General features: G+C 41.6%; 3 protein-coding genes and 2 long non-coding RNA genes across 10 annotated transcripts; 3 read left to right on the top strand and 2 right to left on the bottom strand.

Annotated features, from left to right (window-relative positions):
• Positions 1-27,306: 27,306 nt before the first annotated feature.
• On the top strand, positions 27,307-29,142 carry LOC115573197 (uncharacterized). The gene is made up of 2 exons (XR_003982240.1): positions 27,307-27,709; positions 28,008-29,142. It is a non-coding gene; the product is annotated as an uncharacterized LOC115573197 (long non-coding RNA).
• Positions 29,143-30,412: 1,270 nt separating this feature from the next.
• LOC115572427 (uncharacterized) lies at positions 30,413-33,518 on the bottom strand. Its single transcript, XR_003982084.1, has 2 exons — positions 33,365-33,518; positions 30,413-32,212 (listed from the first exon to the last, which is right to left on the bottom strand). It is a non-coding gene; the product is annotated as an uncharacterized LOC115572427 (long non-coding RNA).
• Positions 33,519-55,581: 22,063 nt separating this feature from the next.
• LOC115572425 (casein kinase I-like) lies at positions 55,582-98,831 on the top strand. 4 transcript variants are annotated; one of them, XM_030402473.1, is made up of 13 exons: positions 55,582-55,898; positions 76,032-77,130; positions 77,505-77,574; positions 81,991-82,139; positions 82,229-82,463; positions 84,406-84,491; positions 84,628-84,712; positions 84,845-84,990; positions 85,882-85,962; positions 95,810-95,911; positions 97,161-97,267; positions 97,630-97,717; positions 97,826-98,831. In XM_030402473.1, the coding sequence occupies exons 2-12, from the start codon at positions 76,885-76,887 to the stop codon at positions 97,682-97,684; spliced, it is 1,362 nt and encodes a 453-aa protein (XP_030258333.1). In that variant the 5' UTR covers positions 55,582-55,898; positions 76,032-76,884; the 3' UTR covers positions 97,685-97,717; positions 97,826-98,831. The 4 variants fall into 4 exon arrangements, with proteins under 4 accessions (XP_030258333.1, XP_030258332.1, XP_030258335.1 ...); XM_030402472.1 differs by having other exon boundaries at positions 55,583-55,898; positions 84,842-84,990; XM_030402475.1 differs by lacking the exon at positions 95,810-95,911 and having other exon boundaries at positions 55,586-55,898.
• LOC115572426 (zinc finger BED domain-containing protein 1-like) lies at positions 71,864-73,652 on the bottom strand. Its single transcript, XM_030402476.1, has 3 exons — positions 73,567-73,652; positions 72,458-73,086; positions 71,864-72,370 (listed from the first exon to the last, which is right to left on the bottom strand). Exons 1-3 carry the CDS (start codon positions 73,637-73,639, stop codon positions 71,978-71,980), a joined length of 1,095 nt encoding a protein of 364 aa, XP_030258336.1. The 5' UTR covers positions 73,640-73,652; the 3' UTR covers positions 71,864-71,977.
• A 6,118-nt stretch (positions 98,832-104,949) lies between the features above and the next one.
• Positions 104,950-125,506, top strand: LOC115572614 (major facilitator superfamily domain-containing protein 12-like). 3 transcript variants are annotated; one of them, XM_030402916.1, is made up of 11 exons: positions 104,952-105,799; positions 106,575-106,694; positions 107,840-108,050; positions 108,160-108,289; positions 112,413-112,607; positions 112,704-112,796; positions 114,077-114,169; positions 115,349-115,519; positions 120,534-120,628; positions 122,328-122,458; positions 122,579-125,506. In XM_030402916.1, the coding sequence occupies exons 1-11, from the start codon at positions 105,652-105,654 to the stop codon at positions 122,620-122,622; spliced, it is 1,431 nt and encodes a 476-aa protein (XP_030258776.1). In that variant the 5' UTR covers positions 104,952-105,651; the 3' UTR covers positions 122,623-125,506. The 3 variants fall into 3 exon arrangements, with proteins under 3 accessions (XP_030258778.1, XP_030258777.1, XP_030258776.1); XM_030402918.1 differs by lacking the exon at positions 115,349-115,519 and having other exon boundaries at positions 104,950-105,799; XM_030402917.1 differs by lacking the exon at positions 112,704-112,796 and having other exon boundaries at positions 104,951-105,799.
• The last annotated feature ends 1,226 nt before the right edge of the window (positions 125,507-126,732 follow it).

Below are 126,732 nucleotides of genomic sequence, written 5' to 3'. Positions count from 1 at the left end.
AAATCTCAGCATCAATACTAAGTCTGCCATTTTGCTTTTGGCCGCCATGTTGAAATATTGCCAATCTTCGTACTTAAATTATCTCCTCCTACAGATGTAACACCACCGACTTCAAAGTCACTCAGTAGCATCCTCTGACCTTGAAGATGAAAAGTTATTAAAATCTTTATCCTACGTCATACCTGCTGGCCACAGTGGAGCGGGCAATTGGAATCCTTCGCCGTAAAGCATCGTGTCCTCATAACTTCTTCATACAATGTCTTATCTTGGCCAAATCTCTCAGGAATGCAGAGGGAGTCGCCCTAATGAGATCTGTGTAGTCATGGGGTGTGGCTGTGACGCGTGGGCTCTGTAGCGCCCCCTATTGTGATGCCCCGCCTCCTACTTGTAACATAGAAGGACGAAAATTGGTACGCAGATTCCTCATGTCTGGACGCACAAAAAACCCATTTGGACTCCTAGTGTCAGTCCAACAGGAAGGCAGTCATTTAGATGTGTGGCGGCATTTTTGTCCAAATCATGCCTACTTTGAAAATTATCTTGTCCTAGAGCTTAAACACCACAGTCTTCAAATTAACTCAGGAATTTTCTTCATGCCTCGAAGAACAAAAGTTATTAAAATCTTTCAGCTGTGACAAGGTGAAGTTGGCCGTTCGGTGGAAACCATTTTTTCCTCACGCCGTCAAGCATCGAGGCTTTATAACTTCAACATACAATTTCCTATCCACACCAAACTGCTTGTAACTGTAGAGGCTGTCTCCCCAAACAAATCTCAGCATCAATACTTAGTCTGCCATTTTGCGTTTGGCCGCCATGTTGAATTATGCCAATCTTCATACTTAAATTATCTCCTCCTACAGATGTAACACCACCGACTTCAAAGTCACTCAGTAGCATCCTCTGACCTTTGAAGATGAAAAGTTATGGAAATCTTTATCCTACGTCATACCTGCTGGCAGTTGCGCAGCCCGCCATAACAATCCTTCGTCATGAAGCATCAAGTCCTGATAACTCCTTCATACTATTTCCTATCTAGGCCAAATCTAGAGGGAATCGAGAGGGAGTCCCCATGAATAGATCTGTGCATCAATACTCTGTCATATCCATAGCCCTACCCACTGGAAACATAAATTAGTTTTAATCTCATTCCATCAGGGCTCCTACAAACTGTGAGTGACACAAGTCGCCACTAGATGGCAGTGTTGTCTTTCAAATCACAGGTGTCACAGGTGTACTTTGTACCTCTGGATAACCCCTAGATAATTTCATTCCATGGCAGGAAGTCAGCCTCAAATTTATCAGATTTTATTGAAACTTCAAAATGTGGCTGCATGCACTTTATGGAATAAAAACTAGCAAACAAAGGAGAACTTAGATCAAAAGCATGACATTCATAGACAGCCATAAATACATTTTTGAAAGAAGGCAAGTGAAGCATCATTTGACACTCATCTATCTGCATTGATCACAAACATAGTCAGATGTACATGGCATTTGCAGGTAGTTTTGTCTAAATTGCACATTACAACATGGAATAATTGAAGGGTAATGTTTAGAGCCACATAATGGATAAGTCAGTGGTAGTAAGCCACAGCACACAATTTTCAATCAAGCCAATTTGCTAAGAATGCCATTTGTGTGTTGTGTCTGCCCTGTCAGTGTGGCACAAAACAAGATGTGTGTAGTAGTGATTCTGACCAACTTTTCCACGATGAACACAGTGGCTGCCCCTGCCATTTTAAACAACTGAGTCATTTCTTTGGTTAAAAGTCCCATATTATACTGTTTTTCATCAATGTCACACAGCTGTCAGAGGTCCAACAACTCTGTATTCGATATGTATTACCCCAAACACATCCGTGGTCCTGCATTCCAGCTGTCAAAAAGTCGGTCTGCTGAGCTGTAATTCAGAGCACTCTGTTTCTGTGCCTGCACCTTTAAATGCTAATGAGCTCCGTCTGTCAACGCGTACTTGGGGAGCTTTGGATGCTGTCACTCTGAGGAAGCCCGTTATGCTAATGGCATGCGCTAATGTTTACGGTGGATGTAACACTATGGCTCGCGGAGATTTTTTCGCTCAACCGAACCAGTTTGACCCAGAATCGGACCCAGAAGGAGAGGCTTCTGAAGAAGTACAGACTCTGCGGCTGCAGCAGGACGTTTCAGAATGGTTAGTTTGTGTGTATGTGTTGTTACAGTTACTATAGTGTCGCTAATGGCTAACAGCTAGCGAAAGCTGTGTTTGTCTCAAACACAGTCTCAAACTATTGGCCACTGTTCGCATAGTTTCTGTCTCCAGTCTGCACATGTGTCCAGACTTTCTACTGTGACAACCTAGGTCCATCGTAATATCATTAACATCACACTCGCTTCAAACGCCATTGCACAGCGGACCGAAGTGGAGCTAACTCGTTAGCCAATTTCCAGCTGACTTCACCATACTCGTCGGCAACTGTAATCAAATCGCGGCGACAATTAAAGGTGGCTCGGGTGCAGTTGCTGCGTCCGGTATGGTTGAGACTGATCGTTTTACGAGGATCAGTGCCGAGGCAAAGACAGCGTTGTACTGACACTCGTTACCGAAGCAGTCCGATGTAAAGAGGTTAGCACACACATACAAGCTAACACGAACCGCAGCCGGCACGTTGTCATTAAAAAGGAAACACAACCACGGTCTCTGCCGGTCTGTTGTTCTGTAGCTGGGACAGAATATAGGCACTTATGTTGATTATTACGACCAACAACAGAGCAATTGCGTGTCTAGCTCTGAGCGACAACATTGTGAAACACTGCTGTCTCTCTGCTGGACACACCGAACTTCACCGCGGGGATGAACGCGCCCCCCTCTGACATCTCCTATCACCGCGCAGAGGAGGTCGGCCTATGATAATGACTCCTTTCGTTACATAACGTAAGGAGCAGAATCTGAACATCCTGTAGGTGCGCCTTATTACCAGTTAGTGGGCTGCAGGAATCAGTGGTTTTCCTTATTCTGGGAGTTGGCAGGCTCAGGGAGGACCAGCTTATATATGTTGAGAGCAGAGAAAACGTGTTTTTTATGATATGGGATCTTTAAATAACACAAAACACAGCTGTGGTTAACAGTCAGTATGTCAAGCCATCATGCTGTTTAGCATGCTTTGCCTATGCTAATGTTATGTTGGACATTGTACTGCGTATTCCAACGCTAATAATATATGGGTGATTCTCTGTAACGGGTGCCTTTTGGGTTCTCTGAGTTTTGAAAAAAGACCATAAATTATTGTACTTCTGAACATTGCATCTGATAAAGGAGTATTTGAACCTCTGGTAAAATACAGTTTCCCACCTTAGACGTGGAATGCCAAACATTACTAGGAATTTCTTTGTCATGTTAGCCATTTTTAATTCAACCCCGTAACAGACAATGTGATCTCTGTGTGAATACAATTTCAAAACATATTCAAACTAATTCTTGGAGATCCTTGGTAATCATCTGTCCCTTGTTTTAAGAATATATTGTAAGTACATTTCATTTTATTCTTAGTAATACTAATTTGAATGTCAAGTAGGATATGATACCTTCATGTAAATACGGCCTCCATATATTATGAAAATATGCAATGACATTAAGATTAGATTAGACCTTTATATATTTTCTTGTTGTCCTCTACAGTTTACACACAGTTCAACAAAGATTTCTCAAATATTTCTTTTTAATATCCAAAAATGTATGAAAATCTGTCACATAACAGGGTTGAACTCATTGTAACAGGGTTGAACTCACTGTAACAGGGTTGAATAGAATAACAGGGTTGACGTTTCAATCAACTTTTCAATACTATTTGGATTAATTTACCAGCAAAATAAATGTCGACATTTTATCAAAATTATATTGACTCTAATTAATTCATTGCAACAAACAAGATGAGACAAACCTGTAATTTAGTATTTCATATCTAACATTGAAATCATTGAATCATAAAACATTTAATTTACCATGAAAATCAATGACGTTAAAACTATTTTATCACATTTAAACTGACTTCATTGTAACAAAAAAGAAGAAACAAACATGTCATTGGGTATTTCATATGAAATCACTGAATCATAAAACATTCAATTGAACATTAAAATCATTGACAAGAACTATTTCATAATGTTTTATGATAATTTCATTCCATACACACTTAACAGACAGCAGTCCTGTAGTTTTTTTCTATTTTAGTAGTATCAGTTAAGATTGTCTTTGCTGTTGATCCTTAATCTTTGCGTCCTTTTTAGTCTGACAGACGATCCCAAATCTCTTTCTGAATTTGCATGTGGCATGCATCGTAATGGGTTGAGCCACATAATGGATAAGTGAGTGGTAGTGAGCCACAGCACACAATTTTCAAATAAGCCAATTTGCTAAGAATGCCATTTGTGTGTTGTGTCTGCCCTGTCAATGTGGCACACAACAAGATGTGTGTAGTTGTGATTCTGCCCAACTCTTACGCGATGAACGAAGTGAATTCCACTGCGATATGAAACAACTGAGTGAGTTCTTTGGTTAAACACCGCTACTGCAGGACGCTCGTCAAACCTGGTCACTTGACCGCTGTCCCTTTCCAAAAGGAAGAATCACATCTGGCTGCACTCCACTACCTATCTAAATCTGTGGCATTCCACTTCCATCCTCCCCTATGATGCGCTGCCTTCCTGCCTTCACGGTGACAACAGAAGGCTGTGTCTTATCTGCGCCGGTGGTCGAGTGGTTGGAGTGCATGCCACATATGCAGTGGACCCGGGTTCAAATTTAGGGCGGAGGAAGTTTACTGCAAGCCACAACCCCCCCCCCTCTGTCCCACTTCCAATCTGTTCCCTGCAAAAACACAGGTGTCCGTGCCTGAATTCCAGACAAAGGCAAAGAGAAGGCCGTAACACTTCACACAACGTAACGGTGCAGAATTGATTGTCAAAACGTACCTGATTATTAAGTGTTTTAGAAATCATTCACCTGTAGTCCATTTGGATTTCTGACTTCCCCTGAAAGCGCTTAATACTGGCAGGGGCAGCCCACCGCGTGACAAACACACGTTGGGAGAAGAGGCTGATATTCACCCCCGGCGTGCACCGTCCCAAACGCAGGCGGTTGCCGCCTCCGTGAACAACGAGCAACGGGGCTTAAGCCGCGGCACGTTTGGACGGCGGCACGCCCCGACGCGCGCGCGGACTGCGAGGGCCCGTTCATCACTGCTTGCAGTTTTAATTCTTCATTATTATTATTATTCCTCTGCGCTTTGACTGCAGTTTTGGAAGCCTGAGCATACCCAAAAAGTCACCAAATTTGGAATATACGTCACATCTGGCGAAAAATTTGATAATTTAATGTCGTTGGGCGAGGTCGTGACCTGCGGGCTCAGTAGCGCCCCCTAAAGTTCAGCCCCGCCTCCCACAAGTGCGTAGAAGAACGAAAATCAATACGCTGGTTCCTCATGACCAGACGCACAAAAAATAGTCTTGGAGCGATACCGTCACTCCAACAGGAAGTCAGTTATTTAGATGTGTGGCGGCATTTTTGTCCAATTCATGCCTACTTTGAAAACTACTTGTCCTAGAGCTTAAACACCACAGTCTTCACATTAACTCAGTAATTTTCTTCATGCCTTGGAGAACAAAAGTTATTAAATCTTTCAGCTGCGCCATACTTTAGTGGGCGGTGCGGTGGAAACCATTTTTTCCTCACGCAGGTCAAGCATCGAAGGCTTTATAACTTCAACATACAATTTCCTATCCACACCAAACTTCTGATAAGTGTAGAGGCCTGTCTCCCCTGAACAAATCTCAGCATCAATACTAAGTCTGGCCATTTTGATTTTGGCCGCCATGTTGAAATATTGCCAATCTTCGTACTTAAATTAATCTCCTCCTACAGATGTAACAGCCACCGACTTCAAAGTCACTCAGTAGCATCCTCTGACCTTGAAGATGAAAAGTTATTAAAATCTTTATCCTACGTCATACCTGCTGGCCACAGTGGAGCGGGCAATTGGAATCCTTCGCCGTAAAACATCGTATCATCATAACTTCTTCATACAATGTCTTATCCCGGCCAAATCTCTAAGGAATGCAGAGGGAGTCGCCCTGATGAGATCTGTGTAGTCATGGGGCGTGGCCGTGACGCGTGGGCTCTGTAGCGCCACCTATTGTGATGCCCCGCCTCCTACATGTAACATAGAAGGACGAAAATTGGTACGCATATTCCTCATGACCGGACGCACAAAAAACCCATTTGGACCCCTAGTGTCAGTCCAACAGGAAGGCAGCCATGTAGATGTGTGGCGGCGTTTTTGTCCAAATCATGCCTACTTTGACAACGAACTTGTCCTAGAGCTTAAACACCACAGTCTTCAAATTAACTCAGTAATTTTCTTCATGGCTTGAAGAACAAAAGTTATTAAAATCATTCAAATGCGCGATGGTTATGTTGGCCGTTCGGTGGAAACCATTTTGTCCTCACGCCGTCAAGCATCGAGGCTTCATAACTTCAACATACAATTTCCTATCCACACCAAACTGCTTGTAACTGTAGAAGCTGTCTCCCCTAACAAATCTCAGCATCAATACTTAGTCTGCCATTTTGCGTTTGGCCGCCATGTCGAATTACGCCAATCTTCATACTTAAATTATCTCCTCCTACAGATGTAACACCACCGACTTCAAAGTCACTCAGTAGCATCCTCTGACCTTGAAGATGAAAAGCTATTAAAATCTTTATCCTAAGTCATACCTGCTGGCAGTTGCGGAGCCCGCCATAACAATCCTTCGTCATGAAGCATCAAGTGCTGATATCTCCTTCATACAATTTCCTAGCTCGGCCAAATCTAGAGGGAATCTAGAGGGAGTCTCCCTGAATAGATCTGTGCATCAATACTGTGTCATATCCATAGCGCTACCCACTGGAAACATAAATGAGTTTTTATCTCATTCCATTAGGGCTCCTACAAGCTGTGAGTGACACAAGTCGCCACTAGATGGCAGTGTTGTCTTTCAAGTCACAGGTGTCCTTTGTTCTTTGCAACCTCTGGATAACCTCTAGATTATTCCATTCCATGGCAGGAATTCAGCCTCAAATGTATCAGATTTTATTGAAACTTCAAAATGTGGCTGCATGCACTTTATGGAATAAAAACTAGCAAACAAAGGAGACATTAGATCAAAAGCTTGACATTCATAGACAGCCATACATACATTTTGGTAAGGAGGCAAGTGAAGCATCATTTGACACTCATTTATCTGCAGTGATGACAAACATAGTCAGATGTACATGGCATTTGCAGGCAGTTTTGTCTGACTTGCACATTACAACATGGCGTAATTGGACGGTAATGTTTAGAGCCACATAATGGATAAGTTAGTGGTAGTAAACTACAGCACACAATTTTCAATCAAGCCAATTTGCTAAGAATGCCATTTGTGTGTTGTGTCTGCCCTCTCAGTGTGGCACACAACAAGATGTGTGTAGTTGTGTTTCCGACCAACGTTTCCAAGATGCACAAAGTGGCTTCCCCTGCCATTTTAAACAACTGAGTGATTTCTTTGGATAAAAGCCCCATTTTATATTGTTTTTCATCAATGTCACACAGCTGTCAGAGGTCCAACAACTCTGTATTTGTTATCACCCCAAACACATCCTGCATTCCTATGAAGGTAGATTTGTGTCTTTATTATTCAATCAAAAAAAAGTTTGCTTCAATCAAAATATATATTTTCAATGAAAAAAACCTTCACTTCAATCAAAAAAAACCTTTTCAATCAAAGAAAAAAAGTGTTTGAATGCAAAAATATAGGTGAGACTCAAAAAAATGCATTTGAACACTGTTTTTCTTTGACTGAAAATGTTTTTCATGTTTGAAGCAACTTTTTTGATTGAAGTAATACTGTTTTGTGTCATTATGGGTAGGACATTTGTGTCTTTATAATTCAATCAAAAAAGAAGTGGCTTCAAACAACAACAAAAAAATTCCCATTAAAAAAAATCACTTCAATCAAAAAAAAACAACTTTTTCAATCATAGATAAAAAGTTTTTAAATGCAAAAATATTTGAGACTCAAAAAATTGCATTTGAACACTTTTTTTGATTGAAAATGTTTTCTTTGATTGAAGTAATCTCTTTTGTGTTTGGGCCATATTATGGGTAGGACATTTGTGTCTTAATTATTCAATCCCAAAAAAGTTGCTTCAATCAAAAAAAATATTTTCAATCAGAGAAAAAACTGTTCAAATGCAAAAATAACATTGAATCCCCCCCTAAAAAAATAAATACAATGATTTGAAGTGTTGTTGTTTTTTATTGAAAATATTTTTTTCGATTTGAAGTGATTTTTTCTTTGAATGAAGTGAAAAAAGTTTTGAAGTCGTTTTTTTTAAATTGAATTATTTTGACACAAACATCCCGCAGTGGGTGGGTGCTTCACCATTGGTCAGACATGTTTGAGTGACAAGTGGCTACACCAACGACGTCTTTCTGACAAGGAAGTCATGGCCACCAGCAAGCCAGGGAGCAGTGGTGCTGGAGTTGTTAACTACAGCATTGAAATGATTGGTGTCATGTTATTAGCCTACTCTGTTTGATATTTCAATTAAACATGAAGCTTGCTAACTTAGTTCACGTTGACTAATTTGTGTGATGGTGTTAGATATCTAACGCCGTCATATTGTTAGGCAGGCTAGCTAATAACGTTAGCCGATGGCCCTGCACACTCAATGACCTAAGTACAGAGGCTTGCTATGTGCTAGTGCAATGCTATGTTATAATAAGTAACGTCATTAGTGGTCAAACAACAGTCCACAGGCCAACTGTTGCCTGCAGTGCTGCCTGTTTAGCAGCAACAGATCATGCAGAGCCTGAGTCTATCTTCTCACACAGCCCAGTGCAGTGACTGCGGTCAAGCCAGCCGTGAACAACGACCGAGCAACGGGGCTTAAGCCGCGGCATGTTTGGACGGCGGCACACCCCGACGTGCGCGCGGACTGCGAGGGCCCGTTCATCACTGCTCGCAGTTTTAATTAGGGCCCGAGCAGGTCATCGACCTGTGAGGTCCCTATTGAAATTGGAAAAATTATTAGGGCCCGAGCAGGTCATCGACCTGTGAGGTCCCTATTGAAATTGGAAAAATTATTCTTCTTATTATTCTTCTGCGCTTTGACTGCAGTTTTGGATGCCTGAACATATCCAAAAACTCACCAAATTTGGAACATACATCACATCTGGCGAAAAATTTGATAATTTAATGTCGTTGGGCGAGGTCGTGACCTGCGGGCTCTGTAGCGCCCCCTAATGTTCAGCCCCGCCTCCCACAAGTGCGTAGAAGAACGAAAATCAATACGCAGATTCCTCATGACCAGACGCACAAAAAATCGTCTTGGAGCGATACTGTCACTCCAACAGGAAGTCAGTCATTTAGATGTGTGGCGGCATTTTTGTCCAATTCATGCCTACTTTGAAAATTATCTTGTCCTAGAGCTTAAACACCACGGTCTTCAAATTAACTCAGTAATTTTCTTCATGCCTTGAAGAATAAAAGTTATTGAAATCATTCAGCTGCGCCATACTTTAGTGGGCGGTGCGGTGGAAACCATTTTTTCCTCACGCCATCAAGCATCGAGGCTTTATAACTTCAACATACAATTTCCTATCCACACCAAACTTCCATTAAGTGTAGAGGCTGTCTCCCCGAACAAATCTCAGCATCAATACTAAGTCTGCCATTTTGCTTTTGGCCGCCATGTTGAAATATTGCCAATCTTCGTACTTAAATTATCTCCTCCTACAGATGTAACACCACCGACTTCAAAGTCACTCAGTAGCATCCTCTGACCTTGAAGATGAAAAGTTATTAAAATCTTTATCCTACGTCATACCTGCTGGCCACAGTGGAGCGGGCAATTGGAATCCTTCGCCGTAAAGCATCGTGTCCTCATAACTTCTTCATACAATGTCTTATCTTGGCCAAATCTCTCAGGAATGCAGAGGGAGTCGCCCTAATGAGATCTGTGTAGTCATGGGGTGTGGCTGTGACGCGTGGGCTCTGTAGCGCCCCCTATTGTGATGCCCCGCCTCCTACTTGTAACATAGAAGGACGAAAATTGGTACGCAGATTCCTCATGTCTGGACGCACAAAAAACCCATTTGGACTCCTAGTGTCAGTCCAACAGGAAGGCAGTCATTTAGATGTGTGGCGGCATTTTTGTCCAAATCATGCCTACTTTGAAAATTATCTTGTCCTAGAGCTTAAACACCACGGTCTTCAAATTAACTCAGGAATTTTCTTCATGCCTCGAAGAACAAAAGTTATTAAAATCTTTCAGCTGTGACAAGGTGAAGTTGGCGGTGCGGTGGAAACCATTTTGTCCTCACGCCGTCAAGCATCGAGGCTTTATAACTTCAACATACAATGTCCTATCCACACCAAACTGCTCGTAACTGTAGAGGCTGTCTCCCCGAACAAATCTCAGCGTCAATAATTAGTCTGCCATTTTGCTTTTGGCCGCCATGTTGAATTATGCCAATCTTTGTACTTAAATTATCTCCTCCTACAGATGTAACGCCACCGACTTCAAAGTCACTCAGTAGCATCCTCTGACCTTGAAGATGAAAAGTTATTGAAATCTTTATCCTACGTCATTCCTGCTGACAGTTGCGGAGCCCGCCATAACAATCCTTCGTCATGAAGCATCAAGTCCTGATAACTCCTTCATACTATTTCCTATCTAGGCCAAATCTAGAGGGAATCGAGAGGGGGTCCCCATGAATAGATCTGTGCATCAATACTCTGTCATATCCATAGCCCTACCCACTGGAAACATAAATTAGTTTTAATCTCATTCCATTAGGGCTCCTACAAGCTGTGAGTGACACAAGTCGCCACTAGATGGCAGTGTTGTCTTTCAAGTCACAGGTGTCACAGGTGTACTTTGTACCTCTGGATAACCCCTAGATAATTTCATTCCATGGCAGGAAGTCAGCCTCAAATTTATCAGATTTGATTGAAACTTCAAAATGTGGCTGCATGCACTTTATGGAATAAAAACTAGCAAACAAAGGAGAACTTAGATCAAAAGCATGACATTCATAGACAGCCATAAATACATTTTTGAAAGAAGGCAAGTGAAGCATCATTTGACACTCATTTATCTGCATTGATCACAAACATAGTCAGATGTACATGGCATTTGCAGGTAGTTTTGTCTAAATTGCACATTACAACATGGAATAATTGAAGGGTAATGTTTAGAGCCACATAATGGATAAGTCAGTGGTAGTAAGCCACAGCACACAATTTTCAATCAAGCCAATTTGCTAAGAATGCCATTTGTGTGTTGTGTCTGCCCTGTCAGTGTGGCACAAAACAAGATGTGTGTAGTAGTGATTCTGACCAACTTTTCCACGATGAACACAGTGGCTGCCCCTGCCATTTTAAACAACTGAGTGATTTCTTTGGTTAAAAGTCCCATATTATACTGTTTTTCATCAATGTCACACAGCTGTCAGAGGTCCAACAACTCTGTATTCGATATGTATTACCCCAAACACATCCGTGGTCCTGCATTCCAGCTGTCAAAAAGTCGGTCTGCTGAGCTGTAATCAGAGCACTCTGTTTCTGTGCCTGCACCTTTAAATGCTAATGAGCTCCGTCTGTCAACGCGTACTTGGGGAGCTTTGGATGCTGTCACTCTGAGGAAGCCCGTTATGCTAATGGCATGCGCTAATGTTTACGGTGGATGTAACACTATGGCTCGCGGAGATTTTTTCGCTCAACCGAACCAGTTTGACCCAGAATCGGACCCAGAAGGAGAGGCTTCTGAAGAAGTACAGACTCTGCGGCTGCAGCAGGACGTTTCAGAATGGTTAGTTTGTGTGTATGTGTTGTTACAGTTACTATAGTGTCGCTAATGGCTAACAGCTAGCGAAAGCTGTGTTTGTCTCAAACACAGTCTCAAACTATTGGCCACTGTTCGCATAGTTTCTGTCTCCAGTCTGCACATGTGTCCAGACTTTCTACTGTGACAACCTAGGTCCATCGTAATATCATTAACATCACACTCGCTTCAAACGCCATTGCACAGCGGACCGAAGTGGAGCTAACTCGTTAGCCAATTTCCAGCTGACTTCACCATACTCGTCGGCAACTGTAATCAAATCGCGGCGACAATTAAAGGTGGCTCGGGTGCAGTTGCTGCGTCCGGTATGGTTGAGACTGATCGTTTTACGAGGATCAGTGCCGAGGCAAAGACAGCGTTGTACTGACACTCGTTACCGAAGCAGTCCGATGTAAAGAGGTTAGCACACACATACAAGCTAACACGAACCGCAGCCGGCACGTTGTCATTAAAAAGGAAACACAACCACGGTCTCTGCCGGTCTGTTGTTCTGTAGCTGGGACAGAATATAGGCACTTATGTTGATTATTACGACCAACAACAGAGCAATTGCGTGTCTAGCTCTGAGCGACAACATTGTGAAACACTGCTGTCTCTCTGCTGGACACACCGAACTTCACCGCGGGGATGAACGCGCCCCCCTCTGACATCTCCTATCACCGCGCAGAGGAGGTCGGCCTATGATAATGACTCCTTTCGTTACATAACGTAAGGAGCAGAATCTGAACATCCTGTAGGTGCGCCTTATTACCAGTTAGTGGGCTGCAGGAATCAGTGGTTTTCCTTATTCTGGGAGTTGGCAGGCTCAGGGAGGACCAGCTTATATATGTTGAGAGCAGAGAAAACGTGTTTTTTATGATATGGGATCTTTAAATAACACAAAACACAGCTGTGGTTAACAGTCAGTATGTCAAGCCATCATGCTGTTTAGCATGCTTTGCCTATGCTAATGTTATGTTGGACATTGTACTGCGTATTCCAACGCTAATAATATATGGGTGATTCTCTGTAACGGGTGCCTTTTGGGTTCTCTGAGTTTTGAAAAAAGACCATAAATTATTGTACTTCTGAACATTGCATCTGATAAAGGAGTATTTGAACCTCTGGTAAAATACAGTTTCCCACCTTAGACGTGGAATGCCAAACATTACTAGGAATTTCTTTGTCATGTTAGCCATTTTTAATTCAACCCCGTAACAGACAATGTGATCTCTGTGTGAATACAATTTCAAAACATATTCAAACTAATTCTTGGAGATCCTTGGTAATCATCTGTCCCTTGTTTTAAGAATATATTGTAAGTACATTTCATTTTATTCTTAGTAATACTAATTTGAATGTCAAGTAGGATATGATACCTTCATGTAAATACGGCCTCCATATATTATGAAAATATGCAATGACATTAAGATTAGATTAGACCTTTATATATTTTCTTGTTGTCCTCTACAGTTTACACACAGTTCAACAAAGATTTCTCAAATATTTCTTTTTAATATCCAAAAATGTATGAAAATCTGTCACATAACAGGGTTGAACTCATTGTAACAGGGTTGAACTCACTGTAACAGGGTTGAATAGAATAACAGGGTTGACGTTTCAATCAACTTTTCAATACTATTTGGATTAATTTACCAGCAAAATAAATGTCGACATTTTATCAAAATTATATTGACTCTAATTAATTCATTGCAACAAACAAGATGAGACAAACCTGTAATTTAGTATTTCATATCTAACATTGAAATCATTGAATCATAAAACATTTAATTTACCATGAAAATCAATGACGTTAAAACTATTTTATCACATTTAAACTGACTTCATTGTAACAAAAAAGAAGAAACAAACATGTCATTGGGTATTTCATATGAAATCACTGAATCATAAAACATTCAATTGAACATTAAAATCATTGACAAGAACTATTTCATAATGTTTTATGATAATTTCATTCCATACACACTTAACAGACAGCAGTCCTGTAGTTTTTTTCTATTTTAGTAGTATCAGTTAAGATTGTCTTTGCTGTTGATCCTTAATCTTTGCGTCCTTTTTAGTCTGACAGACGATCCCAAATCTCTTTCTGAATTTGCATGTGGCATGCATCGTAATGGGTTGAGCCACATAATGGATAAGTGAGTGGTAGTGAGCCACAGCACACAATTTTCAAATAAGCCAATTTGCTAAGAATGCCATTTGTGTGTTGTGTCTGCCCTGTCAATGTGGCACACAACAAGATGTGTGTAGTTGTGATTCTGCCCAACTCTTACGCGATGAACGAAGTGGATTCCACTGCGATATGAAACAACTGAGTGAGTTCTTTGGTTAAACACCGCTACTGCAGGACGCTCGTCAAACCTGGTCACTTGACCGCTGTCCCTTTCCAAAAGGAAGAATCACATCTGGCTGCACTCCACTACCTATCTAAATCTGTGGCATTCCACTTCCATCCTCCCCTATGATGCGCTGCCTTCCTGCCTTCACGGTGACAACAGAAGGCTGTGTCTTATCTGCGCCGGTGGTCGAGTGGTTGGAGTGCATGCCACATATGCAGTGGACCCGGGTTCGAATTTAGGGCGGAGGAAGTTTACTGCAAGCCACAACCCCCCCCCCTCTGTCCCACTTCCAATCTGTTCCCTGCAAAAACACAGGTGTCCGTGCCTGAATTCCAGACAAAGGCAAAGAGAAGGCCGTAACACTTCACACAACGTAACGGTGCAGAATTGATTGTCAAAACGTACCTGATTATTAAGTGTTTTAGAAATCATTCACCTGTAGTCCATTTGGATTTCTGACTTCCCCTGAAAGCGCTTAATACTGGCAGGGGCAGCCCACCGCGTGACAAACACACGTTGGGAGAAGAGGCTGATATTCACCCCCGGCGTGCACCGTCCCAAACGCTGGCGGTTGCCGCCTCCGTGAACAACGAGCAACGGGGCTTAAGCCGCGGCGCGTTTGGACGGCGGCACGCCCCGACGCGCGCGCGGACTGCGAGGGCCCGTTCATCACTGCTTGCAGTTTTAATTCTTCATTATTATTATTATTCCTACCGCTTTGACTGCAGTTTTGGAAGCCTGAACATACCCAAAAACTCACCAAATTTGGAACATACGTCACATCTGGCGAAAAATTTGATAATTTAATGTCCTTGGGCGAGGTCGTGACCTGCGGGCTCTGTAGCGCCCCCTAATGTTCAGCCCCGCCTCCCACAAGTGCCTAGAAGAACGAAAATCAATACGCTGGTTCCTCATGACCAGACGCACAAAAAATGCTCTTGGAGCGATACTGTCACTCCAACAGGAAGTCAGCAATTTAGATGTGTGGCGGCGTTTTTGTTCAATTCATGCCTACTTTGACAACGAACTTGTCCTAGAGCTTAAACACGACAGTCTTCACATTAACTCAGTAATTTTCTTCATGCCTTGGAGAACAAAAGTTATTAAAATCTTTCAGCTGCGAGATACTTTAGTGGGCGGGGCGACGGAAACCATTTTTTTCCCTCGCGGTCAACCATCAAGGCTTTATAACTTCAACATACAATTTCCTATCCACACCAAACTTCTCATAAGTGTAGAGGCTGTCTCCCTGAACACATCTCAGCATCAATACTAAGTCGGCCATTTTGATTTTGGCCGCCATGTTGAAATAGTGCCAATCTTCGTACTTAAATTAACTCCTCCTACAGATGTAACGCCACCGACTTCAAAGTCACTCAGTAGCATCCTCTGACCTTGAAGATGAAAGGTTATCAAAATCTTTATCCTACGTCATACCTGCTGGCCACAGTGGAGCGGTCAATTCGAATCCTTCGCCGTAAAGCATCGTTTCCTCATAACTTCTTCATATAATGTCTTATCTCGGCCAAATCTCTCAGGAATGCAGAGGGAGTCGCCCTGATGAGATATGTGTGGTCATGAGGCGTGGCCGTGACGCGTGGGCTCTGTAGCGCCACCTATTGTGATGCCCCGCCTCCTACATGTAACATAGAAGGACGAAAATTTGTACGCAGATTCCTCATGACTGGACGCACAAAAAACCCATTTGGACCCCTGGTGTCAGTCCAACAGGAAGTCAGCCATGTAGATGTGTGGCGCCGTTTTTGTCCAAATCATGCCTACTTTGACAACGAACTTGTCCTAGAGCTTAAACACCACTGTCTTTAAATTAACTCAGTCATTTTCTTCATGCCTTGAAGAACAAAAGTTATTAAAATCTTTCAGCTGCGACATACTTTAGTGGGCGGGGCGGTGGAAACCATTTTTTGCCCTCGCGGTCAAACATCAAGGCTTTATAACTTCAACATACAATTTCCTATCCACACCAAACTGCTTGTAACTGTAGAGGCTGTCTCCCCGAACAAATCTCAGTATCAAAACTTAGTCTGCCATTTTGCTGTGGCCGCCATTTTGAATTATGCCAGTCTTTGTACTTAAATTATCTCCTCCTACAGATGTAACACCACCGACTTCAAAGTCACTCAGTAGCATCCTCTGACCTTGAAGATGAAAAGTTATGGAAATCTTTACTCCAGGTCATACCTGCTGGCAGTTGCGGAGCTCGCCATAACAATCCTTCGTCATGAAGCATCAAGTCCCGATATCTCCTTCCTAGCTCGGCCAAATCTAGAGGGAATCTAGAGGGAGTCGCCCTGAATAGACCTGTGCATCAATGCTGTGTCATATCCATAGCGCCACCCACTGGAAACATGAAGTAAGTTTTATCTCAGGCAAATCTGGTGTCCTACATGCATGTACATGAATGAAATTTGGCACGCATGTGTGTCATGACAAGACGCACAAATGACTCATTTACACCCACACTCTCAGTCCAACAGGAAGTGGTCTATATTGCTTAGAAGCACATGAATTGATGCTGTACGTTTATGGTGTACGTGATACAAGTCGCCACCAGATGGCACTGTTGTCTTTCAAGGCACATGTATCCTATCTAGATAACCTCTGAATGATTCCATTCAATTCCAGCAAGTCAGCCGCATATTCATCAGATTTTATTGAAACTTCAAAAGGTGGCAGCACGCACTTCTTGGAATAATAACTGGAAAACAAAGCAGAGCTTATTTGAAAAGCTTGACACTGATAGACAGCCATAAATACATTTTTGAAAGAAGGCAAGTGAAGCATTATTCTACACTCATTTATGTGCAGTGATGACAAACAGGCTGTGTCTGAATTCAGGGGTAGCATCCTTCAAGGACCCATCCTTCGCCGCCAGCAAAGGCAGGGTCCTTAAGAGAGACCTGCAGGCCGCGTCAGCCTGTTGTGAAATTGGACAGTCTACCCTTCGCAGCATTTACTGGTTGCGTCACCAGATGTTTCCGCCCCTACCCGCACCTCACTATTTCTAGTGAGGTAAGATCCGCGAAAGTGACAAGAAGAGTAAAGTTTGACTGTCAGATCTGTTTGAGCTTCTGGAATTCCTGATTTCCTTTTTAATCCTTCTGCTTGTGCAGGAAGAGGAGAAGCAGCTCTGGTTTATCTCCGGCTGAGAGGACCGTGGAGAGGTAAACCTGTTATTGAACCCACAGTAATGTTATCAATATTATCATTATTAGCTAGCTAACAGTTTGGGGTCATTAACACACCGATACATTACGTTAATGCTGACATATAAACTGCTGATCACCACATATGATTTTATGATAATTTTAAAGGCATTGTATTCTAACTGTTTGGTAGATAGTTCAGTTTGCTGTAATTTATTATGATTATTATTATCATAATTAGAGTATGAAATCATAATTCCTGCCTCTTTCTTAAAACATTCTTAATGACATGGCAGCCGTCGATCAAGTCAGAACTGCAGACCCTGTTGACGGACGATGTGGTGGACAGAGGAGACTGGATCCCCAAACACCCTGAGTACCGACCCAGATGATGTCCCACTGACACCATCCAGCCCAGCAGCACTGCAGGGACTCCTGCTCAGCCTGTTACTGTCCATCATCTATAACTGTTTTAATATTGTTTTTAATCATAATTGTTTTTGCTAATGGTGAATAACAATCTGTAAATAGTTATTTATGCTGTAATTTTGTAAATAGTTGTACATGTTAAGACCTTAATAATAATAAAATAAAACATTCAATCCCTTGTTGTCCCTGAAAAGTAGCACTTGATGCCATTTGCTGTTATAAGTTATACTTAAGTTGTAAATACTGAATGGAATAGACAACGTGTAACGATAGAACTATGTTTTATTTCATGAATTATATAAAATGAACAAATATGAACAGATAATTTAAAAATAACTCATACATTAACAAAATAACAGAAATAATGTCAGAATTGTTGTCTGGAACAGAGAAGTGCCTCTCCATCCTCTCTGCAGCCTCATGTCTTCTTCCTCCTCAAAGCAAGAGAAAAGGTAAACACAAGATCACATTAACACAGGGATGCAAAGATTTACAAAAAGTGACATCAGAGGCCTGTACTGCGAAGCCAGTTTAGTGGGTTAGCGAGGTATGTTGAGTCTAAAGCCAGGCTTCCCTGTACTACAAAGGTGGCTCTCTTTTAACCCGGCTAGATCACCATGGTAACTTATGCTTAGCTCATAACCTGGTCCCGACCAGGTTATGTTCAGAGTTTCAGCTTAAAATCGGCTATAAAAGCGCCGCTGTTTCACTGTGTAAATCATTCGGAGATGGCGTCACCATTCATTGAGAACCCGGTGGACCTGGGAGCAAGAATAATTCTGGCAGCACTACGATGTGAGCGGCTTCTTCGAGATCGCGCTGATCCGCTGGCATTTCCTGATGAAATTCTCTATGAGCGATATAGATTTTCAGCCGAGGGAATACGGAACATTTGCTCACTTATTGAGCCGAGTGTCAGGAATGCCACTCGAAGAAGCTGTGCGCTCACTGTAAGGCAAACTGTTTGTGTAGCCCTTCATTTTTTTTTGCCACGGGAACCTTTTTACATTCAGTTGGTGATGCAGCAAATCTGAGCAAGAACACTGCGTGTTGCGTGTTTGTAGTGTTCCCAAGTCATTTGAGCACAATGCTTGTTAAGGAAGGATTCTATAAAATATCTGGTAATGTAAGCTACTTTCATACCCCTCTACATCATCAGTATTACTTGCTTGCATAATGAAATCTTCCCCTTTTCATTCTTCTTCCTGTTGGCTTAAGATAGTGATATATTAAAATAAAATGGGAAACAGTATGTTATCCACACTGACAAAATGATGGGGCAGCTTGGCTACATACCACTTTGAATGATGTGTTTGTATTTGGCTCTAACTTGCTGCCATGTCCGACTGCTGCTTCCACATCTTAATAAAATGCAATATGAAATATTAATTAGGCCAACCTAGTATTTATTTGTCACAGATAATGAGCAAAGTTAATTATTTCTTTGATGTGGCTTGAATAAACTGATGAACTGATCAATGTTTCACCCGTTGTAGGGCAGTGTACACCCAAACACAAATCTTACAGGCTTGAGCGATTTTCACTGTCAGGAAGCTCTTTATTGTCATTGTACAGGGACAGTCGCTACATTTGCTTGTTCATCCCGACACAGTAATAAAAAAAAAAAAAAAACACCGAGCCTACGCACACTCAGCCTCGCTTTCAATAAAACACACACGCGCATTCTATAACTGAGATCAGTAAAATGTGAAAACAATATAGACATCATTCAAAAATGAAAAAAGATAGTTGTCACCTCAGTGTATTTATTTTTTAAATGGATGAGGGTTAATATGTAAAAGTTGCACAATGTTGAGCTTTCAGAAATTAAAACACTAAGGGCTTAATATAATATTTATCTTAATATTAATCATTGTTAACTTACGCATTTACACGGTCAGCTATTTTCTGCCAGCAGCCCTCCCTCGCTCTACTGGCGGCGACAGTGTTACTTTTTGCCGTGATTGTGTCCTTGAATTCTTCATAGTCCTGCATAATAAGAATCTGCTCATCTTGAGTAAAATATGTGGCCCGGGATCGATCCATTTTCGCACGGAAGTAGAATAATATGACGTCAAACGCCCCCTTTTACATGTACGCGCGCAGAGCACAAAGCAGAGAACCGGACTTGACAAAGTAAGTTGATAACCACCGTCGCAGTACCGTTTAACTCTGTTTGGGGACTTGGGGCTTTGTTGAGCTGCATCATGAGCACAAAGCCTGGCTATGTTGAGCCCCCTTCGCAGTACAGGCCTCAGGAATGACAAATCGGCTATTTATTATTTATTATTATATATTATAGCCTTACTCCCATCCAGTTGGCGGAATTTTTCGCCCTGTGAACAAATGTTGTTCTGACCTCAGAGACTGACGAAGCTTCTTTGTTTGCCCCCTAAAACACAATGAAATGTGAAACAGACAAAAGACTTCTAATACAGCAAAATAATATAACCATCATAAGGATAATAACCATAAACATAGCTCTTTATTCCAACGTTTAACTAGACTTTTCACAGATCACAGCCAGATCTAAATCTGTTAATCTTGGTCCATTAATGTATAAGAAGTAACACGAGTCTATAACATCTCCACAGTCACAATACGATATAAGATATGAGTCAACCTCTGAACATCTAAGGCATTAAGCTGAGCATTACCAACGTATTTTAACTGATATTTTGAGGTTTTAAGGTCCCTTGAAGTTTAACATATCTGGCGTTTGACGCTGAAATGATTAAAAACTGAGTATAGACCCAATACTTACATTTGAATGAGAGATCTGCGCCACTTGAGGTTGCCATTATTTATTTATTCATTCTCTTTAGGCGCGCAATGAATCTTGGGCAATTTGTAGCCGTGAAGGATAGTAGCGGTGTGTCCTCCAGGAACAGGCAACAGAAGGAAGCATTTGTGGGGAGCATTTGGAGCACACTTTGAATTTGGACAGGCTTCGCGTGGCTTAGTGACGTAATTGCACTTCAAATACACACTATGAAGGATGGTGCCCCTGAATTTGGACAAAGCCACAGTCAGATGTACATGGCATTTGCAGGTAGTTTAGTCTGAATTGCACGTTACAACAGGGCATATTTGAAGGGTAATGGGTTGAGCCACATAATGGATAAGTCAGTGGTAGTGAGCCACAGCACACAATTTTCAAATAAGCCAATTTGCTAAGAATGCCATTTGCATGTTGTGTCTGCCCTGTCAATGTGGCACACAACAAGATGTGTGTAGTTGTGATTCTGCCCAACTCTTCCGCGATGAACGAAGTGGATTCCACTGCGATATGAAACAACTGAGTGAGTTCTTTGGTTAAACACCGCTACTGCAGGACGCTGGTCAAACCTGGTCACTTGACCGCTGTCCCTTTCCCAAAGGAAGAATCACATCTGGCTGCACTCCACTACCTATCTAAATCTGTGGCATTCCACTTCCATCCTCCCCTATGATGCACTGCCTTCCTGCCTTCACGGTGACAACAGAAGGCAGTGTCTTATCTGCGCCGATGGTCGAGTGGTTGGAGTGCATGCCACATACACAGTGGACCCGGGTTTGAATTTAGGGCGGAGGAAGTTTACTGCAAGCCACAACCCCCCCTTCTCTGTCCCACTTCCAATCTAGAGAAGGCCGTAACACTTCACACAACGTAACGGTGCAGAATCGATTGTCAAAACGTACCCGATTAGTAAATGTTTTAGAAATCATTCACCTGCAGCCCATTAGGATTTCTGTGGATTGCACGAAGTTGTTCTGACTTCACCTGAAAGCGCTTGATACTGGCAGGGGCAACCCACCGCGTTACAAACACACGTTGGGAGAAGAGGCTGATATTCACCCCCGGCGTGCACCGTCCCAAACGCAGGCGGTTGCCGCCTCCGTGAACAACGATCGAGGAACGGGGCTTAAGCCGCGGCGCGTTTGGACGGCGGCACGCCCCGACGCGCGCGCGGACTGCGAGGGCCCGTTCATCACTGCTTGCAGTTTTAATTAGGGCCCGAGCAGGGAACCTGCGAGGTCCCTATTGAAATTGTAATGATTATTAGGGCCCGAGCAGGGAACCTGCGAGGTCCCTATTGTAATCGTAATGATTATTCTGATTCTTCTTTTTTTTTTCCTTTGTCCAAAATGATCGCATTTTTCACTGCCTGAACATACCCCAAAACTCACCAAACTTGGAATATAAGTCACACCTGGCGAAAAATTTTATAATCTATTGTCGTCCTGAATTTCCACCACTAAGTGGCGCTGTTATTAAGGAAAGCGCGTTTTGGCTAATAATTCCCATATACTTTGTCGCACATTCAAAAACCTTACATCCACGCGTTCAGTGGATTGTGCTGAATCTCGTGGTATAGGCCACGCCCATTTACGCATACCGCTTTTTTTCGCTACGTCGCAAAATGTCGAAAACCTACTTTTTCGAACTCCTCCCAGGCGATTTCACCGATTTGCACGACACTTGGCACAAAGCATCTATGGACCCTTCTGACAAAAAGTTATTAAAAGAATTTTGATAGGCCACACAATACTCAAGTTATTAAATAACAACTTCCTGCAGATTTGGTTACAAACAGGAAGTGTTGCATATCTCAACATTGGTGTGGTCTAATGACATGAAACTCAGGATACTACTTCCCCATGAGCCCCTGAGGCCCTGTGCAAAATTTTAGGCGATGACCACAAGGTGGCGCTCTTTAAATTGATGTATTTTATATCTCCACAACGGTTCATCGGAATAAGACGAAACTTGGTACATTTATTGTCAGTGCCCTCCTGAGGACATCTGACGATGGGTTTACCGATCCGCCACTAGGTGGCGCTCTGGCGTCACTTTAATTGTATATTTGGCCCTGTGCCCACACCATAACACTTATGGAAATGAAATTCAGAGAGGTGCTATAGAATGGCCCCTGTGACTCACTCACCGAAAATGACCACCAGGTGGCGCTATTTTCAATGCAAAAGCGTTTTTGGCTCATAACTCCCACTTAATATGTTGCATATTATTAAACGTCATCCCTATCATTTCCCTCCATTCAGCTGAATTGTTTGGTGTAGGCCACGCCCACTTTCGTGCTAACTTTCTGTTCGCAAAATCGCGACAAATGAAAAACCTACTTTTTCGAACTCCTCCTAGGCAATTTGAGTGATTTGCACCAAACTTTGCGTGAAGCATCTGTGGACCCTCCTGACAAAAACTTATCAAAAGAATTTTGATAGTCCTTAAAACGCCTGAAATATAAATTAACAAATTTATGCATATTGTGTTGAAAACAGTCAATCTTGCATATCTTCATGAAATACTGTCCGAATATCACATAAATGTTCATGATTGTGTGGTATCACCTAATGATGCACTGTGTAAAATTTGGTGCAAATCGGCCCATAGATGGCGCTCTGGTCGCAGTCTAATCATTTTGAATGGAAAGTAAATGGGGAAATCTTCAAATCCTCCTCAAAACTCATCGACTTTCAACCTCTCATTGTCCCTCATGCTTTAAGCTAGAGACACCATTCCAACTTTTAACGAGTCATAACACTTTGAACTGTTGGGCATGTATTCAATTTTTAAAAATCTTTTACGGTTTTCAAATCATCACAGTTTTAGTTTAAGGATTTTTAGGCCATTTTCTCATTTTATAATGGGTGTGTATTGCGTGAGCTACAGTGTGTGACATCATCGCAAGAATGGAGAGCAGCTGGAAGAACTGGAGAAAAAATTCTCTTCAGCTTGATTTAGATCCAAAACCTTATACTCAACATAGACAATGTATACAAAGAAATGGAGGAAATCTTGTTGGTTTTCAGCTTATGGTCTCATTTAAGATGTACGGCTTACAGTTTTGGATGTGGAAGCCCTGGAGCGACAACAACCGAAGCAGCTGCCCTATAAGCCGCAATGTTAATTTTGAGCCTAAATTTCTGAAGGAGAGCAGACGGTATCTGATTTGTCTCTCGCATTTCTGCCCTCATTTCTCGCTTTCCAGGAATAAAAACGACATGACCGAGATAAAATCAAATTGTATCAGATTTTCTGTTGATGTCACTTGGAAACTGTGAATTGTTGCTCTTTTCTGTACAGGCAACATCTATTGCATGTCTGTCCGTCCTGGAAGAGGGATCCCTCCTCTGTGGCTCTTCCTGAGGTTTCTTCCATTGTTTCTTTTTACCCTGTTAAAAGGTTTTTTTTCCATCAACATGTGAAGTTTTTCCTCACTCGAATCAGGGGTCTAAGGACAGAGGATGTTGTTCAATGTACAGATTGTAAAGCCCACTGAGGCAATGAGATTGTGATTTTGGGCTATATAAATAAAATTGATTTGACCTGACTGAGTTCTGCTATGTCTCCTCTCACTCAACATATAAATATTTTGGTCATTACATCACAGTTTTTTCAAAATTCGCAGGGGTTTGGGAGGCATTTTCCCATTCATTCCTGTGGGGACCTCTTCATCTTTGTCTCTGTTACTTCTCCAGCGTGTGTATCTGAAGAATGCGTGTGTAGTGCGTGAGCTACAGTGTGTGACATCATCTTTAGAGTGGGGAGCAGCTGGAAAATCTGGAGAAAGAATTGTCTTCAGCTGGATTTGGACCCCGCATCTTTCATTTTACATAGACGATGCAGCCATTTTAAGCTCTTTCTGCTTTAAACTTTCCACCTTTTCAGTCTTTTTTCACCTTTTTAAGCTCTTTCATCCCTCTTACTCTACAGCTTTTGAGCCTTTTCAGATATTCATCTTTCTGCCTTTTCAACTCCTTCAAACATTCTGCTTCATGTTCAGCTATGAAAAATTTAAACTTTTTAAACTCTTTCAGCCCTATCCAACTTTTCTGTATATCTGTGCAGTGAACACTGTTTTAGCACAAACGTGACATCATCCAGTGTTTTGAAACCATCAGGGGAGTCTGTGCCTACCACTGTGCGAGAAGCTGGAAGGTTTGTTCAGCTTCTTCCTGAACCTATTTCATTGCATCATGCCTCGTGTGCACATTCTCTTCAGCCAGCTGCAGAGGCGGACCATCGACTCAGTCTTTGTCTTCGGAATCATGCAGCAGGTCACACAGTTTTTCTGACTTCATCGTACATTATTTCATACCGGCAATAGCAGTCCAAAGAATGATAAAGCACGACTTCCTCAGCGGAAGGTGTTGCTTGAGCATGCCCCGACGCGCGTGGACTGCGAGGGCCCGTTCAACGCTGCTTGCAGCTTTAATTTTTCAGATGGAACTGTCTGCAGCCAATGAGCTGTCGCCCTCATTTTCAGCCAATCACATTAGCTTAGCCCCACGCGGGGACGGTTACGCCCATTACATTTCAACTGCGCATTTTGCGGAGGGGTCAGAGGTCAGCTTCAAGATGGCGTCAGGAAGCAGTTCTACGGATTCAAGTGTAAGTAAAACAAAACTAATTTAGCTTCTAACCTCCTTGTCATAAGTAACAAATTAATTGGTTTGCTAAGTTATAACATGAGCTTAGTGATTTCGAGAATGATTTGAAACCTTAGTCGGTTTAATTGTGTTTTAAGCTTGTGACTCCATAAGCTACACTGTAAAATGTGATTTTGACTGTTTGTTATCTTAACATATTATCCTATGTCAGTAGGACAAATGATTACTGAGGTTGTTATAATAACATGAAATTACTTGTTAAAAACGTCTCAACTACAAAATAAATGCTAAATTGAAAATCCAGGTCCAACTGAATTAGTAATGTATGTCAACTTGACTTTGGAGACAGTGCTGGGATTAAAACACCTGCGTCATCACGTTTTGTGACTTGCAATGCATTATGGGCAGCCGCGGGTCAATATCATGCGCTCCTTCCCTCCCATCCCCCTTTCGGGCGTAACCTGGAGGCCATCGCCTACGACATTTTGTTTCAGAGTTGAGACTATTTTAACATCTACTTTACTCGGTGAATTTAGGATTTATTCCAACGACACCACAGACGGTCATTGCCGGAGCAGTGGAAAAACCTGTCAAGACATTTTTGGTGAGTTTTCTTTTGTTTTTCTGTAAGTTTAGAAATGTTTTGTGGTGGTTTAACAAGCTAACTAATTAAGCTAGTCTTTGGTAAAAACTAAAACAGAAACGTGAATTCAGAAGGTGTACAGTTGTATTTTTCTGTTTGATAAGTAAAGTAAGTGTACGGATATTTCATTTGTTTGACGTTTTGTGAGTTTATGTTTATTTATTAGACTAAGGTAATGAAGTTGAGAAAGCCGAAGGCACCTAACGTTAACGAGGTGGCTGTGGGGGCCAGTGTGCGCGGCACACACACCTGCAGTGGGAAAAAATTACATTTTCTAGTTTTACATTACTGTTTGTCTAAAAGTGAAAAAAAAAAAAAACAACTAAGCGTGTGTGTATTAATGGCCATTTTAAACGTTAATCACATAGTTTGCTGAGTGTGGTTAACCTTAGCAGTGCTATAGCACCAGCAGCCTTCTTGTCTTGCTAACCTTACAAAGAGTCTTCTCTTTTTTCTGTTAAAACAAGGAAAGTAAGTGTCCGAATATTTAATTTCTTGACATTTTGTGAGTAATGTTTATGAGACTAACGTTAATTGAGTTGAGAAAGCTACCCAACATTCTTCTGACACAGTGTACATACAACATGATTATCATTTTCTAGATAAGAGAATACTGCTAAACTGTGCCGGTTATACAGATGTCATCTGTCCCACTTTCCAGCTTCACTGGGTTAACTAACTGGGTTGGTTAAACTACGTTAATAATTAGTTCTAATTATTATTAGTTTAACAGACTTGCATGTCTTGTACTGACTAGCAAGTTAAGCTCCATTTAAGTCACGCATATCCCTAGTAAATGCCAGACGTTTGAGCTGCTTTGGATGTACTAATGAAAAAAACGGTGAGAAGTTGTTTTTATAATTTTATTGTTGTGAACATGTTTCATTTGATCCATATTTAAAAAAAAAAAAAAAAAAAAAAATCAAACTTCATCTATTTAGATGTTGCTGACTGTCCACAGCAGTACATTGCAGAGCTTCCTGCACCAGTACTCCTGCTGCTTCTCCGTAACGGGCCCTGATGAACACCATCTATAACTGACATTAAATAAGTACCTCATACAACCACACTTCAGATAAGATGAATTCTTTTCGAGTAGTAATAAAGTGCTGTTGAAACTTGGATGCGAGTTGCATCAATGAAATGTTAAGATATGCAAACAACAAATTATTAATTGGGATGTTTTAGTGCATTATATTTTTGGTATATTTTCCCATAGGTCTACATGATGACAACTGACTTTTTCTTCTGCCCTTTGTTTCTTTTTTGTTTTTAAATGTTGAATGAAGTGGATTTGTAAACCTTGTACTTTTTTTTTTTTTTTGGAAGTCGTAAGAGAATCATTGAACATTACCAAAGTAGTCACAGACATTACAGAAGAAATTGTCCACTACCCTGCATATACAAAGACTGTGCACAGTATTTCAGATCTAAAAAATCCTTGCAGGTCCACTTGAGAGATCATGGCATCATAGTTTGGAGAAGTGGACTTGTTGGCTTTAAAATAAAATGCTTGTTGTGTGACTTTGAAGAGGCAGTCGGCCTAAAACAATATATTGCTCATCTTGGTAAGCACCTAAGGAATAGTAAGACAGTTACCTGTCCCTTCAATCACTGTCTTTTCAAATCAAATGTTTATTCTAGTTTTACGTCACATAAATCTCGTTGTCACCCACATTGTACTTTAAAAGACTTAAAGACAGAGATCACTGTCAAAGAACGTGAACAAATTGCACCCAAGTTTTTCAGTTTGTTAAAAATGTCATTTCTATTATTTCACAGTTGGAGTTTTGAGCATCAGCTTACAGCTTCTATCCTGTCTTTTACAATAAAGGTACCGTATGTTATAAGAGTTTGTCACAGTTTAGTAATTTATATTCATGGAATAACATACACCTGGGGCACACTGCCTACCTAAGCAGTACATGTGCATCACAGAACCTCTCATTTCAGTGCACATATTAACAAGTACGAGTTCAGGATGATACTTCCATGCACAAACAAATAACCGAGACACTTCAAAGACCTGATTACAATATGAACACGATTGTTAATATGACCACACTCAATGTGATTGTGGAATTATATAACTTCTGTGGATTTTTTTTCTTTCAATTTTTTTCTTTCAACAGTTTCATCATGCTGCTGCGCATCATCTTGTGCGAAAATGACATTAGAAGGGTTACCATTGACAACTTGCCTGAGACTGTTGATGCCTTCTGCTCAATCTTGAAGACCAAACTGGGACTAGGGGGGGACCTTGTGATTCAGTATCAAGACCCTGAATTTGATAATGAACTGTGCAATTTAAGTAGCATGTCGGAGCTTCCTAAAGATAACGCAACTTTGAAAGTGCACACCAAGTGTTCTGAATCCTACCACACAGACTCAACTCTAAACACAGCAAGCCTGTCATCATCTTCCCTCGAGGAGAGACTCAGTGGTACCCAAACTCGTTCACAAAGGGGATGAAAGTTGGTGTTGTGATGGTTAAGGACGGAGAAGACATCATTGATACGTCAGTGGTCCTTGAGGAAGCAATGATCCTGTCTGATCTGAAGGACATCCCACGTGCCATTGCCTTGCTGATGGGGCTTCTTTTTTCTCTGAACATAGACTATCCAAAGGAACTAAGGTACACATTTGAAGTCATTCAGAAGGTCCTGATGAACATCGGTGGAGGACAGTGTTCCTCACTTGTGCATGGTTTAAGAAACAGACTCCTGCGGAAAACCATATGAGGTCGTGCTCAGATGACTCATCTCATGCCTGAGTGTTAAAACTTTCTGGTATTCAAGTCAAGTTCTTATCATGTTTATTTTGTAGTATTTGCAAATGCTAAGTTTTCTGTTTTGTACATTACTAAATAAGCAGATGCTTTGCTGTCCATTTCTGCCAGTAAAATAGAAAATGTCCCCCATAGAAATTTTTATTTGTTTAAGAAAATGTCAAACATGTAAAGCCACTCATTTTTTTTGTATTGACAAATTGATACTTAATGTTCAGTTTTTTCAATTTTATGCAGGGGGTTGAGCAAGCCTTGATCTGTCCAAATATGGCCTGTGGTGTTGGATATGAATATAATCCCTGATCTTTGTGGCCCTCCACTGACAGCATTTTCATTTTTAGTGACAGCCAGATAAGCGTAAAGCCATTCATTCTCTGAGATGGCAATTTTGTTACATAATACTTGGCAATGCTGTAAATTTTAAGGAGGTTGAGTAAATCTTGACAAAGTGTGTGTGCACCAATAAATGTTTAACTGGTTGCATGTTGACTGTTATATTTCTCTATGAAACAAACTTGCTAGAGCCATTAATTACAGGTTACTGTAATATTTATTTTGTTAAATCACTTTTTTAATTTAAATTTGATTAGGTTTTGCAAAGCATGGTTTTGAATATTGGGTTAAATGGCCAATCAGAAATTTTGTCGGAAGTTTAAACACCTGGAAATGGAGTTGAATAATGTGCACATTTAAATCTATTGTACTAAGACAAAGTTATTACAACAGGCTACATTCGTTATGTTGAAACTGATGTTTAAGTTCTAAGAGATCTTGGAGTTTCAATAGATTAATTCATTTCATTCAAATGTCCTGACACTTTAAAGTTAAAATAGATTTGCAAATTCAAATAACGACCCTAAGCAGTTCAATTTATAAATCCAAGTCAGATTAACTGAAACAAGAGGTTTACACAACTGACTATTTTAAGTTCAGACAACTACCCTAAGCAGTTCAATCAATTTACAAATCCAAGTCAACCTGACTGAAACAAAAGGTTTACACAACTGACTATTTTAAGTTCAGACAACTACCCTAAGCAGTTCAATCAATTTACAAATCCAAGTCAACCTGACTGAAACAAAAGGTTTACACAACTGACTATGTTGATTAAGCTGAAATAGATTTGCAAGTTCAGACAACTATGCGAAGGAGTTAAATCAATTATGAAATCTAAGTCAACCAAACTAACGCAGATGTTTTCACAACAAGGAATATTTAATCAAGATAACAAATCATTTTTTTTCACTCAACTTAGAATTTTAAGGCAGCCCTTTCACTCATATTTTTAAATTGAAACAACATGTTAGAATTTACAGTGTAGCGTTAGCCAGCTTTGCTCATGCGTAAAGTTTCTGCATGCTACCTAGGTGTTTCTACTTCTGTGATGTATGAACTATAACGTTACCATTAGTGAAATAACGTGTCTGTGTGACAGGGTCTTACACCTCGAGCCGAGGTAGCAGCACGGGCTTTGGTTCAACTATTAGCGAGGGAACTGTCTGCGCCTTCAAGTGGGTAGAGGGTAGAGACAGGGAGCCAAGCAGTGGCGAAGCATGGCCCTGGACCCTATGCCTTCACTAGGACAATCGGGCCGCAATTGGCAACAAACAATCAAACAAAGCAATAAAAATAATAGCCAGAGCCCTACATGTGACATGCAAGGTCAGCATATCCTCCTGAGACCAGGAAGAAAAACATTTTTTTGTACATATTTTAATTAATTGGGATGTAATAAACATATCACCAACATGATTTTCTCAAAAATGTTATTGATTTATTGTTTATAACCTGTCCCTTGTAGTGGACATCAGGGTCATTCTTTTCCACAAAAAGTACATTACAAGATTTGGTAATGATAAAATAATGCATTTTCCTTTTAATTCTTTCTCATTTGATGAATATTGGAAACAAATAAAAAAACACATTTTAAAATCTGCTCTACTGCCTTGCTCTCTTCCTCCTCATCTCCTGACAGCTCAATGTCTTACTCTAAATAATTTTAAACAAGATCTTTCCTGCCTGTTTCCCGAAGTATGGAAAATGGTTGGAAATGAGAAAAAGCAAGTCCCACAAAGGACATGGGTTAAAACGTGTATATTGAAAGGCTTAACATTAACATACACTTCTAATCTTCTATCTTAATATAATATAGTTAAGACTCTCATCAATAAAGATCAACATCCTCAGGATAAACAGAAACAATATTTCTTTATAAATTTGTGTTACATCACTAGAAAGCCCAGGATGTGCTTTACACAGGACAATAGGACTCAAATAAACTGTATGCATGGTTTTTGAAATAAAGACCTCAGTGTCATGTTAACCACAGTGGACAAAAATTCATTGCCAGGTCTTAAAAAGGTTTCTTTGCCCTAAATGGATTCACAACAAACAAAGGCCATTCAGTAAAACAAGGCACACAAAGCTGGCTGTAAACAAAAAAGTGTTAAACAAACCAGAATATGTTTTATATTTTAGTAGTCACCTGGAATGGTTTTTAATTAACAGGTGTGTCTTGCCAAGAGTTAATTTGTGTAATTTCTTGCCTTCTTAATTTGTTTGAGGCCATCAGTTGTGTTGTGCAGAGGTACTGTTGGTACACAGTTCTGTACAGTGAACCATTTAGCCAAGAACACATTAAGAAGGCAAGAAATTCCACAAATTACTTGACAAGGCTTACCTGTTAATTGAAAACTATTCCAGGTGACTACCTCTTGAAGCTGATTGAGAGTATACCAAGAATGTGCAAAGCTGTCATCAAAGCAAACGGTGGCTACTTTGAAGACTCTAAAATATAAAACATATTCTGGTTTGTTTAACACTTTTTTGTTTACTACATAATTCCATATGTGTTCCTTCATAGTTTTGATGTCTTCAATATTAATCTACAATGTAGAAAATAATAAAAATAAAGAAAAAACATTGAATGAGAAGGTGTGTCCAAACTTTTGACTTGTACTGTATGTTTAGCTGGAATGAAAGTAAAATGTCTAGAATATTCATCTATTCCCTTGAAATATATTCCATCTGAACACATCAGCGAAAGGGTAACTCTCAGTTGTTTATCAGTAGTTTCATCCAGTGGAGGTATCGCTGCAGCTTGTACAAGACATTACTGTTTTATTCTGAAAATAAGTACTCTGTGTGTGTGTGGTGACGAGGTTAAGGGTGCAAATGGGTGGTAGCAGATAGCTGATTGACACCAGTCAAGTGTCTGTCATAAACCACATGGAGGGCCCTGAGGTGACACAAAGTCGCAGCACAGTCGCACAGATCTGAGGTGGAGGCCTCAGTAGAGCTCTGTGTTCCAGGCTGTTTGTGGTGCAGCATCACTGGGCCTCCTCCCCAGCCTCCTACCCCACCTGTGTCTGCCTCTTGCTCAACATGTGGCGGCTGAGGTTCTGGTTTGGGCTCAGGCAGCTGTGCGATGTGAATCACGAGGCCGATGTGCAGATAAAATGTTCTTAGAATAGCCCAGCGCTCAGGGATCAGGTTGAACTGCATGATCTCACACAGCAGAGGGTAGTATCTGGACACATGAGCCTTGACCTGAGAGTAGAGGTGAGATGAGACAGAGAGAGAGAGTTTTAGGCACCTAAATCTCATTTATATCAGTCATCGTCTGTGGGCAGATTGTGGTACGTCACAGGGGGACTGAAAGTTAATTGCAATGATGAGTGTCAGAACAATATGAGAAGAGTGTCGCATCTACTTAGAAATCATATTAGATATCAATGGAGGTAGCTGAATAGGTGCAATTCTCATATCCACTGACTATCCACTACCACTTAAGGGTCAACAGTCGCAGTGATGGTGCAGTGGGATATGAACGCGTCACGTTTGTTCCTTACTTGAGCAGTCCTCCTTGGACCTCCTCCCAGGCGTTCTGGCGAATCTTGTTTGTGCTCATACGAAAAAGGAAGCGCAGGCCACACGTCAGACTTCAGTCTTTTTAAACCTCCCTCATCGGGGGTCTTGAGGACTCAATGGATGGATTTTATTTTTAATGGGAATGTACCCACAGCAGTTCCCAAAGTGCTGTATGTGTGTGCTCACCAGACAGCAGTGTTTCACAACGTTGTCGCTCAGAGCTAGACACGCAATTGCTCTGTTGTTGGTGTATAAATCAACAGAAGTGCCTATATTCTGTCCCAGCTACAGAACAACAGAAGAGACAGTGGTCGTGTTTCATTTTTAATGACAACGTGCCGGCTGCGGTTCCTGTTAGCTTGTATGTGTGTGCTAACCACCTCACGTCGGACTGCTTTAGTAACGAGAGTCAATAAAAAGCTGGCTTTGCCTCGACACTGACCCTCCTAAAAGGATCAGTCTCAACCATACCGGACCCAGCAACTGCACCCGAGCCAGCGATAAGTGTTGCCGCGGTTTGATAGCATTTACAGTTGCCGACGAGTATGGTGAAGTCAGCTTGAAACTGGCTAACTAGTTAGCTCCGCTTCGGTCCGCTATGCAATGGCGTTTGAAGCGAGTTTAATGTTAATAATATTACGAGGGAGCTTTGTTGTCACAGTAGAAAGTCTGGAAACATGTGCAGACTGGAGACAGAGACGATGCGAACAGTGTATAACAGTTTGGAGACTGTGTTGGAGACAAACACAGCTTTCGCTAGCTGTTAGCCATTAGCTACATGGCAGTAGCTGTAACAACACATACAAACTAATATTATTCAGCCAAACTAACCATTATGAAACGTCCTGCTGCAGCCGCAGAGTCTGTACTTCTTCCGGAGCCTCTACTTCTGGGTCCGATTCTGGGTCAAACTGGTTCGGTTGAACGAAAAAATATCCGCGAGCCATAGTGTTACATCCACCGTAAACATTAGCGCATGCTACCGTTAGCATAAGGGGCTTCCCCTCCTTGAGAGTGACGTAGCAGGCAAGGCTCCCCAAGTAGGCGTTGACAGACGCAGCTCATTAGCATTTAAAGGTGCAGGCACAGAAACAGAGTGCTGTGAACAGACCTTAGCAGAGCGACTTTTAGACAGCTGGAGTTCAGGACCATGGATGTGTTTGGGGCAATACATATCGAATACAGATTTGTTGGACCTCTGACAGCTGTGTGAAATTGATGAAAAACACTATAATATGGGACCTTTAAAATGTTAGTAAGAGGTACATGTATATTGAATATTTTGAATATCACATTTTTTGCTGCTTCAACAAACCAATAATATTCATGGTCTATCTAATTTGATGCACAGTTATGGTACCTTTACAGTAAGAAATAAATGTATGTATAAATCAGGGCCTGTTATTATTATGGTTATTGAAAAAAGGTACTCACCAAATGAAGATCACTTAAAAATGAAGTCCATCCTGCGATCCTTTTTAACAAAGTGTGCAATGGCTGGGTCATACAACCCAGCTGGGATGTTTTTGAGCTGCTTTGGTTAAGCAACTCAAATTATTGAATCCCGCGCTGCACCGGGCCCCTTGTCGGGATTGAAAAGCAGGCAGTCCCAGCAGTACAGGTTGTTGGTGCACGGCTCAAGTTTTAGCCAGGGGCAGCGGCTGTAACGTTAGCTGCTAGCTTGAAAATGCCTCTGGTAGCTCTTGCTAAATTTCACCAATCTTGGCAAGGCGGGTGATGGTCGACCTTTCTGGACAATTTCAAGTTCATCCTGAAAAGGCAATCTTGAAAATGGAGTTTCAATAAATCCAGTAACTACTAACTGCCGCCATTTCATATGCTCTATTTGTCTCCTGTTCGTTCTTCTCCTCACTCCCTCGCTGAAATCCTTCGCGGGTCGCCTTCCTTATATACGTTCATGCTAGGTATTCGCGAATGCCCGGAAGATGCCGTGAAATGATCCCGCCCCCAACTCAGCGAAATATGATTGGCTAAGGCACCTGTCAATGTCAAATTCATGCCACATCCACTTGAATTACACGGGCAGGGCTCCAGACTAACTTTTTTTACCAGGAGCACAGTGGCCCCTAACTGAAAATTTTAGGAGCGCAATCACAAAATTTAGGGGTGCACACCGTAAAACAATTATATTGATTGTGTGTGTGTGTGTAAATATATATATACACATATATATATATATATATATATATAATCTGCAATTCATGAAATTCGACCTTCACCAGTCAAATTTGTGCACCCATTCTTCAAGCAAACAGTATTTTCTGCCCTTTTTCACCACACTCCTGTCTTCAGACTTGGACTCATCCTCTGAGTTAGGATTTGACTCTGTCACACTTCTAGGCTTATCGTGGAGAAAATAACCCAGAGATTCCACCAGATAGGTGTACGGTGCCTTACTGCTCCGATCGGGTTTTACAGTGCCGCAGTTATAGGTCTGTGTTATAAAAACAACAACACGAAGTGTTCCTGACCGAAGGATTAGTGGAAGAGCTTGTGTTTGTCTCTTTTTTGAGATTTGTTTGCTGGTGTCAACACAGAGTGTTTTATTTTGAAGAGTAACCGGATGTTATATTGTTGTTTGTGCTCGGTGCTAAATTCAGCTGATTTGCTGCGTCCTGCTCCGGCATCCGCCGAAATAGAAGTCCTGCGTATCTGCTCCGGACTGCCGTTGCAGATACGCAGCGCAGCGGACCTGGTGGAAGTTAAGACATTATCTAAAGAGAAAAACCAGCTCAGCTCCGTCACGCAGCGGACACGTATCTGGTAGAATCGCGGAGTTCGTCTCGCCATTGTTCGCTGAAAGTGAAACCCTCTCCCTCTGTGCTCGGAACAACTTTCGGACCCTCCCCCTCCACACATTAGTCAATTACAGTGCCAGTCCCTGCCCATCTAACACACATTGGCCTGCCACCTGTCAGTCCAGATTCCAGATTCTTTGATTCGCTTTGGTTCCCTTCCACTACCGGTGTTAAAAAAACATAAATAAAAACACCAGCAAATTCACTGGTTGCACATGTGCGACTAAGTGTAAAATTTGGTTGCACTGTCTCAAGTTTTGGTCGCAAAATGCACCGATTTGGTCGCAGTCTGGAGCCCTGACGGCCCTTCGCTGCTGCTACCGAAGGCCCTGCGAGGGGAGTAATTTACCCAGATACCAACAGAAGAAAAAATTGTGATTGGTCCATTTCTCGTTCCGTTATATTAACCCACTGTGTGCCAAGTAGTGATGTGCGAGTCATGAACGAATCCTTTAAAACTTTCGCTCACCGTTTTCGTTTTTTTCGTTAGATTCGTTTTACTGACTCGGGAGTTACGAGTCATTGTCTCCATTAACTCGTTCACTGACTCACCGCTAATACCACCAGCGAACAGCAAAAAGGAGACATGCCACACAACTGTTATTCTAACTGCACTTGCGTAAATGTATCAAGCTAATTGCTGTATTAGCTCCGTGGCTGAAGCAACAGCTCTGGTCATTATTTCAACTCAACTCCCCTGAGCTGAGCTGTATCACAGGCTAATACAGAAAAGAACGATAGACTGACCCAGTAGCTCCAGTTCACAGCTCACTCGCTCTCCCTCCCAGCTCGCAGAGCCCCTCCCTTACCTGAAAAACACGCTGCTCCGCGCCGTTCAGGACTCAGCACCTCAGACTCGCCATTCACAGGCAGCTCACAGCAGCTCACTCGCTCTCCCTCCCAGCTTGCAGAGCCCCTCCCTTACCGAGAAACTTGCCAACTCGCTGCTCCGCGCCGTTCAGGACTCAGCACCTCAGACTCGTCGATCACAGGCAGCTCACAGCTCACTCGCTCTCCCTCCAGCTCGCAGAGCCCCTCCCTTACCCAAGAAACTCGCCAACTCGCTGCTCCGCGCCGTTCAGGACTCAGCACCTCAGACTCGCAGGTCACAGGCAGCTCACAGCTCACTCACTCTCCCTCCCTCCCTCCCTCCCTGCTCCCATGCTCTCAGAGAGCCGCCACCTCACCTGAGCAATGTACTGCTACGCTCCATTCAAAGGAAGTCTCTGAGTGATGGCGCAGAAATTATGTATTCTAAATGTATGTATGTAAATAAAAACTAAAAATAAACTACAACCGTGCTGCTGTTCCTCTCCTGCAGTTCCGCCCCATCAAGTTACTAAGTGACATTTAGAAAATCATAGAGTGTGCTGCACACTCTGAGTGACTGACTCAAGTGACTCAAGTGACTCGAAAACCCGATTCACTTTAGTGAGTGACTCATACAAACTTGAGTCAGTAAAAGGAGTCGAGTATCCCATCACTAGTGCCAAGACAAGTGAGTCCAAGTTTATAATAGCCTAATCTACAAATTATTAATATTATTTTAGTGAATAAAAACAAATAAATAAGTAAATAATATATAATTCAATACATTTATTTGGAGTACACAAAATTATTTCAATATTTTCCTTCATTGAATACCTAGAAGGCCCAGAGGGTTCCCCTCTGGAGCCAAGTCAGCGGACCAGTGAGGGCTGGAGACAGCACCCAACCTGTCCCCAATAATGATGGCAGGGTGAGGTAGGCCATGAGAAGGTGATGCGTTTTATTAACCATCCCTATATTTCACATTACAATATTAAAACAATGGTTTAAGGCCTTATATGTAAACATCATTATTTGAGCTCGTCCACCATTTTACAAAGTTAATGTCAGTGTTATGGTTGATGACATTTTTCCATAGTCTGCGTTTCTCTGTGTCCTATTATGCTGCTATACAAACGATCGAACAGCATGAATGTATTTTATACTCCTATTTAGCTATTAATAACTACAGTCTTTGAAACGAGTTAAATATAAAAACTTCAACTAAAGCCATAGTCCTACATTTTCATTATTTATCAATATTGCTCTAGAATAAATAGATTATCTCTGGTTTTCCTCACACATTTTTTTGTAATTCCCACATCAGGCAATTCCCAAGTATGTTTGGAGATTAGAGATGCACAGATCGATCGGCAACCGATCGCAATCGGCCGATAATGCCTCTATCGGTTTTGATCGGAGTTCTCAAAATAGATCAAATCAGGCCGATCAGATGACGTTTCAATATAGAGACAGTGCATTGACTGCATGCAGGGTGAGAATTGCCCCGCACTTTGGCCTTGATGCAGCGTGAAAAAAAATCTCATCGTACAGCCACAGTGGCCTTTGTTCCTCTGGCCCGGTCAGCGTAGCGGGCTTGCCTTTAATTACAGCCACCTGAGTGCACAGTAGTCACTCACAGTAACTTCAGTGAGTTCGCGGTTCGCGCAGGTGGAGTCTCATCATCACGATGATCTCACGTGAAAGCCTCTCAAACAGCAGCAGCGTCTCAAAACAGAAGAACGAAACTTACAGCACAGCGAGCCAGGGGCGGCTCTAGGGGGGGACCAAAAGGGGCCAGTGCCCCCGTAACTCTGAGTCTGGACCCCCCTGTGGCCCCCCTGACACGGAGTCTGCATTAATAATACAATGACAGATTTCTTGCAATGATTTTGTTCTGAAGGGAAAAGCAGAAATAAAGTGTCTCAACAGTTAACTACCCAATCAAAATTGCTGAAATTGTAAACACTGCCTTGTCTCAATGAGGGATTTATCCTTTTTTCCGGGTTGTATGTGCCCCCTAACAAAAAAGCCAGCCCCAACCTGGCCCCCCTATTAAAACTGGTCTAGAACCGCCACTGCAGCAAGCGCAGCCGGTTTTGACATGATACGTAACTGACTTATGTGGTAGGATTTAGTTTGGTAAAGTTGGAAATATATTCACAGATTTGAACTTCCCAGATCAATAACTCATAAGTGAAACTTTGTTAAAACACAAACGACGGCTCTTTCCTACCGTAGTAAGGAAGACAACGAGCTACAATTGTATGTTAATCAAAACGAGCAGCTGGACATTAACTCTGGTCTGTATGGTCAGCCGTCTGTGAGACGAGGGCGCAGGGACCGTATACAAAGTGCAACACCGAAAAGAGAAACTACAAAAAATTCAATAACTTCACTATTATTCAGAGTGTAGTGTCACCAAAATTACTCCACACATCAGTGGTCTCCTGCTGGTTATTCTACAATTTTGTGTTTGGAAAAAATGTGCTTTGCCATCATTTTGGGGAATTTCTATTGGGAGAAATATTCAATAACACTAATATTCAGTGTGGTGTCACAAAAATCACCTCACCCTAACCCTACTTAACAAAAACTACTTTCTAATGTAACTTTAACTTGATTTTGGTATCAAAATGTTTTAATACATAATCCATGTCTTATTATAAATTAGGATGTTATGGTGTCAGTCTGAAAGGTAAATCAATTTTACTCAGTGGCCTTTGTGCCCTGTCATGTGGCCTTGGTGCCCCTGAAAAAAAAGTGAAAGCCAAATGGACTTGCCCCTAAAATGACAAAATTCCCACCCTGACTGCATGCATTCCCACTAGTAAGCTACAGTTACTCTATGTAAGCTGAGTCTCTAGAGTGTGAAATATTGCATATTGCCTCAACCTGCAATAAAACAGTGGTCAATTCATGATACTTTCTCATCTCCTAATTTTTATACTTACAATGTAATGTTGTGTAAGAAGAATCATTAATTAAATATATGAAAGTTACACAAGACAACAATATAGAAGAATTTATGGATTTGACACTGTGATCGGTGATCGGCAATATCGGGATCGGCAGATACTGCTTTCGGTGATCGGTGATCGCCCCCAAAAATCCTGATCGGTGCAACTCTATTGGAGATCAGCCGAGAAGTAAAAGGCGGTTTCTTAGCTCCGCCACCTATTATTGTCAAAAGGACTGATTTCCGTATATGTGTCCTTTCGGGACACAGCCAGTTCATGCCTAAGGGCCCAGAGGAGCTGGAACTTGCTTATGCTTGCCTTGGGAAAAGGATCATTAGTCTTGCAGACAACTCCACACACTGTGGAGGTAATCATACATATATGTACCAAACTAGTATATCCACCGAGTGTGCACTTAACAGGCTTAACAGGCTATTGTAAGGCTCATGGCTCATGACAGGCTGTAACATGGAAATGTACAATATGAACAGAAACACGAAAATGCTGGAATACGTTTCTGTCTCCGCCAGTGAGGGAGTAAGCGCACGCTCAACAGATTGACTAGTTTGGTCTAGCTACCAGAAGACGCGGATGTCAACAAACAGGTACGTGGCTGCTTTCACAAACACACTGTTTTAACTACTTTTTTATTCATTTTGAGTCATACACGCTACAGTGCTGTGTGCTAAGGTGTCTGCAGAAGTTGCATAACTTTTGGTGTGAGATGTGGAGCATGTTAAGACGCTTAAAACACAGTGTAAAGTTCTGACCCCATGCTGTTAGCGTTCAATGCTAAATCTGCGTTCACGGAGCTCTGTAATGGTTGGACCAAATGTGTTCGCGTCTTCGGTACTGGGAAGTCAAGGGTAGCTTGAGCAATGAAGCTGCATGTTTAAATCTACCGAAGTTCTCCTTTAAGCAGCGTCTCCTTAAGCTTTCACTTTAGATATGTGGTTGTTGGTTTGGTGATGTATTATACCTGTGTACTGCTATGGTAACTTTTTGATATGTGCACTCGTTCTCCAGTTATCTTTTACTTTTGTGAAGTCATTTTACTGAATCACTTCTACTACATTATTTTGTTGATATTGTTATTATACTAAAAGGTTTCCTTCCTAGCACATTTTTCAGAGTTTAGGAAAAGTAATTGTCTAATAACTGTTAAACCCTTACAATGATCAGTCCCTTGAACCACACTAAAGTAATACATTGATTTTTTTTTACAAATTGTTTTTATTTTTCATAAATTGTATGCAAGAAAGGCACAAGTAAATACAAAGTACACTTCAAACTGCTCTTGGTCATCACTTCACAAATGTTGAACCTTTCTGTGAGGTGCTGTGGAGTTTGGCGATGCAGTTTGATGGCAGTCCAAGCTCAACAAGATGGATTAGAGACTCTAATGACACTCTGAAGCGTGGACGACCACGTCCAGCACATCGTTGCAACTCCAGAGTTGAAACTCTCTGTTCATTCTCTCTCTCCTGCTGGATAAGAGCATTTAGACTAGCAAGTGACGTCAATATTTCCTCTCATACTGTGTCACCTAGAGCTGCCAACAAACAAAAGCCTGATGGCATGCAAACTGTAAGGCTTCTAAATCGACAGGTTGCCTCTCCAGGATTTGTAGCAGTCGATCATGTAATCTCAGGAGGATGTCACGCTTAAGTGATTCCTAAGGGATACATAAATAGAAATATGTGTTAGCTGCTGCTTACAGTTCACAACATGAAAACCTGGAAAAATTTTAAAAAACAACTTTATTCACTCTCTAGCTAACGTTCATGACAAGTTTGTATCTAGCTAGATCCATCAGCCATCTATTACAGTCAGTACTGTACTGGCTAAGGTTTGACGGAGTCTTCTGACAATACATCTTTGAATCCAATTTCGTGAGCTACTATTTACTCATTATAAATAGAGACAAGTTTACAAATGAAAAGCAATTTTTAAATGCAAGTTCAACAGTTTGTATATAAATATAAAACAACAAATAAATATATTTTTTACGAAAATTACAAATACTTTTAAATACATATATATGTGGATTTATATTAGCCTACCTTTATATTAATCATGAAACATTTATGTGTGGATCAGAAAAATATTTGTGAAACTTTTTTACATCTATATATGTTGAAAACTTTTTGTGTGCATTGAAATATATTTGTGTGTGGAGAGTCATTTATATATAAATCACAAAACACATTTGTGTGTCTTTCTCTCTGCATTTATTATATATGAGACTGATCTGACTCCATAGAAATGCACCAGGTTGCTGCCAGCTTGATACGCGCAAAGGAAAGAGATGCTGCGTGGCTATCCCAGAGCTTTTCTCACTCAAAACCAGTTGACTGGATGAGCTATAATGCATGTGTAGACAGAAAATCTCAGACCATCGACAAGCCTAAGACTATTGTAGTGTTTGGGCCCCTTATCGATTCTCCACCTTCACACCCGGATACCGTGTTCACAACCCTTATCTACCTTGAGAAGTCACTGAAGAGCTTTGGCATGAAGTATGCACACACCACACTGGACCTGCAGCTCTATATCATTGCGTGCCTCATCCAGTGGCATGACCCAGTGCGATGGAAGTCTGTCGTCATCCATCCCGGCATGATGCACACTCTGATGTCATTCCTTGGCTGCATTGGAACGGTGATGAATGCATCTGGCATGGAAGCACTGCTTGCAGCGGCATTTGGTGGCATAGCCAACATTCTCAATGGAAAATCCTGGACAAATGCACTCGTGCATATCGGATGCTTGTGGCTGTCCTCCTCCAAGATCTTCTGAAAGATGAACTGCAGACTAACGCTGCTATCGCAGAATATCTGGACAAGGCACGTGAGCACCCTACAGGCAGGCTCTGGGTGGACAGCCTGATTTGTCCCACCTTCATTGCACTTCTTTTCCTTCGGGCAGAGAGAGAGGGAAACTTCCTCTTACAGCAGCACTGCCTCAAGTAGATGGTTCTGTACTTCTTCGCTGCTGGGCACCATAATTATGCGCGGTACATCACCTGGTACCTCAGGATGGTGCAGAACCTTCCACATGAGGCCAAGCAGGACCTTCTAGCTGGGGCTCACGTCTGCCGTCACTCTGACGGTGGGACTGCTGTACCTGGTGACCAGTTTGGCGAGCAGACCTACATTAAACAAGGGAAAGGGCAAGGTCGGTTGTGGTGGAAATTTCCTTTGTGAGGTAGAGAGTTGCTAAGTCTCCGAAGAACTTCAGACTTCAGCGTATGAACCAGATCTCATTTAATGAAACAGGCAGCGTGGAGAAGAAGGCAAAGCGTTCTCTCTCGAACTCTGAATTGTTACCCATTAAGTACAGAACAGAGAGGAGGCTACCTTCATTTACAGCAGTCATAAAACATCTTCTTTACAGAATAATGACTCTTTGATATTTGGGTGTATCCTGTCTTCCCAGGACAGTGACCCTTTGATGTAACAGATGGGACAGCAAATAGAAAGATAGATAGATAGAATTACTTTAATGATCCCAGACTGGGAAGTTATTTTGTTACAGCAGTAATGGGTCAGCAAATAAAACACTTTGTACATAACATAAATAGAATCCAATATATACATAGTGTATATATACAGTGCACAGTGTGCTATAAACAATAAACAATGATAATATATACAACAAAACAAAATATGCAAAATATACTATAACAATAATATTATATACAACAAAACTGTAGAGAGACCAGAGTTCTCTGTCAGGCAGAGGTGAGAGAGTTATTGTATAAAGTGATGGATTGTGGCAGGAAAGATTTCCTGTATCTGTTGCTACGACAGCGAAGCTGAAGCAGCCTTCCGGAGAAGGTGCTCCGCTGTCTGACCAGTGTGAGTTGGAGAGGGTGGAGAGGATTATCCACGATGGATAACAGATTTTTCAGTGTCCTCCTCTCCACCACAGCCTCCAGAGTGTCCTGTTTGCAGCCAATCACAGAGCCAGCCTTCTTGATCAGTTTTTTGAGTCTGTTGGTGTCGCTGGCTCCAATGCTGCTTCCCCAACAAACCACAGCAAAGAAAAGTACACTGGCCACCACAGACTGATAAAAGATCTCCAACATCTTGCTGCACACGTTGAAGGATCTCAGCTTCCTCAGGAAGTAAAGTCTGCTCATCCCCTTCTTGTAAACAGCTTCAGTGTTAGATCTCCAGCCGAATCTGTGGTTGATGGTAACACCCAGGTACTTGTAATCCTCCACCGCCTCCACATCCTTTCCCAGAATGCACAGAGGTTGGAAAGCCGTCTTCCTCTTCTTCTTGAAATCTATCACCATCTCTCTGGTCTTGCTGATGTTCAGCCGCAGGTGATTCTGTACAGTCCACTCCACAAAGTTGTCTACCAGTGCCCTGTACTCCTCCTCCTGTCCCTCACTTATACACCCAACAGCAGCCGAGTCGTCAGAAAACTTTTGCAGGTGACACAACCCGGTGTTGTACTGAAAGTCAGTGGTGTATAAGGTGAACAGGAAAGGAGATAGTACAGTCCCCTGTGGAGCTCCTGTATCACTAACCACCGCATCAGACAGAACACTGCCCATACGGAGACAGCTGGCTGGCACATGTCTTCAGGATCCTGGGGCTGATACCATCAGGGCCTGCAGCCTTCTGCTGGTGGAGTCTCTCCAGCTGTCTCCTAACCTGGCCTGCAGTCACAGTCATGCGGGGGAGGCTGCTGGTGTCTTCAGTGGAGGACGAGGAGGTGGAGGAGGAGGTGAAGGTGGAGGAGGAGGTAGAGGAGGAGGAGGTGGAGGAGGAAGAGGTGGAGGAGGAGGAGAAGGAGAGGTGCTGCACAGGACATCTCACATCAGAGGAGTGAGGGAGGAGGGGAGGAAGCATTTGGGGCAGTGAGGGTGTGTGGGGGTCTGGAGGTGTCAGGGAGACGACAGAAGGCTGTGAGCTGAACCTATTGAAGAATCTGTTCAGCTCGTTTGCCCTCTCCAGGCTGCCCGATGACTGTCTGCCGCTCACCTTACACCCAGTGATCTGCTTCATACCAGTCCACACATCCCTCACATTGTTCTGCTGGAGTTTGGCCTCCAGCTTCCTCCTGTAGGCATCTTTACAGGCCCTCAGCATATCCCTGAGTTCATGCTGCACTCTCCTCAGTTCTTCCCTGTCTCCAGACCTGAACGCCCTCTTCTTCTTGTTAAGAAGGGCTTTCAGGTTCATTGGTGATCCACGGCTTATTATTAGGGAAGCAGCGTACAGTCCGGGTTGGCATGGTGGTGTGTTCACAGAACCTGATGTATTTTGTGATGCAGTCGGTCATGCTGTCGAGATCCTCTCCATGTGGCTCAACAAGTGCATCCCAGTCTGTCGACTCAAAGCAGTCCTGTAGTGCGTCAGCAGCCTCCTGAGTCCACCTCCTCACGCTCCTAGTGTGGACAGGCTGCCGCTGAACAAGGGGGATATACTTAGGGGTCAGCAGGACCAGGTTGTGGTCAGATCTTCCAAGAGGGGGGAGGGCTGTGGGACTGTATGCATCCTTAGCATTTGCATACAACAGATCCAGTGTGTTACAGTCTCTGGTGGGGCAGTCAACATACTGGTGAAATGTTGGAAGGGTTTTGTCCAGTGAGACGTGATTAAAATCCCCAGTGATGACAATAAATGCGTTAGGATGCTGCGTCTGTATCTGGGCAACAGCGGAGTGGATGACGTCACAGGCCAGCGCTGCATCAGCTGAAGGAGGAACGTACACACCGATAATGATGGCGGACGTGAATTCCCGGGGCAAATAATAAGGCCTCATCCCCACAGTCAACAGTTCAATGTCTGGGGTACAGAGACGTTTCTTCACATGAACATGTCCGGGATTACACCACCTCTCACTCACATACAGTGCAATCCCTCCCCCTTTTTTCTTTCCACTGCTTGTCACGTCCCTGTCCGCCCGAACAGTGCTGAAGCCGGGAATCGCCACGCGGTGGTCCGGGATGTGTGAGTGAAGCCATGTCTCCGTAAAACACAACACGATATTCCCTCTGAGCCTTTATCAGCGCGGCGAGCTCGTCCGTCTTGTTCCCCAGAGACCTCACGTTTCCCATGACGATCGCCGGTACAGCCGGTCTGTGTCTCCTCCTCTTCACCCTCCGTTTCACTCCGGCTCTGCAGCCACGGCGTCTCCTCCGCAGCTCCTTCAGGACCTCAGGTCTGGCTCCGGGTAGCAGTGCAGGTTCACACAGCGCAATCAGCTGGTCGCGTGTGTAAACAATGCGCTCAATGATGCGCTCCTGACCCTCCGTTGCTAGGGTTAGCAAAAACATCACAAAAAGTGCCGTAAAAGTTCAAAAAAGAAAAAAAAAAAAGGTGTTCATCCTCTCCCAGTCTCCGGAGAAGAGCCCCAAAAGTTCAGCGAAAACCAGAACACAAACACAACACAAATACAAAAAAACTACGAAAAAACTTAAAAACCCACGGGAGCTGCTGTTACAGGCTGCCACCTAGTACGGCGCCATAGCAACTGAATGTTATCTTATCTAAACTATTCTTCATCTTTCCATGTGGGGATGTGTCCCCTCCTGTGGCTCTTGTGACACCTCAGGCAATGTGACAATCTCTCTCCCCCCTCCTGTCCTTACAGCACATTTGATAACAAAAGGAAGACTATGTAATTTTCTCACAGGGTTGAAAGGCATCTCAACCAATGAAGAGCAAGTTGCAGCGTGGATCAATTCCCATCCCATTTGTTCCCATCTTTCCCAGACAGTGGAAGAAATGTACACAATTCAGGACACACCAGAGAATCCAGAGGATGTAGAAAATACAAATTTTTGTTGGAAATGAGAAGTAGAATAGATGGAAACATAAGGAAGAAGGTGAGAGAAGACGAGAGCTGGATCACTGCTGATAAGATCCTTCTTGTGAACCATATGGACTGCATCGTCAAGCATGATGAGGAGGCTGATGTCACCCTCAGCAGCTACATGCTGCAAGCATCTAGAGCAGGGGCCCCCACCATACGTGTCCTAAGTGATGACAGTGACATATTCGTCCTGTTAGTGTACTGGGCTTGGAAGGCCAACATTCAATCAGCAGTGCAGATGGAGGAGTGGGATGGCACCATCCTGGACATAAATGCCACCGTTAGGGCGTTAGGTGACAAATGTCCGGGTCTCCTGGGAATGCATGCGCTGTCGGAATGTGACACTGTCTCCTACCCCTGTGGAAAGGGCAAGGCATCTGCGCTTAAAGTACTCCAAGGAAGTACCATGCCTGGTCTCAATACAGTACTTGGGGAACCTGATGCCACTCACACTGACCTAAAAGATACCGGGACCAAGTTTTTTCTCGTGCTGTATAGGCAGAAGAAGGCCAAGTCGATGAATAACGCTCACTACCTGATCTACAGATGGAGGAAAAAGCCACCTGAACTTAAAAAGCTTCCTCCAACTGATGGCAACATGATGCTACACATACTGCGTGATCATCTCCAGGTCATGTTGTGGAAGGCTGCAGATCAGAGGGAGCCACCTGCAGAGGCCAGAGACATCACTAACTTTGGGTGGGAGGTTGCTAAAGGAGGTGTTGTCATGTCAACTGTTTCCACCCAGGCAGTGGATCCAGTAAATTTGCTTGACGTAACCAGCTGCAGCGCATTGAAGGCCTGCAGCAAAAAAAACTGCAGCTGCCATGCTGCAAGTCTCAGTTGCACTGACTATTGCAAGTGTGAAGCAGGTGAGGTTCGCTGCTGCAACCCATTCACAATACATGAAGACAAAGACATAGAAGATGAGGAGGCTGAAGGGAAAGAGGAGAGAGATGATGAAGAGGGTGAAGGCCATTGAGTGTGAGGTTGTGGTTGTTGTTCTAAGTTAACATTAAGTGAACTTATTGCTGTTTCCTGCATCCAGTGATTTATAAGCTAAATATAGTTACTATTTTTGTTACAATCTACATGTTTTTATATTTCAAATGAGCTCACTTGGGCCAATTTCTGACTGTTTGAATTTTCACAGTATTTCATTAAAAATGGTGTTGGTATTAATGATTATGCTAATAAGGGCATGACAATAAGGCTAGAAAAATGTTCTTATATATGCAGCACATTACCATTAAAATAAAACTACTCTGGGAATTCTGTGATGATTTTTTTATTTTCTTCTTTATTTTACCTGATAATTAGCTAATTATGCTAATTACAATTTTGAGTTATTTTGCTTGCATAACATGTCTTCTTTCAGACTAGTGAAAAGAAAACATCCAAAATACACATTTAGGTGTTTATTTTACTTCACTTTGTCTATTTCCTTCTATAGATTTCCAATACATACCTTTAAAGGCCATTTTCTCAAACTCTGAGCCAAAAATTTCCACTTCAGTAGCACTTATATACACCAAACTTTCCAGTTTCATTCCTATCTATATTCTGAAGGTTTTAACAGAGGGGTTTATTCATATATCATTCATAGCCTGATTTATATCATATTGTATTCCTAAAACAATTATTTTATTTTTTTTATGGCTGTTGACAGTATTTTCTGATTTATGGAGTGAAAAAAAGAGACATCCCAAATTCCCTCTGTAAAAACCTTTGGCGATAATATGTCAACAAAATGAAACAGGAATTTTGAACATGGCTTTATCCAGTGTTTAGATTTATGTTCTGGAAATGTATGCAAATTAGAGCATATTAGATAATGCCTCATTTGCATATTTAAACATACAATTTCAGAAAACCCATAATACAAAAAATAATTGTCCTAATGTAAGTAATCAACTGGGTAAGTTTCATTGTGATATGTATTAGTTAAAAAGTTTTCCCTATTCTTCACCTGTGTCTCCCCTTTATTAGCTAGTTATGCTAATTACGCAAATTGCCCAACATGCAACTCTTAGCAACCAAGTTGAATTTCATCCACTAGGTCTATAGATTACATTTCAGTCATAAAGGTTTATAGGAAACACAATTTCTGGGTCCAAGAAATTTCCAGTAGACTATATTTGATTCTCCATGTGGCATATTTTCATATATTTGAGCTACTGTAAAAACACTTTGCTCAATATTTCCTGGCTACTGATGGTATATATGACTTTTACACATCTAAGACTACAACTATACTTGATATCAAGCAATTTTACTTAACCAATGTGGAGAAATTCAACAATAAAAGTCCCATATTTCTACCTGGAGATTGCATATTTGACCGTATTTGAGCTACTGTAAGAACACTTGTGTAGAAGTCAGATATATCACCCATAGCCAGGAATTATTGAGCAAAGCGTTTTTACAGTACGTCAAATATATGAAAATATGGAATCTGCAGGTACAAATGGGGAATTTTATTGTTTGCAGTAAAAATGCTTGATATCAAGTGTAGTTGTAGTCTTATATGTGTAGAAGTCAAGTATACCATCCATAGCCAGGAATTATTGAGCAAAGTGTTTTTACAGTAGCTCAAATATATGAAAAAATGCCACTTGGAGGTACAAATGGGGAATTTTATTGTTGAATTTCTCCACATTGTTTTTACAGCACCTCCAATATGGTCAAATATGCAAACTGGAGGCATAAATATGGGACTTTTATTTGAGGATTTCTCTCGATTTCTCCACACTGGTGCAGTAAAAAAAAGTGTTTTTTTATTCATCATGGGCTCATGAAACACTTTAATCCAATCCAACTTTATTTGTTAAGCACTTTAAAAACAACCAAAGTTGGCCAAAGTGCTGTACAGAAAAAATAAATAAGACATCACAAACAGAAAAACATAATTGCTCACATAGCGCGCAAAATACAACAATACATTAAAAGGCATAAAACATGAGTAAAAAATGCAATAAAAATAATCAAAATAAGGAATAAAATCAAGAATATCAAGTCGACCTCTTACTAGGTGTCGAAAGCTATGGAGAAGAGATGGGTTTTAAGAAGTGATTTAAAAACCGACAAGGAAGAGGCCTGTTTAATGTGCAGAGGCAGATCATTCCATAGTTTAGGAGCCGACACAGCAAAAGCACGGTCCCCTCTGAGCTTCCACTTAGATTTAGGCACACTCAGGAGCAGCTGATCATCTGACCTGAGAGAGCGGGCGGATATATAAGGGTGTAGAAGCTCAGAGAGGTAGGGCGGGGCAAGACCATCCAGGGATTTAAAAGCAAATAAAAGAATTTTAAAATGGATCCGAAATTGAATAGGCAGCCAATGCAGTGAGGCTAAAATGGGGGAAATGTTCTCATATTTACGTGTGCCAGTTAAAAGACGTGCAGCTGCATTCTGTACCATCTGGAGATGGGCGATGGAGGACCCACTGACCCCCACATACAGTGCGTTACAGTAATCCAGCCGAGTAGTTACAAAGGCGTGAATTACTGTCTCGAAGTGCTGCCTTGATAGAATCGGCTTTATTTTGGCCAGCTGCCTCAAATGGAAAAAGCTAGCTTTGACAACAGCCTTGATCTGACAGTTAAGATTAAGCTCAGGGTCCACTTTAAACCCTAGGTTAGTGATATTAGGTTTAATATACTGGGCCAAGGAACCCAGGTCTACAGGGGGGGTCCCAGTGGCGCCACCAAAAACCATCACTTCTGTCTTTTGATCGTTAAATTTTAAAAAGTTCAGAGCCATCCAGGCCTTTATGTCGTCAAGACACGTAAGTAACCGTCTGACAGTGTTCATCTTTCTTTTTAAGAGGCACATAAATTTGACTGTCGTCTGCATAACAGTGGAATGAAATGCCGTGCTTCCTAAGTATGGAACCAAGCGGGAGCAGATAGAGAGAGAAGAGAAGAGGCCCAAGAACTGAGCCCTGAGGGACCCCGCAAGAGAGAGGAGCAGAGGAGGATACCGAGTCACCAAGGCTGACACAAAAAGTACGATCAGTCAAGTACGACCTGAACAATTTCAACGCTACGCCCTTGATGCCCACCCACTGCTTCAAGCGTGAGATTAAAATTTCATGATCCACTGTGTCAAATGCAGCAGTTAAATCTAAAAGCACAAGGATAACACAGTCACCAGAGTCCGTAGCTAAAAATATATCATTAAAAACTCTTAAAAGAGCTGATTCGGTGCTGTGCAGGGATTTAAAACTGGATTGGAAAACCTCTAGAATGTTATGTTCTTCCAGAAAGGCCATTAATTGGCTGTGCACAACCTTCTCCAGGATTTTCGAAAGAAAAGGCAGTTTGGAGATAGGCCTGAAATTGGCAAGAACTGCAGGATCTAGAGCAGGTTTTTTAATCAGAGGTTGTACTAATGCATGTTTAAAATTTTCAGGGACCACACCTGAGGACAGACTGCTATTAATTAGCGCAATAACAGATGGTCCTACAGTGGGGAAAACCTCTTTAAATAGTCGAGGTGGGACGGCATCATTTGGAGAACCTGATGGCTTTTAATGACCAACAATCTCCTGTAAAAAGGAAAGAGTCACAGGCTCAAACTGGTTGAAGACAGCAGAGCAGGGGACAGAGACTGAGGGGTCATAAGCAGAAGGTGAGATTTGGGCCCGAATTGAAGTGACCTTACCGATAAAAAAGTGAAGAAGGTTTTCACACACAGCAGGGGACGCCTCCATACAGGCAGTCTGCGGGGCATTAAGAAGAAAGTCAATAGTGTTAAACACATCGATATTACCACACGCCGACGAGACTTCACAGGATGAAACTGATGAATGACAACCTATGTTGGAAATGTAAAACAGAGGTGTGAACTTTTCTACACTGTATATGGGAGTGTGCCCTGGTGATGCCGTTCTGGGTTAAAGTGGTAGAGGTTTTGAGTGGCTGGCTTGGTTCAGCAATACCTCTGACTCCTGAATTATGTCTATTAGGGGACAAATCCCAAATACCTAACATTTCAAAAGGTACCTTTTCTGTTATTATGGTCGGTTTAATCACTGCATCAAGAATCATTTTGAGACATTGGAAAACAGTTAAATGTCCAAATATGAAAGAGTGGGTGGACGCAATGGTCGAGACTGCATCTTACGAGTCTATGCTCAACAGATTAAAAGGTAAACTGGAGGATGGGATCACCTCCTGGGACTGTTTTTGGACACATATAAAAATTGAGGAAGGCCCTGGTTTGAACCCAGGAAGGACTGAGATCCCTCAGTGACGGATGATTTCATTCTTCATGCCATGACACTGTGAGCTAGACTCTGGATTACATATGGACAGCATGTTTGTATTTTTATTTTTAGTTGGGTTTTCTTTCATTGGACTTTCATGTGCCATGTCTTGTGATGTCTGTGCTATGGTCAGAGGGGGCCTGGGGGGGTTTGTGGGTGCCATGTGCCGTTGATCTCTTTTGTTTTATTTTCTTGTTTTGTGTTTAGTATTCTGTTTTGAAACTTGAAAATTTCAATAAAAATTTGAATTACAAAAAAAATAGTGTTAAACAAAACACGAGGCTTGTGACGGTTTGACAGAATAATATCAGAGAAATGTTTCCTTTTGGCGTCTTTAACAGTTTTCTGATAATGACGCCAGGAGTCCCTTAACATTTGAAGAGACATCTGCAGTTTGTCCTTCTTCCACTGGCGCTCAGCTCTACGGCACTCACGTCTGACAGCATGAGTCGCGTCATTTAACCAGGGCTCAGATTTAGTTTTAGGCTGCCTCAATTTTAATGGAGCCACAGTGTCTAAAACAGTTTGGCAGGTGGAGTGAAACCACGAACTTAGCTCCTCTGTATTGCACATGGAGTAAGGAATTACGGAGTTCTGATTGAAAGTGACCGAGAACTGAACAGCAGTGGAAGGGTTAATAATGCGACAGCGCCGAGCAGCAGCGCGAGGTTTAAATGTATCAGGGGCAAGAGCAGCCTCAAATAATACAGGCATGTGGTCAGAAAAAACAGCATCACAAGTCTCTAAATTAAAAACGGGCAAACCATATGATAAAACAAGATCAAGTGTGTGTCCTTGTTCTTGTGTAGGTCCAGGCACAGACTGTACAAGATTAAAATAATCAATGAAGTCCTCTGCCATTGGCTTGTCAGGACAACACACATGAACATTAAAATCCCCAACAATAAGAACACGATCATATTTAGGCATGATTTCAGCCAGGAAATCAGAAAAGTCATTTAAAAAGTCCTTATTGTACTTGGGGGGCCGATAGACCACAGCACACAACACTGTGTGAGAGCGACCAAATAAACTCAATTCAAAGCTGGAGAAGGAGAATGACAGCGATAGCTGCTTACATTTGTAATGACTCTTATAGACTGTCGCTATTCCTCCTCCTCGGCCCGACGTCCGCGGGGAGTTAAAATAGCTGCAATCATGTGGTAAAAGCTCAGTGAAGGCGCTGGACTCACCAACACTCAGCCATGTCTCAGTCACACAGAGGAAATCCAATCCTCGGGACATGAAGAAATCCTTCAAGATAAAAGTCTTGTTCGCTATAGATCTAGCATTTACCAGGCTAATCCTGGCGGGAACGTTGGCTGGCCAGGGAGCCCGACGCAGAGGGCGCAAGTTGCGGTGATTCACCCCTCGCCAGCGGGGACGTGAAGAGGCATGAGGTGAGGCAGCAATGTTTACAGGGAATGAAGAGGTGGTTATAACTGCAAGTAGATTGATTTTGTGAGGACTATGAGTAGATTTTTGTAATGCAGACTGCCTTACAGTGATCCTTACAGGAATGAATGAATTTGTGGAGGAAACAGAAACAGAGCCAGCACCAGCAGGACCCGCACTGTATGAGACAGGGCTAAGCAATACAGAGCTAGGATGCTGGGCAAGGTCTTGCTGGGGAAACCGTCAATTAAGGCTAAAAGCAATAAAATTAATACAGTTCCAGGTTAATTTTTCTGTTCCTTTCCTGTTTGGATGCAAACCATCCCGTTTAAAAAGTTCCCAGTTGGTCCAGAAGGAGTCAAAATGACTAATAAAACCAAGACCGGTGGCAGTAGTAAAATTTTGCATCCACAGGTGCAGGCTAAAAAGACGGCTAAAACGTTCAGAGCTCTTTGTCATAGTGGGAGTGGGACCAGACAGGACACATCTCCTCCCCAGGCTTTCAACTGTGGAGGCTAGAGACTCAAGTTCATGGTGTAGCTTCATGGACTGCCTGGACATGACGTCATTTGTGCCAGCATGCACTATCACAGTGTGGATGGACGGATGGACATCAAGTAGAGCGGGAATTAGTTCGATAAACTCAGCTGTCTTTCCTCCTGATAGACAGTATGTTACTGCACCAGGAAGCTTTACAAACCTGATGACAGAATCTCCAGCGATTAAAATCTCAGGTCGCTCCGTTTCAGGATTGTCTTTGTAAACCGACAGTCTTGATCTGAGTTTGTGGTCAACCATTAACGAAACAACTGAGTGCAGGTGCGCTGAGTCGTTCATTACCTGAGGTGATGCGCGCGTGGGCCGAAGTGCTGAGATAGGTGGCTGTGTTGAAGGAGAAGACGACACTGGAGCTGACACTGAGTGGAACAGGTTGGGCTCATGAAACACTTTAATGTAACATACCTTATTTTAAATGTAGGTTTGAATTATAGCTTACTGTTCTTAATACCTTTATTTTGAAAACCGAAAATAAATACGCTGTTTCTCCGCATTCACCATACTGCTGAGAACACTTGTACACTCGAAATTTAACTGCGGCTGATTTGACCACGGAGATCGGGGTGACGGCTGGCTTGACCGCAGTTCCATACTGTCCATGTGTCACGGTAGATTACCCCGCCATAACCTACTAGCCTACTGTTTCTTCTACACAGCACCGTCCTGTAAACGACAACATCCGGTCTCAGAATATGAATAAACAGGCCTTTTTTCCGTTTCTGTTTTGTAGTGATTTAATTTTTGTTATATGAAATAGAAAATGAAAACCGAATCATTTTTATAATTTCGCTCATCCCTTTTTGACCATGAAAAATAAAAACGCCTTGTATTCCAATTTTAATTTTTGTATTTTAAAACGAAAGTCAAATAACCACTAGTTTTACGTTTTTTAATACCCGTTTCTGAAAGGTAAATCTAATAACCAAGGGCCAGTTGTTCAAAATATTTAATCTGGATCAAAATGATCCGGATTTGGAAATCCCATTTTTTGCTATCCAGGATCAGGTAATCCGTCTAACTTTTATGCCGGTTTTTCAAAGCAACATTGGATTGGATTACCTTGATCCAGATACACAGTTTTCAAGATTACCAAATCCGGATTACCAGTGCTCTAAACCAACCGATCGGATGGCATAATATTAGGAGACAGAGCCTATACACTTCTACCATGGCTGATGACTTTTCTTGCAGCAACCACACCTGCGCAGGCACGCTTCAACACTGCTCATTGCAAAACAAGATGTGCAATTGAGCGTTTAAATGGAGTTCTGAAGAGACGCTTTGCATGCCTTAACTACTTGTGAGTGGAGCCACAGGAAGCATGCAACATAATACTTGCATGTTTTGTCCTGCACAATATCGCTACCAGGCGCAATGTCCCTCTCCGTAATGATGTTTATGATGCACCTGAGCCTGTTGAAGAACCAGACCAACCTCTGGTGTTCTGTCAGAATGAGGAACTGACTGGACGTGTAGTCAGGGATGCAATGCTTAGAAATTATTTTTGACAGGTTCATCTCTGATGATTGTTTCTTTGAAATTAATATACAGGGGTGAAGGACAGAAAAAATAAAAATATTATTTCTGTTTGTTATTAAAATCTGTTTGGGGGGATTGTTTCATGGGGACAAGATAATTTTTATTTTTTACTCTACTATACTGAAAGGCTTAATTGGTAGCCTAGACTTGTTTAACCATTACAGTGATAAAGTAGATAAAGTAGACATACTTTATCTACTTTATCACTGTAATGGTTAAACAAGTCTAGTGCAAAATATAAGTAAATGTATTTAAACCAAATGATAAAAATGTATTATTTGATCAATTTTAAAGTTTTACTACATTTTCTTCCTGAAATCCATCTTGAAATCCTACCTCCTGTTGGGATCAGGATAATCCTGTTTTTTTGGATCAAAGTTATCCAAATCCTACTGAAACGTTTTGAACAACACAAACTGAGGGTTTGATCCAGATTCAAACTAGGATTGGATTCCGTGATCTAATCCGATTTCAGAATCCTTCTTTCCCTTTTGAACAACCCATTTTCAAGATTTGATCCAATCCGATAACCAAAATCCAATCGGATTACCTTTGAACAACTGGCCCCAAAAGATACACCCTGAACATAACACAGATGAGGAAAACTTATAAGTTGGATTTTTCACCAAAGTATAAGACAACATAGTTTTAATAGCTATTTACAGATAACAGAGCTAAAAAAAACAAAACAAAAATCGAGCTCCATAAAAAAATGAGAAAGTAACAATCTTGAGTTCAGTAGCTAATCTGTAAACCCAGCCCACAGCCCTGACTGCAGACTTCTCATTTTAAAACTGAATGCTGACAAACACAACCACGTCCCTCCGTCCTGACTAGATGCGTGTGTCGTGTGTGTGCGCGCGTGCGTGTGAAGCACGCGCTCTCATGGTTAAAGTAACAACTGATGTTCTCTACAAATCAAAGTGTGCGTGACCCTCTCTCGCGCACACTCACACGCGCACAGATTTCCTTGAGTATTTTTCAAAGCGGGTTACGCTCGACTCGTCCGTCCACCGCGCTGTGCTCAGCTCCATTTACGTAAACTGCGTTATGGTCTATGGCGAGGCTTTCAGCTGGTTAGCCAAACATCCACAGAAAAAAGAGATGAGCAGGAAAACGAGACGAAGAAATGAGAACAATTTATGACAAGCTACAAAATTAACGACGAAAGAAAACCTGTTGGGGTATGTCAACTTTTTTTGACAATTGCACAAATGTGTTTGTTGAATACGCTAGCTATGTTTATGAATGACTGCATGGGCAGAAATTTAGCGTTAGCTGGCTAGTTGGCATGTTAGCCAGCGTTAGCTGCTATCAGGCTAGGTCTTGGCTAGTAAACGCTAGCTGGGTAGCTAGTTGTTGACATGGTTCACTATCTACCAGATTCACTGCTGTACGTTAATATTGCGCGTGTAATCTCTAACATTATTTCGCTTCAGTTGCTCCTGCATTCTCTCTACTTGGCCTTTTTACTTTTTAATGTAACTAACGTTGTCAAGCTTCACTGAGGCCAAATACACACACAAACTACTCTGGCCTAAACCTAACTTCCTGCGTTACCTAGCTCGATTGATAGTTTGACGTATAAAACACCACAATATTTTCTTTTCCATAACAGGCGACCAGCTATCGTCGGACAGCGACTGAAGGCGTGTAGTTATCAGATTGAAAAGGGACTGCTCCTCAGATGAGAAAATATGCTGCAGTCGTATCAGCTAACATTAGCTCCAGGAACAAACTCGAGCTCTTCTGGTCTGAAAGCTGAACACGTTAACACCTTCCCGATCCAACATGTGAGAAGGTGACCGTTCATGGCCGTCTTGAACAAACCTGTTTTGTTACAAGTTGCCTCTGAAGTATTCACCAGGACACAAAGTCATATTTTGGGATGAGTTAGAGGTGGTGCAGCTAAGTTAATCAGTGGAGTGTGGGTGGTGAGACAAGGCCATGTTAGTCCAGCTATGTATTTTATTTCTCCTAAAGATCTCACCAAGAGCTGGTGAGAAGAGCTTGAAATGAATAGAATGATTGTTTGGACAAAGATGTCCTTTGGTACTGAAAACACTCACTGGCAGATACACTGTAAGGTTCCGTTGATGCATGAATGGAAACCCTCAATAGTGATCTACATTTAAAATGTTGTATACCATACCTAACACCACCACCACCACTTAATAGTGGACACACTGGACCAGCAATTTATAGACAGCACTAAAAATAGCAATTTGGTATTTAGATGGAGTATAACATCACCATTAACTACAATCAGAGGAAAGATGGAGAGTGAAAGGTCATAAATGAATATTAATTGAAAAGCTGTCAAACCGTTCCTTAATGTTGACCAGCAGTGTAAAGGATACTTAAGGGCAATGTAAACTTTATTATACCCCAGGGGCAATTCATTTTACAGGTGGTGCAACAGATAGATGGGGCCTCCTTTTATTTAGTTATTCTCTTATAAATTAGAACACTGATTCATTGAGTTTCAACATTTGATTTTATGAACTTTGCATAGATAAAAAAAAGTGAGTGTTCATTGATTGTTGTATCAGTCAGTAGATTACTATTGTATGAAACTCACTTTGATATCTAAACAAAACACAGACACCATTTTCATTGTATGAGAGTTGTTTATAATTTTGAATAAGTGACATCTCAACTGGCATATCTGAGATCCAAATTGGGTCCGATTTTTGTCTTATGGAGAAATGGTTGGATCTGTCGTCCAGGTGTGGAGTAGGGATGTAACGGTATGAAAATAGTGACCAAAATTATCACGGTTAACGGTATACCACGGTACTTTTTTAAAAATGTCTTCAAAATGTTGAATAAACACTGATAAATTGAAATAATTTCATCAAGATTTATATTTAAATATATTTATTATATATTAAAATTGTCCAAATCCAAAACCTTAACAAAACACTGCAAAATCAACATTAAATAATTATAAAAGAATGTATCAAAACTGTGCAAAATAGGTCATTGGCTTTTTGTGATGAGGCAGCCTGTTTTTGAAACGTGTCCCTAATTGTCTGCGTTACAGAGGTAGAATGAGTTGTAGTGGCATTAGCACTCGATTGGCCAGCAGACCCTCTCTGTGAAAAAAATTAATGAAAATGTCATTATTAATTATTACTGTTACTTAATACTAAGGGTGCAACCAACAGATCACAAAACTCACAATTTAGATCACATCACTTTTGTGAGGAACTGGTTGGATAATTTTTGTAGATCAAAACAAAAGGGATTATTGTTGTTAAATGAATTATGAATACTCTACTTTGGCTCTTATCTCTATCTAGACACTTGTTATATTCACCATTTTATATTATTCTTTATATACAGTCTATTCTACAAATAATCCACAAGTATTATTATACTTATTTCTGATATTACTTAAATATTGGCTGTCTGTCTCTCTGTCTGCCTGCTCGTCTGTTTTCGATGGACTCGGTCAATCTGATTGGTCAAATGGCTGCTGAGCCACAGGTAGACGCTGCTCCAGTGAACGGAGCTGAGATGAAAGTCAGTCATCTCAGTCAGTTTGTGTTCACTAACTCAGTCCACCCAGTACATGTTTGTGTCAAATCCTACTCACCGCAGCTCTGCATCAATATTTGGGGAATTATAAGGTCGACTTTAAAAAGTGAAATCTACAGTTAATAAGCGGTTCAGATAACGTGCCAAATGACGGATCAACTTCGTTCCGTTATACCACTATCTGGTCAGTTTACATAAGTGACAAGAGCAAATTAGACAGAAAACTCGACATGCACATACATCATGCACCCGAGCTTATGGTTAGCTTACCTTGCATTCGCTGAACAGTTGCGGGTGATGGTCGTAAAGGGAAAGTAAGTAAATTGGATGTGTTGCCGCCCCTCGCAACAACTTTGTTCTCGAAGCTCCTGCAGACAGGGCTGCACACCTTGACCAGCTGTCCCTGAGCATTCTTATAATAACCAAAATACACCCAGACTGCAGATTTGGTTCTCTTTAAAGGCGGAAAAATGCTGTGAGGGCCGCTATTATCATGTCCTCCCTCCGCCATGTATTCACTACATAACAAGCGCATGTTGCACGCTGCGCATGCGCCTCGAGTTTTACACACCGCGGCGGTTACCATGGTAATTAAAACTTAAACGGTAACCTTCACTGTCGGGAATTTTACCATGGTTTACCGTGACACCGGTAACCGTTACATCCCTAGGAGTAATCAAGGTCAGGTGTGTAGCTGGTGGAGTGCTGTGTAGTGGATAATGTTGGATGCGAGGCTGCATGGAGCTTAGCAGATGTGTTCAACTTCTAATCTTGGACTGCTCAGGTCAATGTATTCAGAAAAGAAAGGACAATGACATCAGGCTTTGCAGACCATGAATAGGTATTAGTTACAAAGATTGGTGTCTTGTTTTCATTGGCTAACAAATACTGTTTTCAACACATACATTGTTTCCATGTTGTATACACGGATACCCTAAACGTTGAATATATTTATATCAGACATGAAAAGGTTTTTTTAGTGACTATAATGGAGAGAAAGATGCTTAGGGGTAGTTTATAATTAATACATTCTCTGTGAAATGTACTGTTTCATGGCTCTGGTGTCATAGACAGTAGGGATGCAACAGTACAGTTTTCCCACGGTTCGGTATGCATCACGGTTTTTGGGCCACGGTAACGGTACGGTTTCAATATCTTAATATAAAACTACTCAGACTAGCAAAGGCAATATTGCATTGTAAAAATAATTGCACAGAGAGACGGTCATTATCGCCGTCAGCTGGGGTGATGAGCGTCCGTTTGTCTGTCCGTCCCCGGGTCAGCCGGGGGACGGACGGACGGACGGACGGATGCTCGTCACCGTCAGCCGGGGGGCGCTTTTTTTACGAGAAGACCGCGGCAGCCCACAAACACCCGCTATAAAGCAGCTAACATTGAAAATGAGTATAGTGGCGCTAGGGTGCTTGCCTCAGTTCGTTTTCAATAACCCCCCGGCATACTTCATAAAGTTCTGGGATCACATTACTACTAAAATGGGTGCGGGAGGGTACATGATAACGAGGTTCAACTGTTTTCATCATGTGACGAAATCCGGTATCCTCAACCACTGAATACGGCTGCATGTCTTTCACTATGAAGACGCCCGCTGCTTTTGTTATCGTTTTGTGTTTTTCCGAGTTTGTCGTATACAGCTGTTGGAGGGCCGCAGCTTATTGTCGTTCATTTGCATGCAGAGCGCTGATGGCACATGGCACTGAGCCTGAACAATGTGCTGCTCTCATGCCTCTGCTCCTGAGGGGATCACACAGCATGTGCGGCTGCACAGAGTTTTGAAAAAATTTTGTGACGGGGAAACGTACCAAAAATGCCGTTGTTTGTCGTTGTACATTGAACTGAACAGGGCGTATTGAACGGTTCGGTAAAATACAGAATATTGTTGCATCCTTAATAGACAGTGAAGTTTATTGTTAAACTGTGAAAAATCATGCCTCGCCTTAGGTAGATTGGTGCCTTATCATGCCCGATTTTAGGGCTTTTTAACCCTCTGGGGTATAATTGGCCGTTTTTGACTACTTTTGATTTTACCTTTATATTTCACCTTAAAAACTTGCCTTGTGGTGGTGTCATTTTTTTCAGCACAACCTCACATGTATGAATTTACAGTTATTATTTCATTTTGACATACTATATTAACACACTGGACCTAAATTCACCCAGAAATCATAAAAAAACATTTTTTAATGTGAAACCCACAAACATGTTTAACGAACCCTTTTCATCACTTGAAATGCAAATATAAATTGTAATCTTCAAAACTTACGTACAAGATTTGCAAAAAACAAAATACAACTATTTACACTAAAATGCAGGCAATTCCTCAGGCGTTTTTTACAAATGTACAAAAATCTATTTACAAAACAATCAGGTGCCACAATAGGATGCCACCAAATTATTTGTGCCACTCTTGAAAGCAGTTCCTGTCCAGTACAAGACAGAGAGGCACATCACAGGCCTGACACCTCCAGGGTGTGTCCCTCCTCTTGTTCTCCACCTGGTGGCAGCGTTGGCACCTCAGCCTGCCCTTTGTGGCTTTTTGGCCAGGACCTGGGGCTGTGTCAATGGGCACAGGGACATGATCAGCTGTCCTGCTCTGGGGAATGCCTGTCTTGTCCATGCCACACAGCTGACACACCAGCTCCACCATGAAGTCCTTGTGTGTCATGGCCTGCACCTGACTGGCACTGCTGATCTCCCGGTGCAAAATGAATGCATTTGTGGTCGCAATGTCCAGGAAATGCAGCATCACAGTCTTGTACCGGCGAGCTGTTTTTCTGTGTATAGAGTAATATTGGATGAGCTGATCCGACAGGTCAACCCCTCTCATGTTCTTATTGTAGGCCGTGATGAGTGTGGGACAGGGAATGTCTCTCGCAGCCCAGCGTCCAGCTCTGTCCTTCACCCTTCTCTGTGCTGTCTCACCAGAAAACGCAGAATGGATGGTGGAGCACACAGACACCTCTCGCGTGTCCATCCACTTCACAAAGACGAGTGGGCCCTCTCTGATCCACCTCACTGATCGTCTTTCAGATTTCTTTGTGAGAGCATTTGCCCTCCCTCTTGGGCATCCCCTTCGGCTCTCCCTATAGGTTCCACACGCTCCAAATTTCAGCTTGGCCAGGTCCATGAACAGTTTTGGACCGCTGTAGAAATTGTCCATATAAATGTGGTACCCAGTACCGAGACAGGATGGCTGGATAAGATTCATGACCAGATCATAAGACAGCCCATGCTCACGCGCAGTATGTGTTTTTCCAGTGTATATCTGGAATCTGAGGGTGTAGCCACTGCACGACTCAGCCAACACAAAAAGCTTCATCCCCCATTTAGTCAGCTTGTCCTTCATATATTGTGTCATGCCAGTCTTCGCCTTTGTTGCCACCATCCTTTCGTCCACCGCCAGCTCTCTTCTTGGGTGGTAATAGGCCTGGCAGGCGCTGAGAATCTCATCATAAAGAGGCCTGACTCGGAACAGTTTGTCATAGCCTGGGGTCCCCTTCTTCCTCTCGTTCTCTGCATCCTCTTCAGGATCACTAAGGTGAATGTTCCATAATATGGATCTGAATCTGTCTCTGGACATCACCTTGGCTGGCAGGGGCACTGACAAAATGTGATTTTGTCTCCAGTAATCTTGGAGACTTGTCAGAGACACCAACGACATGTATACAAGGAGACCAAAACACTTATATAAGTCTTCCATCTCCACGTCAGGTCAAAGACGAATAAGGATTTTAAAAATGGAAAAAAATGAAATTGGCTAAAAATACCCATTAAGTCACTTTCTATCTTAGAGTGTTTTGTATATCACTCAACAACAGGAATTTGTTTTAATAATGCAATAAACATTTTTCAGTGAATTATATGATTTCTCCCTTGGAAAATGTCCTTCCTGGGTAATGTAAATGGTTTTCAAAATTAATTAAAATTTCTATCCTTGTTGGCATTTAAAAGTTTTTAAATAATTATAGTTAGAGCTCAACAAATAATTACTTCTCAAAAAAAATTTTTTTTATCAGAATTAATGTAATATATTTGGACATTTATAGTGAAATGGCTTCATTCGTTCCTGTTTGTCACACAATATTTAGTGCCAAAAAGAGAAAAAAGATGGAAAATGTCTTAAATTTTTTTTACAGTGTAAGTAAAAGGGTTGTTATTGTATCCTCAACTCAAAAAACACAATACTGTAATATAATATGAAATTTGGGTTGAATTATTTGACTGTGTCATTGTTACCCAGAATGACATGCTGTTAGCCAGGAATGACCACTGCAAAATTTCAGTGTCATCAAGTATTTCATTAAAGGCTGTTCAGGAACATAATTTGTAACAAACATGATACAAAGAAACTGACAACTATTAAAAGATCTGAAAAAGTGATTTTTTTATTTTAAAAAAATCGTTAATCTTTAATTTCATGCAACAATGTAACAGCAATGTAACTGTGAAAACAGGTTCAGTTGTTTGTAACATCAAAATATAAAAACATTCAAAAGAGCTTTTTATTCAACAATGTCAGTGTTAAAGTCACTAAGTGACCAAGTCATTTGCAATGTTAAAATGTTAAAAAACTAGAGTTGATTTTTCTAAATGTAACGATAAGTTATCACTTAAAATGCAATGGATTTGATTTCACAATAAACTCAACTAAAAGCAACAAATCTTTCAAAGAGTTCAGTAACTGAGTTAAAACTGACCCTTATACATCGAAAGCTTTACTAAAACTTTATTAAAAAACATAAAGATTAGTTTGTAGTATATAGTACATTTAAAAGATATTTATTAGATAGCACAGTTGAGAGAGATAGGAAACGTGTAATGTCCTGTGGTGCTATCATTGAAAAACAAATGATGTCATAAAAGTTCAAAAATACATAATATTGCCTCATTAATCGTTTCATTAATCATTAATAATAATAAAAATATAACATTACAAAATCAAATCAATGCCTAAAAAGCTACAGATACGGATACAAATCTGAATTGATTAACATGTCCATTCTGGATAACAGAGGACATGTCCTGGGTAACAAAATATCGTTGTTATCCAGGGAGGACATATCGTTATCCAGGAAGGACAAAAAAACTAAATTTCCTTTATAATCAGGCACTAATTGGGTCTGCTGTATAAAATATTAGCTTAATCTTCCAACACATCGGTGTCATATTTCACATGAAATAGGTCATTTTAAAAAGTAAAAAAATTATGAATGTTTTATTAGCGTTATCCAAAAAGACGCATGATTTGAGGACGTCATGTACAACTGACCAAAAAGGTAAAATATCAACATTTTAAGAGAGACTTACTGACATTGTGATCTGTCTTGGGGGGTCCTTCAGAGTCTGTTGGCTGATGCAACACCCTGCAATATGACTATCCACATCCAAATATGGTCATATATTGCCACTTTATGTGTGTTACCCAGGAAGGACATTTGGCAATCCAAAAGTAGGGACAAAAGTATCTCTTGAATAAAAATGGAAATAAGCTTAGTGTCGTTACTATATTTGTAGGTGTCATAACAAACATCAACACAATATTTTAGCATATTTTTGTACATTTTAAGCCCGGACGTTATCCAGGAAAGACAGTTTTGTACTTTTGAGCTAAATAGCTCCTTAAATTTTCATTTCTTATAGTAAATACTCACGTGAATAAGTAAAGTGGGGAGAGTTGAGTAACAAAATGTAGTGTTTTAAAATGTTTATATAATTTTAACATTATAAATATGCTTCGGACACCAGAATTGACATGCCGCGTCTTTGACCAACTTACAGCCTAATTGTTTTTTTTCTGCAGCCTTTTTGTTTGTAGTGCTGCAGATTGTCCTGACTGTGTCAGTAGCAAAAAACAACAAGAACAGGTCTTTTGGGCTGTAGGAGGAAAGTGTCTCTAGTTGGACTCCTGGTGTTCTCCTTGGCTGAAAACGGCTCACTGCTGGGGCAGCGTCAGCATCCTCCGCTGTCTTCCAGGGCTTAGAGCGAGGGTGTGTCTCTGCTGCCTGAGCCAGCGGAGATCGGGACCTCGTGGGCGCGCCGTGCTGTCCTGCCCTCTGCGCGGAGCGCTCTGTGTGGACGTCGGAGGCTCCTCTTCCTCTTTCTCCTCATCCAAAACACAAGCTGGATCACCCACTTCATCGGCAGAGTCCTCACTCTCTGGCTCAGACTCTGGCTCAGCGTCTTCTTCAGCTCCATCCCGCTCATAGAAGAGCTGCACTGCCTGCTCCACATTCAGGAGTCACCTCATCGTTTTGGCGCACAAAACTCAAAGATGACTACACTACACACTAATCGCACGAAACACACTACACTACACGCTATTATACACTCAAAACACGCTAACCATACACTCAAAACACGCTAAATATCACAAATCTCGCTATCTCCGTCAATATCACTGTCTCTCTTTTGCCGCCGCAACTCTCACAACTTTCCCCACTTCCTTAGCAACCAAATGCCGTGTTTTGATTGGTTTAGACGGTGCACTTTTCCACCAATAGGAAATAGGAAGGGGTGTCACATGATTGTTTTTTAAACATTTCCTTCTTGCAAGCACTTTCGTTGTGAATCGCCCGTCTTTATCGCTTCTTCCTGCACCAAACACGCATCATACGTGACGGCAATATTTGCGAAAAAGTGTGGCGTACATTATTTATCATATGTCCGGTTTTACTTGGCCTATCAACACGATTTAAAAACTGGTATATAGTTTTGAAGGCTGCTCGAACTCATGAAGTTGGAACCGAGTCTCACAGATGCACCGTTTCGCTGCTACGTCAGCTTAAATTGGTCACGTGATTTTGACGTGCCGGCGCGTCAATCGACTCCAGAGGATTAAGCTTTACCATTGGTATAAGCACCAGCCCGAAAAACCAAAGTATTTCAGAGCTGTTTCACTGCATGAGTGTACAGGAGTTCTTAGGAGAGAATGTCAAACTTGGGCAATAATTTGTCACCCTAGAGTTTGTTCAGAGATGTAGATAACAGACATTTTTTCAACTGAAGACAGCTTGCTCAAATATATTTGAGCAAAGGCTTCAGTCTTAAATATTCATGCAATAGTTGCAAACTCTTGTTTTAGCTGAAAGAAAGTGTGTGGGAGTGATGTTGCCTATCACTTTGCACAGGCCTAACCCTTTTTCACATATGGCCTATACAGCAGCATTGATTTTTTGCTGCGAGTTGCTCAATATGACAGAGGCCTCTGTGGGAGGGAAAACAAAGTGTTTGACCTGCTGTAATTAAAAGCATAGACGTAACTTCAGTCAGGTCCAAATGCTGTTCTACTTTATTATGCAATCTGATTTTATAAAAGTCTTTTGCAACACTGTTAAGTTTGGCACAAACTAATTCCTTCATTTGATGAACTCAGCTGAGCGCAGTGCTCACACAAACAACCAGGCAAAGAGTTGATGCAGCTGCACTGTAGTTAAACTTGTTGCTGCTCATAGCTCAGAAGTCCACAGAAATCCCACTGTGATCATAGATTGGTATTGGCATCAGCCTTTTATATTTAACATGCATTCATCAACTGTTATTGGCTATGCATGTCTTGTGATGGGTGTCTCTGGTGATAGTGGATGAAATCAGAAAGTATCTGACTAGATTGTATATCGACCCGTTTTATGACTATAGCCCCTTTCTGTCTGGGATCATTAAAGTAATTCTATCTATCTTTCGCACTGCCTTTTCAAGGTGGGAGCATTGCGCCTTGCTGTCTCTATTAAAGTTACAGAGGGGAATTGAGGGGACAGTTTGTTGTGCCTCTGATCTGCCAGCGGAGGTAGTAACAGAGGTGAATCAACATGTTACCAGCGCAGGACAGGACTGTATAACACTCAAAATAAAAGAAATGTCCCACACTTAAACCAACAAAGCAACATTACAAGACCAAACAACTGTAATGTTGTAACAGCAAAAATCTTAACTCACATGTCTTTGTTGCCCTCCACATTGTGTTGTTGTGGTTGCTGTCTCTGGCAACTTGTAACCCTCCCTGCTGAGTCTTCTGTGAACCTCTCTCCGGAAAATGGCATCCCTCTCTGGGAGTCAGAGCCAGACATTTACTGACCATGTGATGTCATTTAAAGCAAAAACCTTCTCTTTGTCACTTTTCACGCTGCATGACGTGTCAGGATCTCAATCACAAATCATTATACCAGCGTCCATATGATCATAAAAAGTTTGCTAAGACATTTTTTTGGATTTACAGAAACAGATTGGAAACAAGCAAGGATCTAAACATTATGATGTGTGCCATCATGCCTCTTTTGGCTCGGCGATGCAGGTTAGAAGCAAGCATATAACTGAAATTATATAGCTGACTCAGAATTTGACGAGTTTACACAAATGAGCTATGTTTGTAGAAACCAGTGGGAGGTTACCTCGAGGCCAACAACGAAGTTTGATGAATTTTTAAGAGGGGGCAGTGTGTTTGACTGATGTATTGTTTATCCTCTGCAGAGTTAGATTCTCATCAAAGACTCATACATTACCAAGCTTGTAATAGCATGAAAGATGGGATGAAAGGAAGGTGAAGATAGATTGGATGTACAGGAGAGAGAGAGACAGAGAAGGAACTGGAGTAGCTAGGATGAGTGTTATTATTAGAAAAGGAAATCAGAAATGCTGGAGAACATGTCCTGTCCTCCTGCAGGAAGCTCTGGATTTTTGTTTTTTAATTTGATAGGCCAAATGCTACTATTCAATCAATTACGGGATGCAAAAAAATATTTGTTAGATTTTCTAAGATCGGACCTGGTTTCTAATAACCTATTGGCATGCTCTCTGATTAGGTTTTTTTTTCTCTTTCAGTCGCATTTTGGCAGTTTTATCTATCTATAAATACACGGAACCTCTGTGTGTCTGTGTGTGTGTGTGTGTGTTCCTCAAATATCTCTGCGGATCAGGATCAGACTGACCTGAGAGTTTCAACATGGCTGCTGCGTGGTCCAGTGGTGTGATATTTCGCATTTGTTTGGACTGCAATGATATCGTTAATAAATTATTTCATAAATGCTTTACAAATTCCACGAGCATTGTCCACCGGAGCCACTACAGTCACGTGCGCACCAGAGCCAATCACTGCACACCGTGGCCACGCGCGCACCAGAGCCAATCACTGCAGAGCCCACTGCGACCCCCCCACCTTAAGAAACAAGCAGATTTATACCTGCAGCGGCGCGAGCTGGACCGGGATTTTGCCGGCGGTTCGGTCCCGTTCTGTTCTGTTCTGTGCATCTAAACTGACTGTTGTGGATTAATGAGATTAAACGAGTCCGGACCGAGTCTGTTCGGGTCTGAGGAGATCCGGAGACGCGCGGAGAACAAAGTGGAATCGGAATCTGTGGATGTTCGTGTGTAGCTAGCCGCTAGCTACACGGCCCACCTCCCGAGGCGACGGACCGGAAGCATCGGCACGTCCAAAACCGGACCTAGGGTAAATAATGTCCGCCACGCTTTTTCGCGAACATCGCCGTCACGTTTGCTTTGTTTCTGGTGCAGGAAGAAACGGTAAAAACGGGCTTTTGTCACGAAAGTGTCCAAGCAGCAAGTTTGGTTGTTGAGGAACAGGAAGTTGTGGGAGGGACCTAGGCGAATGATTGACATGCAACGACGGTCGGTGTGTGTGAGAGTTGAGAGATTTGTGACATTTGGCGTGTTTGGAGTGTGTAGTTGGTGTGTTATGTAGTGTTTGGTGTAGTGTGTTTAGTGAGTAGTGGAGTCGTTTTTTTGTTTAATGAGGAGAAGCTGAATGTGGAGCAGGCAGTGCAGCTCTTCATTCAGCTGGAAGGAGCACAGGCAGACCTGAGCATTGCCTGCATTTAAATGTAAATAGTTACATATAACTTTGTAATTTTTTTAAATGTATGCACACATTTCGATAAACATCAATTTATATTTGCATTATAAGTAAAAAAAATAATAAAAGAAAATGGATTGTTAAACATATTTGTGGTTAAAAAATCTAACTTTTTCTACTCGGATTTCAGGTTTTTTTCGTGATTTTAGGTCCATTGTGTTAATACAGTATGTCAAAATAAAAAAAATAACTGTACAGTCACACATGTGAGGTTGTACTGAAAATAATGACACCAAGTAAATAGCTTTTAAGATGAAATATAATGGCAAAATCAAAAATAGTCAAAAACAGCCATTTATACCCTGGAATATCAGATTTCACAAGAAACCTAAATATCCCTGACGCCCCACCTTCAAACACAGCCTCATTTGGCCATCCATGAAAAAGCTCCTTAACCTCCCACTTTTTTACACTAGTGCAGTGCCCGTAAGATACACTTTTCTTACGGGCACTGCACTAGTTTTTTTTTTAGATTTTTGTTATTGCGACTCATTATCTGATCTGTACAGAATATCAGAGAAGCAGTTAGAGAAAAAGTCAGATAGGTCAACTGGGAGGCTAGTATCCGAGGCTTGTAGAAACACTCGCAACTTTTAAATTATTTCTTGAAATTTAAAAAGGTGTTGTATAAATCACTATCTCTCTATAAAACCAAGGAATCTCTGTCTGTGTGTGTGTTCCTCAAATATCTCTGCGGATCAGGATCAGACTGACCTGAGACTTACAACATGGCTGCTGCTTGGTTTAAGGGTGTGCGACATCAGATTTGTTTGGACTGCAATGATACCGTTAATAAATTATTTTATAAATGCTTTACGAATTCCGCTAGCATTGTCAACCGTAGCCACCATAGTCACGTGCGCACCAGAGCCAATCACTGCGCACCGAAGCCACGTGCGCACCAGAGCCAATCACTGTAGAGCCAGACTCCACGGCACACCTTAAGAAACAAGCAGATTTCTACCTGCAGCGGCGCGAGCTGGACCGGGATTTTGCCGGGGGTTCGGTTTCGTTCTATGCATCTAAACTGACTGTTGTGGATTAATGAGACTAAACGAGTCCAGACCGAGTCTGTTCGGGTCTAAGGAGATCCAGATACGCGAGGACAACAAACTGGAATAGGAATCTGTGGATGTTCATGTGTAGCTAATGTTAGCTGCTAGCCCACCCCCACACCCCACCTCCTGAGTCGACGGACGCGACGGCACGTCCAAAACCGGACTTAAAGTAAATAATGTCCACCACGCTTTTTCGTGAACATTACCATCACGTTTGCGTTGTGTCTGGTGCGGGAAGAAACGGTTAAATCGGGCTTTTGTCACGAAAGTGTCCGCAATAGAGATCGCAAGTTTTGAGAATTGAGAGATTTGTGAAATATAGCGTGTTTGGAGTGTATAGTTGGTGTGTTATGTAGTGTTTGGTGTAGTGTATTTAGTGTGTAGTGTAGTCGTTTTTTTGTGTTGTGAGTAAAACAATGAGGAGACTGCTGAGGAGCAGGCAGTGCAGCTCTCCATTGAGCTGGAGGAGCTCAGGCAGACCTGAGCCTGAGGCATTGCCTGCATTTAAATGTAAATGGTTAATATAACTTTGTAAATTTCAAACACTTATGCACAAATTTAGCAAACAATTTATATTTGCATTATAAGTAATAAAAATGGTTCGTTAAACATATTTGTGGTTCTCACAGTAAATAATCTAACTTTTTCCTACTCTGATTTTATGTTTTATGTGATTTTAGGTCCAATTGTGTTAATACAGTATGTCAAAATGAAAAAATAACTGTACAGTCACACATGTGAGGTTGTGCTGACGTCCCACCTTCAAACACAGCCTCATTTGGCCATCCATGAAACAGCTACTTAACCTCCCACTTTTCAATAGAAATACATAATTCCTACGGGCAATGCACTAGTTATACCAAACACGCCAAACTGACATCAAAGCAACAAAGTAGCAACAAAGGTGGATTGTTATGTTGCTTTACGTCATTTCATATTGCCTGTTTCTTCAACACACAGCAAAGATGACAGCTGTCGGCCGAATGTTCAGCGCTCGCGAGAGAGGAAATAACACTCCATGCCACTAGATAGCAGTAGTCTGAAGTCATCATTAATAAAGGAAAACCGCGTTGATGATGTTGATATACAAACCATTTTTTTAAAACCACTCTTGCTAATATAGCCAAATAATTAAGAAAATGTCTGATTAAAAAGTTGCAAATGGCATTGGTCAAGAGACTGGTCGAAGGGAAGGAATAACAGAAACCATGCTAAATGGGTTGAATTGTGGTAACTACAGCAACAGGCTCAAGGGGTTTTGCCTGTCTTTTTTCTGTTTCTCTTCTAATGGACCGATTTGCTTAATCTAACTATTATTTTTTATGACTCGATTGATATAACAATGAATTTACCCAAAACAAGATTTTAAAACTTGTCCTTCATATTTCAGTATTTTATTCAGTTATCACCAAACAAATATGACAAAGTATGCGCTACAGGGAATTATGCCCCCTGATGATCTGCCTCATCCTGGTTGTTTACTATTATTTTTAATCTGTCGATGAGGACAAACGATCATCAGAAGGACCAGCATAACAGCATAGCAGCTTTGTCTTTTGGCAAACTAATCAGTGGTTAGGTACCCAACACATTACACACACAGACCATGGAGTGACATTTCCACACAGCGCAGTGTTTCACCACACCATGGATTCCAACGTGAATCCCGCTGCCCCGAGATGCTTCCACTTCAAGTGCTCGAGCATGGCAGTTGTACTTTTAACATCCTCCGCGTCATCACGTCAACATACATCGACATATTGTGTGCCACTTCTATTTTCACTATGTACTAGATCACTAGGCTCTGCAATCACCTTGCATGGATTCTCTTACTACGGTTACGCAGACAACATCTAACCTCTCTTTTCCCCATCCTTCTCTGACACTCGCGTTGAAACACGCATCTGGGAATGTCAGGCAGTCATCTCAGCTTGGACAACTGTGCACCAGCTCAAGCTCAACCTTCATAAAACTGAATTCCTCTTCATCCCGGGGAAAGACTGCCCTCACATGGACCTGTCTGTCACTGTCGAGGACATCACAGTATCGCCTTCATCTACTACGACAAACCTGGGTGTAATCTAGGGCTGAACGATTTGGGAAAATAATCTAATTGCGATTTTTTTCCCCCCCAATATTGCAATTGGGATTTAATATGCAATTTTTTTTCTATTTTATCCTCTTTTTTCCCAACAAAACATACTGAATGATAACCCTAACCCCATGACCAACGCAATATTAGATACATCTACTAAATGTCATTTAGTGTAAAATGTTCTTTCCCATAGGCTGGGCCTATTTGTTAGAATTAAATTAATAGACGTATGACTTGAAATAAATGACATTTTTATTTAACTGCTCATTACAGAAACATCTGTGGCTTTGCCAATGTGCATTTAAGTAATTTAAACAAAGGCATACACTTTGTAAACACTGTGTGCAAAATGTACATTCTTAAGAAAAAAATTATTTAAAATTATGTGCATCTTACTGCTCCCAAGTCAGTTACATTTCACATAGCTGAAACATAGAATTTGCCTCTACTACTTTGAAAATATATTGTAAAATCAAAGTAAATAAAGTTATAAATAAAAACAGAGAAATGCACTTTTAGACAATTAATTTTAATTTTAATTAGACAATAAAAAACAATTTGAATAGTATAATATAGATCAACCTCACTTATCTCAAGTACACAACAATAACACACCACACAGACTAAAGTTCACTATGAGTATGGCACTGCCAGCCATAATGATCCAACAGTTTTGTTCTCAGAGGCTCACAGGTTTTTTGCTAAGAAAACCAGCATATTGACTTTTGCTGGCTTCGAGGATGAGCGAGTGCAAGTCACAATATTCCCTCCTGTGCTAAAAAGACGCTCTGAGGGAGCGCTTGTGGCAGGTACACAAAGATACTTGCGGGCCATGGTGCCCAACTGTGGGTAGCTGATCTTGTGCACCCTCCACCAAGCCAAGGGATCATCTTCTCCATCGATGGCAGGAATCATCAGGTAATTGTTTACCTCTGCCTCTGCGACATCTTCAAGTTTCACAGGCAAAGAAGGAGAGGCTGCGCTGGTCTTGAAAAAACTGCCAAGAGACCTCTTCGCCTTTTCCCCCAATGGCTGTGCACTTTGAGGTATCTGAACAGTTTCAGTACGAGACCTCCTCTCCTATTAGATGAAAAAAACAGCCATTAGTTTTCGAATTAGATTTTACAGAAAGATTGTATTTTTGTGAAATACTTAATTATCATTTACCCGATGATATGTACGTTGTGCTAAGTCTACCATCTCTGTCTTCAGTCGGGTCTTGATAGCAGGGATGTTGTCAGTACTGATGTACTGAATTTTGAACCTAGGGTCCAGGAAACAGGCAACATCCAAAAGGTCCTGGATGTTTGGGTCTCCATATTTGTTATTGAGGTATGCTAGGACTTTGGTTTTTATTGATTTAGTCAGGTCGGTTCCCTCAGCATCTTCAGCCAGGACTGATGTGGCAAAAAGGTGGAGTACTGGCTTGAGGTAGGAGATGCTCACATACTCCTCTCCAGAAAGAGCATCAGTAAATTCCAGTAGAGGATGCAGTGCCTTGTGAATTGACTCCAACACGTCAATATCCTGCCAGGTTGGGATGAGGGAGCGTGCATATCGATCACCAGACAATACCTGAGAAATGGCTTTGGCCTGTTCAAGCACTCTGGCAATCATCATTTCTTTAGATCCCCATCTTGTTGGGCACTCAGTTATGAGGTTGTGCTCAGGGAGTTTGAGCTCCCTCTGTGCCTCTGTTACTGCTGCCTTCTTCTTCCAACTGTGGGAAAAGTGCCCCACCAGCTTCCTGCACAGTGCTGTTGCCCTTGACACTCTGTCATCCTTGAGTGCATTTTCTGAAAGAAATAAAAAGTAGTGTATTACACACACTTCATTCTCTGTAATTCTGAAATGCACACATCCATACCCCTCTCTCTCTCTCTCTCTCTCACTCTCGCTCTCTCTCTCTCTCTCTCTCACACACACACACACACACACACACACACACACACACACACACACACACACACACACACAACACAAACAGTTTGTGTGTGTGTGTTCATTTCGAACATGTGAAAAACAAACAAAAACAGAAAATAAATGCAGGTCGGCATTCCACCACAGACAGACATATAAGCACATAAAATCAAAACATAATATTTCAATTTACATATTAGAAAAGGGGTGGGAGGAGGTATGAATTTTTTTGATTCCCATCCGCTTTCCACAACTCAACATAATTTATATATTTGTATATTCAGCTTCCTGATTATTAATCAACGCATCGCTCTCTCTTTTGCACACACACACACACACGCGACATGATAACTTACCAATGGCAAGATGTAATCTGTGCCCAAAACACTGGAGCCTCGTCCATTCATTAAGCCGTGCAGCCAGCACCATATTTGACGCGTTGTCCGTCATGATGCAGAGGTGTTTCTCCTTGTGGAGATCCCAGCTGACAAGCCCCTCTCTCAGGCCGGCTGCAATATTTTCCCCTGTGTGGTCGTCTGGGAAGTAGGTAGTTTGTAGGCAGTGAGCTCTGAGGTTGAAATCTTCATCAATAAAATGGACTGTAAGACTCTGGTAAGGCTCAGCTGTACGGCTTGACCACATGTCAGTAGTGGTAGCAAAAAACTCCACCGTTTTAAGCTCCGCGGCGACTTTCTCTTTGCACTTTTTGTACAGCTCTGGTATGGCAGTCTGACTAAAGTATGTACGGGAGGGTATACTGTACCATTTATCAAGTGTATTTATCAATGCCATAAACCCAGGCTTCGTCATTGTGCTGAGAGGCATCATTTCTTTGGCTATGAACTCGGTTATTGCCTGAGTGGTTTCCCCGTGCCGTTTTGAATTGCGTTCATATGGAGTGACACTTTCAAACATTTTGGTCAGTGATCCCTGTCTTGAGGCACTTGGCTTGTCTGGCGCAATGGTCCTCGGCATTTTGGCCTTACAACTGTCATACATTGATTTGTGGTATTTGCTGGAACAAGTTTGTAGTGTTACCCCGGGAAGTAGCAACGGGAGCACAGCATGCTCTGCACAACACCTGACGCTGCGCAGCATCTTCTTTTTTTAAACCAAAATAGTTCCACACCACCGATGTACTGTTCCTCTTTGAGACTAAAGTCTCAGCTGTGTCAGTTTCTTACTGTTCTGTCGAGCCAGAGGCCATTGCGCAAGCGGTTTAAGGGCAGCATGAAAAGTTGATGCAGCTGAGTTCTCCACGCTTTCGCTCGCATCACGTGACTACCTTGTATTAGCGCAAGTTGCGCTTAGAAAATCGCGTTTTATCATATCGCGATATTATCGCAAATGCAATTAATCGTTCAGCCCTAGTGTAATCCTCGATGACAGACTATCCTGCACCCCCAACATTACTGCTGTGGCCCAATCCTGCAGACTTGCCCTCTACAACATCCGCAGTATCTGGTCTTTACTCACAAAGGACGCAACTCCCAGTCCAAGCGCTGGTCATCTCCTGTCTGGACTACTGCAACTCGCTCTTGGCTGGACTCCCACCTTCTGTGACAAAACCGCTGCAGCGCACCTCAATGTACCCAAATTCTCCCATCTGACCCCCTCCTCCGTGACCTCCACTGGCTTCCTGATTCAAGATGATGGTGCTGGCCTTCAGACAACTTCGAACCCACATAGCCACTGTCGATGACCTGCACAGTGCAGGTCATAGACACCTTCGCCCATCTCACGCAATTACTGGCACATTGACGCCTCGGATTTAGTTAGCAATGGAGGCAGAAATAAGTGTACCCTCCGAGGCGTCAAATTGGCGGACCAAAACAGACCCCCAATATACCGCCCTCTGTCTAAATCCGCAGACCTAAAAAGGAAGGCCAAATTGGCGGCTTGCTGTCCAGTGTAAAAACTGCTATTAACTATGCAAACAAGGGCAGCCATGCACTGCAGGCACACTGTCAAACAGAAGTGCACAAGATGAAGGTGCAGGTCATAGCATCAACACAGTGTAGGCAGCACCTTTCTTCCAAACAGAGAGACAGCAACTTTTCCAAACCCATATTCATCTTGTCAAAACACACTTTTTTAAGGGCTTGCTTTTTTCATTCTGCGGTAGATTGTGCTATTAAAGTTGTGCTGTTGCACATTTCAAGAGAGAAGTTGTCAGTCTCATTTTTTATATAGCTTAATGTGACCATATATAGATGGATACTTTATTATACATTCATACTGTCTTGTAATTCTGCTTGAATTTTCTCTCAAAATGCACCAGATTGATGCTTTTAGATATGAAATATTCAATAATTTCTTGCAGGGGAGCAGGCCTCTGGACCCCCCCAGAGGGATCATATCCTTCTCACCTTTTTCACCTCTGACCCGTTTTCATGCCTGTTAATGTAGCCTTAATAAATAGCAGCTACGAAGCTCAGTCGAGGGCTTGAAAATTGTTTATTTTTTCTTTTAACTCTATCAACGTTGATATATTGTGGTTTTTCTCTTGTAACAAATGTACTTATTGTCTGTTGCTTTGGACAAAAGCGTCTGCTAAAAGCAAATTTATTTACATATTGATTAGTTCGACATGTCGCAGCAGCCCTAGATATATAGTAACCTGGGTGTCTTGTGCTGAGCAGCCAGCCAGCTAGCTAGCACTGACACGGTGCTGTGAAGATGTCTAGTTATGGGAGTCTGCATCTATAGTAACTGCATGAGAAGACAAGTACAGCTGAAGTCAGTTCAGTTGATTTCTATCATCATTATGGTATGTGAGTCAGTCTAATGAGAGCCTAATGTCATGTTCTGTGTCTTTCAGGTGGTGCATTGAAACTTCAGCGCACAGCATTTCTCACAGCCAGGGTGCGAAGCTCATCTGGTTTTCTGTAGAACTGAGAACTGTCACTGTGTGACAGTGGGCAGGTACAGAGGTCCAGCATTTGAGGAACACTTCTCAAAACCAGTCAACCAACGGACACATGGCAATGAATCAGATGCCTAAAGTAAACTGTCTGACCCAAATGTCAGATGTAAAAAAGAGGAACCACTGATCTCCTTCAGTTTTTGAGAAACTCAATTCATTCTTGCTGTCAAAGTCCGCACTGGGGTTGTATGGGTGTTGTGCTGACATCAGGATCTTGTCATGGTGGATTGGTATGTTTGAGCCTGAAGCTAGCGTAGCTTCTCGGTTTCATATAGCATGTTAGCATATGGCTAGCCACTTATGGTGACGGATCAGGCCATTATCCACCCCTCCATCACCATTTCTGGCCCCTACAAGGGGGAATATACTAGTTGGTAGTGATTCCCCCTCACCCCGTCATCTTCTCATTCCTTTGTCATTTAATAATCTATCCATCGGTCACAGTCATCAGTTTAAGCTCCATCTTTCGCTCTCATCAGTGCTTATCACATTCTTTTAGTACTAAGCCCTCTTAAGGTAAGCATAACTAAACTGGTGTGGGCGGACCATTCATTTGACATTTGACACTTTTCCCAGCTCAGTCCTTCCCTTTTTAGAAGTCAAATCCCAGCCCCAGTTTAGCGCTTATTTTGGCGCAGCATAGACCACCCTAACATCTGACAGTCAAGCCGCTAGGCAGTTTTTTTGGTAGTTTCTTTGGTTGCATGGAATAGGCTTAACCGTGGAGAGGCCAGGCTACCACAAACTGATGGACTTTGACAAGCGAGGAGTAGGAGGAGGAGGTGGAGGAAAGGGAGAGACAGAGGAGGCGAAGAGGATGTCTGGGAAGACGGGGAGTCGATCAGGGCATAGTGGCCGGGGTGCTGGCTCCAACTCTGGCGTTCTAATGGTCGGCCCAAACTTCCGGGTTGGAAAGAAGATCGGCTGTGGGAACTTTGGAGAGCTGCGACTTGGAAAGAACCTGTACACCAATGAATATGTGGCTATCAAACTGGTAAAACTTATATTTTCTTTCTATAGTTTATAGTATTGTAGGACAGCACACACAGTTTGAGAGTAAGAGGAACAATTATTAATCAAAATTTTCAGAATCAGAATGCTCTTGAAAGGGACAGAAAACAGTTGACATTGGACTTAAATTGTTATAGCTAGGTTTGGGTGCCTTGGCCTTATTATAATATATAATTATAATGATGATGATAGTGAGTGAGTGAGAGAGATTGCATATCATGATAGCAATATAATATTGATTGCTTTCTCATTTCCTCTTAGAACATGCTTAAAATTTTATGAAATCTTTTTTTTCTACCGCTGCTGTATCACAATTCTAATACCGCTGCTGTATCACAATTCAATAATCCTCTGTAGGAACCTATAAAGTCACGGGCACCACAGCTCCACCTGGAATATCGTTTCTACAAACAACTGGGAAGTTCAGGTGAGAACCACTGTCTTTTTTTTCAGGTGAATCAAGCCACATTTTAATAACCCACATGTTTAAAGAAGCATACACACTAATGCAAACTAGCAAATAAGACTTCTTCTGATTTTCTCCTATGTTTGCCCCTTGTGGGATGCCCATTCCCCTTGCACTGCTGTCCTTTGGATTTATCTTCATACTTTATTTTGACTAACTTGTGGGAGGTCCATGCTATTGCCCCACCAAGACCAAGCAGTATCTGTTGGTCGTGCTCCAGAAGCACAAAACCACTTGATGGGTTTACCAACTCACACATTGTTAATTAAAACACACAACCAAGCCAGAAGAATTGCTGCTGGTTAATTAATCCCGGGCTCCTGCAGTAAAACTCAACAACTGGTGGACGTGTCTGACTCGGGGGCTATTCAGGTCAGGAGCCAAGTCAGCGGAAGCAGGGTAGGCGCTTGGACTTAGGCAGTGAGAAGCTAGCCGAGTGTCCTCACTTCCAGCTTAAGCAGTCCCTATTTAAAATCCCACTTTTAAAGCAACATCTCATAGGTTTAGGGACCTAACTCTTTATAAGGGAGAGCTGGTCCTATTAACTACTTAACATTGTGTCTAAGCAGCCCGTCTAGCAAATGCAGCATGTTAGCAGCTGTGACTGCAGTCTGTACGCACACACGCGCACACACGAATTGGCAGTGTACAGAGCCCACACATACAGACCCTTTCCAAAAAATTTGAATATCATGGAAAAGTTCATTTATTTCCACTAGTGCATTGCCCGTAGGAAGCATGTTTTCCTAAAGAAAAGTGGGAGGTTAAGTAGCTTTTTCATGGATGGCCAAATGAGGCTGTGTTTGAAGGTGGGACGTCAGGGATATAATTGGCTGTTTTTGACTACTTTTGATTATACCATTATATTTCACCTTAAAAACTATTTACCTTGCCTTACTTGGTGTAATTATTTTTAGCACAACCTCACATGTGTGACTGTACAGTTATTTTTTCATTTTAAGGTACTATATTAACACTATGGACCTAAAATCACAAAATAACATAAAATCAGAGTAGAAAAAGTTTTTTTTTTACTGTGAAAACCACAAATATGTTTAATGAACCAATTGCATTAGTTATAATTCAAATATAAATTGTTGTTTACTAAATTGGTGCATAAGTTTTTGAAATTTACAAAGTTATGTGTAACTATTTTCATTTAAATGCAGGCAATGCCTCAGGCTTCTCAGCTCATTCCTGCCTGTTCCACATTCAGCCGTCTCCTCCTTGGTTTGCCTCACAACACGACTCCACTACACACTGAACACACCACACCAAATATTACATAACACACTAACTATACACTCCAAACACGCTATATGTCACAAATCTCTCAACTCTCAAAACTCGCTATATCTGTCGCCGTCTCCAACACATCACTGCTGCTGTCAATCATCCGCCGATGTCCCTCCCACATCTTCCTGTTCCTCAACAACCAAACTTGCTGCTTGAACACTTTAGTGACAAAAGCACATTTTTACTGTTTCTTCTTGCACCAGACATAAAGCAAACGTAACGGCAATGTTAGCGAAAAAGCGTGTTGGACATTATTTACCCTAAATCCAGTTTTGGACGTGCCAGTGCATCTGCTCCGTCAACTCGGTAGGTAGGCTGTGTGGGTCGGTTAGCGGCTAGCAGCTAGCTAAACACGAACATCCACAGATTCCGATCCCACTTTGTTGACCGCGCGTCTCCGGAGCTCCTCAGACCCAAACAGACTCGGTCTGGACTTGTGGATTGTAATGAGATTAAACAACAGTCAGTTTAGATGAACAGAACAGAATGGGACCGAACCGCCTGCAAAATACCGGTCCAGCTCGCGCCGCTGCAGGTATAAATCCACTTGTGACAAAAGCACATTTTTACTGTTTCTTCCTGCACCAGACACAAAGCAAACGTAACGGCAATGTTCGCGAAAAAGCGTGTTGGACATTATTTACCCTAAATCCAGTTTTGGACGTGCCAGTGCGTCCGCTCCGTCGACTCGGGCGGTGGGCCGAACATCCACAGCGCGTCTCCGGATCTCCTCAGACCCAAACAGACTTGGACTTGTTTCATCTCATTAATCCACAACAGTCAGTTTAGATGCACAGAACGGAACCGAACCGCCGGCAAAATCCTGGTCGAGCTGGCACCGCTGCAGGTATAAATCCGCTTGTTTCTTCAGGTATGTCGTGGGCTTGAGCTCTGCAGTGATTGGCTCTGGTGTGCGCGTGGCCACTGTGTGCAGTGATTGGCTCTGGTGCGCACGTGACTGTAGTGGCTCCGGTGGACAATGCTCATGGAATATGTAAAGCATTTATGAAATAATGTATTAACGGTATCATTGCAGTCCAAGCAAATGCTAAATTGCACGCCACTGAACCACACAGCAGCCATGTTGAAAGTCTCAGGTCAGTCTGATCCTGATCCGCAGAGATATTTGACACACACACACATACACACACAGACAGACAGACAGAGATTCTGTGTATTATAGATAGATAATTCCATTCAAAAATGTAAACTTTCATAGATTATAGATTCAGGGCCCACAATTTAAACAATTTCAAGTATTTATTTGTTTATTTGTACATAATTTGGGCTTCCAGCTCATAAAACCCACGAAAATAGGAATTCAAAAAATTAGAATACTGTGAAGAAATCAGCCCAAATTTTGCAGGGCATGAATGTTTTAAACTGAGTGTCACACACTAATCATCTACTAAACTCAAAGCACCTGCACAGGTTTCCCCAGGTGTCGTTAAATTGCTTCACTTTGGTTCAATTGTCTCAGTTCGGTTCAATATGGGGAAGACTGCAGACTTGACAACTGGCCAGAAGACCATCATTGATACCCTCCATAGGATGGGTAAGCCACAAAGGTTCATAGCTAAGGAGGCTGGCTGTTCACAAAGTGCTGTGTCCAAGCATATCAATGGAAAGTCTAGTGGAAGGGCAAAATGTGGCAGGAGAAGATGCACCAGCAGAAGAGATGACCGTGGGCTTCAGCGGATTATCAAACAGAGAACATTCAAGAATCTGGCCGAGATCCAGAAAGAGTGAAATGAGGCGGGAGTCACAGCTTCAAAAACCACCACATTCAGACGCATCCGGGAGATGGGCTACCAGATTTCATCTTCCAGCAGGACCTGGCCCCTGCCCATACCGCCAGAAGCACCAAAACCTGGTTTGATGCCCATCAAGCATCAAGGAGATCTGGGCTTCCATAACTCCCAGGCAATGCCACAGGCTGATTGCCTCAATGCCACGGCGCATCCAGGCAGTGATTAAGGCAAAGGGATTCCCAACAAAGTATTGAAGATTGACATATCGTTTTGAAAGTGCCATATTTTGATTGATTTGATCCTAATTTCTTTTTTTTCTGCAAAAAGGGAGAAGTAAATGTTGATTTCTTCACAGTATTCTAATTTTTTGAATTCCTGTTTTCGTGGGTTTTATGAGCTGGAAGCCCAAATTATGTACAAATAAATACTTGAAATCGTTTAAATTGTGGGCCCTGAATCTATAATCTATGAAAGTTTAACTTTTTGAATGGAATTATGGAAATAAATAAACTTTTCCATGATATTCTAATTTTTTGGAAAGGGTCTGTAATCACTTTAGTTAGTTACGCAAGTAAAATGGAAAAACATGTTTTGAAATGTAAAAAAATGTTTTACAAGTCATTGCACATCCTGGGCAGACAACTGGATTGTAAATAAAAATGTATCGGTCTCCGCAGACACACGTGTGACAGACAAATGAAACTACTCCTGTGTAGACAGCAAAGGTCCTGAATTAGACTCATCATAAATGTGATGATCTCAGACAACCTGAAATCAGTGAGGACTTAAAACTAGACTAGACTGATTTGAACGCCACCAACTCAGATCACCACTTGAAATTGACTTGGACTGGCTAGAGTCCTCACAGCCAGTCTCATTAGGGGAGCAGTAGAAAAAAAGTGACATTGACAATGACGACCAGTAGATAGACAAAACATACCAGATAAAGGTCAGTGATGTCAGTAACTCTGTGGTCAGTTAAGAACTGATCACCATGTAACATTTTGTTTGAAAGAAATTAATGCTGTTTAAAATCTGCATTATCGCTGTACATTTGTTGCATAAATGTTCATCATTTAAGAAATGTATAAAGCAAATTTAAATTTGCAAATTTGATTGTAGTTAGCATTATGACTTCTTTTGGACTCAAAACACAAAATGTAGAACTTATTGGTCTGGACTTGGGACTTGGCTGAGTCATATATTGTATCCTGGGCTGAGTGAATCAGCTCGCCTCAGGATGACAGGCAGTGTGGTGGCCTTTGGCTGCTGATGTTTGATCAGTGTACAGTGTTTCTATATTATGTGAATTTTCCTTATGTGTATCTAGAGGGTGTACCCCAAGTGTTTTACTTTGGACCATGTGGTAAATACAATGCCATGGTTCTGGAGCTGCTGGGCCCCAGCTTAGAAGATCTTTTTGACCTCTGTGACCGGACCTTCTCTCTAAAGACTGTACTCATGATAGCCATACAACTGGTAAGACAAGCATAGAAAACATTCATTTTCACTTTAAACGCAAGCAGTTTATTGCTATATTTTTTAGCTTTGCCTTTTTTGCTCTGCAGATAACTCGTATGGAGTTCGTCCACACCAGAAGCCTGATATATCGAGATGTGAAGCCAGAGAACTTCCTGGTGGGCCGACCCGGCTCCAAACGGCAACACACCATCCACATCATAGATTTTGGCCTGGCAAAAGAATACATAGACCCAGAGACCAAAAAACACATCCCATACAGAGAACACAAGAGTCTGACTGGAACTGCTAGATATATGAGCATTAACACACACCTAGGGAAAGGTGAGCTGTTCCCTCATGCTACATATGCACACATGTACCTCTCTAACCATATCAGCCATTCATGTCTTAGGTCATAACATCTGTATGAATGTGAGCAAACACAGATCTTACATGACAGGTTTATTGGTTTAATTTTTTTTGCCTTATTGATCTTTGAAAGAAAGACAAACAATAAAGTAAAGACGGAGAGGAACTATCACCTATAAGATGATAAGTACTGTTGGTGGGTTTGCAAACCCAGACGTATGAATTGCTTTCCAAAAGGATCTAGATGGTTCTGGTGCTTGCCTCACTAAGGCCGTTTCACTGGTGATTATAAATTGTTGAAAAACTAGATGCTTCCCTATAACAGACAGTGCTATTTTGAGGCAGCTTCCTGTGGTTTACTTCATTCAATTTATGCTTGTTGCATATGTTTGTGTTACGCTGTGTCTAACCATACACAAATGACATTACTTGCCTAAGCTCTGCTGTAGTTTTGCTTTTTTATGTAATCAATACTAAGTGGACGGTTGACCAATTACAAACTACAGCTGTCCACTCCATGTAGCGGCAGCAGAGTGGCAGCACAGAGTAGCGGGAGTCACATTTCACTTATTGTGTGTTGAGATTAAGGAAAGTTGCCAAGAAGAAAATGTCAAGGATTTGTTGTCAAAGTGAAGAGCATAAGAACCTCTTTCAAATTTAAACCCAATGCTAATAGGGAATCTGGTTATGTTGATGAGTAGAACAGTAGTTGGTTACCTTGTGTGAGGTTGAAAATGTGCAGGCTGCTGCCTGCAGCCTGTTTCATTGCTCCCACGGTCTATATAAAACTTTACTGACAAAACAAATGCCTAAAATGACAGTTTTTCTCTGTAAACACATTTTTGACATTGTGTGTGTTAAAAACAATTTCCTGTGACGAGCCTACTTCATAATAAAATTCAACTTAATCTTAAGTGAGTAAAATGCTTTTAATATGAAGCTGCAGTAGTAAGAAATGTTCAGTTTGCATTAGCAGGAAATTAACAAGGTTCTCTGCAGATAGTGAGCGTTTTTTCTAGTAAAAAGCCCAGCGTACTGGGTAACACCGGTCTCATGAGTTTAGTAGCCAATGGGAAAATGTAGTCACAGCAGATCCCCTAATTAAATTCTGACACGCAAGACTGCTTGTCCTGTTTGAATTGACAGTTTAAAATGTCTGTTTCCTTAAGATTGTGTAATGATAGCTTGTCCATTGAGCTAAATTAATAGTGATTGACTTCTCAAGCCCTCCAGAGTGGCCACAACAACTCTTTCACAGAAAAGCACCCATTTCATCATGTTCACTCTCAGGAATGACACACAACAAAAAAGACAGAAATAATGAGTGCAGCAGCTATTTTACTGTTATTGCTGAGTAACTAATATTTCAATAGTATTTCAAAACATTTTTGATTAATGTTGAGTTTAAACAATCTGATAGTCATAAAAAGCGGCCTGCATTATTTCCAATAATTTGTGATATGGGCAGGCATTCAGTACTGTCAGTGAGAAAATCATCTACATATTTGCTGAATAAAACATCAAAATTGTAGGTTATATATTTTTTTAAATCCCCAAATCATGTCAGAGAGTCTCAGTACTGTCACCTTTTTCAAGCCAGCTTTCATTCCTGCAAACACATGCTCGTGACAACTTGCATATATCCTGAATGACACACACAAAATCTGTTCTGAACACATGAAGGGTGTTTTAAAAACCAGCCAGATGGGAACAGTAGTAACCTTTAGGTTGTCTGCAGTAACATTTTTAAAAAGTTGACCTTTTCCAAATATAATAACACCTTTGGGAAATCACAAGTTGAAATAGTTTGTAATGTAAGTCCCAGACTGGATGTTGAAGCATGAGAGGTGTTGAATTTAACACCAGTGATGTGGCCCAGTAGTGTAAGCCTCCAGTTTTTGTTCTGTTATTCCAGAGCAAAGCAGGCGGGATGACCTGGAAGCTCTAGGCCACATGTTCATGTACTTCCTGCGAGGCAGCCTACCCTGGCAGGGACTCAAGGTGAGGAGAAATCTTACCAACTAGCCATTGTGTTTATCCCTCCAGTCATCTTTGTTTATTTGTTGTCCTTTTTAAGCATGGACCTCCGTCTTCAGTTGGCTGTTATGAATCAATTACTGCTTGTCTTTGTCTTTAGGCTGACACTCTGAAAGAACGTTATCAGAAGATAGGAGACACAAAGAGAGACACACCAATTGAGGTCCTTTGTGAAAACTTCCCAGGTTGGTATTAACACATGCACACCTCTACAGAGAAGCGGTGTTGCTGTACAGCTGTTGCATGTGTGCTGAGGCTAGCATATGTTTATCAAACCCTGTTTGTCTCTGTGTGTGAATGTGTGTATGCAACAGAAGAGATGGCCACCTACCTGCGATACGTGCGTCGGCTTGACTTCTTCGAGAAGCCCGACTACGACTATCTGAGGAAACTCTTTACGGACCTCTTTGACCGAAACGGATATATCTTTGATTACCAGTATGACTGGACTGGAAAGCCACTGGTTAGTGTGGAGTGGATGTTTTGTTTGGCACACACACATTAAGCTGTCTGAGCTGAACTTGCTGCAGGGTGAAAGACAGGGTCACTGCTGAGAGGTCAGTTCAGCAGTGACACATAATCACATGACTCTTTCGCTATGCAAACAGGAATAGATAGTTGTCTTGCCAGCTGTGTTCCTGAAATAAAATCCTAAATCTTCTTTGTCTGAGACCAAGACAAGGCTGAAACAAAATAAGTACCTCGATTTAGATCAATCTAGAGTACTACAAGTTATTTTAATTGGAAATCTAAGATGGCCACCAAATGGATGTATGATGAAAAAAGAATAGCATTGCTGTTTTCCTCTTGACTTATTTAACTCATATTTTGTAATTTTTTCATTATCACTGTCAATTGTATTTAATCAATTTATCTCTCTGCATGATGTCTTATTCAAAAGTTATGTTGTTTTCCAATTTGTGTATAAAATCAAATATGTCATAAATATAGTCACAAGACAGACCACTTGTACATTAACTTGAGTTGGGAACATTAAAGTTGTTTACTAGACCACTTGAAGATTCCAAAAATCTAGTTAGTTTTTTGCAAGTTAGAAAAATTAATCAGTGGTGAGCTTTAGGACCTCTTCTACCAGCCTGACTGATGTCTCCAGAATATCAGACACACTCCTTCCTCAGTGTTTAAAGATCCCCTCCGGACATGTTCTAAGAAGTGTCTATGTAACACTGTTCTTTGACTGATGATGTGTTTCTGATATTGTTTTTCTATAGAAAGTTCTATTGTTAAATTCTGAACTACATTTACTTTACATTTGCCTTGCATAAAAAATGTCATATAATCACTGTATGTTTTATTACTCTGATCCCATATTAACTTCACTTCCTTTGTTTAGCCCACTCCTATTGGTCCAGTGGCCAGTGAGACTCCACTTCAGACAAACAACCGAGAGAAAGCACCACAGACCAAGAATCAGGTACATGCACTTATTCTGACAAGTACAAAACAGGGATAAGTTAATGTTGCTGTTCATGTAAATTTTTATTGCATCTGAGTATTTGAAACCGTTTCAATACTGAGCCAGTCAAGTGACTGCCTCTTACTCAAAGTGCTGCTCCCTCTCGCCAGAATACGTTTGCTGCCATGTTGCAGGGTTTCTTTTTCAGTCAGCACTTCAGACAGCAGTCAATATGTAGGCAGTGCTGCAGTGTTCCAACTAAGAATGTTAACAAACTACAGTAGATTGTTATTGTTAGGCTTAACATTTGTTGACCTCAATACCATGATACCATTGCTCTCACTCCCTGTTGGCTCAACAGTGTTGGCTGTGAAAAGTTCTTGTTTGCTTCTTCAGGGAGTATGGCAGCTGTAGCACACACCTCTAGGCATAGGGATTCACTGTACCCTGACCCCAAAATAGCCACAGATATGTGAAACTTCTCTCCATTTTGGCTGCACCCAGAGCCCCCCACTTTTTTTGCTTCAGAAATCAGACAGATGGCATGAAACGTGATGTCTACAGATTGTTGTTCTGCATTTTATAAATGCGCGTCCAAGGACAGAAAGTGTATAGTTGGATCGAGAAGGAGTCTCTCTCTCTCTCTCTCTCTCTCTCTCTCTCTCTGTCTCTCTCTGTCTCTGTCTCTGTCTCTGTCTCTGTTCAGTTCAGTTCAAATTTGCTTTATTGGCATGAATGTTACGAGAACTATGCCAAAGCATCAAGAATCAATTAAACAAAACAAAAAATACAGTTCGTAGGTTAAAGTACTAATAAATGAAATGAAACTTAAAAAAATAAAGAGAATAATGTGTGTGTGGAAGGATTAATAAGTTTGGGTATCATTAGGCAATTACAAGTTGTCATATACAATGAAAAACATATATACACATATAGTTCATATTAAATGATAATAATAATAAAAACAATATTATACTATAGCAATAATGGTTCTGATCAGCATTCGTGTGTTTCTCTAGCATCATGGCAGAGTGTTACATATTGTGCAGCTAATTTTATAAATTGTGGATCTTCTCCCAGACATACTTTTAACAGTTCATCACATTTTGTTCCCTGATATGATGGATCTGCTGCAGTTATCTGCTGGAGGAAAGCCTCTCTCTCAGTTTGGTACAGGGGGCAGGAGAGGAGAAAATGGGCCTCAGTTTCTATTTCTCCTGAAGAACAGTGTTTACATACTCTTAATTCTCTGGGCTTCCATTCTTTCTGATGCTGACCTTTTTCAACCTGTAGTTGATGGTCAGTGAGTCTGTACATTGTTAATGTGCGTCTCTGTTTGGGGTTTTTTATGCTGACCAGATATTGTGCTGGAGAATATTCTCTATTCAGTAAGCGATAGCATTCTAATTTATTGATGGATTTAATTTCATTCTTCCAGTTGTCAATGTAAGTCATTTTGTTGTTTTTGTCTATAGATGCTAGGAGAGTTTTGGAGAGATTTTGGAGGTCTTGGATTTTGAGGTGGCAGGTTTCTCTGGTGTTTCTCAGAGGGTCTGTCTCTGGACAGAGGCTGTTACTGAGAAAGGCTCTGTGGTGATAGGAATCAGGATCAGCTTGTGTTAAGTGAACCTGGAACTTAATGGACCTTTTGATCATGTGTAGAGAGAGAGGGAAGTGTCCCAGCTCTGCTCTACATTCATGGTTTGGACAGTTTCTGTGGACCTTGAGGATTTCCTTGCAGAATTGAAGGTTAAATTTCTCTGTGGGTGTTGTGTCCCATGAGGTGTGCCTCTGGGTTCATTTCCATACATAAGTATGGGTTTGATTACACTGTTAAATAGTTTTAGCCAAATTGTAATTGGGGGATTGAATTTATATACTGAACTTTTGATGCTATAGTAGGCCCTGCGTGCTTTTTCTGTGAGGGAATTTATTGCTTTGTCAAAGCTGCCGGATGCACTGATGATGATGCCTAGATAATTATATTCCATTGTATGCTGAAGTGTGGTCCCTCTTACCCTGAAAACGTGTTTGGATTCCTGTAGCCTGGCCTTTTTTTGGAATACCATGACTTTGGTTTTGTCAAGGTTGATATCTACCGCCCAGTTTTGACAGAACGTCTTCAGCAGAGAGAGGTTCTGCTGTAGACCATGTTCTGTTGGGGACAGTAGAACCAGGTCATCTGCATACATGAGGAATTTGATTTCTTTGCCTTGTAGATCTAATCCTGGGCTTGGGGACTGTTCAAGAAGAGTGGCCAATTTATTGATATAAATGTTGAACAGAGTAGGAGACAGGTTGCACCCCTGATGCACCCCTTTTCCTTGTTTGAAGAACTCTGTTCTTTTGTTTCCAATTTTGACACAGCACTGGTTGTCACAATATTTGGATTTGATTAGATCATATATTTTACCCCCAATTCCATTTTGTAGAAGTTGTAAAAATAACCCATTGTGCCAAATTGTGTCAGAAGCCTTTTTTAGATCTACAAAACATGCAAACATCTTTCCTTTGTGTTTTTTGTGAACATGCTGTTGGATGAGTGTATGGAGAGTGTAGATGTGGTCAGATGTTTGATGATTGGGTAAAAAGCCAATTTGGCTTCTAGACAGAATATGATGATCAGTGAGATATGTGATTAATCTGGAGTTAAGGATGCTACAGAAGAGTTTACTCAGGTTGCTGTTAACACAGATGCCCCTGTAATTGCTGGGGTTGTACTTGTCTCCACTTTTAAATATAGGAGAAATGAGACCTTTATTCCAAACACTGGGGTAATATCCAATATCCGTATCTTGCACGGCAAGTTGGAGTTTTAAATTACTGTGTTTCAGCATCTCTGAGTTAATGCTGTCTATACCGCAAGCTTTTCCATTTTTAAGTGTTTTGAGTTTGTGCTGTATTTCTTTAATGGTGATGGGGTAGTCAAGGGCACACTGGGTGTCCTTCTCTCTCATTTCTAGTTCTTTCAGTTTGTATTTTTTATAGAGGTCATCAAAGTAATTTTTCCAGATTCTGCTATTTTGAATTGGGTTGGTCTCTGTACATGGGTTTCTGTTGATGTTTTTCCATAATTTCCAAAAGGTGTTTTCATTTATAACTTTTTCAATTTTGTTGAGTTCTCCCTCCATATAATGCATTTTTTTCACATGAAGGAGTCTTTTGTAATCTTTCAGAGCTTGGACATATTCAAGCCGTCCTATTAGGTCACTTGGGTTCCTGTGTTTTCTGTTTGGCAGTTTTCTCAGGTTTTGTTTGGATATAGCACATTCTTTATCAAACCATCGCTCTTTTTGTTCATGCTGGATTTTTTAGTTTGTGAGATTTTTAATTTAGATTCTTTTGCCAATTGAATAAATATTGTGTTTAAGTAATGTGTGGCCAGATGTATGTATTTCCTTTCAGGCTGATACTGGGTGTTGAGAAAAGTATCCAGCATGTTGTGAATTTGAGCAGAGTCTAGTGCAGCGGTATAGGCAGCAGTGCTCTCTTCTGTCTATTTGTATCTCCTCGGTAGAGGAAACAGCCTTGGTTCAGGGTTTGGATTCACAGTGGTTGACAATGACTTTTTCAGAAATAGGGTTATTTGGCTATGGTCTGAAAGGGGCTGTTGCGGTGATACAGTGAATGCATATATATTGTGGTTCAAAGTCAGTAATGGCCTAATCTACAACACTACTACCTAACACAGAGCATTGTGTGAGTCTGCCCAGAGAGTCTCCTCTGATTCTGCCATTAACAATGTACAGACCCAAGCCTTTACACATTTGTAGTACCTGTTTGCAAGTTTTGTTAACCATGCTATCATAGCTTTGTCTTTGTGTGTTTATGCAAGTCTGGTACAAAGGGGGATGTTTGAAGATATGTTTGTTTCCTTCATAGTTAATGAAGTCTTGCTCTCTACCAGTTCTGGCATTAAGATCACCACATATTAAGATTGACCCTAAACTTTGGTAGAAGGAAATTTCCTTCTGGAGTTCCTCAAAAACCTCCTCTGCATAATAAGAGGAGTTTGAGGGTGGAATATATATTGCACATAAATAGACATCTCAGTTGTTTTCCAGAATATTTGAGTGAATTTTAGTCTCACCTAACTCTGATCAACCTCTCTGAACTAGTTCCAAGATTCTGTTACCTACTCTGCCTATTTTTCTCCTAAAATGTTTTCAGAAACATCTTTAGTGGACTGTTCAGTTGTAATACCATATTGTTTTTTAAGCAGCCAGTTGGAAAAGTCTCAAAACAGACTTCGAACCAAAAAACAAGTGCCGCCAAACTTGTCACCCATCAGTAGGCTCTTTCACACTGCCGTTTGCATGCAGGGATCCTGCGCCAATTCTCCGCACCCTCTGTGTGAAAGTTTCAGGGGGGAAATTTCGCTCCGGCGTTGATCCGCCTCTGGAGGTAGTATCAGGGCCGCATTATTGGTGAGCCGTCCCAGTGTGTACGGATAATCCGGAGGCGTGGAGCGGGGTGTGTCGGTCATGCAGTCTGATAACTGCACAGGTCCTTCACTCGACTAAATGCAGAGAAATGTCCCACAAAGGGGATTTTAATCACGTCTCACTGGACAGAACCCTCCCAACATTTCACCAGTATGTTGACTGCCCCACCAGAGCCTGTAACACACTGGATCTGTTGTATGCAAATGCTAAGGATGCATACAGTCCCACAGCCCTCCCCCCTCTTGGAAGATCTGACCACAACCTGGTCCTGCTGACCCCTAAGTATGTCCCCCTTGTTCAGCGGCAGCCTGTCCACACTAGGAGCGTGAGGAGGTGGACTCAGGAGGCTGCTGACGCACTACAGGACTGCTTTGAGTCGACAGACTGGGATGCACTTGTTGAGCCACATGGAGAGGATCTCGACAGCATGACCGACTGCATCACGGAATACATCAGGTTCTGTGAACACACCACCATGCCAACCCGGACTGTTCGCTGCTTCCCTAATAATAAGCCGTGGATCACCAATGACCTGAAAGCTCTTCTTAACAAGAAGAAGAGGGCATTCAGGTCTGGAGACAGGGAAGAACTGAGGAGAGTGCAGCATGAACTCAGGGATATGCTGAGGGCCTGTAAAGACGCCTACAGGAGGAAGCTGGAGGCCAAACTCCAGCAGAACAATGTGAGGGATGTGTGGACTGGTATGAAGCAGATCACTGGGTGTAAGGTGAGCGGCAGACTGTCATCGAGCAGCCTGGAGAGGGCAAACGAGCTGAACAGATTCTTCAATAGGTTCAGCTCACGGCCTTCTGTCGTCTCCCTGACACCCCCAGACCCCCACACACCCTCACTGCCCCAAATGCTTCCTCCCCTCCCCCCTCACTCCCCTGCTGTGAGCTCTCCTGTGCAGCACCTCTCCTCCTCCTCCTCCACCTTCACGTCCTCCTCCACCTCCTCGTCCTCCACTGAAGACACCAGCAGCCTCCCCCGCATGACTGTGACTGCAGGCCAAGTTAGGAGACAGCTGGAGAGACTCCACCAGCAGAAGGCTGCAGGCCCTGACGGTATCAGCCCCAGGATCCTGAAGACATGTGCCAGCCAGCTGTCTCCTGTCCTACAACATCTCTACAACCTGAGCCTGGATCAGGAGAGAATACCAGTGCTTTGGAAGACGTCCTGCCTGGTTCCTGTTCCAAAGAAGTTGACACCATCAGACCTCACTGACTATCGACCAGTGGCCCTCACATCGTATGTCATGAAGGTGCTGGAGAGACTGGTTTTGGCCAACCTGAGGCCGCAGGTGAGAGCCCTGCTAGACCCTCTGCAATTTGCTTACCAGCCCCACTTGGGAGTTGATGACGCTGTCATCTACCTGCTGCAACGAGCCCATTCGCACCTGGCTGGTGGAGGAGGTACTGTGACTATCACATTCATTGATTTCTCTAGTGCTTTTAACACCATTCAGCCACTGCTACTGGGGGAGAGGCTGCGGGTGATGGGTGTAGACGACACAATGATCTCCTGGATTACTGGCTACCTGACAGGCAGGCCACAGTTTGTCCGTATGGGCAGTGTTCTGTCTGATGCGGTGGTTAGTGATACAGGAGCTCCACAGGGGACTGTACTGTCTCCTTTCCTGTTCACCTTATACACCACTGACTTTCAGTACAACACTGTGTCGTGTCACCTGCAAAAGTTTTCTGACTACTCGGCTGTTGTTGGGTGTATAAGTGAGGGACAGGAGGAGGAGTACAGGGCACTGGTGGACAACTTTGTGGAGTGGACTGGACAGAATCACCTGTGGCTAAACATCAGCAAGACCAGAGAGATGGTGATAGATTTCAGGAAGAAGAGGAAGACGGCTTTCCAACCACTGTGCATTCTGGGAAATGATGTGGAGGCTGTGGAGGATTACAAGTACCTGGGTGTTACCATCAACCACAGACTGGACTGGAGATCTAACACTGAAGCTGTGTACAAGAAGGGGATGAGCAGACTTTACTTCCTGAGGAAGCTGAGATCCTTCGACGTGTGCAGCAAGATGTTGGAGATCTTTTATCAGTCTGTGGTGGCCAGTGTACTTTTCTTTGCTGTGGTTTGTTGGGGAAGCAGCATCGGAGCCAGCAACACCAACAGACTCAACAAACTGATCAGGAAGGCATGCTCTGTGATTGGCTGCAAACAGGACACTCTGGAGGCTGTGGTGGAGAGGAGGACACTGAAAAAACTGTTATCCATCATGGATAATCCTCTCCACCCTCTCCAACTCACACTGGTCAGACAGCGGAGCACCTTCTCCGGAAGGCTGCTTCAGCTTCGCTGTCGTAGCAATAGATACAGGAAATCTTTCCTGCCACAAGCTATCACTTTATACAACAACTCTCTTACCTCTGCCTGAGGGAGAACTCTGGTCTCTCTACTGTTTTGTTGTATATATTATTATTGTTTATTGTTTATAGCACACTGTGCACTGTATATATACACTATGTATATATTGGCTTCTATTTATGTTATGTACAAAGTGTTTTAATTGCGGACCCACTACTGCTGTAAGAAAATAATTTCCCAGTCTGGGATCATTAAAGTAATTCTATCTATCGATCTATCTATACAGGACCTAACAAAAGTAACGTAGTAAGTGTACCTGTCTTTGGCAACTAATATGAGGAAAACAAATACCACAGCTGTACATGGAGAAGCGCCTGTCCTCCCGCCTGTCCTACTGACTCTTCCTCACATTTCTGCTCAAAAAACTTTAACTCACAGAGTGTTTGTGACGAAAATAAATCACCGCGACCGCCAGCCCTCCGGACCGGGAGTGAAGGAGTCAGACAGCGACCTGTTTATTGATGGTGATCATATAATTATATAATTTAGCGCGAAAAACTTAACTCCGTCACTTTCCAGGATGTTTGGTGGGTCAGGATCTCAATCACGACCAGTGTTGGTCACGTTACTTTTAATAGTAATTAGTTATAGTTACTAGTTACTTATCCCAAAAAGTAACTGAGTTAGTAACGGAATTACTCTAATATAAAAGTAATTAGTTGCAGGAAAAGTAACTCTTGCGTTACTCTCTTTTCTTCCCCTTTTGAGCTCGGCATTGATTTGAATGTACTCTGCATCTCTGTATTTAGAAAATGTCTTTCTGCATGGCGGACCGGCACCTGCTCTCCCTGGTATTTAGCCAATGAAGGAGTCAAGGTCAGCTGTTGATAACAGGAGCATGTTCTCAACAACATACCTGCCTATCATTGCATTCAGTTCAGTCTGTGAAGTATTAGTGAAGCTGGAGCAGAAACATCCAGCTTTAGCTGCTCGGACAGCTCCGTGTCCTTCTGTGTTAGCGGAGCTCACGTTAGCCACACCTGCTATCATCATCAACAGTGTCAACTACGGAGTTTTTGGCCACTAGTGTTGTAGAAGCGCGTGCAGTTGAGAGATGCTTCATTAGATTAGTGTTGCTTAAAACGGACGTGGACAAAGGAGGTTAAAGTAGTGTCTGTACTTCCACTGTGAAAACGTTAACTTTCCCTCTGGACTCGCCATTGCTGCAGCTCACCTCTGCTAGTTTGTGTGTGCGAGGCTGTGTGGTTTGTGTGTAAACCGAACACAGCCTCTGATTGTCTTACGAACTCTCACTCTACTTTGGAGAGCCAATCATCACCTCTGCGGTTGTCCCGCCCCTCCCTCCTGCCTTGCCGGAGAAAAATAAAGCAGCCCTGCTGCTCCGGTGGCTGGGAGCCAAGTCGGATGACAAACAGCTTCAATGAGAAACTTCAATTTGTAACGCGCCACATTTTATAGTCGGTAACGGCGTTGTAACAATGGGAAAAGTAATTCATTAGATTACTCCGTTACTGAAAAAATAACGCCGTTAATAACGCCATTATACTTAAACGCTGTTATTCCCAACACTGATCACGACACATTAAAACAGCATCCATATAATTATAAACTGTCTGCGGGTTTAGATTAATAGGGGAACACCTGGGGAAACACCGACGTCATCAACATGACGCGTACCGTCACGCCTCTTTAGGAGCCGTAGCGCCGGCTTTCTGTGTGAATTATACACGTGAAGGCGGAGATGATTCGCTCTGTGTGAATCACCATCGGAGGAGAATTGGCGAAACACCGCTCGGAGATAATGCGGAGACGCTGTGTAAAAAGGGCTAGTGGGAGTGTTTATTGGTCTGGTGAGGCTCGGTGCATTCTGGTTGTTGTAGGTTATATCTACCTTTTGAGCAAATGAGAAGACCACTGACCATTATCTCTGGAGGATATTGGACGGATCCATTTGCGCACATTTCCAAGTTGCTTTGGGATTTTTCTAAGGAAATATTACATTGGCAGGCATGTGCAAGTTTTTACAAATCAGAGTATGTTTTTTCTTGCATTCAATTCCTCTTTTATTCGTACGCAAGCATGTACTTTGTATTCTCTTCAGAGATTTGAAATGAGGTCCCACACTGCTATAGAAATGAATGGACAGAGAGTCAAAACCTGACTTTCAAAGGTCACAGGGACATAAATACTGTATGTATAGATTCAAAATTCACATCTTCCCAAAAGAAAAACAGTGTGGGGAATTTGCCCCTTGATGCTGTCAGCTCATCCCAGTGCAGCCTTTGAACAGATGCGAGTTCAATATCTTAATGTTTGAATGATCTCGCATTTCTTGTGATATCCTCCTTCCATCTGCACCTGCACCAGTGCAAGCACTTGATTGACTGATATTTTTCCTGGTTTGGCTGTGATAAAGCAGATGATTGGGTTTTGGGGGGAAGGGGCGGAATACGTGTCATATCTTTGCCATTTTGGCAATACAGACTTGTCTATTAAAAAAAACTTCAAGTGATTTTTCTCCTGCTACTAATGTCTTTGGTTATTGCCCACCCCTTATTTTACATTTGCAAGCACTAATGAACTTTAGCCCAGCTTTACAAAGGCGCCAGTAGTGAGGTTGCTCTGCGGCCATATTAACAGCAGGTGTGAGGCAGGAACAGTTGAAGTAACACAGGAAGTTGACGACCTCCTCCTCTTGCATGGGGCTTCCACATAGGTGCATCCTCACAGTACTGCACACAGTGCTCAACCTCCTGTTGCTCCTCCACTAAATACTGAGTCTGTACTCACTATTTCTTTTCTCTTTTCCTTTTCACTCTGTCCTCGTTCTCTCCTCACCGTACTGCACCTCTTCTCGATCTGCTCATCTTCCCACTCCTCCCTCGCCTTACTGCTTTTCCTTCTTCTTTTACTCTTTTCACCTCACTCCTTCCCCTCTCCATGGAAACCCTCCTGTTTTCCATTCCATCTCACCTATTCTCTTATTTTGTTCCCCTTTCTCCACCACTACCAACACCTCTTCTCCCTCCTCCTCCTCCTCCCTCCTGCGATCGGCCTCCTGTCTCCTCTAGTCTCCAGAGGGGAAAGGCAGTGAGTCCCAGCCCACTCCAGTGACCAATCGAGAGCTGCTGGGCTCCCATCTCACTGCTGATAGGCTGGGCGGGTCTGTCCAGGTACTGAGGGGAAGGGTTGGCTCTGCTGTCTGTCTGCCTAGCTGTCTAACTGTCTGCCTGCATGACCTACTCTGTCTCTACAGTAGGGCTGACCTCACGTCTGTTTCCTCACAACCTCAATAATTCCCTCACATGTGACTTTTGTAATAAAATTCCAAACCAAAATCTTTACTTATCCAGGTTTGCACCTTTCTCTAAGAATAGAGTCTCCCTGCAAGGGTACAGACTTGCTTCTCTATTGACTATTGAAACCACATGATATAAGCTGATATCTGTGCGCTGGCTTATGAAAAGGTAGAAGAAGATGGGTCATCTGTGTTTGCAGCAACAGCTAGAAAACAATAGAGAATTGGTAAAGGTTCAGTTGGTAGATTTGGCTGAGATCATATGAGTTGGTGTTTTTTTTTCCTCTTGTTTTTAAATTCCTGTTTGTGAAGTTGGGTTCAATTAAGAAAAGTTGAACTTGCATTCAGCCTTTCATTTGTAAAAACCCAGACACAGGTCTGTAAATATGAAGTCTGTAAGTTGTTTGCAAACAACAGCTGAAAAATATGATTGTTGGTTGGGCTTTAATTGCAACAAAGCTGCACTTTTTTAGTGGGACATTAAGTTTGTGTGTTGAAGGCATTTCTAATGGAGAGCACAGTGGCCATTTATTGTAGTGCATCTTAGGCCACTTCAGTATCAGCATGGTAAATGTGAAACTGAGCAATTTTGACAAAGTTTATTTAAAAGAGTAAATCAGTGAAAACAACAAATTTCAGTCATGGCCTTTGGCCTGCAGGAAGAGATTCTGAAGGTTAAATCCACAAACACTGTCAGTCTTAAAGCAGAGGTGCAGCTACTTTCCATGGCAGCAAAATTACTGTTGATGGTGTCTGCATCTCTAGAGGTGTGAAGCTTTCCCTGGAAGTCACAGCTCGAGCACGTCCACATTAAGCTGGCTACATTTGAAAACTGTTTTTTACTTTGTGTAGATGAAGAGCAGAATACAGGTGGACTTTGAAGTAACTGTCAACTGAGAGGAAAAAGAAAATTATTTTTGTCTTTTTGATTAGGTGTGTCTTCTATGTAGAAAAATAACTTTTGTGAAAATGACCTGGAAGCACCAGTGTGGAGCTGTGTCTATTCAGATGTATCTGCCTTAATGTGGACATAATGCAAGTCTTTATCATTTTATCCCAAAAGGATAGGATGTCAGTGTCAGCACATCTGTACTCATCCTTCTGTCTTCCATTTTTACCTCCAGGTGATGAGTTCAACCAACGGTGAGCTTAATACAGACGACCCCACCGCAGGACACTCCAACGCACCAATCACAGCTAATGCGGAGGTGGAAGTGGCTGATGATACTAAGTAAAGGGACACACACACACACACACTTTTGACAGTTTCGATTTTTCACTAAAACAAATATTGTGCTGATTATTTGTCAGTTTCATTGTTTAGGTCCAGGTATCCAGATTGAGTAAAGTGCTCAAACAGTTTCTACAGTTGCTCTCAGGTCTTTTAACAGCTTCCTCCTTTGAAGCCATGCTGGTCATATTTGGTCACTTATTTTACAGAGTCATGGTACCATTAGGTGTTAACAGTACTCAGCACTACCGAGGAGGGCTCACATGTTGAAGTTCATTGTTAGTTGAAATACTTTGACATTAAGGACTAATTTATGAGGTAAGCTGTGTTTTCTGTGAGTTACTAAAGGTTATGTGTTGCAGGTGCTGCTGTTTCTTCAAGAGGAGGAAGAGGAAAGCTCTCCAGAGACACAAATGAAAACGAGGGATGCAAGACTCTCTCTCTCTCTCTCAGAGTAGAGAGAGAGATAGAGAGAGAGATAGCGAGAGAGAGAGAGAGAGCTCGGACGAGAGAGGGTACGAGCTCTATCTCTCTATCTATCTCTCTCTATCTCTATCGCTCTCTCTCTCTCTCTCTCTCTCTCTCTCTCTCTCTCTCTCTCTCTCTCTCTCTCTCTCTGCATATAATCGTCCCCCATCTGACCCTCCTCCTCTGCTGTTCGAGGTCCTGTGGTCTGTCTTGGGTCAGCTAGACTTGCTGGACCGCCATGCAGCACAATATGTTTGCTAAGTTGGTCTCCTGGTTCGACTTCTCTGGACTGAGCACACAGATGTTTGCTGTTCTGCCTCGAGGCTTTAAATGTGGACCAGCTGTACCAGCTGGGGAGTCTTCATTTACAAACTGAACCGAAACTGGATCAACACAAACTGCTGTGGGGAGACAATTGATCAGTGAGACCGTCAAAGGCATCTGATTGGCTGACAGACTGGATTCAGACTGGCTACTTCGGCTACTTTGTTCTCTTTTTTTCTTCCTTACTGACAGGTTCAGTGGAGAGAGTCAGGTATTTCTGAGGAGATACACAAGAGAGGATAACAAAAGGATGAGACTGACAGAACATACACACACACACTTTCTCAAGCTCATCATGAAGAGACATCATGGACACAAAGATGCAGCTCTTGCACATAGTCTATAAAGTTTTTATTCCCTATGGACGATTGAAGTATACTGTGAGCGGCTTGGTCTATTTCCTACAATGGATCAGACTCGTACTTCTCAGAATCATTAACTCTCAGAGAAAAACCTCACAACCACCAGAATCAAAAGTTAAAAGATGTTTATGTGAAAACTATGCTTTTTCCCATTTTTTTTAATTTGTAACTAAACAGACTGTCAACAATTTGGAGCCTGTGTTTCTTTCTGTCTTGAATTGTTCAAAAGGATTTGTGTTTTGTAGCTTTGAGTGTGTTCCTCAAAATGTTTTTATTTTCTTTTTTAACTTGTATTTTAAAATGTATGTTGTTTTGTTTTTTCTCTTTCTCTCTGGGTTGAATGATGGAAAAGCGGATAACTCCATTAAAAACAACCAAACAAAATAAAATCTGATTTTTATTTAATGGAATCAGCAACAATATGATCAAGTGTTTGATCATGCAGATACCTGCTTTTGGAGTATGTGAAAAGAGTTATTTATTATAATTATTATTATTATTATTATTTCGCTTGAACAGAACCTGCTTGTCACTCATTTCATGTTTTGATGGTGGTTCAGTTACACAGTTGTTGTAACACTACTACTACTACTACTACTACTACTACTAATAATAATAATAATAATAATAATAATAATAATAATAATAATAATACATTTTATTAAAAGATGCCCCTCTGGGCACTCGAGGAAGACCGTACAATACATATTTAAAAAGAAACAGTAAGAGTAAAAAAAAAAAGACAATGTGGACAATTAAGTGGAGTATGCAATTCTGAAATGGTGACTTTTTAGTCTTGATTTGAAGAGGGGGAGAGACACCAGGTTTCTGATGTCCGGTGGGAGTGAGTTGCAGAGCTGGGGCAGAGTGGCTGAAAGCCCTGCTCCCCATGGTGACGAGGCAGGCGGGAGGGACAGAGATGTGGAAAGAGGTGGCAGATCTGAGGGAACGGGAAGGGGTGGCGATGTGGAGGAGTTCGGACAGATAAGGAGGGGAAAGGTTATGGAGGGCGTTGAACGTAAACAGGAGGATTCTGAAGTCTATGCGAAGTTTGACCGGCAGCCAGTGGAGTTGCTGTATAACAGGGGTATTGTGGTGAATGGATGGGGTTCTGGTGACGATCCGAGCTGCAGAGTTCTGAACCAGTTAAATTTATGTAGGTATTTGTGAGGTAGACCAAAGAGAAGTTACAGTAATCAATGCGGGAAGTGACAAGGCTGTGTACAAGAATGGAAGTGGAGTAGGGAGAGAGGGAGGGGCGAAGGCGATTGATGTTACGTAGATGGAAATATGCAGACCGGGTGATGTTATTGATATGCGATTGGAAAAATAATGTGCTGTCAAGGGTGACACCCAGACTCTTAACCTGGGGGGGGGGGGGGGGGGACAGAGGAGTGGTCGATGGTGAGGGAAAAACTGTCAGCTTTTGTACAGTAGTTACATACGAATTAAAATTGCCATACTAAAAAAATTACCTCGTTCATCAAACAAAACTGAATACGATGCGTCTGCCCAATAATAGTATCTCTGTATGGCTGCAATGGTTATTGCAAGAAAGTTTAGATATAGATTGTCTTTTAAGTCTGAATGTTAAGGTTCAGTAGTTGAACTTAAGTGCAGTACATGATGTGTACAAAGGTAACCATGTGTTAACATCTGCTAATGTGCAAATTAGCACTAAACAAGTCCAGATGAGGCTGATGAGAACTATTGTTTTCTGGTATATGATCGTGCACCAAAGTATTTGTAGTGAAACACTGACCTGATGATGGTGCCAGAGGATCACCAAAGTTATAATCCATTCTAAGAGTAAAAATAATCTCTGAATCAAATCTATCTAGCGGCTGTCGAGATGTTAACCAACTGACATTGGCGTCCTGAGAGCTCAGCACTCTGACGGTTTGTGAACACTGTTGTGAACACAGACATTTGTGTTTGTGTGTGTGTATATGTATGTGTATATATATATATATATATATATATATATGTATATATGTATGTGTATATATATATACATATATATATATATATATATATATATATATATATATATATATATATATATATATATATATATATATATATATACAAACACTACTCACAATAAGTTAGGGATATTGTTATTTAGTGCTTTTCCTATTTGGTCTGAATTTTAATGAAATAAGTAAAAGTTCCCTTTGATATTACTAATAATGAATGAGAAGAAACACCATTTTCATTAGTTTAATATTTATTACCCCAAAAATTTAGACAATAACAAGGATAGCCCCAAATAACAAAAATTGACAATGTCAGTAACGGGTGTTTCCACCATTTGTCGCAATGACAGCTTGACAGCGAAGTCTCATGCTCCTCACTAGCCTCATGATGTTGTTCTGAGGCAATGCGTTCCACTCCTCCACAAGTGCTACACGCAGTTCTGCCAGGTCACGTGGGGGTGGGGTACGATCATCCAGTCTCTGCTTCAGCTGGTCCCAGACGTGCTCTATGGGGTTCAGGTCAGGGGACATTGCTGGCCATACCATATGAGGCACTCCGACTTCCTGAAGTCGAGCTGTGACAATTCTGGCACGATGTGGTGGAGCATTATCATCCATGAACAGAAAGTTGGGGGTGCGCTGGCGGAATGGGGGTATGATGATGGGTTCTATGATGTCTCTGAGGTAAGAACGTGCAGTGACTGAGCCATCTACAATAACCAAATCTGTTTTGCGCTGACTGGTGATGCCTGCCCAGACTGTTGCACCTCCTCCACCAAAGGGAACCCTGGGGACCATGTTGACCTCGGCGTATCGCTCACCTCGCCTTCTCCAGCAACGCTGACGACCATCATTTCTGTGCAAGGTGACCCGACACTCACCAGTGAACAGGACGGTAGACCACTGCTGCATTGTCCAGGTCACATGGTCTTGTGCCCACTGTAAACGTTCACGGCGGTGTCTTGGTGTCAGTGGAGTCAGCTGCAACGGTCGTCTGGCATTCAAGCTAAAGCGGTGGAGTCGGTTTCGAATGGTTTGTCTGGAAACCCTAGTACCCCTCACATCTCGTAACTGGGCCTGCAGCTGTGTGGCAGTTGCATAACAGTGTCTGAGTGCTTAGGTCCTTAGGTACTGGTCATCGTTGCGGTCTGTCACTCGTGGGGCTCCACTTTCGGGTCTGTCACGAACTCTGCCAGTAGTTCTGTGTCTTGATGCAAGTCTGCTGATGACACTTTGAGACACACCAAGTTCACGAGCAACATCTGACTGCCTGCCACCAACCCGAAGGCGCGCTACGGCCAGGTGGCGCTGCTCGTCCGTTAAGTGTGTTCATGGCTGTTTGAATGATGAACTTGGAATGACTTACTGACAATACCAGCTTTTTATACCCACAGAATGTTGACATTGATGCCACATTGAAAAGGGTTGTCTTTTAGTTTTTTGGTATTGGCCCCAATATGTAAGGCAACACTGTACACAGTGAGACCATCACGTGGAAAACACAAAATGAGGTGTGTCTATCACCCCAATACGATTGCCTCCCTATCCCAAATCTCTGAAGTGAAACAAACACCGTATGTATGAAATCCACTGAGTCTCTCACAATATCCCTAACTTATTGTGAGTAGTGTATATGGGTCAGTGACATAAATACCAGAAAAACGTTTTTTTTCAAAAATGTCAAATAACAGGCATAGAAATGATTGACTTTTGTTCTATTAACTCTCATCTTTATAGAAACATATGCTGTTTTTAGATTTTCAATTGGAATCACAATTTATGTAACAATTTGTTGTAATAGTGCCTAAAATAGTCATATGGTGTGACATGAAAATAACTGTATATAAACTGAATATGGGTTATACCTTTCTTAAGTTACTCACTTCATCAAAGTCATTTATCATAACTAAACTGTAATCCATTATAGTTTTGTGAAAATTAATTAAATTTGTGTATTATTTTCTAAATCATCGCTCAATGTGAGACCTATGCTGTCGGTCTTTAAACATATTTTCTATTTATTGTGACAAACCTTGCTATAAGATTATGAAAATATTTGTGACTCTTGCTGACACTATTTTCCATGTATTCCATGAACATTTTCAAGTTTTATCATTAATGTAGGTTTGTTATTTTCACAATTTGGAATGTCACACCAAATGATATAGTGTCACACCATATGATAATGTCGCCGTGTGTCAATGCAAACCATGTATTATCCTACTCATTGGTGAGTTCTGATCACTCATATGGCAGGAATTATTTAACCACTCTTAAATGCTGGAAGGTAATATTCAAACTTTATTGATTTATTTGATATTTAACAATAAAACAATATCAACCATATGAACATATGTTTGTGTATCAAATGTCATTTCATTTCAGTTTAAAACTGGTCTGCAATATGTATTAATACAAGTAAGACAAACAAATTTTTTTTATATATCATATGAACCGTGAACATACAGGGCAGCTGAGTGGATCCATTGATAAATCAGTTCATCTAGACTTCATAGTACATAAGCCAGTCAAATTTGGAGAGAGTAGCAAACCGACTGCATTGCTGAGGTCGTGATATGCCACAAACAATTTCCTGATCTTGGTAGTAAATGCAGTCTCGCTCTGCTGTCGTCCCTCGGTCAGGTCGGTCCCAGAGAACAACCCGCGTAATTTTGGTTCCTACCAAATATTCGTTCTTAGATGGCGCTGGAAATGTTGATTGCTGCCGTAGCAGAACACCCGGTCCTCTATTATTTGACCCTGTTCGTGTATAGGGATTAGAGCTTCGATCGGGCCCACAAAATTAAGCCCGAACCGACCCAAGCCTGTGCACGTTGTCTCCGAGCCTGACCCGGCCCGGCCTGACACATTAACTGTAATTATGAGCTGACCACTTTTTTCAGTAACGAGTAATCTACATTTCCCTTTTTGTGCGCTTTCGGTCTGCCCCCACGCCTACAGCGTTGTAGTCCAATGATATTTTAGGTATCATGTATTGCCAGGCTTCAAGATATCTGCCTCAAGGCCTTTTGGATCAACAGTGAAAGCACCCCTTAAAACCCTCCCTCAGACCTTCCTAATGCGAATGGGAACAGACAGTTGTTGTTTACTTTTCTTTTCTTTTCCTCAGCAACTCCTCTTTCTTTGCAGGGTCTGAATTCAGTCTCTCCCTGTATTTCTTTGTCCTCTCTGCACTTGTCATCATTATCTGCCTCAAAAGAAAAGGAAATATATGGTTTGAGATGAAGACAAAACATTGTTTAGACTTTAACAGCATTCTAAGGTTTCTGTGAAGGGGTCTGTTGTGTCTGTCTGATAAACTAGAAATCTGTATCACAGAATAAAACTAAATTAAACTAAACACAATCGATTGTGGATAATTACAGCTTTTATGTGATGATGGACCTAAATAAATGTTTAAAGGGACAAAACATACATTGGACTTTGTTATTTATTGTTATATCTGCAGGAAATTACAATTCATATCATGTGGTGTGAGAGGCAGACATGTCACACCATATGATGAAGTGTCACACTATATGACGTTTTCTGCACTTAGCACAACCTTGAGTCTTGTAGCTATACATCAGCATACTAACAACATGCTAGCTATTACAAAGCAGCATAGATTTACATGTTATTATGACAAAATCGTAAAATTTCTTTTGCATTTTTATGAAAAATGTGTCACACCAAAAGACATCTTGAAGTGGGACTTTTGTCAGAGTGCCAACAAGATCTGATTTATTGTAAATATAAAAATGATGACTCACCTCAGGTTGTACAGTACTAGCAGTACATTGCTAGTGTGTGCAACTTTGCTGAAGAAGGTCCTCTCCTTCCCAAGGGTATCAAAGCAATTGCCCGTTGAAATATCCCAAGATAGTGTCACACCATGTGATTTTGATTTGTGGGACAAAATCTTTTTAATTATAACTGACTCAAAACATTATGCTTGGACTTTGAAAAGAGTAGGCTCACAAATAGACATCTGTATTATTTTCCTGCATTTTTTTGAGAATTTTTGCATTCATTTTTCTTAGTTTTATTCAAGTTCTCACTTTGAGAAACAAGTGCCGGACAGTCACACCATATGACTTTTGTTATGTTTGGTTGAAGATTCTGAAAAAATGAGTGATGAACTGTGTTAATGTTGAGTATGTTCACATAAAGCATAATGTTCTGCACAAGATTGAGAAGGTTTTTGGCAAATATATTTTTTATTCATAAATGTTTGACACTGAAGACAGCAAAATTGCCATGTCACGTCATCCACCCATATATATATATATGCCAATCAATATGTATTTTTTTTAAAATCAGTTTTGTTGTGTTTGAAAACAATATCTTGACAAATGTAACTAACATGTAGATGGATATCAAATGGCGCCTGCTTTTATACGTTTAAAGTGACTTTTAAAGTAAACTTTTAATATGTGTTATACAGTTAATTACGCAACAGCGGAAGTGAGTTGGGGATATTTATCTGTTACATACGTCATCTTTGGTGTTCAGTCTGTCGTCACGTGATAAAATGTAACCCGAGAGCAGCACTGAGCGTTTGCTATTGGGCTGTTTCTGCCGACATCGTCACCGCAGGTCTGCGCTGTTGTTTACGTCTGTTCGTGTCTTTGTGTTGTTCGTCTGTAGCTAGTTAGCTAAATGTTAACGATGGAGCCGGTCTCTGGGCCGAGGTGGATCCAACTGTAGACGTTGTGCTGCTGTGCGGAATGTCTAGAGAATACCAATCAAGAGATGCCTGTGTAAAGACGACGTCAGGTCTTAATGGGAATGTATGAGTCGACGTCTTTAACTCCCACCTGACAGGCAGCTGAGGTGAAACATGCCCATCTGCTTCAGTCATAGTTAATGTGATGTCAGCCGGTAGGTCCTCTGCTCTCGCTCTGGCTCTGTTTCGGTTTCTCCTCTGACGCTTCTCCTGGCTGGGGCACAGCTCTACACGGTCACCTGACTGCCACAGGAAACTGACACCGAGATGGAAGGAAACATTTGGGAATATACAGCCTGCTGAATGGACTGACACGATAATATGAAGTATATGTAAAAATAGTATCATGTGAAAAAGGGAACCGAAAACAGGTCTTTCGTCATTCAACCAGATCTACTTCTCCTAGACGCGAAAAAACAGTGCTTCTTCAGCTAAATCAGTCCGATTAACTTGTTCCTGTTAATGTAGCTGACGAAGTGCTGAGATCTTCATTTAAACGGGATTTGTCTGCCACGAGCCATAATGTCGGACACACCGAGCTCTCTGTCCGCCCTCAGGAGGCTCAGCTATGCGGTGGGACACTTTCTCAACGACCTGTGTGCCTCAATGTGGTTCACCTACCTGCTGGTCTTTTACCATTCAGTCCTGGGCTTCCAGAACACTTATGCAGGTTAGTACTCTGTCTGTGTGCCTGTCTGTCTGTCTTGTATGTGTGTGTCTGTGTGTCTGTGCCATACCAAAAACCCACAGTAAGATATGGTCATGATATAAAAAACAAGAGATGACCTGAACAATGTCTTTTCATTATAAATGTGATGTGCACAGCATTTATTACTTTTTACTTGAGCCCCTTCTTCTTTCCTTCTATCAGAAAATAAAAGTAGCATTCATCACCCACACATGTGTAAACAGTAGCCAATCAAACCAAACACAACAGTCTCTGTCAGCATCACCGAAATATTATTGTTTCCTAACTGTATCTTAAGTGGTTATCTGGTAATAATGGTTTGATGTTGTGTTTTTCTTGCGGTTGTTTCAAACGAGCTGATGCCGCAGATCTTGAGCTGACCACGACTCGCTGCCAAAGCTGCAGTGTCTCTGGGCTCGTAAGGTGAAGCAGACAGGATGGTTGGTGGAGCAGGCCACCCTGGGGACAGCCGGCCTGCTTGCTCCATCTAACAAGCACAGAGACACTATTGCAGCAAAAAGTTGCTACAGAGAATGAGTGGCAACGTCGGAGTGTTACCAGCAAAATAACAACGTAATAGGTTGGCAGATATCATCACAGTCACAGTATCATCACAGCGACAGTATTAAGACATTTTAGTGCGATATTGGGAAATTCGGTACATTGTTACATTTGTCTGTCTGTCTGTCTGTCTGTATCCATATTTCTTCTCTGTCTGTCATCGCTGTATGTTACTGAATGTCTACTTTTGATGCAGGTGTGTTGTTGCTGGTTGGGCAGGTAGCTGATGCTATCTGTACGCCTCTCATTGGATATGAATCTGACCGAACCCCTGGCTGTGGCAACTACGGCAAGAGGAAATCATGGCATTTAGTAGGTAAGTCAAACAGAGCGACAGGTAGACAGGGTGGTATCCTTATATTCTCTGCTGTCATCTTTTAAAGGAGTTTTGTTTTTATTTAATAATATAACTAAGAGTCTAACCTATGTATACACGGATACATGTTTATGCTGACAAATTCTTATATTTGTATAACTTTGAAAAGTATTAGTGGTCTGTGAATTAAGCTAGTGGTGAAAGGCTTAGGATCATGTAAACTTTATGCAGGTGCTGTTTGGACTATGTTTGGACTATGCTCCCATACTGAACACTAAGCATATATTTTACTGATCTGAGTCGTTTTACAAGACTTTTTAATGACAGCTTTTAAAAGTGATGCAGACTTGGTTTGTATGTAACGAAGCAAACTATTTTAATATGTTTTGCATTTGAATTTGCATACAATTTTTCATCTAGAGATGTCACAGAATTATTGTCTTACAGTCTTACAAGTCTTCCCATAAATGTGAAACTCAGTAACAAACACACTTCAAAGCTTTGATCCTACTACTGAAGACCAGAGAAGGTCCTCCACAGTCACATGACCTCAACCCCATTCAACATGTATGGGAGCACATGAAGATTGAGAAAGCCAAACATTGAGCAGTTAACCAAATCTTGGTGCGAACGAAAGGAGGGTTTTAGTCCACTTCCAGGTGAATTCTGGTACGGTTCGCTTGTGGTGTGAGAACAAACAGAGGAAACACAACATTTTTGATAATTGATATATTTCACAATCTAAACTACTAATGAATTGATCTGCTCATCGTGAATTCTGTGCAGAAGAGATCTTTTATTGATCAGTAGCCTATCTGCCCTGTATTTATGTTAAATCACTTCATGGTAACATGTCAGTGCTGGAATTTATCCTGACTTGAAACAGCTGTGCTGTTCTCCACTCTGTGTAGTTCATTAATATGTTTGTGTCAGCAGTTTCACAGTAGTAACTGTAAGTCATAACTGCCCAATCAGTGAGTTCCCTGTCAGTCTGTTTCAAGTCCTGTCAGTCAGAACTAAGACACAGCAACATGTCATTTTTTCTCAACTACAGGTGTGAAAATGCCCTGAATTCATTGTGTGTGTGTGTGTGTGTGTGTGTGTGTGTGTGTGTGTGTGCGCGCGCGTGCGTGCGTGTTCTTTAGGTACACTGAGTGTGCTGCTGTCCTTTGCCTTCATATTCAACCAGTGTCTGGGCTGCAGCACTGACACCCCTCAGTGGGCCAGTTTGACCTATTTTGTCCCGTTCATCATCGTCTTTCAGTTCGGCTGGGCAGCCACTCAGATCTCACACCTGTCTCTCATTCCGGAGTTGGTCACCTGTGAGCATGCTAAAGTCGAACTCACTGCATACCGGTACGTTTTACAACGCACACGGAGAAACTTCGTACTCATGATCTGATTTAAACCTTGGTGTGTGTGTGTGTGTGTGTGTGTGTTTGTGTGTTTGTGTTTGTGCGTGTAGGTATGCATTCACAGTGATAGCCAACATCACAGTGTATGCAGTGGCTTACCTGCTGTTCCATGTCCAGGCCGGAGGCGATGACGTCCCGCTCAGTGATGCACTCGGACCAGCAGATGTCAACATCTTCAGGGTGAGTAGGCGTTCTAATCACATGACAGTGTTCAAGAACTGAAAATGCTGCTAGACCCTAACAGTGAACACTACTGAACATACCAGAACAGGCCCTGATTTTCTACCTGGGCAAAGCCAGTAGCAGAAGCCTTATTGTTGTGTTTGTGTCTATAGAGCGGTATATGACTTATTTTTGTAGTTAATCCCATGTTTGAAGCGTAATTTAAATGTGTAGCTGTAAGAAGCTAATGTTAGGCTACAAACAGATGACATCACAGTCACATGACTCAAACGTCACCACCACTAAGCGTCTTACTACACAATTACCATCCAGGTTTTCTGTAAACTGATCAATGTACAACTTGTAAAGTCACACTCTCAGACTTTGAAACAAGGGAACATGAAGTGCCAACATGCTAACATGCTAAATTATATCAGGTTTTAGGACTACAGACTACACCCCTCTATATTTCGTAGCATTATCATGGTACTGGAATTTCTAAGTTTGATACAATACTTGAAAAATACTGATATTCGATGCCACAGGACATACAATGTTAGACTTTTAATAAAAGAGTAATGTAACGAGGCTTGTGTACTGTAGGTTTAGCACAACAGCATCTATGTGAATTCACTTGAGGTAATTTAGGAGGCGAGCCTGTGTGGTCACTGCAGCGGTGTGTGTCAGCTGCTGTCAGAGAGAAGAGAGAGTGAGAAACCACAGCTGGTTCTGGTGTATCAATACTGTGGAAAATTGGTATTGAAGCAGTTTGAAATATTCAGAATTTTATATCTATTAAAAAAATCTCAAATTTTGACAACACTGTTTTGTATTTCGATGGCTGCTTCTCCTGAGCTGGGACAAGAGGTGCAGCTGTGTGACTTTAGTATTCATATGGAATGAGGTTAAACTCTCATTTCTGACTTGTGAGTCTACTTCTTGTCGCAAATACTGAGGATTTCTGTAACTAAAATATAGAGTAATTAAATGATGTGCTGAAGACGTGAGGAGTCTCCAAGACATCATCACTTTAATTGGACTGTCACTCCATGAGCCCTACTGGAATATCCTGTGAGTCCAGTCCAGACACTGTGGTGCTGGTGAAGGGGTGAAGAGCGATAGCTGAACTTGTGGATGAATTTGACGTGGAGCAGGAGGGAGGTAAGAGGAATCATGGATGCTGGTTCAGATAAAAGTGAAGGTGAATGAGTTGGAGGAAGGTCGCATTGATCTCACACTAAAGTGACAGCAGCAGAGACAGGAACTGTGTGACAGTTTGACAGCAACAATATTCAGGATTCAAGATTAATTGATTGATTGTCATTATGCAATATCAAAGATTGTATTTTGTATAATATGTATGTGTAAAGTGTAATCATTCTTATCAGGCCTAACCTTTAAGGGGAAGTACGACATCTTATCTTGTGAGGCCAGAGTGTTCTGGACCCTAGATTTTTCTCCCACACTCATGAATTTATAAATCACGGGGGAGAAGCTGCTCTGTAGTCTGGTCTTACAGCTGCCACTTTCTGTGACTTCTTGCTCACAGACTTCGTGGTGAAATCTGATTGGTTCTGAATGAGGTTATGGAGTGAGCACCCTCAGTAAGCTGATTGAAAAGGAAGAAGGAAAAAGAAAAGTTAGAGGGGGGAACCTGTGAATTAATAGAGTAAGCATGCAGACAGTCCTCCTGATTGGGTGCTGGCCAAGCTTCACAGTCACAAACGTGCATTTGTTTTAGTGTGTTCTCATTATGTCTCTGTGATTTAGTTGAACAACATGGAACTTGAAATGGCCCTGAATAAAAACCGCTCAGTGGATTTGGACTTGTGGACTGATGAGGCATTACCTTCACAATCTGTTTTATAGTCAAAACTAAATGTTTGTTTTTTGGTCATTTCATGGTGTGAAGTGGTTTTTATTACCAGGAACAAAGGGCTCACAGACTTCCCCAAAACCCCAGACAACACCCTTCTGTTGTGTTTTGATTCCTGCCCTTTACAGTTGTGTCTACATGTATTTAGCTAGTACACATTTAATGAAAGAGATACTGTGCCTGTAAATGTCATTACAGCAGAGTCCGTGTTGGAAAAGATTCATGTTTCAACCACTCTCAGCATATGACAAGGAACTTATGAAACTGAATTTAATACTGAGGCCTCTATAGGACCTACATAAGCAAACAAGACCATCGGTTTGAAGGCTTATCTCTACATAATTATTATAGTTATTCTTAATGTCTGGCACTGGGTTGGATTCTGACTTATCCGACCTTATTTATTCAGGAGTGTCACAGTCTGAAGGAAGGAGCTGCTCTGTAGTCTGGTGCTACGACACTAAAACAAAGTTTACTTTGTTTCACCATCCTAATATTACAGTCTATTGACCCCTCTTAAAGATGCACAGAAAGAATTAAATAACCTAATTTCTGACAAGATTGAGGGCAATCTACGATTTGCAAAGCAAAAATTCTACGAACATGGATACAGAGCTAGCCGGTTGTTGGCTTAAAAGACTTATAATATCATCATTAAAAAATAATAAAAGTCCCAGCCCAGATGGCTTTGTTAATGAATTCTATAAAACTTTTAAAGATGTAATATCACCTCTATTACTAAAAGCATACCATCATGCTTTCAAATTTGGAATCATGGCCCCTTCCTGGAATGAAGCAACAGTAGTAGTTATACAAAAAGAGGGCAAAGATCCTACAGAATGCCAGTCATATTGGCCTACATTGTTACTGAATGGGGACCTTCGCATACTACCAACCTTTAACAAACCACTAACAAAATTAGCACCCACATTACACATCTGGATCAAACTGGGTTTATCAATGGAAGGTATTATGGAGATATCATCCATAGGCTGCTAAATTTAGTAACACATTCACAAGGGAAGAAGCAAGAGGCAACGGTCAATCACTTGACGTACATAAGGCTTTTGACCGTGTATCTTGGCAGTTCCTAATTCAAACATTGAAAAATATTTACATTTCTTGAAATGGATTCAAATACTAAACTAGAGCCCACAGGCTTCAGTTGAAGTGAATGGATATAGGTCGAAGACCTTCACATTACAACGTGGATTCAAGCAGTGATGTGCATTGTCCCCACTCCTGTTTGCGATTGGCTCAGCTCATCAGAGAGGATAACAATATAAAGGGCATGATAATTAATGGAGAGGATCATAAAATTTCGTTATATGCAGACCATGTGCTGCTTTACCTGACAGAACCTACATTGACAGTCCCACACTTAAAAGAGATAATTTCTGAATTTGGATTCTACTCAGGATATAAAGTGAACTTAGATAAAACTGAGGCTATGAGTAGAGAAGGCAAAGTCTCGCAGCAGTTTATAGATGGAAGTGGATTTAAATGGCCCAAAGACGGTATTAAGTATCTTGCGATATATATCCCCCCATCATTAAAGAAAATGTGTGATGCAAATTATAAGAAAATAATTCAAAATATCAGCAATGATATGGACAGATGGACGGCACTCCCTTTATCCCTATTAGGATGTGTGGAGAGCATACGGGTGAATGTACTGCCCAGGTTACTTTATCTTTCAAATGCTACCATTGGAGATACCTAAATGCACATTTAAAAAATTAGACCGACTGTTCTCCGGATTCATTTGGCAAGGGAAACGTCCAAGGGTCAGAGTTAAAACTTTGCAACTCTCCAAAAAGGCAGGACGACTGGGACTCCCAAATCTTAGATATTACTTGTGGGCAGCACAACGAAAACCTTTGACAGTGTGGCTCAGGGACCTCACAGATACAAGATGGCTCAACATTGAAAAACATTGATGCAACTGTTTCTCACAATTTTTGCAATGGGGACATTAATATGACTAAATGTAACCTAAACCCTTTAAATTGTGTTCCTGAAGCATGACAACACAGATATCACTTCATAATGCACAGGAAGTGTAGTTACTGGAACATTTGTGTCTCCTGAAAGGTCAACACGAATGTGAAACAAAAACCAGAGCGTTATCTACCCAACGTGTAATTTAAACCCATGTCACGCTGAAGCAGTCTGCAGCCACTCAGTTCAAGGGAAGTGGAAGAACAGAGAAACAGGCTGCCATCTTGCAGTTTATTAACCTTGGCCTGTTGTGTTTGATCACAGAATCTGGCATTGATTGTGCTAGTCATCGGCGCTCTCTTCTGCATCTTCTTCCATCTGGGAACCACAGAGTCCAGGCCTGAAGGAGGAGAGGAGGAGCAGGAGGAGGGTGAGCGGAGACCCCTGCTGCGCCGCCCAAAGACGGTCTCATCTCTTCTGCAGTGGAAATGTTGGCTGCAGCAGCCTTCTTTTTACCAGGTAGGAGGACAGCAACACGTCAAACACCAGATGTGACTCTGACCTCACCTGAAGCTACTAGCTGACAGGTGTGTGTGTTACTGTTGATCTCTGTAGGTGGCCTTACTCTACATGTCCACCAGGTTGATAGTCAATCTGTCTCAAACCTACATCTCAATGTATCTCATCAACACTCTGGGTCTGCCAAAGGTAACCATTCTGTTTCATATCTATATTAGGGCTGTCAAACGATTAATTTTTTTAATCGCGATTAATCGCATTTTGTCCATAGTTAACTCGCGATTAATCGCAAATTAATCGCAATTTTTTTGGCACATTTTTTTCTGTTCTAAATGTACCTTGATGTATTTTTTAATGTTCTTAATACTTTTAACAACATAAGAAAGGGCAAATATGCTTGCATTATGACATTTTTGGCGGGGGGGGGGGGGGCTCTCTGCATCTGCCCTGTGTTTGGCTTGCAAGTGATATTTGAGACTCAATGTACTTTGATGGTAAGTCATTTCATGTCGATAGTACATGCAGATAACTTTTGTCCTATCGACCGAACCATCTGGCAGTGTTTCGAAAGTAGTTTGCCGTTCATACCGTAAATGACCAAATAAAATACAGGTTTCAATTATCCACAGGGTCCCTTTAAACGCCGGTGCAGATGTATATTTTGGTAAATAACCGCCGGTTCCAAATAAATGTCGGGTCTAATTTTGTATTTTTTTAAAAATTAAGGAAGAAGAGGTGTCCACTGACACTGCACGTTTTTCTTCTTCGCCTTTTTCACGCAGTGTGCTGCTTTCTGTCAGTCAGTATCACACTGATGATCACCATGGCTCCGGTGCAGCAAAACAATAAAAAGTACCACTTGAAATTCAAACTTTCTGTTAAAATATGCAGAGGAAAACTCGGGAGAAGCAGCCGCTAGATGTTTCTCTGTCGACCAGAAGAGAGTGAGAGAAACGGAGCTTGAGCGTCTGTCTGAGGAGAACAGCAGCAGGACCAGGCTGCCTGCTGGAGGGAGGAAGAAGGCTAGCGAGGAGCCTGAGATAAACATGCGGGGATGAGTTATCAGCAAACGGGCACGCCACGAGAGAGTGTCCCGCAGAATGATCAGGACGATGGAGAAACAAATGTCCGCCACCGTGAGTGACAGCAGAGATGAGGAGTTTGCAGCGAGTGCTGGTTGGCTGAATCGTTTCCTCCGCCGCAACAACTTCACTTACAGGAGGATGCCAGAGAATTCACAGAGAAGCTGGAGAAGTTTGTAATGTTTTCATCCAGGATTATTGTGAGGAAGGAATTAATCGCGCGTTAAAAAAATTAACGGCGTTAAGAGGATGTTGCGTTAACGCGTTATTAACGCGTTATTAACGCGTTAACTTTGACAGCCCTAATCTATATTATAATTTCTCAGTCATATTCTGTCAGCAGTCTCTCCTCTGTTTCTTCATTCAGTCTCGTTCTCTCTCCAACAGAAGTTCATCGCAACAATCCCATTGGTGATGTACCTAAGTGGCTTCCTGTCCTCCTTCATCATGAAGCCTCTCAGTAAACTCATTGGAAAATGTGTAAGTAATTCCTCACACCTAAAAGTAGGAAACATGACCTTAAATATATATCCTTTCATATTTTATCCCAGTGATGGTATCATATCACAGTATGACAAAAATAACAGGGATAGTCCAGTCAAACATTATTCTAGCTCTTATCACTCTGTTGGCAATAGAGGGAACATATTGTAAGATAGAAAACACATTTTAAAGATGAATGTGTTTATTGGCTTCACATAGGAATAGAAATTAGGTCCAGGCCAATGAGTGTTTTGGAGAATAGCCTGCCTGATAATGTGGGTTTATTAGTAAATGTGATGTGATTCCTTCTCTGAGGGGCTTTTCTATCAAGAACATTTACATCCAGCAGCAGCAGACACACATACTGAGGATCACAGAGCAGAAGGAGTGTTAAAGTTAATGGTGACAGCACAGCCAGCTCAGCTTGTGTTGCAGCATAAACTTCCACAAAGAGAAACGTGAAAATGTTTCCCCATCTAACCTGCCACCGATCTAATTTATCCATTTCCAACCAGGCATACAGTTCACACAATTTCTCTTGACTGTCCCTCCATACTAAATACTCCAACACTGTTCCAGCGTGCTACAATAGACAGCGGCCACGTTAGCCGTGGAATGTGCTTACAGCAACAGTTCAACAGGTTAACCTGCAAATTTAACTGTAAAGAACCATAAAAATGACAAAACTTAAAGGTTCGGGGGTTGAACTTTGTAACGATCCATCTTTGAGCTTGAGTTCAAAGCTTGTTATGTTCTGTGTTACACAGATATCCTCGAAGTTAGCCTGCTAACCAGCTAGTCTCGGCTCATCTAGCCCCCTGATACTACTTTTAAGCTCAAGAGGTGATGGCCTGATGGCCCCATAGTTTCAGCTGGGAGATATATGGCATAAGCATTTTCAGTGTAATACATTAATAAAATATACTCACAAAACGCCAAGAAAGGAAATATTCTAAGATATATCTATTTTGTTCTAAACAGAAAAATTCAACAGCCACAGTGTGAATTCAAGTGTCTCTCCTTTACCAAACAAAGACAACTCATCATAACAGACCTCTTGCAAACTCGGCAAAAACAATTCAGATGAATTCCAGACAGAGCAACTTCTGATTTTATTTATTCTACAATCCATGTGTCAGCTAGCCTGTCATACACTATGTCTCTTCTCTGGTCCAGCTCACCTACTTTGTGGGCCTGCTGCTGATCATGGCCTTCTCCTACTGGGTGCTGCTGGATGATACAATGGGTCAGCGGGTGTACGGGGCCGCTGTGCTGCTGGGGGCAGGGTCAGCCACAATCCTGGTCATATCACTCGCCATGACCGCCGAGCTCATTGCTGACCAGACAGTAAGGCGGCCTTGTGTGTGTGTGTGTGTGTGTGTGTGTGTCAGGGATGGAAATTAGCACCCGCCAAATGTGGGTGAATTTGTGTGCTGGCGGGTGAATTAAATCAGTTTACCAGTCACTGTGGTGGGTTCAATCCATTCAGATCAGAAAACTCAGAACAAGAAAATGAACAATTAAAAGTAACTTATTTGATTGTGAAACATTTTATAATAATATATAATAAAAAAATAACAATGATAGAAAAAGCTGGAAATGAGCTGCTCTAAAATAAAAACAAACAAAGAGCTGTTGCAATCACTGGTCACAGTCTACGCAGATTACCTCCGCTCTCCTCGCACAGTTACCACACACGGACTTGTGGTATTTCAAGTGTCCGACGTTTTGTTCCAATTGCAGCTCTTTCGGACCGGCACTGCCTCTGTGTCCGTGTTTGCTGCTGCCCACCTTGTGCCGACTGTCACGGCCCCTTTCCCCTCCATGTATTCTGCCCTCAGCTCCTCTGACAGTTGCTGCAGGACTCCAGGCTCTCCTGCTGCTGGTGCACTCCTTGAACAAGATGCGGGCATTGGTCCCAGCCAGGTGGAGGACTTTGTAGAAGACTGCCACTGGACATCTTCTTGTGCAACCCCTTGTACCGCCTTAGACGGAGTACACCCTCGCCATCTGGTCCAGGGCGTCCTCGCTGACTCTGGTTTTGCCTTCGCCCCATTAAAGGTGCCCACACCTGTGTGCACGGTGCTCAGGATGCAGACATTCTTCCTCGGCTTTCCCTGGTACACAGTCAGAGTCGCATCACTTCAGCATATTTGTGTTGAACAGCTCCGCTTGCTGTTTCACGGAGGGGGAACTCTCGTTTTTGTTTGCCCGTGGTGCCAACTATTCTATATAATACAACTACATAATCAACTTACAAGTAAATTCACAGAAGCGCAGTTGGAGGCCGCTAACATAGTTAGAGACAAGAGAGACAATGAAAGCAGCAAACCGTGCGAAAAATGTAACAATGAAACCCCGCAAAATGATGTGTGGTCAATTTGACCGCTTATGGCTGAAATAGGTAAAACTTATCATATTTTGTGTAATTTATATAAAAAACATTCTTAATTAAAATACAGACACTTTTAGGAAAAGCAGTATTTCTCTGTAAGTGTTGCTGTTTTCCTTGATTCCTAATTTATACAATAATGAAAAGAAATTAAATGTTAAATAAACTTGATTTAAAATGGTAGATCCTTTTGTATTGTTTTTCATTTGCAGTTATAGTGCAACATTTGGAATTGGGACATTGAGGTTAATGGGTAATTGTTCTGTACTGTGGTAAGGACTTGGTGTTTAATAGCTGAACTGTGGTAACTTTTCTCCTTACTTCTTGCAGACTGTTCTATAACAATTTCCACGTCCTTTGTGTGGGTCCAGTGCAGTTGAACATGTGAAATAAACTGAAGTAGGCTTACTGTAAATTCCTTTAGTTTCAGGGAGATATTGATATATTTCTAACCATCAAACCTTCAGTTTGAACCACTTTGTCTATTCAGACTTAATTTCATGTAATTTCACGACCTAGTAGATGACCCTTGGATAGTTTTACCCCTGTAATCATTCATTGGTATCACATAATTACTGAATAATCAACTCTGGTAACAAGTACTGATTGGGAAATACTATGTGCATGTCTTGTACAAGAAAAATATGTTTCTAGGCATCGTCCTGTACACATCAACGCTTAAATATAAAAGTGGCTGGTAAAAATGTTGAGTGGCTGGTAGATTTTAGAATTTACCAGCCCCAGTGGCAGGTTGACCAAAAAGTTGATTTCCGTCTGTGTGTGTGTGTGTGTGTGTGTGTGTGTGTGTGTGTGTGTAACCTTCACTGATGGTGTTTTCTTTTTTTGACATTTTTTATTTTTATTTTGTGAAAGCATTACAATACAGTAGTTACTTTCAGGGACCATACAATGTTACTTCTGCCACTCACAATTGTTATTTTTTTGTGTGTGTACAAAACAATAAACAAAATACACAAAGTTAAATGAATTACATCTGAAAACTTTGAACAAACTGGGAAAGAGAGATCTATATAAAAGAGCAAATAAAGAAATGTTACCAGGCAGTTTTGAAGTAAAGTATGAGTGATACAGATTAATCCTTAGGTCCAACAAAACATTCAGAAAAATAAAATAAAATAAAACAAAGTAACAGCATTGCAAGGTCACCCATTCCGTACTTCTGTCTGTTCAAGACCGGCATATTTAACCCACTTGGCCCACCTTTTAGTAAATGTTATTTTTTGAAGGCGGGGGGAGGAGGTAATCCTTTCCATAAGGTAAATGTCATTTACGATACTTACCACGATCCACTCCTGTATTGTGGGTGGATCGGGGAGTAACCAACGTCTTGTAAGTGCTTTTTTACCAGCAGTTATCAAAATATCAAATAAATATTCATCAGCTTTCCTGACCTGTAAGTCAAAATTTCCTAAAAATAATGTGGAAAACTGCATAGGTAGATTAGTGTTAAATAGACCACTTAATACTTTATGAAGCTCTGCCCAAAAGGATTCAACCACCGAGCATTCCCAAAAGATATGCCAATGATTGGCTTCCCGGTGTCCACATTGCCTCCAACACGTAGCCTCCCCTCCAGTAAAATGTGCCTTTTGTTTTGGCGTAATGAAGAAACGGACCATGCACTTCCAACCGAACTCTCACCATGAATGAGAGCTGGTGCATTTCCACTGGGATTGGCAAATGTCGAGCCAATCCTCTTCAGATATTCACAGATTACACTCTCTCTCCCATTTTTTCCAAACATTATCTGTATTATGGGACTTTTTAGACAATAGTAGAGATGCACCGATCGATCGGCAACCGATCGCAATCGGCCGATAATGCCCCTATCGGTTTTGATCGGAGTTCTCAAAATAGATCACGTGAGGCCGATCAGATGACGTTTAATTAAGTATAAGAACTGCATGCAGGGAGGGAATTTCATGGCCGCCGTTGCCCCGCACTTTGGCCTTGATGCCCAGTGAAAAAAGACTCATCGTACGGCCACAGTGGCCTCTGTGCCCCTGGCCCGGTCAGCGTAGCGAGCTTGCCTTTAATTACAGCCACCTGAGTGCACAGTAGTCACTCACAGTAACTTCAGTGAGTCCGCGGTTCGCGCAGGTGGAGTCTCATCATCACGATGATCTCACGTGAAAGCCTCTCAAACAGCAGCAGCGTCTCAAAACAGAAGAACGACAAGTTTACAGCACAGCAAGCGAGCGCAGCCGGTTTTGACATGATACGTAACTGACTTATGTGGTAGGATTTAGTCCGGTAAAGTTGGAAATATATTCACAGATTCGAACTTCCCGGATCAATAACTCATAAGTGAAACCTTGTTAAAACACAAACGACGGCTCTTTCCTACCGTAGTAAGGCAGACACCGAGCTACAACCGTATGTTAATCAAAACGAGCGTCTGGACATTAACTCTGGTCTGTATGGTCAGCCAGCTGTGAGACGAGGGCGCAGGGACCGTCTACAAAGTGCAACACCGAAAAGAGAAACTACAAAAAATTCAATAACTTCACTATTGTTCAGAGTGTAGTGTCACCAAAATCACTCCACACATCAGTGGTCTCCTGCAGCTTATTCTACAATTTTTTGTTTGGAAAAAATGTGCTTTGCCATAATTTTTGGGAATTTATATTGGGAGAAATATTCAATAACACTAAAAACCACCTCACCCTAACCCTATACTTAACAAAAACTACTTTCTAATGTAACTTTAATTTTTGGTTGGATTTTGGTATTGAAAAATGTTTTAATACACAATCCATGTCTTATTATAAATTAGGATGTTATGGTATCAGTCTGAAAGGTAAATCAACACATTTTACTCAGTGGCCTTTGTGCCCTGTCACGTGGCCTTGGTGCCCCTGAAAAAAAAGTGAAGGCCAAATGGACTTGCCACTAAAATGACAAAATTCCCACCCTGACTGCATTCCCACTAGTAAGCTACAGTTGCTCTATGTAAGCTGAGTCCAAGTTGTCTCTAAGAGAGTCTCTAGAGTGTGAAATATTGCACATTGCCTCAGCCTGCAATAAAACGGTGGTCAATTCATGATACTTTCTTATCTCCTAATTTGTATACTTAATAATACAATGTCAATGTTGTGTAAGAAGAATCATTAATTAAATATATGAAAGTTACACAAGACAACAGTATAGAGGAATTTATGGATTTGACGCTGTGATCGGTGATCGGAATATCGGGATCGGCATATACTGCTTTTGGTGAGCGGTGAGCGGTGAGCGGCCCCAAAAATCCTGATCGGTGCATCTCTGGACAATAGGCTTTTATAAATTCTGGAGATGACACCCTTGTTTGATTTTCTTTGACAAGCATCAATAAAAAAATTTGATATGGGGTCATTAAGGTCTGTTTCCTTTCTGATATGTTCAAAACAACTACGTACCTGGAGGAACCTAAAAAATTCAGTTCTGTCCAGGTCACAGTCTTCCTTCAACCTATCAAAGCTTTTAAATTGTCCCTTTTCTGTAAGAGAATAGTATGTCATTATCCCTTTCAAGATCCATGATTTAAATCCCTTATCTATTGCGTTAGCCTTAAACTCCAGATCATAAGCACACCATTGGATTATTTGTAACTTGTTACTTAATTTGTACTCATCTTTTATCATATTCCATATTTTTAACTGCCCTTTGATCCATGGGTTCTGTATCTTATCTACAAGTCCTCCCAGATGTTTGTGAGGTAGTGCTGCTTGTATTGGGGAATCAACTAGACTTGAGAGTTCTATATCTTTCCATCTAGCTTGAAAGGACGGGTTACACAAATTAATTAAGGGTCTAATCTGAGCTGCAAAAAAATAATCTTTAAAATTAGGTAGTGACATTCCCCCTTGCTCTTTTGGAAGTTGTAATGTCTTAAATCTAACCCTGGATTTTTTACACTGATGGTGTTTTCTACATCACATTTCCTCCTCTTCATCTGTGTCTCTGCAGCAAAGTGGAGCGTTTGTGTACGGGGCCATGAGCTTCACTGATAAGTTGGCTAATGGAGTGGCTGTGATGATCATTCAGGCTCTGCATCCCTGCCAGTTAGTATAAACACACAAACTTACTACTCACTGTATTGATATACACACAGTATGTATGCATGGTTACTTAACTTAAAGGGACATTACACTGATTTTACATGATATGAACAGTCAACTGGTCCAGAAGGGTGTACAGGGTTAGGGTCAGCGAGGATGTGATTAAACTCAGAACTTTCCATGTCACACACACGTGGCTCTGTTAACCTGGCTTCATCACCATGGTAAGTTATGCTGCAGACAGGGTTTTCCTGATTCAGACCCAGACAACAAAGTTAATGGTGACAGCAGCTTCACTCATCAGCTCCTTTGGAAATAACGTCACTATGCATTCAGCGCTCATCAGCTGTACACATTTATACAGTAAAGTTGTTGAGCCATAACTTGACACTGCTGCTACCAAACAATGGCCATGGCACAGTAGCTCTTACTGTATGTGTCACATGGATTGTTTTTTTCCATGGAACGTTTTTCAGTGCTGCAAAAGTTGAAAAGGTTGTTTTCTTGCTTACTGAACTTCTCAATGTGTTGTGGTGTGGTGTTCCCTGGACGCTGGCTATAAAAGAAGCCGTGTAAAATCCCAGAACACTAAATTATATATGCTGTATTATTAATAAGTATCCTGTGATTTTACTTGCATATGCGATGTGGTATATTTCCATCAAACCACAAAATTTTCACTTTGGATGATGATTCCATGCTATATATATATTGTTCTCCATCACAGTTGTGCTGTGAGATCAATGCTAACATGGTCATGACACAGTAATAACGGTGATGTTAAAGCGTGGTGTTCTCAGAGTAGCATGTCAACTAACATTAGTTAACTTGAACTAAACACAACGCAGAGCTGATGCTGAGGAGAATATTCAGGTCTGAACTGTATAATCATCTTCAGTATCGATAATCCTGACAATTATTATTCACGATTAATCGATTGATCGTTTTATCTATAATATGTCAAAAACTAGAATGGCACTCTGTATAGTACATTGATTCTTTATGACAATGAAGTCAACTGATGCAGATTTAAATACAAAGAAAAGTAGAAGTCCTGATGTTTGAGATGCTGGCACCAGAAAATCTTTGACATTTCTACGGAAAAATGACTGAAACATGTCATCAATTATCTAAATACTTAATACTCTCAAATCAGCTGATTGATTAATCTAAGTGCTATACAGAGGCAAGTGGCAATCTATGAGGCCTCTTCACTTCCAACTGACTCATGTCTCTTGAATGAGATTTTTACTTTAAACCGAGGTGTAACTAACGCCTCCGGAGGAAACGTCACAGGATCACTAAAGTTATCAGAATCCATCCTCACATGAACCAAATATCAATATCATCATTCAGTAGTTGTTGACTTGTTTGAGTGTGGACTGAAGTGGTGGAACAGCTGACCCATATTCTCATCCCTCATGCCATGCCACTCGCACAACAAAAACACATTCGCTACACACATTAAGTATGATGTTTTCTGCGTGGCTGATGATGTGTCTAACGAAAAAGATGCTGATGAGTTGCATCATCGGAAATGTAGGAGCCAGCATTTTTAGAACTTGACTCGTAGCATGGACTAAATGTCAGAACTGGATTTTGTTGTCTCGCACGATGCTGAACGAGGTTCCGCATCGTGCGGGCAGTGCTGTGCTGCTTCTGCTCCAACATGCTGTGTTTTCTCTCTCTCTCTTTCTCTCAGCACTGTGCTGTGCTGTCCGGCCTGTGTGTGGTTCTATCATTACATCATGGTCATAGTAACAGGAGGCGTGGCAGTCATTGCAACATTGGCACTCTGCTCCATCCTCATCTGGCCAATCAGGATCAGACCGCGTAAGTCAGACAACTATACTAATGTAGCTCACTGTCTCACTCAATATAGCTGTTCCTTTATGTCATTACACTGTGTGTGTGTGTGTCTGTGTCTTGTGTGTCTTGTCTATGCGTGTGTAGGTGGTCTGCCAGTCAACCCTGAGGATGAAGTCAGAATCAACTAACAGCCCCTTCCCTACTGCTTACAGCCAGCAGGAGGAGAGAGTGGGGCGGTTTCAGCTGGACAGGAAGAGCTTTCACTTTAATTTCTCTTTCAAAATCATTTTTAGGCTTTCAGGGAAAAGCACCAGGAACTCCTGACTGACTGTTGATCACTTCTGGTAGTGAGTTCAGCAGATTCCAGGGGAACAAAAGGAACTAAAAGGGGAAATTCTTAACTGACAGTTCAGACATTCATGACCTGGATCCTGTTTTCACATTATTTTCCAAACAAACGATACTGTTAGGTTAATTTCTGTTAATGTCATAGTGAGGTGATACAGTATAAAGTATAAGTATAAAGGGAGCAGAGAGTATAATGTCACCTATTTACAGCTGGTTTCACTCAGTCAACAATTAGTCCGGCAGCCTCCAAACCTTTTCATTTGGAACACTTTATTTTGATTCTAAGTGCTGTATCATAGGTAACTGGACTTTCAGTTTTTAGTTTGTTCTCTCATCCGAGACGCTTTTCTTCACTTTATTTTTATATTTAACAAAACAATAGTAATCCCACAAACAACCACAACAGCAAGAAAAGAAAAGTATAAAAGATATAATACAGTTAGTTACAACAAAAGGAACATACAATCCAAGTCTGTCCTGTCCTAAAAGTAAATAACATTACAATTATGATGGGACAATAACAATCATTTTATACTTAAAATCTACATGGTATGCAAATATGCACGAGATGACTTATTTATGTAGATAACTGATAACTGGCCCGGGTTCCCTCTAGGGATTATTGAATTATATTTTGGATTATCACAGAAAATAATCTTTGTGACAAACAAGTTTCTGATCCTTTCAGGTTGTGTTCATTCAGACATCTCAACAGATGAACACCAGTTTGTGATGTTAAGCTAAATGAAATGTGTAGCAGTAAGAAGAAGCTAATGTTAGGCTATAAACAGATGACATCACGGTCACATGACATAAACGTCACCACCACTAAGCGTCTTACTACACAATTACGATCCAGGTTTTCTATAAACTGTTGTAAAGTTGTAAAGTCAGAGTTAGAATAGTTTGTAACTAAAGTGGGCCTGTAAAGATGGACTAGTGATTAGATGAGTCTCCATGTTCCCTGTGAGGACGTTTAATGTCCCCGACAACCTCTTAAGTCTCATTTAGACACTTGTTAGCAACCGCTAACTGTTTTTAATGAAGAGCTTTATAATTAAACTGTGGGACATTTAATGATGGATTTTATGTTGGAGAACAAAAATGTGATAGTCTCAAGCTAAGTTCAAGACGAGGGGACCATAAGTGCAAAAATGATAACTCATTTCTGGATCTGAGGACATTTAAACAAACTGTTCCTGACGACAGGTAGTAATCTCCTGTATACAATAATGTGTTCTACAAAATATTGAACCTCGGCCCATCCTTGCTTGTGATCAACTGAGCATTTCGAGGATGCTCCTTTCATACACAATTGTGATACTCTCAGCTGTTACCAGTGAACCTGTTTACCTGTGGAGTGTTTCAAACAGGTGTTTTAGGAGCAGTCCACAACTTCTTTTGTTGCTCCTGTCACAACTTGTTTGAAAAGTGATGCTGACATAAAACTCACAATAAGAATTTATTTACAAAAATCAATGAAGTACTGATTTCTATTCAGTATACATATGTATTTACTAAAGATTAGCGAAGGATTACATTTGCAGGTACTGATGATTTACTGCCCCCTATTTAATTGGAGTATAAATTCAACAGGTGGCCATTTCATACAAACTGCAAGAGTGTAGTGAAGCAGCGAAAGGAACAATGAACAATGACAGTTGTGCAGAACTTTGGAAAATGATGAAAAGACAGGTCCAGGTCACAATAGTTAAACTTTGTGCGTGAGAAGAAAGACTGGGAACAGACTGACATGAACTGAGTTCATTGTAGAGACCTCATCGCTCTTAAAGGGAAGTGTAGATGTGTGGACATCAGAGGCAGACATAAAAAGGATGCTGGAGGGCAGCAGATACAGTATGAGATGAATTCAAAGAATGAAGGGAAGAAACAGCCAAGAAGAATCATTGAATCTGGTGGTCATGTTGTGTTTGTACTCAGCAACATTAGCTTGAGTGGTGCGCTGATGTGACAACCAAATTCCAGAAATCTCTCCCCTATATCAAAGTGCTTCATGAAAAGATAACTCCACAACAATTTCCCCCACAGAATCCGTCACTGACACAGTGCTACGTTTAAAAAACTGACGAGTCCAGACTGGACAGGAATTAAAGGGAAATGCACAGACACATCTTAAACAAGTCATGAAAACTTGTCTTGAATGTTCTTCACAGCACTCAGTCGGTCGCTGTCATTTGACATCATGCCTTTCAGAGAAGCTTTTCATTTAAAACCATTGACATAAGGGACCTTTTGTTAGTGCCTCATGGTTGTGGATCATTTAGATACAGCACTCCTATTTGGGTTTTGTAACTGATGGAACAATAGTTATTTAGAGATTTTTCTATTCTAATAACTTTCCCTTATTTTTAATCACAAACCAAACTGAATATAAATATGATATTTTTATAATCAATATAAACTTGAATAGCGACATTGTATTTGATATAAAGTAACTAAAGAGGGATCAATGCTATACTGTGTGAATACTATTAGAAGGGAATCATACTGTTATCAGAGCAGGCACTGACGTTTCACTGGGAGCTGTGGGACAGTAGAGAGGGAGTCTTTGTGATGAGCTCTCAACAGCTCCCTCTGATCACTTTATGTTTTGACTTCATTTTTATGTTCTTGTTGGCATGGTGACTTCTATGATTCTGCATGTTATTCTTGTTTTATAAAGAGACACTCATTAAACTGAGTTTCATGAGGTGCACCTAGAAATGTGTCCGTGTTTGACTTCAGAACTGTTAGTCATTTACTTAGCTTTCTGGAACAGTGACACACATGATCACAATAATATGGTCACATCTGCACAGAGCCCACAGGATCAAACACAGTGTCCACCCAGCCAGTGTGTTCACCCTGCTGCCACCTCACACCAGATACAGAAGTACCACCAGACTACTCAGCAGCTTTTGTGTAGCGTAAATAGACAACAGTTTGCTTTTTGTCGTACAACCCTGTGGAATGATATTTAAATGAACCATGAACATCTCAAAAACAAACTGAAAAAAATGCATTGAAAAAGAATTTGATGCAAACATGAGTGAAAAGTTTTCAGCGGGTTCAGAATAATGATACGTTTCATTTCCAGAAGAGCTGCGCCGACTAGTCATGTTGACAACATGATTATGAATAAAAGCTCCTGAACAGCTGCTAAATGGACCTTGTGGTGAGATTGTGTATGTCCACTACAGTTGTCAAGGTCAGGATTTCCCTTTCAAACTAAAGAAAAATTAAGTTTATCTGTTTTTTTTTTTCATAAAATACGTGAGGGTTTTACTACTTCAAAACTTAAAGAGACCTTAGAGATAATATGTCACATCTCTGCAATAAAACGTTGACAAGCAGCTTGATCTTTGTTCCTTAGTTGTGTACTCATATTATCTCAAACATACTCACAGCAGCGATGTGTTTCACATCCAGGAGACAGTCGGAGCGTGAGGGAGGAAGCTAAAATGAACACGAACATAACTTTAAAATATCACCTCGTCTGTTTGTGCCCGATTGAAACTTTATCAGGCGCCTGTAAACACACCCGGATTGGTCAGTTAGTAGGTCTAACCATAGGTGCCAAGTTAACATTAGCATCTACAGACGTTAATAAACATGTTTAGCTCAGCATAACATTCCTCAAAATTCCTCAGATATAGTTCTGCAGTGTTCTGCAGACCGGATGGTACACAGCAAATGAGAGAAAGATCATTACTGCCATCAGAGACTTGAGACTTGACTCGGACTTGCAAAAACTGACTTGTGAGCATCTCTGTCCCACACTACTAGAAGTTACATGATGTGTATTTAAAACTAATAAAATGAATGGATGTGGGGAGGGAAAAGAACTGAGCTGCTTCTAGACACTGCATACAACCTTTGATGAGGGGTCACATGGAATTAGTACAAAACAGTTATGGTGATGTTTCCTAAGTATTCAGAAAACATCCTGA

Source organism: Sparus aurata, chromosome 21, assembly GCF_900880675.1.
Source record: "Sparus aurata chromosome 21, fSpaAur1.1, whole genome shotgun sequence".
NCBI lineage: Eukaryota > Metazoa > Chordata > Actinopteri > Spariformes > Sparidae > Sparus > Sparus aurata.
This window is presented reverse-complemented; position numbering and strand designations above follow the sequence as displayed.

What these genes read in the sequence shown, in the direction of transcription:
- LOC115572614 (XM_030402916.1), top strand. Translation starts at nt 105,652, where the DNA reads ATGTCGGACACACCGAGCTCTCTGTCCGCCCTCAGGAGGCTCAGCTAT. An exon ending in GAAATCATGGCATTTAGTAG is followed by an intron (nt 106,695 to 107,839) that starts GTAAGTCAAACA and finishes CGTGTTCTTTAG; the next exon opens with GTACACTGAGTGTGCTGCTG. An exon ending in CAGGCTCTGCATCCCTGCCA is followed by an intron (nt 120,629 to 122,327) that starts GTTAGTATAAAC and finishes TCTTTCTCTCAG; the next exon opens with CACTGTGCTGTGCTGTCCGG.
- LOC115572426 (XM_030402476.1), bottom strand. Translation starts at nt 73,639, where the DNA reads ATGGTGCTGGCTGCACGGCTTAATGAATGGACGAGGCTCCAGTGTTTT. An exon ending in CAGATTACATCTTGCCATTG is followed by an intron (nt 73,087 to 73,566) that starts GTAAGTTATCAT and finishes TATTTCTTTCAG; the next exon opens with AAAATGCACTCAAGGATGAC. An exon ending in CACAACGTACATATCATCGG is followed by an intron (nt 72,371 to 72,457) that starts GTAAATGATAAT and finishes TTCATCTAATAG; the next exon opens with GAGAGGAGGTCTCGTACTGA.
- LOC115572425 (XM_030402472.1), top strand. Translation starts at nt 76,885, where the DNA reads ATGGACTTTGACAAGCGAGGAGTAGGAGGAGGAGGTGGAGGAAAGGGA. An exon ending in TACCCTGGCAGGGACTCAAG is followed by an intron (nt 84,492 to 84,627) that starts GTGAGGAGAAAT and finishes CTTTGTCTTTAG; the next exon opens with GCTGACACTCTGAAAGAACG. An exon ending in GAAGTGGCTGATGATACTAA is followed by an intron (nt 97,268 to 97,629) that starts GTAAAGGGACAC and finishes TATGTGTTGCAG; the next exon opens with GTGCTGCTGTTTCTTCAAGA.